Source organism: Mytilus trossulus, chromosome 8 (assembly GCF_036588685.1).
Source record: "Mytilus trossulus isolate FHL-02 chromosome 8, PNRI_Mtr1.1.1.hap1, whole genome shotgun sequence".
NCBI lineage: Eukaryota > Metazoa > Mollusca > Bivalvia > Mytilida > Mytilidae > Mytilus > Mytilus trossulus.
Genome location: NC_086380.1, coordinates 16,319,538 through 16,440,392, shown reverse-complemented (window position 1 = coordinate 16,440,392; position 120,855 = coordinate 16,319,538). Strand labels below are relative to the sequence as shown.

At 31.8% G+C, this 120,855-nt stretch overlaps 4 protein-coding genes across 4 annotated transcripts in view; 1 reads left to right on the top strand and 3 right to left on the bottom strand.

Annotated features, from left to right (window-relative positions):
• Positions 1 to 4,742: 4,742 nt before the first annotated feature.
• Positions 4,743 to 6,455, top strand: LOC134727393 (toll-like receptor 4). Its single transcript, XM_063591772.1, has one exon. It carries the CDS (start codon positions 4,743 to 4,745, stop codon positions 6,453 to 6,455), a length of 1,713 nt encoding a protein of 570 aa, XP_063447842.1.
• A 10,928-nt stretch (positions 6,456 to 17,383) lies between these two features.
• On the bottom strand, positions 17,384 to 18,877 carry LOC134727392 (uncharacterized). Its single transcript, XM_063591770.1, has one exon. It carries the CDS (start codon positions 18,875 to 18,877, stop codon positions 17,384 to 17,386), a length of 1,494 nt encoding a protein of 497 aa, XP_063447840.1.
• A 6,869-nt stretch (positions 18,878 to 25,746) lies between these two features.
• LOC134680619 (phosphatidylinositol 4-kinase alpha-like) lies at positions 25,747 to 96,052 on the bottom strand. The gene is made up of 50 exons (XM_063539731.1): positions 95,953 to 96,052; positions 92,172 to 92,288; positions 91,446 to 91,539; positions 90,726 to 90,811; positions 89,570 to 89,645; positions 86,364 to 86,393; positions 83,391 to 83,872; positions 82,936 to 83,010; positions 80,564 to 80,663; positions 79,019 to 79,210; positions 77,167 to 77,267; positions 76,453 to 76,706; positions 75,644 to 75,739; positions 73,237 to 73,338; positions 71,260 to 71,443; positions 70,559 to 70,662; positions 69,932 to 70,142; positions 68,621 to 68,729; positions 67,904 to 68,034; positions 66,635 to 66,768; positions 65,988 to 66,070; positions 65,411 to 65,481; positions 64,767 to 64,891; positions 62,223 to 62,304; positions 58,532 to 58,615; positions 57,723 to 57,932; positions 56,544 to 56,636; positions 56,160 to 56,244; positions 55,540 to 55,599; positions 54,910 to 55,037; positions 54,176 to 54,334; positions 53,201 to 53,352; positions 52,654 to 52,761; positions 47,187 to 47,314; positions 46,588 to 46,722; positions 40,528 to 40,593; positions 38,552 to 38,590; positions 36,951 to 37,215; positions 36,281 to 36,413; positions 35,526 to 35,651; positions 34,518 to 34,571; positions 33,948 to 34,068; positions 32,818 to 32,947; positions 31,965 to 32,035; positions 31,369 to 31,441; positions 29,898 to 30,051; positions 29,379 to 29,483; positions 28,553 to 28,678; positions 27,813 to 28,093; positions 25,747 to 26,888 (listed from the first exon to the last, which is right to left on the bottom strand). The coding sequence occupies exons 1-50, from the start codon at positions 96,043 to 96,045 to the stop codon at positions 26,663 to 26,665; spliced, it is 6,444 nt and encodes a 2,147-aa protein (XP_063395801.1). The 5' UTR covers positions 96,046 to 96,052; the 3' UTR covers positions 25,747 to 26,662.
• A 23,742-nt stretch (positions 96,053 to 119,794) lies between these two features.
• LOC134680618 (small nuclear ribonucleoprotein Sm D3-like) overlaps positions 119,795 to 120,855 on the bottom strand; it is a 2,063-nt gene continuing 1,002 nt past the window's right edge. The window contains exon 2 of the mRNA XM_063539730.1: positions 119,795 to 120,056. Within this exon, the coding sequence (XP_063395800.1) occupies positions 119,989 to 120,056 (68 nt within the window). The 3' untranslated portion in view covers positions 119,795 to 119,988. The remainder of the gene's footprint in view (positions 120,057 to 120,855) is intronic.

The following is a 120,855-nucleotide window of genomic DNA, read 5'->3' as shown; positions in this document are numbered from 1 at the left end:
TTTAAAAAATGTGTCCGGTGACTCGGCCAACCAACCAAGATGGCTGCCAATGCTCAAAATAGAACATAGGGTGTAAAATGTAGATTTTGGCTTATATCTCTGAAACCAAAGCATTTAGAGCAAATCTGACATTGGTAGAATGTTATCAATACAAGATCTATCTGCCCTGAATTTTTCAGATAAATCAGACAACTTGCTGTTGGGTTGCTGCCCTGAATTTGTAATTTTAAGGAAATTTTGCCGTTTTTGGTTATTATCTTGAATATTATTATAGTTAGGGAATGACTGTAATATTTTTTCTGTCTATGAAGAAATAACATAAAAAATGTGGTGCACACTGAATAACGCGCGTAGCGGGTTATTTAACAGTGTGCACCACATTTTTTATGTTATGTCGAATAGACAGAAAAAATATTACAGTAATTTCTTATAATTTAATTCTTAATTCCATTTTAAACCGTAGAAAACCATGAACAAAAATTGATGACGTCACGGTCACATGACTAAATTATGTCTATGGGCTAATAACAAAATAACGTCAGCCATCAGAAGACGCGTTACATCCAAAATTAAATTATATAGAGATAAACTGTAAACAGCAATAATGTTCAGCAAAGTTAGATCTACAAACAAGTCCGATGACTTAAATGGTCAGTTGACCCCTTAAGAAGTTATTGCCCTTTATAGTCAATTTTTAATAACAATTTTTCATAAATTTTTGTTATCTTTTACAAAAATCTTCTCCTCTGAAACTACTAAGACAAATTTAATCAAACTTGTCCACAATCATCATTATTGTATCTATTTTTGTGTACGATAATCTTGCCACGAATCAAGATGGCTGACATGGCTAAAAATAGGACATAGAGTAAAATGCAATTTTTGACTCATATCTCTGAAACCAAAGAATTTAGAGCAAATCTGATATAATAAGATAAAAATTTTCATTAGGTGAAGATCTGTTGTTGGGTTGCTGCCCCTGAATTGGTAAATTGAAAATTTTGCAGCTTTTGATTATAATCTCGAATATTATTATATAGAGGGATAAACTTTAGACAGCAATAATGTACAGCAAAGTAAGACCTACAAATAAGTCAACATGATCAAAATGGTCAATTTTTAACAATTTAAATTATTGTAATTTTTTGTAAATTTTTACAAAATATTTTCCATTGTAACTAATGGGCCAATTTCATTATAGACAGATATAATTGTAAGCAGCAAGAATATTCAGTAAAGTTAGAGCTACAAACACATCACCATCACCAAAACACAATATTGTCATGAATTCATCTGTGTCCTTTGATTATGATATGCACATAGACCAAGATGAGCGACACAGGCTCTTTTGAGCCTCTTGTTTTAAATGTGATGATGTTAAATTAAAAAAAGGTAAATTATAAGACTTATGATATGCATTATCCTAGGGTTTCTTTTTTTTTTTAGTTTTTCATTTAACCATTACATCTCTGTCTTGAAGATCTACTCTTAACTTTATACAATAATCTTATGAGTTATATTTGTTTATTGAGTATATAAAACTCATTTGGAGATGTGATCCGAATGCTAATGCGATAACCATCCACAACGTTACTATAAAGAAACTATTGGTCACCTTCAACAATGAAACCCTTACCATATGATAAGCTATTATAGGTTCCGGGATGACTAAATAATGAAACAACTCAAACAAGAAAAACTAAAGGCCTGATTCGTGCTTAAAAATAAACGAAAAGCATATGACAGACAGCATGTTTATTGAATGAATATGTGAAACAATATAAGTTTGCTTATAGATATTTAAACAAAAATGTATTCGCTAATTATTATTTGTTTTAGCCAGTTAAAAGACATAACGTTATGCATTATCATTCAGGAAGTTGGTACATTCTTTAAAAAAAAAAAATCTTTGTGTTAGTTTTCTCTTGTTTTGTTTAAAAGCATGTACATTTAACTGCTCAAGACAGTACACTTTCATATAGATAATGGCAAAGTATAAAATTGTTCAGGCCATCTGTCATTTCATACTGCTACTAGGCAAGTATCTTAACCAAATCAATTAAACAGGTTATCTTTATTTGATAAGACTAAATTCAGAAAATGACTGATATACTTATTTCTCTAATGATTATTTTTTCTTTCGCGTCTGCTAACTTAACGGGCACAATTTCAATGTACCAAATGAGAATATCGCAACAAATTCTACAATGATGTTAATGGCCCATTATTTTAAGTTCAAAACATAATGATTACGTTGAAACCCGGATAAGTCCACTCATAAATTAAAGTCAAACCTTGACAAGAACTAAGCTTCATTCTAAAGATAACAGTCAGGAAAACAATATAAGCGAAAATTGGAGGCAGAGTTACTGTTTGTTTTGGTTTAGAGCGATGATTTTTAACTATGATATAAATATATGTCTAATAGATGTTAAATACCCATTCCCCACCCTAAGATTTCATTTTATATTAGTTTTAGCTGATATATTTGTGTTTAAAAGATTTGCTGACACTTCAAGAATATTTTGGGAACAACCCATTTATTTGTGGGATTCGTTCTACTCAATTGAAATTTCTTTGTGATGTTTTGTTTTAACTATTGTTTCGTTTTCGTTGTTTGTTGGTGTTGTTCTTTTTTACGTTGAATTGTCGGGTATGGACTTTGTGACTTTTGATCTACTTTTGATATCTTCTTCCTCTTTTTTTTAACGCAATGTTCATAAAATTGAGATACGTGCATACCGTTCGACTTATATGCAGTAAAGAAGAAGAAATAGCAAATAATTAAAGGTCATAAAGAGATTGAATTTTTTAGATAATTGCGTTCCATTGGCGCGCATTATATTGACACCTACGTAAACACGACACTGTTTGATTATTTCTTTCATTGACTAATGTATCGTCACTTTGTGTATCCATTGGTATGGTGGTATACACTTTATAGATATTTATGTCCGACACACGTCACTTTGTGTATCCATTGGTATGGTGATATACACTTTATAGATATTTATGTCCGACACACGTCACTTTGTTTTTCCATTGGTATGGTGATATACACTTTGTAGATATTTATGTCCGACACACGTCACTATGTGTATCCATTGGTATGGTGATACACACTTGATAGATACTTATGTCCGACACACGTCACTATGTGTATCCATTGATATGGTGATATACACTTTATAGATATTTATGTCCGACACACGTCACTATGTGTATCCATTGATATGGTGATACACACTTTATAGATATTTATGTCCGACTCAGATAACGACGGATATGTTCCAATTGTCGTCACCACAATCCCGACATGTTTTTTTTTAATATGACTTATCAACGGGTATGTACTGCCACGAGAGACACGATGGATGTATAATGTGTAGCCGTATCTATTGTCCTTCCAGAGCACCTGAGATGGTTCCAGATATTGTTTGGCTTTGTGTTACTCAGTCATTTTTTCTCTATGGGTTTCTTAGTTCTTTGGTTATTTTACGTATCTGCTATGGCTTTATAGTTCTTTTTCGAGTTCTTTTTCGAGTTTTAAGTTTCCCTGCAGTTTCTTCCGCATTTAATTTGAATAACTTTTTACTTACTTTAAAGTTCAGTTTTGAAGGCTATCGGAACGCCAATAAATTTCCGCGACGAATCAAATATGGAAATCACTGTTTAATCAGATGCATATATAGTTTAAAAAACAATTTTTGAAATTCTTATTAAATACTAGTTATCATTTCATAGCTATGAAAAAAAACGTGCCACTGTTAAATGGCACGAACCTTACGATGATATTTTCTGCTTTTGTGCTCCTTTGTTTGTTTGCCTTTTATTTACTAGTATTGTAGTCTTTTAAATAGTTTATTATCTTTAGCTTGAAACGGAGGTGCGAAAATATTTATTTACGTAAATTATTTTAAATTTAATTGAACTGCTTTAACATGACGCATATTGGTCTTAATTGAATAATGTCTCGTTATATATTGTAAATGTGTTTGATGTAAATACTTTTGTTTTATCTTACAGAATCAATGGCGGCGATTAATATTATAAAAACTGAAAAGATTGTTAATTTGATAGATTTTTCTGGAAGAAATTTAAAGACTATGCCCGTTTTTCTACCTAATTCGACAACAGATTTAAACCTTCAGGAAAATTTCATACAATCAGTTCCAGTGTGGTCTTTTAGAAAATCCAGAAAATTAAAACGCATCGATTTGTCTTATAATTCTCTGAGTATGATAGAACGGGATGCATTTGCTGGACTGGTCGAGCTGACTCATCTTGACCTAAACACAAATCGGCTTACAACAAATTCTCTTCCAGTAGACATTTTCAAGGGTTTGACTTCTCTTGAAGAACTAGCAATCAACTATAATTATGACTACAATGACAATTCTTATTTTCAGTCCGAAGTATCTGTAATAAAATCATTGGTCAGGTTAAGAATTGATCTGAGTACAGGAAAACAAATAGACAAATGCCTTTGTACATTGCCAAACTTACGGGAGATTCAAATTTCGTCACATACTGGACAAATATACTCGGAACATTCATTTCATAACTTGAGATGTCAAGTAATAGAAGTCTTATATCTTGACGCTGTGTCTTCGCTAACACCGGATACTTTCATTTCCTTTCCGAAGTTAAAGACTTTAAGGATAAATATAAAGATACTAAATGCTGCGGATGACGTTATAAGCAAAATATTTAAATCTTTGAAGGTTTTTAAAGGAAGAAATATGACGGAATTAAGCATCACAGGCAATCCGATGAGAAATGGGTTTGTTATGGATCATCCTCATTTTGCTGTACTTCAGAATATATGTCTTAAAAAATTAGTTTTGGTAGGCGACAGTATACTTGGGATAAGATTTAGACCTTTTGAAAGATATGCTTTAAAGGAAAATTGTTTAGAAGAATTGATTATGTCTGACAACGTAATGACTGACAGAAAAGATGATTATGTATTTGTATTTTGTGCATTTAAGCATTTGAAAATCATCAGAATTCCGCATATGATAATAAGAAAACGGAGAAATAAACGATTTACATCGTCCGTAAATGATGCATCGTACACTGTTTGCTCTCCGAAAACTTTAGAAGAATTGGACCTGCACTCGCCAGTCAAGTCATGGAACAAGAGAAGAGTTACAAATGTTACTGTTGTAAACGGGTCTAATTTAAAAATTCTAAATCTGGCTAACATAACAATACATGACTGTAATGGTACTGTACATGGCATTGCAAATTTAGAGTTTTTAGATATGTCAGGATTTAACTGCACAATTTTAAGTGAAAATCTTCTGAAGCATGTACCAAAACTGATAACTTTCAATTCACAGGATGCTAATCTTGGGATCGGTTTGAATTCCTTGAAAAATGCTTCAAAATTCTTTGAGATGAACTTAGATCTTCAACTCATTGACCTGAATCAAAATAACATTTATTCACTTCCACATGGCTTATTTAATCACAATTTTAGACATCCGATTTCTATCAGGTTTGACAAAAACAGGTTACAATCGCTTTCAAGCTTTCCGACCAAACCATATATATTCAAACATATCAGCCTGACGCAAAATAGATTTTCATGCCTAAGCAATGACGATATCGATAAACTCAATATAATCCGACCGTCAAGTATATCTCTTCGTGGAAATCCGATAGAATGTTCTTGTAAAACATTACATTTTATGAAATGGGTTCATCTTTCGGGAATTGTAAGTGATCTTGGAGAAACTGAATGTGTCCTCCAAAATGGAACTCTTGCAAACATGTCTCATTTCTTACACAATCTTAAAGCATACGAAATCAGTTGTCAAACGAAATTCTGGGTAGCACTTGCAAGTAGTGTTACTTCTGTTTTAGTTCTTGCTATTATCTTAGGAATAGTATACTATCGCTATCGATTTGCATTTGAATATTTTTTCCTGAGAATTAAAATGAAACTTCGACATTACCAGCCTCTTTCGGATGAGTTTGAGTATGATGCGTTTATATCGTACAGTCATAAAGACGTCACGTGGGTTACAGACCTTTATGACAAGTTGAAGCCGAAAGGTTTCGAGCTCTGTTTACATCATAAGGATTTCTTGGCTGGAGTACCTATTGCTGAGTGCATAGTTAAAGCAATCAACTCCAGCAGAAAGGTTGTTTTCATCATTACAAAGGACTTTCTTGAGAGTAGCTGGGGATCGTATGAAATAGAAATGACAAGAATGCACGCTTTCAGAGAGGGTCGTGAATCCATGGTGATTGTAATACTAATGGGTGACATTAAAAAAGATAAACTTCCAAAATCATTGAAGGACATTTGGTACAAGGTCGTATGTATAGTCTGGCCATCTGACACCGAAGCTCCGTACAATACTGAAGAAATGTTCTACGATAAACTATGTATTACATTATCAGACGGTCATATGAGGATTAGTGATGACAACACTCCTATGTAATGGCCTCAAATTAATTCATTACAAGCTGTTCAGTCAAAACTATGTTTAAACAATTTGTCGGATAAATTAAAAAAGAAACAATACAGTGATGTAAAAACTACACACTGAGATTTTAAAATTACTCAGTGAGTTTTTAAAATTACTCACTGAGATTTAGAAAAAAGAATTTAGATTACACACAGAGATTTTATAAAAGACATATACTGTGATTAATGAATATTTATGAGATGACTAATTCAACAGATAAGTATCTTGGTCTCACGAAATTTTGTCATTAACATCACGACATGCGCGCGCGGTTCTTCAAACAACATTCGTAACATTTTAAACATCTTTATTTGCTTACTCGTGTTAATAGATTGTCTGCTTATTACTTGGATTATCACAAAAAGTGTCTTGTGATGTGTTGCTTAGAACTGTTTAAATGTTTTTAACTGATACCCCAATTTTGAAATGTTATCTAATACAGTGTTGTTACGTTTATATGATATACAAACATTTATACAAATAGAAAACTCTCTAAGAACACTTTTTTTCACAACAACACTATCTTATTAGCATTATAGCACTAAAGAAGTTGCTGCATATACTCTAATTTTTCTTTTACTGTGCATTTTATATCATTTCCCCTGTTTCATTTTTTTTTTAATTTCAAAAGAGACTTTTAATTATTGCCAGTTTAACCTATCTGCATATTTTCTAACATGAAATGCCTAGAACCTGTTTGAAAATATTCTTAAAAAAATGGTAATGGGGAATATGTCAAAGAGACAAAAATCCGACCATAGAACAGACAACAGCAGTATGTGGATTTTTTTCTTGTTCTATTGGTCGTTAATAATGTAGGTGTTCTATAAGTTGTATTTCTAATGTTTTGTGAAATTTAATTGGTAATTATTTAAATGATTAGCAAGTTCTGTCCCTTAAGTAGTTTTAAAAGCTAAAAAATGATTTAGATTAAGGATGCTAACCTGATATGTGCGCACTAAGGGTGCACAAATCTCATTGTGTAATTTCACAGTGTGTGGTTTTCAGATCATTTCAGTGTGTCCTTTTGTAAACTCAGTGTCTGCAGTGTGTGTGTTTCGTTTTTTTGTAATCGCAGCTCGCCTTTAGAAAATGTCAGTGTGTAATTTAAAGTTTTAAGTGTGTGTAAATGTTTTGAAAAATTGTTTGAACAGATTGCCATACAAACTCCATATGATGTATAACACACATGAAAAGGTATGTGATTTATCTGCGGTCAAATTTTCCTCGAGGATTAGAAACCTGAGTTGATCCTTATCCTTACCCTGCCGGAGCACCTGAGATCACATCTAGTTTTTGGTGGGATTCGTGTTCTTTATTCTCTAGTTTTCTATGTTGTGTCATGTGTACTATTGTTTGTCTGTTTGTCTTTTTCATTTTAAGCTATTGTGTTGTCAGATTCTTTTAGATTTTTGAGTTTGACTGTCCCTTTGGTATCTTTCGTCCCTCTTTTATCAATGATTTCTTATATAAATAACTAATCAACCGAGAAAAATTTGTTAAAAATAACAAGTGTCGTGTTATAGGTTAATTTTAACTTCCTTCAGATTATTCGCTTGTTTAAAGGAATTTAAATTGTTTAGAAGAAGAAGACATGTACATATAACCGAATACAATTTCAATGTAAAGTAAAGGAAAGTCCAAATACCATAATACCTAAAATGTGTGCTGACAAATTTTATCACATTTAATATGTCTTTACTTACATGTTATTGTGAATTGCTATAGATCCAAATATCGAAACAAATTGAAAAGAAAAGAAGTTATGAATGAGAATAAAAACAAAGAAAAAAACCACTTCCTGTTAAAAAAAAACGTTTTTTTGTATAATTTAAACGTTAATGTCCAAAGAAAACGCACTTTAAAAAACATTGTTCGAAAGAAATCTACTTCCTTCTTTTTGTTTATGACTTGTTTATAATTGAAACATATCCTATAAAAAAGATCAGTTCGCCAGTTTCAATACATTCGACAAACCAATACTAAGAGGAATACCCCTGGGTTTATAACTTTACTTTTTGAAACTCTAATCAAGTCTTATACTTTGATTATTTACTTCTAAATATCTTCATAATGGCATTGTGTACTGCGTGTAAAAGACATTGGGGATGAATTATTTATACTTTTCTATTAAATTTGTTTTGCATATGTTTAGGATGGGTAAATCATACATTTCATTCATGCCTTCAATGAAATGTTGATATGGTGTTTTCAATTGTCACATACTATTCTTACATTTATTGTTTGTAAAATAAGGTAGAAATTATCAAAGTTAAACAATGTGAGGTTGGTTTTTTTGTGTGTGTTGTTGTTTTTTCTTTAGTTTTTTAGTTTATTTTGGACATTCTGCACACAATCAATATATTATAAAACACAACATAGAAATCAGTAAACAATTCATTTTCCTGTTTACAGACACATGTACTCATATATACTACATGTACTTAATGTTACAATTATCGTCAAGATATTACATAGAAAGGTTGTTCTATATTTCCTCAAAGCTTAATATAACAATTATCGACAAGATTTTACACAGAATGGTTGTTCTATATTTCCTCAAAGTGAATTATTTTTCTTCCTTTTTTTAATTACAATTTTGAATCTAAATGCGTTCACCAATATATAAATTCTTTATTTATTGGATTTGTACACTTGGGTGTTACTTATATACTGACCGACTTTAGAAACGCAACACTAGATTATTTTTGTGTTATTTTTTAATGAATGTGTCCCCGTCAAAAGCGATGACTGCATGTTACAAATTTCAAAATAATTGTCAGAAATGTCAACAAATTCTGTCTGACATGTTTTGGGTTCTGTTTTACATCTTATGGTTTTGCATTTGTTCAACCCATTAATTGGTTTTGGCAATTATGCGGTTGGAACTTGAGGGCTTTTAGGGTTTTCCTTCAGTCGATTCTTTTGCAATTCAGTTGATGGGAAACATTTATGGCATGAATCAGTACCCAATGGCACTCGGCAATTTGATTAGCAGTTGACGTTGCGGCCGTTAACATGTCTGGCAAATGACGTTGCGTAATCAAATTATGTTGACGTTTCATTGTTACTAAACGTTTATCTGTTCATTGATGGCCAGCAACAAATCTTGTCTACTTGTATCGTTGTCGGAAGGACAGTAAGACGAGTTTCTGAGTTCACTCAGTATGGATTGCAGCACGTGTATGTTTTAATGTTTGTGGTATTCTTAAGGGGTAATTCAGTTTTTTGTTTCTCAGTCTTGGCAAAATGGAGATGCAACATTTTTAAACTGGTTAAAGTGAGGCAAAGGATTGAAAGAACTGTTTCACGAAGCAAAACAACTGAAACATTTTTTCATGGGTCCACAATTTCGCTTAAAGAAATTCGTGCGACTTCAAAAATTCGGTTTGTTCAATAACCACAGGTTAGTCAGATTTTAATTTTGTGTACGTAGAAAGAAGTATGATAAGCATGCAAAGTAGTTGTAAGAAAATCAAACAAGATTTGGTTAAAAAAATCAACCAAATGGGTGTTGCGTTTCTTAAGTCGTTCAGTATATATCATATAACTATTATCATGAAACTGAGTATCAATATAGACTACAAGTAACTTTTTGTGTGAAATATGGGTTTTGATCAGGGATCAAATTTAAGCTTTTTTGGGTACTTGCCAGCCGGACCAGTGGACTGAAAATCTACTGGTCCAGCTCCAAATCTACTGATCCTACACACATGAAATTCATTTGACAAACACTAATATAAACGTTAGAATTTTACGTTTATTTTCATGATGTTCCCTTCTTTTGTTTCCTCTCCTTTATTTTCGTAGTTGTGACTTATTTCATTTTTCATTATTTTCAATATTGTATGTTTGGCTCATGACTGTTCATCATAAGGCTTGTCATGAAAAATTCTGAAACCCTATTAAAAGTTTTCATCATGTAAGGCCAAATGAAAGAAATGGTGAAAATCATCATTAAAGAGAACCTAAACTTTGATACGGACGATTACCTTCTCGTAGTTCTTATTGTAAATCTGGGTTTTTTTTCTAAGTATAGCTCCTTGCAGGTTCTATCTGTCTATTTCATCTCGAATTTGACTTACAGAGTCATCTCAGTACCATAATCTATGACAAACGAGATGATTTTAATTTTGAAATTATAAATTTCCCCCACATTATTAGCAATATACCAACTTCACCTGCATATGGGATATATATTTCCCAACTTATTCGATATCCAAGAGCTTGCAGCTCCTACTCAGACTTTGTAAAACGTCATCAGTGTCTAAGTAGAAAGTTGATGAACCAGGGGTATGTCACAGAACGTCTCGCTTTTCTTCTAGACCTTGTTGATAAATGATCCGAATCAACTTCACAAATAATACACGTTGGTCTTGATGTATAGATTATGCGTACTGATGTTGTTTATCATCCTAATATCGTTTCTTATACTTCTTTAATTTGTCTTTGTTCTATTATTAATATTACTTTTACTGTTGAATGGTTTTATGTGATATCCGTATGACATGGCTCGGTACTTATGCATCTCGTCAATGTGTTTTTATTGTCTTTCATTTTTTGGTGTTGTGTATTGTTTTTGCGTTTTTTTGTATTTATTTGATTCTTATAATGTAACTCTATACTTTAAAAGATCCCGTCAGTATGATATTGTTTTATTTTATGTCATTATGATATGTTTCTATTATGAATTACAATATACGTTGAACCACAAACGTCAAACTCATTCAATCGCGTAATGGAATTAACTATTTGTGGCTTCTTATAAATTCGATATATAACTTTTGTACTAGTTTAAATCTCGGTCTATTTCTGAAATTTATTCTTACATACTTTTGATTTTTTTACCCTGTATGCTAACATTGCTATATTTCTTTTAACCCTGTAGGTAACATTGCCTAGGTAAATTTTTTAATTGTTTGTATGCACATTGAACGACAAATCTATGTGACGTTTAAAATTTTCTTACGTCAGACACACAAATCAATGAATGTGTTTGTAGATAGATGTTTTTGTGTTCTGTTAAATTGTTCCTTTAACATTGATATACGATGATGACTGATGTATCCATATTTTGACTATTTTATTTATTGTGTCTGTTTAGTTAACGCATCAATGTAAATATAACGGAATTTGATGAGTCCGCATCAAAGTGAGAGGGTTAGCACTATACAACCAGATTTAATCTATCATTTTCTACAGTTGAAAATGCCTGTACCAAGTCAGGAATATGATAGTTCTTGTCCATTCGTTTTTGATGCGTTTTGTTATTTGATTTTGCCATTTGGTTATGGACTTTCCGAATTGATTTTTCTTTAAGTTTAGTATTTTTGTGATTTTACTTTTTTAAGGTATAAGGCAAACACTCAAAATACTGTTAGAAATCGTCATTAAAGGACAAAAAGTCGACTGATGATTTCGATCATTGAACTAATTTCACCATACTTATCTTGCTTATAATTTTGATTTATAAAGTTTCTCGCTTTATATGATAATTTTGTATGCAAACTTTTGAGTTGTCAAGCTTGTATACCACTATTACCTTTGTGAAATTTAAAATCGCCTAAAAAACAACAATGCTTTTCAACATAAAAAAATACCATACGCTATAAATGTATTACTTTGGATACCATACAGCATATTTTATTAAAAGTGAACAAAAAGAAAAAAATCATGCTACACAGAGGAACAAATTATCAATATGTTGTAGTTCTTATTTACAACATATTCATTGAATTTGAAATTAGAGTTTTTCGTCAAATTGTTGATATTACTATTGGAACGAACTGTGTGCCTCTCCGTTCCGGCCTTTTCTCATTTTCTAATGAATCGGATTTCGTTCAGACAATTGTCAAAAAATATGATTGAAGAAGCCATGTCATTTAATGTCACATTCAAGTATATTGATGGTGTTCTTTTAACAATTAACAATACAAACTTTTCTGTGTTCAATTAATATGTCTCCCAAAACTAGAATTCAAAGAACAATAGACTTGACTTCCTCCGCCTTTTTTTTAGATTTATACCCTGAATTTGTAATCACAAACTTTAACAGACTGTATGACAAACTAGACAATTTTTTGTTTTCACATTTTCAATTTTCTACCTTTAAAGCAATATTCAACTTCACCTGCATATGGAATACATATTCCCAAACTAATTCGGTGTTCAAGAGCTTTCAGCTTTTACTCCGACTTTGTAAACTGTCACTAGTGTCTGAGCAGCAAATTGATAAACCAGGGGTATTACTCATAATCAACTTCACAAATAATACACGATGGTATTCACATAGAGATTCTGGATACTGTAGTTGTTTATTATCGTATTAATGTGTTAATGTATCTTTTTTATTTGTCTCAATAAATATTCCTTTTTTTTTTTTTTTTTTTTTTTGGTGATATACATTTGACGTAATTCTGTTCTATATCATTGCTATATTGTTCAGGGATTAAAAACGAATGTATTCTTGACTTTCATTTTTGCGTATACATGTGCTATGTCTTTATACCTTTACAGTATTTCTTTGTTGATACATATGAGGTGGCTCTGTACATCCCGTCATTGTGATATAGTGTTATGATAGTTTTGTGTACTCTTGTCTTTAATTTTATGTGCTTTGTCTATATGCCTTTTTGTGCTCCTTTGTCCCTATTTTGACATGTTCACCTACTATTTCTGTTTTTTTTTGTTCAGATATCGTTGTCAATATGTTAGAAGTTGATGCAACTGTCATACAAGTTAGAGATTAAGCTAGCTTTAATACCAAGTTCAATCCTTCATTCTACATTAGAAAATGCCTGTACCAAGTCAGGAATATTACACTAAACAATTTAAAATTTGGTGACTTTGTGGATTGCATCTATCCCATCGAATTGGAGATAAATGATACTACAGATACAGTTAAGTCGGCTTCATATCTTGACTTACATCTAGAAATTGACAATGAGGGTCGGTTGAAGACAAAACTTTACGACAAAAGAGATGATTTCAGCTTTCCAATTGTGAACTTTCCATTTCTTAGTAGCAACATTCCAGCAGCACCTGCATACGGGGTATATATCTCCCAATTGATACGATATTCCCGTGCTTGCATTTCCTATCATGATTTTCTTGATAGAGGGTTACTGCTCACAAGGAAGCTATTAAATCAAGAGTTCCAAATGATGAAGTTGAAATCATCCCTTCGTAAATTTTACGGACGCCATCACTAGTTGGTTGACCGTTATGGAATAACCGTTTCACAAATGATATCGGATATGTTCCTTACGTCGTAACTACAATCCCCTTCCCTTTCAGGAATTTGACCTACCGAATTAGACTATTTACCGGATTTGTAATCACATAAGCAACACGACGGGTGCCGCATGTGGAGCAGGATCTGCTTACCCTTCCGGAGCACCTGAGATCACCCCTGGTTTTTGGTGGGGTTCGTGTTGTTTATTCTTTAGTTTTCTATGTTGTGTCATGTGTACTATTGTTTTTCTGTTTGTCTTTTTCATTCTTAGCCATGGCGTTGTCAGTTTGTTTTAGATTTACGAGTTTGACTGTCCCTTTGGTGTCTTTCGTCCCTATTTTACAGTTGTTATCAATTCGTTTGATGTGTTTGAGCTTTTTATTTTCCCATTTTTTAAAGGCTTTTTCTTTTTGAATTTTCCTCTGAGTTCATTATTTTTGTGATTATAATTTGTCAAGATAATATGCAAAAATGGACAAAAAATGGTATTCTTTGTCATTCAAGGACTACAGACAATGACTCCAGTTAAAACATCAATAGACAATTGGTAGACCTCAACATTCTGAAATGTGTGCCACTTCAGTTTTTTTCTGTTCATAATGGTTTTAAAAGTAATAGACAAAACTTGCATTTTACCCGTAAGTTAAATTCTTAGCCTTGTCGACCATCTAAGTCGGTAAATCGGGTCATTATTCAATTGCTATCAACTAGATACCACAATGTTGGCTGTAGCCATGTTTGGTTTGGTAGTGTCAGAGGAGAAGATTTTTGTAGACGTTAACAGACAACGAATGACGCCGACGAACGAATACGATGGACGACGGAGGCATAGTGATGAGAAAAGTTCAAATGGTCCTGTGAACAGGTATGAGACAAATGTTGTATCATAAAACGACCTGTGTGTTGATTGGCGCAAATATCTATTTTTTTTCGAGAATGGCATATACATATATTGTACTTTTTTTCTATATGATTACTGTAAACCATCTAATTTTTACGTCGAGTGACTTAGTTTCGCGACTTTCGCTAGCAGTAAACTAATTAGAATATAAATCGTCGCAAAAATGTATAACCCTGAATATGTCTTTGTCTCATTGCATCAAGTAAATTAAAAAATCGCGAATTTGAATCGCCTCGAATTTGCATTTGGATGGAAAAGACTGAACGCTTTATAAGGTATTCGCGTAAATAAGTTGGTACAAAGGAAGCCAAATGCCACAAGTGGTCACTAATTAACAAGACATGTATATTTGTATTGGAACTGATGAAATTAGACCTCCTGCTAAGAACATGTGATAAACTTCATATCTAACTGATTGACATATGATAATAAATCTGTTTCATCTCAACAGCAAAGAAAATACACATCCTGGGAAAATCCTAAAATAATGACTACTGAGTAATTAAAATCAAATTATGTATAAACATAACTTATATAACATATAAGCACCAATTTATACAAAATTCTCAGAAATGATCCTGAATATGTTTAATTGTCATTTGTTCCATGTTTGCATTGTGTTCTGATTCTTTGTAAATATTTTTTAGGGTAAATTTATTTCTGTTTGATGTGATGCGGTTCTACTCTTATTTTAATTGTCTTTTGTTTATACTGTATCTTTTCTGTGGTAATCTGTTATGTAATAGGGAAATGTGTGTTAACACCTGAGCAAACAATCAACCTCATATCTTCTTGCAAATTCTTTGACCTGACAATTAAACCATCCTGATCTAACTTTCAGCCCTATATTTTAATTTTGCTAATAAATGTGTCAGTGAACAAAATCCTCAAAGTCACACATAATGAGTTCATATTAATTTCATAGTAATTTAAATAATTTAATTACCCCTGATTTCTTTCAGAACACATCATTTGAACTCATGATATGTAAAATTAAGGATTTAGTGCTCACATACTTTTTCCTGCTATCACCTATCTTGTAAATAAACTCCTGGGAAATACTGTGTAGCAATGCCATTGGTATCCATGTTTGAATTAAACATAAATCATAATTTAAGTACAACTTTTATTTTATATATATACATCACAATTATAATTTTGGCCCTTGGGGAAACTACTCAGCTAAAAAATTAAATTTTTTGCTCCATGCCTAAACCAAGAGCCTAGCTATGTGCATACTGAAAAGTAGCAAAGTATAGACCCCTGGCTTGACATCACACCAATCCAATTGGAACGATGGTTCAAAATAAATGCATGAGGCTATCAGGAAGCCTATGAGGCTATCATTCCTAGAGGCTATCATGCCTATGAGGCTATGAGGAAGCCTATAATGAGACAATGAGGAAGCCTGTAAGGAGGCTATGAGGAAGCCTAGTAGTGTTGATGTTGAATTGGTGTTGGAATGAATTTGTATGAAATTTGACAGTTTATCCCCAGAAATTCTTGGGGGATGAGTGAAATTTTTGAAACAACCAGTGATAAAATTTCATAAATGGCCATAACACAGATGGTAACAGCTGAGTGTCCCCAAGGATTTGTGAGGTTAGGGAGGGGGGTACCTTCAATAAAGCCATGAAATAAAAAAAATAAAATAAAAAAAAATAAAAATAATAAATGTTATCACATAATAATACACAATATCAAAATCAATTGTCAAACAAAAACAATATCATCCAGAATCTCTGTAAAAAACATGCGTATGGAATATTTGAAAATGAGCATGCCCTTAAATTCTACCTAACCTACTTTGAGCTGTTTTAATAGATGCTGGCGTTACCCTAATGTATCTGATGTAACTATCTGAAGTCCAGCGCCCTAATGTTTTTATCAAGTGATCTTCTATTTTTGCCTTACCAGCACTTGTAGCTGCCCCAATTCTAAAACTATGACCATTATAATGACTTGAGTTGAAACCACATATATCCAGTACTTTTTTAATACAAGTGATGAAATATTGTCTCTCCAGAGGTTTCTTATCAATGGTTATGAAAAGTGGATCAGTTTGATTAGTAGGAGAAAATTCTTTCCTTATTTGTATATATTCTAACAAAATTGTGTAAGGGCAGATAAGCTGACCTAATTTATGTAGCTGTATATTTATGCCTTTTCTAAAAGGATCTGTTTTTGATTGTTTTAATTTCAAAACTACTAAGTCTGAGTGAAATACAACATCTTCAATACATAAATTAATATGTGGATCAAACTGTGAGGCCTTTGACACTGTAAACTCGCCACATCTCAAAAATCCATAAAATGCGACAATGCATGCAGTTCTTAACATTAAATCAGTAAACTTGGAACAAAAACCTTTTCTCAAACAATTTACAATTTTTTCCAAAATTTCGAAAGTTATTGGTAATCTTATGTGATTTTTTGTTTTTTGCAGTCTTTTTACAGAATTTAAAACATAATCAAGTCTGATTAAAGGTGTATTATGAGCAGATTGTAAGGGATCATTTTGATTACCCTGTACATATTTATACCTAATTCCACATAAATATAGTTTAATGGTAGAGTATTGTAAACTCAGAATTTTAAAGCAGTGGGCTATGAAATAAATTAAAATATCCTCAGAAATAGGAGGTAAATTAGAAAATTGAAAACCATTCAATAACATAAAAGTCTCAAATTTTCTGAACCCAGTATCATAAACAGTTCTTGTAGTATTAGCAATAGCACTGTTCCAAAGTTCATTCACTGCTTGATTTAGGACCACATTACATCTGAGCTGCTTGGGCACTTCATTGGATGTTGTGCTGCACTGGGAGCTAGTTTGCGGAATCTGTCTATCTGTAAACGAGATAGAGCATCACTTATATCATTCTGATATCCTGGAACATGTTTGGCACTAAAATGAAAGTTGAATTTACAAGCACACCATGTAAGTTTCCTCATTAATTTCATTATTTGTAAACACTTTGAACGGCCCTTTTTTACTATAGCCACTGTAGCTTCATTGTCACACCAGAAAAGAATGCGTTTTGTTGTCCACTGTGAGCCCCACAGTATTGCGGATACTACAATGGGGTATAATTCAAGAAAAGCCATTGAAAATGTTTTGTCAGGATAAGCAATGTTTGATGGCCATGATGAATAAAACCATTCTCCCTTGAAATATCCACCAAATCCTTTTGTTGATGAGGCATCAGTAAAAAGTTCCATATCATAACTTGAGTAAAATTGTCTACTGTAAAACATGTTTACACCATTCCAGCTGCTCAGAAAAAGTAACCAAAATTCTAGGTCAACACGGCATTCCTTATCTAATTTAACATAATGATGCAAATCATTGACAGTAGTGGACAGCCCTATGAGGTATGAAACAAAGGATCTACCAGGTAAAATGACACGTGAAGCAAAGTTTAAGTGACCCAAAAGCTGCAACAATTCCCTTTTTGTACAAGATTTTTTCCTGCATAAATTTTTGATGAATTCACAAATGCGATCAACTTTATTAAGAGGTAGTCGAGCTTCCATTTTTTCAGAATCTAGAATAATACCCAAATATTCTAAACATTTTACAGGACCTATTGTCTTATGTTTTGCTATAGGAATGTTCAGTTTTTTGAAAATCATCATCATTATAGCCATAGTCCTCTCACCATCAGCATCTGGTGGATCTATGGTTAGGAAATCATCCAATAAATGCAAAATGCTATTAACTTTGTAATTGTTTTCTGCAATATGACACAAAGCTTGGGATAAATGGTCAAAAATTTTGGGGCTTGAACGACATCCAAAAGTTAAACGGACATAAAAATAATACATTTTTTCCCATTTTATGCAGAAAAGAGGCCACTGACTTGGTACAATTGGACAATTTTTGAACGCGTCGGATATGTCGAACTTGCAAAGCCAGGAATTTCTTCCAAATTTCAAAATAACATCAATGGCGTCATCTATTCTAACATAAGACATTGAGCAATTATGTTTGTCAATAAGATCATTAATACTAAGATGTTTATCATCATTATGTGGTGAAGATAAGTCCAATATTAAACGCTTTTTACCAGAATATTTCCCTTCTGCAATACCAATTGGGCTTACCCTATATTTTTGAAAAGGGGGATCCTTAAAAGGCCCATACAAGAAACCTTTAAAAACTTCTTTCTCTATCAAATCAGAAACCACATCTGGTTGTGTCCTAGCAGATAAACTATTCCTACATTCTTTTGTAGGTAAATCTGTTGTAGATACCATAGTATCAAATCCTTTCTCTAAGCCATTGCATAAATAGTTAACAAATTTTTTGTCAGGATGAGAAATTAATTCTTTTGCAAGTTTAATAACATTAATTGGAGTAGTAGCCAGATATGGGAAATCATGTAGTCATTGACCTTGCTTATTTGTTGTTATTTTCTCAAACTTTTGTGTAGAGTTTACTGTATGTGGCTTAGATTGTACTTCAGTCCTACCTTGAGAGGGGAAAACTTTTTGACAAGATAATAGGGTATGACCAGCAACTTTACATCTGCTACAGATATGTGAAAAATGACAAAAACTCCTGCTACAACCCCTACTGGTATTAAAATTATTGCACACCTCCCGCCCAGAATGATAAATTTTCTTTCTACCTAACTTATCAGTAGTGTCTACCTGCCTTGATACTTTATCTGGGTAATCTTGATATGTCATGGAGGTTTGCATAGGACAAAAAGCAGTAGTGTGATCAACCAAATTACAAATTTTGCAAACATTTACATTCCCACCAGCAACTATTAATGAAAGAAGATCCCTATCTCTTTTGCTCCAGTCAACCTTAATCCTTCTCTCCCTTAAAAGAGCTGCTGATTTTGCAGAAAACAATTTATGGTAATCATAAAATCTGTCACCATAAAAATTACTAATATCTATAATCTCATCTTCATAAGCATCTAGCTCTGCTCTACGGTCAGGGTAAACTGATGACATGACCCTCTTAAACTTGCCAAATGCCTTAATGAATTCTTGAATTGTGAGTTTTCTATTAAGACGGGGATCTGGCTTCCCAGAAATATTTAACTCTAACCCATTAGCTGCAACAGAGTGAATTTGGGGAGTTTCATAGTTTGGGATAAGAAGAGATGCCAAATTAACATCCTTACCGTCAATGATTTGCTTTTGAATAGAAGGAGATATAATGTCCACATTAGAATATTCATCCGAACGCACTCCACATGAAACATTTCCAACTTGTGGTCCTGAGATGAAAGATACATGCTCTTGTGTATTTCCATGTAAAACGGTATTATTTCCTCTGTTAGAAGTTTCACTCCTATTCCCAATCCCTGCATGGTTGTACCACTGTTGAAGGTTGAATTCGCGATCTCTACTTGTGTCATGAGTACAATTGTCTCTGTAAATTAGCTGTTTGAAGGTCTCTTGAAGTCCTTCAAAACACTGAGCTATGTTCCTGTCTGTTCCACCATTCTCATTTTCACCATTTGAAACACTGCTTCTGTGTTGATGCACTGATTCTGCTAATGTAATTGGAAGAGTGCTCTCTGGTGAGGAATCTGCGTTAATCTCATCACTAACGGTGTCTGTCTGTTGTGTCTCTAAAGATGTTACTCCATCAAAACAATTCTCTAAATAAAGTTGTTTTAACACTTGTTTTGACATACCAGAAGGTGTTCTTATTCCCTTTTTGTTAAGTTCTTCTTTTAGTTTGTTTATTGTCCAGTTAGAAGGGTTATTAGAATCCCATTGGGTCTCATACGGAGAACTCCTAGTTTTCCTTCGAACACCTTTTCCTCTGCCAGACATTTTGTTGTCAGTTACATATATTCCAAAATAATGTTTATTTTTTCAGGTTATATAATTTGAATTATATTAAGTTGTTTAAAAACTGTAATATAGCTTTTGTAAAGTAATCCAAACACTGAAAGTTCAAGTTTTTAGCTAAAACACTATTAGCACTATTAGCCAAGATTATTCTATAACTGCTTAATCTGCATTTAGATAAATGAATACTCAAGGCAGCATACACAGGTTTTTAATACACAACTTCTTAATGGGATACTCCTAAGTGGGAGGAGTTGAAACTGCACCCAGATTAATGTATCAAGAAACAAAGGACAAAGGAAGCCAAATGCCACAAGTGGTCACTAATTAACAAGACATGTATATTTGTATTGGAACTGATGAAATTAGACCTCCTGCTAAGAACATGTGATAAACTTCATATCTAACTGATTGACATATGATAATAAATCTGTTTCATCTCAACAGCAAAGAAAATACACATCCTGGGAAAATCCTAAAATAATGACTACTGAGTAATTAAAATCAAATTATGTATAAACATAACTTATATAACATATAAGCACCAATTTAATGCAGGAATAACATAAAAATGTGCACCACATTTTTGAGGTTGTTTTGAAGCAATAACGTTTTGAATCAATAACGTTTAGATAATATCATGAATATTGACGTCGTTGACTTGCAACTTTTATGACGTCAAGCCATATACTTCAACACCATCATTTATTATTTGTGAATTTGATACGGAATAATTAAAAACAAGGTCTTGGTACCTAATGATAAATATTTTTAGAAAAAGGACGTTCTTTGACCTAACACTGATTCATCAACCTTCTGCTCAGACACTGGTGACGTGTTACAAAGTATGAATAGCAGCTGCAAAATAAAGGCAGTAGTATACCGCTGTTCAAAACTCGTAAATCTATGAACAAAAAACAAAATTGGGGCAACAAACTAAAACTGAGGGAAACGCATTTTATATAAGAGGAGAACAACGACACAACATTAACATGTAACACACACAGAAACGGACTAAGCATTAGACAAAATCCTTTGAGAATAACAAATATCACATCAAAACCAAATACATGAATTTGGGATAGAAATGTACCGTCACATAACTTATAGTAATGTGAATTCACAATCAAATATAAGAGAAAACAAACGACACAACGGATCAACAACGTTAAAATGTTACACACACAGAAACGGAACTATGATATAACAATTGCCATTTTCCTGACTTGGAAATTTTTAAGGATAAAAATGGTGGGTTGAACCTAGTTTTGTGGCATGCCAAACCTCGCACTTTAATGGCAATGTTAAATATAACATTGAAATGACAACATAATATTACAGGACTCTTATAAAAATAAATAGGAGAACGTATTAGACAAAGAAATACATGATTGATAGATAACAAAAGGGATCAGGTTTAAAATTCAATACGCCAAAAACGCACATCGTCCAAACAAGACTCACCAGTGACGCCCAGATTTAAAAGATCAAGAGTGAAAAAAGTAGCAAACTCTTGAATACCAAAGTACTTTGGAAATGTATATGGCACATGCTGTTGAATTTGGTATGTTGCTACTCAGCCGGGTTAATCGACAATTTCAAAGTTAAAAATTCTCTCCTTTTTCATAGATTCTTGTACTGAGTTGGTCGCGTATCATATGACCAAGGACTCTGTATTAATCAACCCAACACAATTTTTGATTGTGCCATCAACAAAGGTTCAAAAGGAAACTAAATGTATTTCAAACTTATCATCGCGTATGTACTTACACGAGAAACACGACGGTGCCACATGTGAAGCTGGATCTGTTTACACTTCAAGAGCACCAACAATCTCTCCAAGTTTTAGTACAGTTCGCTACAACGGTAGCTCGGTATTTAGTTTTATGTGTTTTTTTGTGTACTATTGTTCGTCTTTTCGTAGTCTTCCGGTTTGTTTTTGTCATGGCATTGTAATTTTGTGCTTGAATATCTCTGAAGTTACTTTCTACTTTCTTTTAGGAAATTATAAATTTGATTCAAAAAATTGAAAAAAATACAGAGTTAAGCTGATTGGGCTAAGTAAATCTAGAAGACTGCTTACAAGTTAACAGACGTACTTAATGTGCTACAGATCATTCTAGAATATATGCCGAAAACAAATGTCTCGAATTCTAATAGAAAAACTATTGCAAAAGAGGGACGAAAGATACCAGAGGGTTAGTCAAACTCATAGATTGAAAATAAACTGACAACGCCATGGCTAAAAATAAAAAGGCAAACAGACAAATAAGTACAGAAGACACAAAATAGAATACTAAAGACTAATCAAATAAACTCATCATAGATACCAGGGCTAAATTTAATATATACGCCAGACGCGCGTTTCGTCTACAAAAGACTCATCAGTGACGCTCGAATCCAAAAAAGTTAAAAAAGGCCAAATAAAGTACAAAGTTGAAGAGCATTGAGGACCAAATTTCCTAAAAGTTTTGCCAAATACAGCTAAGGTAATCTATGCCTGAGGTAGAAAACCTTAAGTTTTTCAAAAAATTCAAACATTTGTAAACAGTAAATTTATAAACAAACACGCACCCCACCAAAAACTGGGGGTGACCTCAGGGTAAGCAGATCCTGCTCCACATGTGGCACACCCATCGTGTTGCTTATGTTATTTTAAATACGGTAATAATCTAATTCAGTAGGTCACATTCGTGAAATGGGATGGGTATTGAAGTAACGACACAAGGAACATATCCGATATCATCTGTGAAACGGTTATTCCATAACGGTAAACCAACTTATCATTGTATGCCTTGCAAAGGAGTCTGTACAGCTTACATAACTGCATTCCAAAAGATCATTAACATCTCATCATATGGCTATTTTATCCATTAAAAATGTTTATTTTTAACCCCCAATGAAAGTTGTGGGTTTTTTTTATTCTTATAATCAGAGATCAGTATAGATATATATAAAGGCCAAATGGTCCTTTCTCTTTCAAAATATCACAAAAATATGCATCTCAAGTAAACAAAATAGTTATCAAAGGTACCAGGATTATAATTCAATACGCCAGACGCGTGTTTCGTCTACATAAGACACATCAGTGACGCTCATATCAAAATATTTATAAAGCCAAACAAGTACAAAGTTTATGAGCATTGAGGATCCAAAATTCCAAAACGTTGAGCCAAATACGGCTAAGGTAATCTCTGCCTGGGATAAGAAAATCCTTAGTTTTTCGAAAAAATTCAATGTATTGTACATATACTGATCATGGGTGCAAAAATATAAATTTCTAGTAGATCATATATATTGAGTGCAATACTTTGGGTTTCGGTATTATTAGGGAAAAACCTTAGTTTTCATATCAGATTTCTAGAAAATGTTTATGACTAAAGTTTCTTTCTAGTGAATAACATAACCTGTGTGATAGCATGTCAAAATCGTCAACTTTAACTATTTACTTGAGAGAGGTCTACCAATTTAACATTTTCTTTCTAGTTGGATTAATTTTTAATAAGCATGATCTTCATCATGGGAGTAAAAACAAAAGATAAACTTTAATTTCATAATAAATAACAGGAATGTGTCCTAGTGCACTGATGCCTCATCCCCACTATCATTTTCTATGTTCAGTGGACCGTATATATAGGGTAAACAAGAATGTGTCCCCAGTACACAGATGTCCCATCCGCACTATCATTTTCTATGTTCAGTGGAGCGTGAAAATGGAGGGGGGGAATCTCTAACTTGGCTTTAGAAGTAGAAAGATCATATCATGGGGAACCTGTGTACTAAGTTTCAAGTTGACTGGACTTCAACTTTATCAAACACTACCTCGACAAAACCTGAAGCAGGACAGAAAGACGGATGGATGAACAGACGGACGCACAGACAGAAAACATAACGCCCATAAATGGGACATAAAAATCTTATTTGGCATCAAAATTAGAAAGATCATTTCACAGGAAACACGTTTACTCAGTTTTAAGTTGATTAGACTACCTCAACCAAAAACTTTCAACCTGAAGACGACAGACGGATGAACAAACAGAAAAACGAACGGACACACAGACCAGAATACAAAATGTCCATCAATGGGACAAAAAAAGAAGACAAATTGCCAGCCCTGAATAAAGTATTCAGCACATCAGTTTTTTATTTTTTTCACAATATCTTTCACAACTAGCTTTTGTATTTGAGTTGACTTTATGTACCAGTATATTGTCTATTGTATTTTAATTTACCAGTAGTTATACAATTTATTTAACAAGGGGACTTTTGAAATTTAATGGGTCAAATATGAACAAACAAGAATGTGTCCATAGTACACGGATGCCCCACTCGCACTATAATTTTCTATGTTCAGTAGACCGTGAAATTGGGGTCAAAACTTTAATTTTGAATTAAAATTAGAAAGATCATATCATAGGAAACATGTGTACTAAGTTTCAAGTTGATTGGACTTCAACTTCTTTAAAAACTACCTTGACCAAAAACTTTTCCCTGAAGCGAAAGGACGCACGACCGCACAGACGTACAAACGGAGGAACAGACCAGAAAACATAATGCCCTCTTCTATCGTAGGTGGGGCATAAAAAGGGGTGGATACAGCCATTTTTAATAAGGGGGGTTCCAACTATATGTCCCCATTCAAATGCATTGATCATCCAAAAAGGGGGGTTCAACCCCTGGAACCAGCACCCCTAGATCTGACACTGACAAACAAACAAAAATAAAAGAACACACACATTTAATCCGCAGAATATTTTTCGGAAAACTAACTATCATAACTACCAGAATAAATTATTTTCTGAACACGATAGTTTTAGGACTAGCTGATCCTTCAATCCTGTGAGGAGATGCATTATGATATTTAAGTTATTCAAAAACTGCATAAACCACAACAACACAATGGTTTCAATAAGAGTTTATAATTGATTGTTTGTTTATTGAGGTTTATAAGCATCACATTACTTTTAACTTTATCATTGTGGGTGTTTCATTTGTGAAAAGTCCATGCTGATCAAAACTGGTAATTGTTGTCAAATAAGAATGTGGTGGACCACCTAGCCTTGAGCCTGGTTCAAACTTAACAACATCAGAGTTGAGTGACTAGTTATCACTGTAATGAATTATGACCCCTTAATGTTATGACATGTGATCCTTTCTGGATATCCCTAATTGTTTGCATGCCTATTCATGTATAAACATTTGGCTAGAAAACAGATCGTAAATGGATTTCTGATCATTTTAATAAATAAGTTAATACATTACAAATTACATGAAACACTTACATTGAGCATAACAACAAAAGAATTAACATAAAATACTATATGAATTAAAAACAAAAATAAAATACAAAGATTTATCACATATAATAACAAATTTCCTACACATGTGACAACATATAATAATGTAAAACTTTTAGTAGGTAAATAAAAAAAAAATATTAATAAGTTTTTGCAATAAGATTTTGAGAAAAAAATCAAAAGCCATTTATTTATTTAGGATGTTAAAAAAGTAACATAACTTTATCTTGAGAATACAATTAAAAATGGAAATTATCTCACCATGCCAAAATCTGTTGAAATTCCAGGTTTACAATATTATTAATATCATCTAAAATTAGTTAGTATTCTAAGTCAACAATACTTTTTTAACATTGGTTAAAATTTCTGTCAAAATTCATGGTAAACAATACATTTCAAATGTTTTATTTTCCAATTTTTGTCAAAGTAAACAACATATTTCTAATGTTAGTTCAAATTTCTGTTAGAGTTAACAATATATTTATAACAAAAGTTTATTTTTCTGTCATTTTTGTTAGTTAACAATATATCTAAAATTTCAGTCAAAGTGAACAATATTTATAACGTTATCTTAAGTAAACAATTAAAATTAGTTAAATTTCTTTAAATTAAATAATATTTCTAACGCTATCTAAAATTTCTGTCAAAGTAAACAATACTTTAAAATTTCTGTCAAAGTAAACCAAAATAAACAATATATATTCATAACATAATATATTTCTGTCATCATTATAGGAGAACAATATTTTGAATGTTATTTAAAAATTTGTCAATGTAAACAAAATATTTTTACTGTAATTAAAATGTTCAACAATTTTTTCTACAAGTTCTAGGAAAACAATATATTTTTTACTTTAATAAAATTTTCCGACAATATTCTACATGTTCTATGTAAACACTTTATTTCTACGATTATCACAATACATTAATAAGGTATTTGATTCTGTACCCACTGAATCATGTCGTAAGACTTTGATCTAAAACTTAAATAACATTTCTTTATTATCCCCGTCAGAAAAGCTGCAGCTTCTCGATCACTTTTGTCTATTTGTAATCTATATTTCAGTTGTTTGATTGTCTGTCCTCTGAAGCATGGTAATCCTGTATCTAACATCAGTGATACAAGGGAGACAATTTCTTCATGGTAAGGTCTGCAATAAAATAATTAAGTAATAAATAATTATAACTGATTTTTATCTTGCATTTATAAATAATTTTCTAAACTCTAAATTAAAAAAAATATACAATTGAACTGAATTTTAATTCTGAATGGGACAAGCATGGTACATTTAAGGGAAATGTCAAATGCTGCTTTGTAACCATAGAATTGTTTTCCTGTTTTAGAAATCTGGAGGGGTCTTCTCGTATAAATTAGCAATATATTTTATTTAGGAAAGTATGTCTACCTGCAAATTATAACAACATAAACAACAAAAAATAATGCTTAAAAACATGTTTGAATTTTATGCTATAGTGTAAACCTTTCAGACTTGTTACAAAGGTTGATAAATTCTGCACAATCAAGAACATCAATTAAATATTGTGATACTCTATAAATGCATCAATGATTATAAAAACACCACTGAATACTAAAACACAATAGACAACTTTCGAGTTCGATGCATTTTCGTCAAAAACTCTGTTTTTAGTGAATTTCATTTGTGCGTTAAGGGGCGTCTTCACTTCCATTCCAATGTTGAGGGAGTGGTTGGAAAACTATAATTCTATATTGTACAAATTATTCATAATTCGGCAAATTGAGTTCTCAAAATTGACAATCAGCACTGCTGTCATTAGGGAATTGTCATTAAGTGTCTACAGAACAACCATTATTGCTAATTTATCCTGCACAATGACAATCACTAAGACGCTTGATGAAGGTTAATAGTGCAGTGATACAGGCAACCCCCTCTATCTGGTAAATGACGTCATAAAGGTGTGTATAATTGACAAGTTTTTTCCGGTGACAGATGAACTGGAAAGTGGTCTATTGAAAATTAATCTTATTGTAAAAATTAACTATTATTATATATAATATACACTATTGTTAACATAAGTAAAAATTATATACACACCTAACAGCTAAATATCCTTGAACACATAATTCTAAGAAATACTGAAACGGTGGTGCCTCCATATTACCTCCCATTATCATTACCATTTCATCTGTTAACTTTAAATCTGGTTCCCAGCCCAGATTTCCTCCAGGAGAGCTCTCAAACATAAATCCAAAGTCTATATGTATCATGTGACCCTGTTTGTTCAACATTAGATTTCCATTGTGCCGATCTTTGAATTGTAGTAAGTAAGAGACAATACTATATCCAGCCATACTTACAATAAAATTATGCCTTGCCTGTTAAAAGATATAATTTGTTGACATGTTTAATTTATTACAGTTCATACTCAATTATGAAATTAATCACACCTTGCATCAAAAGCATACAAAACTTTACCTCACTCATTATATTGTGGATTCATTTTTTTTTGGTGAGTACCAATTTTTAAGGATGAAGGAAAATTGCACTTTTTGTTGATATTTTATTTTAAGGTTTTGTCGATGTCTGCATAAATTAGTTTAATATAATTAAAATTTTTAGGACATTAGAATTCTTGGTTCTTGAGTAGACAGATTAAAGAATCAAACCTAGAAATTCCTTCAGTTTATTGTGATCTTCATATTTCGTATTTAAAATTCATTTATAAATCTTTGTTCATTTAATGATCCTCTTTCAAATATTTCCTATTTGCAATAACCTGAGATGTTACAATTGTTAATTTCTTTTGTTAATACAGCATGAATACTGTTACTTACATTTTGGAATTCTAATGAGTATTCTTCACCATATGTCTGTATAAAGTACTGGTGTAAGGTGATATCTGTTTCTTTACCTATCTGATCACGTGACTTACTATCTGGTACCACTTCTATCACACCACACTACAATAGAGTATTATCAACATACAGTCAGATCCACCTATAACAGCTCACTGCTGTATTGAATTGATTTCACTACATATTTTTACTGTATTATGATTTTTAGAATCTCAATAATGCATTTCTAATAAAGCATGGAATCCTGGAAAAGTACTTTAAAATGAACCTGTGCACAAACTTTTATTATAGTATTCGGGTTACATCCATAACCACGGGGATCAATGGGTTTGTACAAACCCATCTTGAAAACAAATAAGCACTGTTTGAGTCGACGTTCTGTTTGGATTATAACTGTTAAAGTTGAGTATGATTGTATTGAATCCCGCCACCCAAAACCCTGCCCACCCAATCCCAATGATATTTTTTACTCACTATGTCTATGAACAACGCCAAAGCTGAATAATTCACGTTTAATCCTAATATTGCAATCTATTTTGAAGTATACCACCTAAATCTTATATTGGGTTTACATATGCATCATGTATTTATATCATACCCCTAAAGTTGAAATTTATGCAATAAAATATGAATAACATGTACTTTTCTCAGACAATCTTTATGTTGTTTTAAAATTGAAATATACACTATAAAAGAATACCATTAATCAAAGGTATTGCTAAACCTTTCAAGGGTACCCAATAGGCAGAGTATGTATTTTAGTCAAAATTGTGTTAGGACATATACTTTCAACACCTGTCCTTACCCCTGGAGCTGTAGGCACCACTCTGTATGGTTTCAGGAATATCTCCAGACCAGATTGTTGAAATACATTCTTAAACATTTCTATAAACTGAATTGCTAGAGTATCCTAAAAAACAAAAATAATACTTTATAATATGTGCATTATTAAATTTGTTTGTTTGACATATTTGTTTTCCTTTTATTCTTTAGTCATAAATGAGGCTGTTAGTCTTCTCCTTTGAATTGTTTTACATTTTCTCATGTTGAAGCCTTTTAATTTCTAACTATATCAGTATAAAATTGAGAATGGAAATGGGGAATGTGTCAAAGAGACAACAACCCGACCATATAAAAAAAACAATAATAACAGCAGAAGGTCACCAACAGGTCTTCAATGTAGCGATAAATTCCCGCACCCGAGGCGTCCTTCAGCTGGCCACAAAACAAATATATACTAGTTCAGTATGGTTTTTTTAAGACAATAATAAGCTTGCTGATTTGATATGCCTGTCGAGAATTAAACAAGTCAATCCCAACTCACCTGTCTAATGTCATCTCCTACTTTAAATATACAAGCCTGCCAATATTCACTGCCCATGCTAACATTGATGTTGTGACCTAGACCAAGTTCCTCTAACTTATTTACACCACATCTCTGTACTTTGAAATTTGCCAGGAAAGGTGCTTTAGCAGCGCTGGAAAAGAAAATCAAGCAAAACGTTTAAAAATAATTGTATTTTACAGTTTTCATGCTTAACCAGAGGCAAATCAGCCCAGGTTTGTATAATAGCTTTTGGTCTGTAAAACTCATATCTACAGACGAAGACAATAAGAAAAAAAGTCATAAATTGAGTTCCAAGTCTTTGAATTAAAAGGTATTCATACAAAACTGATGCTATTTTTGCCTTATGGTATGTAAAAGCATAAAAAAGACAGAGTAGAGTTTAATAAAAAAAAATAAAAAATAAAGACACAGTAAGAGTTTAATAAAAAAATAAAAAAATAACCCTTTTTTTTTTAAATTTGATTAAATAAATCAAAATTTGATTAAATAAATCAAAATTTGATTAAATAAATCAAAATTTGATTAAATAATTAAAATTTGATTGAATAAATCAGAATTTGATTAAATAATTCAAAATTTGATTAAATAATTCAAAATTCAATTAAATAAATCAAAATTTGATTAAATAACAAATTGAAGAAATTAAGGAAACTCTTACAGCATATAAATGGCCACAACTTTTGACCCTCTCTCTGACTTATACCACCTCTTGTCGCCGTTCAGAACTAAAGGGCCTATCTAAACTCATATATGCAAATATTTCTGTCATTATTCAAAATCACAAAAAATCTGTAAAATTTGACATCATTATATAAAGTAATTGTTGCATGATGATGACGTCAGTATGGTTTAACCATGTATCATTTCTTCAGGGATTCATTTCAATGTTAAGACAGTCACCTGTTACTTTCTGGTAGCTGTAGTCTAAACAAAATGGAATTAACAAGTGAAACTGCGAGCTACTGCTCACTGATGATACCACCGCCGCAAGTGGATAATATTAATAGTGTAAAAATATGCAAGTGTTCGGTAAACAGGAAGTTGTCAAGTGATGAATCTGAAAACGCATCACACAGTAGAGCTGACTTATATAAATCCTGAAACCAAATTTCAGAAATCCTTGTATTGTAGTTCCTGAGAATAATGTGACGAAAATTTTCAACTTGGCTATCATGTGTAAAATCATACAAGTGTTCGGCTAACAGGAAGTTGTCAAGTGATCAATCTGAAAACGCATCACACGGTATAGCTGACTTAGATAAACCCAGATACCAAATTTCAGAAATCCTTGATTGTAGTTCCTGAGAAAAATGCGACGAAAAATATTCATAGGACGGACAGACTGACTGACGGACGGACAGACAGAGGTAAAACAGTATACCCCCCTTTTTTAAAGCGGGGGTATAAAAATAAAATTCACAAACTTTGTAATGTTGAGTGTACTAACCTCTGCATGGGTGTACCAGAATTATAGTCAATATCTGTCACAATAGCTTCAGGATTAGAGGGTAAATAACATCCTGAAATAAAACAAAATGTATACAATATAAAATAAAAAATAGGGTATGATTGCAGATAACATTTCCCCAATTATTTCTAGAATTTAATAATGGTGTAAGACAGATCTAACTTCTAACTTTTAAGATGAGAAGTGGAAATATGGTCACTAGGATATTCCTGATAAGCAGTATAACCCATGCTTAAAAGGTTTTTTCCCCTGATCAATATTTGTTAAAATTAAGGAACTTTAATATGATGCCTTGTGTAGAAAGAGGGCTAGGCTCCCTATACATTGAAATACCCATACAACATCTTTTTTATGGTAAAAAACATGCTATTTTTGAATGAAATTTTCTTTTCAGTGGCAGTCAATTTCTCAACCTTCTTTATTGCTGGCTTATTTGTAGAAACAACCAATCTGTTATCTTCCTGAATATTCATTAAGTATAAATCTTTTGAATTCAGGAAAGTGAACTACCACAAGATCACTAAAAAGAAGTTGCCAGTAAACATTAGTAAATAAATAAAGTGTAAACTTTTTACCAGGTCTCAGTTTTACTTTCTTCAATTCATCTAAACAAGCCTTCTTCCTCTCTGGGCCTTTTGGAAAGGGTCTGAAATAAACAAAACAATGTTTATGTGTATTATTCATAATGCTTGCCATATTCACATTTCTTATTGACAAATAAACTAAACTAAACTTCCCCTTTATGTCTGTATTTTGGATATATGCTAGATATGATCATTTTTGTATTATGAACAGGTTTAAATTTTTTCAAGAGTTATCTAGATTGAGATACCTAAGGATGTACTTGGGTGAGGTTTTGGAATAAGTGTCAAATGTTCAAACTCCATACAGACCAAGGTAAAATATTTTGCCCCATAACACCCATTTATCTTTTAACGTAATACTTAAAAGCTTATAAAAGTCATTTGACAAAATTTAAGCAGATTCTTGATTTTCTTTCTTTTGATATGAAACCTAAATAATACCAATGCAAATATAAGGCAAATGTTCGAGTCATATTTTATAAAACAAATATCTTGACTAACTAATACTTTTCAAGCTAAAAGTATCAATTTTGAATTCTTGATTTATCTTATTTTACCTTAGATCACATAAGTTCATCCTTAGTATATTTATCTCTATAATTTTTAATAATTCAACGCGTTTTCATTGTGAAAAGATGGTAGGCACACACCCCTAATCAAATACAGGAAAACAAGAATTGATCCTCAGAAATGACATAAATCAAAATGGTGTTAAACCACATTATTTGTTTGTTTGTCTTTTATTTTTTTAGCCATAGCATTGTCAAACACAGTTAGTTTGTTTTCAATCTATGAAGTTGACTGTTTCTCTGGTATCTTTCGCTTCTCTTTTATTTATTCTTACCTGATTCTACCTGATATGGAGGTAATTTCATCAAAGAATTCAAACTCTCTCTCATAAAACTCTAATGCCGGTCCTGATAGAGATTTCTTTATATTATCCATCAGTGTGTCTAACAAATCACCAATATCCTCTGTAAATAAGATAACACATTGTCCATGTATAATATGCGTGTGTATGTAATTTACACATTATTTATCAACATGCTCATATTAAAATAGGCATATCCAATTCAAACTTTCAACTTATGAAATCTGAACTGTATTTTTACACAGAATAAAGAAAAGATTTATGATCCTACAGTGAATGCTAAATTAAAACAATAGACAACTTTCGAGTTCGATGCATTTCCGTCAAAAACTCTGGTTTTAGTGAACGTCATAAGTGAGTTTAGGGGCATTGTCACTTCCTTTCCAATGTTGAGCGAGTGGTTGGAAAACTATAATTCTATATTGTATGAATTATTCGGCAAATTGAATTCTCAAAATTGACAATCAGCACTGCTGTCATTAGAGAATTGTTATTAAGTACCTACATTACAACAATTATTTCAAGTTTATCCTGCACAATGACAATCATTAAGACGCTTGATGAACGTTAATAGTGCAGGGATACAGGCGACCCCCTCTATCTTGTAAAGGACGTCACAAAGGCGCGTATAATTGACGAGTTTTTTACGGTGACGTATGAACTCGAAAGTGGTCTTTTACAATTCACCAAACAGTAATAAATGAGCAAGAGGTACTGTCAATTCATTTGTTTTTGGTATATACCAATTTTTGTGCATTGACCAGAACTTGTTTTAACCTTGATATTTTATTTTGATGGTTTTCCCAAAGTCTGTATACACATAAGAAAATGTGCAATTCATTGAAAATTCTAATTCTCAGTTTATTTGTACCCACAAAATTGCAATGTTTTTTGTTTATTGTTGAAGGCTTTACACTTGCCTTTAATTGCTTACATTCACTTTATTTGAACTTTGGTAGATAGTTGTCTCATTGGCAATCATACCACATCTCCTTATTTTTATAAAGCTTTTTAAAAGATTCTTAAAATCATAAACAAAATCATAGGTTTTGTACAAATGCTCCTGAAGACCATCTGTTGAATTACCAATACTAAGGACTTACCATCTTTTATTGTAGCCTCTTCATCAGTAAATTTGTTAGTTTGCATGTTCCACAATAACTGATGAGCCAGTAACTGAGACTTCTTAGATACCCATAAAATAAAATCTGTCACATAGCCCATCTGTGTAATAGAAAACAAACATTATTTAAATTATTCTCAAAATTTGTGATGATAAGTTCCTGTCATCAATGGGGATCTCATTGGGGGGGTTCTAATCCCGGATCCTGCTTACTGTTTTGACAGATTCCTGTATCCCGCTAACACTATGTATGTAAGCAACTCTCATTTTTTTGGCGATTCCCATGTCCTGCTAGACTTAATTTCACGTTTTCATGGCACATTAATTTGACTTTCAAGTGTCATGCTTACAACAAATCGGCAATCCTGAGTCACGCTTAGACCCCAATGAGACCCACATCAATGGGAATTGTTAAGACTATGAAAAGAAAGAATTACTTGTTTAGCTAAATGCAAGGGAACTACAATTAGCTTGTACAATGTCCACAGCATTTGAAACAAAATTATTTATTTCTTTAGTCACAATATCTAATACTATACACTATACTTACAGTATCAAACCTTAACGCCTGAACAAGTTGTGGAATGTAAAACAATAAAGATTCCTGAAAAAAATAGAAATACACATTGTCAAATAGCATTCTTAAAAAGACAAAACCAAAGTCAACCTGTTCAGAAGTATGTGAGCTATGTAAAAAGATTACAGAAATATATGTTGGACAAATAACTAATGGATGGATACAGAAAATTCAGAATAGCCCAACTGGAAATTCTATTATTTGCAAAAAGTACCAAATTTACTTTTAAAATTGAGAATGGAAGTGGGGAATGAGTCAAAGAGACAATAACCCGACCAAACAGCAGATATCAGCCAAATGTGTTCATAATATATTTTATAAATGTTATTTATAAATAATTTTTAGCTATTTACATTGGAATGAATCACTGATGAATTAAAAAAATAACTGTGACCTTCTGTTAACTAATGATTTTCCCTCAAAAGTATTCACCAAACAGTTAGTTTATAAGCATATACTAGTACAGGATGTGAAAATTTTATACATGTATATATGTTATGTGTAAGAATTTTATGTGTAAGAATATATAAGTATTTGGTAAAACAGAGGTTGATGAGTGATAAATGTGAAATTCATTTCACAGTATGTGATATGGGTTTTGCTCATAGTTGAAGGCTATACAGTGACCTATAGTTGTTAATTTCTGTTTCTTCTGTCTCTTGCTATTAACATACCACATCTTCTATTTTATATTTACATAAAGCCTGATAACAAATCACAGGAAGCTTACATTAGTAGTTTCTATGAAAAGTGAGACAAAATTTAATGGACACAGACAGAAGAATGAAAGGACAGACGGACTGAAATGGGTAAACTAATATATCCTTCCTTTTGAAGCAGAGATATTGTTAAGTTCACAATATGTCAGGTAGCAGATATAGGTACAAATATTCGTGTTTACAAACCAATGTTTTGACAAAATTTTGTGAATCTTGACCTGCCAAGCAGTAACATGTTAGCAAATATTGAACAGTCACTTACAGGTTCATGAGTTCTAAGTACTCTAACAGCATATTGAGCAGTCAATGGATGTGGAGGATACTGTCTGGAGAAGTAAGACAAGGCATTCACTGGAGAAATCTTACACCAGGTTAATATGTGCACTATCTGAAAATATAAAAAAGTACAAATAAGCTTGGTTGACATCACAATAAAAACAGCATAAGTTGATGCTTTTTAAGATGTTCCTGAATGTGCAATATAAGCCTTAGAAATTGTCTTCTGTTAAGAGATGTCTTTCTGGCAAAGGTGTAATTTAGAGTTGTCAGTCTTAATGACATTCAGGACACTGTGGCATAAGGTATAGGTATATCAAATATTTTGGCTTTAAGCATAAATGAGGAAACATGAATTGTATGTATAAATTGGTGCAGAAAGATTTGTAATGTTTTAATGTTAATGTTGATTTTTTCAATTTATCCATTATTTAGAGGAAAAAATATGTATATATCTATATAAAATGATGAAGCTCTGTTGAAATTAAAGTAAATGATTGTGTGTTATACCAAGCTGATACCATAAACATTGTCAAAAATTGTTACATATTTTTTTAAACATCCTGGAAATATGTTTTCCATGTAGAGCTCACACAAAATAAGTTGGGGGACTGGTAGGAATGTATTTGGAATGTATTTAGAAATTGGAATCTACATATTATTTAAGATTTTATGTTAAGAGATGTGTACCGGTAATGACATTAAAGACACCTAAAAGTCAAAAAAGTATAGTATACTGACCTCCTTTGCCTCTGCCTCTAAACTCTGAGGAGTTACTAGGAAATGTACAGCTTCTGGAATGTGACTAACAGCACCAGGATTTAACCTAACTAACCTCCGGACTTCTCGACTCACCATTGCAGAATTGGTAAATCTGAAATTTAAAACATTTAAAATTAAAGACAGAAATGTACCAACATCTGGTAAATTTTCAATTTAAATAAAAATAAATTTTAAAGGGGTTCTACCAAGACAATTTAGTTTCTCAATGTAATCAATCTTTCCTACTCACAAAAGACTGAAGTCTTTTAAAAACAGTAAAAACTCTTCATGAAACCTGGATTTTGCTTCCTGCCCTGTGGGAGAGGTGAACAATCATCACTAACTGCTATTTTACAGATAGGTAAATCAAAGCTATATACAAATGTTTGATTCAAGATTTAAATTCCTACATTTTGTTCATACCTATATTTTGGCATTGCAAGATCAAGTGTTTTCTTTGGCTGTTAATGACGTTTTTACATTGAATCCACTGCTTATTGGATGCTAAATGAATGCTATTTTAGTTTCAAAAACATTTTTTTTTTATAAATTGTTATATTCATTATTGGCTTTGAGATAGTTTTAAGTGCCAGCATGCACTCTCTGATCTCCAATTTGTGTCTTAAGTATTTTTGCTAGTCATTCTTACCGCAGAGGTAGATAAACAGCTAGGAGAGGAGAAATATCCCATGACAGCCTCACATGCTCTCTCCATGTCTTCTCAATGATTGGCTGATTTAACCACAATGTCACTTTATCATCATCAGGGAATTTCCTTTCTGGGTTGTCTAATGGATTATGCCATGTGATCATAGACTCTATCAATGAGGCAACAAATGTCAGAATGAGGTTCCTTTTCTTAATGTATTCCTTTACATATCCTGAACTGGTATTCTGGGACTTCCTGGTCCCACCTAAAAATAAACAACAGCCATTTTGTTTTGATTAGGACATTTCATTTAGATATACTTGTTTTTCAATAAATATGCAATAATAATGAATACCAGAATAAGATTTATGATTTCTATGTACTTATAAATTATACAAGAATGTTTAGTAAAAAACATTTTCAAAAAGAGAAATTCTGCTATTTATTCATTGGTCACATGTATATGCATAACTATCATTAAACTTTATGGATCTTTATATCAGTGTTATCTATCATAAATTAGTTAAGATATGGTAACAACAAATTTTTTTCACCTCTATTTTTTATATAAAATTGCTTATTTTTGTTTGTTTAAGGGCAAGATTTATCTACATTTTAGTCAAAAAACTCCCTAACAGTTCTTTCGTCTTTCAAAACAAAATATCAACCCAAAACAAAACTCATGCTATTCCACTTCCCATGCACTCTCACCACTGTCATCTTGATTTGAATTTTATGAAAGGTCTATACTCATAAAAATCTTCATTCTTTAAGATAGAAATACTTAGTAACTTTTTTTGAAGGGATCAAGTTTAGGAAAAAGAAAAATTAAAAAAGGAAATTGAATATTTTTTATCTTTCCCAGATAAAAGGACAATAACTATATGTAAAAATGACTTTTCGTTTGTTCTTACAACCTTTATATTAATTTGTTAGAGAAATGAAGGCTTCAGAGCAAATGCATTATAACAAAAACTTTCAAGGGGCATAGCACTTATTTTTCGAAAGTGTCAACGTCTAAATTGCCCCCCAAAAAAGTAGGTTTGAAAAATAAAAAACACCGGTAAAAACTACATGCAATATTTCACTCTCTACCTAAAGAATTTCTAGATCATCCATCATACTAATTACAGATATACTATCACAACCAGATATCTTTTTATGTACCAAAAATTAAAGTGATAAGCAAAATTCCAGGCTAAATAACTTGACAAAGATTTATCTACATGTCTTCCTAAAGTTGCATGTTTCTGTCTATATTTGTGAATGGGCAAACAAAAATGATGAGTTCTTATGGTGAAAATTGCACCTTTAACAAGTTTGCTACCACTTTCTGTATGTGTCATGTCCCATGTCAGGAGCGTTGTTTGTAGTAATAAAAACATGCTATAATTTTTGAATTTAAAGTCATTTGCACAAAAAAAACATCACAAGAAGCCCCCATTTTCCATGTTTATCAATAGATTAATAATAATAATATAAATCAAAGAACATAAAACGACAAATTTTCAATGTCAAATCATTTGGCCTGGAATTTTTAAAACAAAATAACAGAGTAAATTCAATCCTGGTGCCTATATACTGATGCAGCAGTTACTCACTAAAATCTGACCTCGTGTCAGGCACATGTAATAAATTAGCTGTAATCATAAGTATACTAATGAACATGTAATAGGTTAGTCATATACTAATGTACATTGTAAGCATATACGATATACTTTTGTACTATAGGTATATATGTAATGGATTGAATTAAAATATAGTAATTGCATCAATAACTAAATAAATATAATATACTCCTTAACAAATCCCTAATAAATATAATATACTCCTTAACAAATCTCTATCTGTAAAAAATACCTTCAGTCATTCTGAAATTAAAGGTTCATGACAATTTTGTGACAATAGACATGCTAGTATCTTTAATGGATTGAATATTGTATAAAAATAATTTTAGTTTTTTTTACATACATTTGATGAGTATGAACAAAGCAATATATGTATAATGATACATGCAAAGAAACTTCCAACAAACTTTATAATGCCAAATTCCCTGATTTACTCAAGCTATGAAAGACACTGAAATCTAATTAAACTTCAAACAGTTGCTTCAATGAATTACCAATCTCAATTCAGATGCAATTTGAAAAATATTATACATTTACAAAGCAAAGCAGTCAGAATGTATTAAAACATGCCTAAAATTTCATTAAATTGGATGATTAACAATATGGTTACATTAATTGATAGTCTCAGTTTAAGAATATGTAAAAGAGAATGTACTTTTTGTGTTAGGCCATTTTAACTAACTTTTAGAATTCATCCAACCCTCACCAAAATATGCCATTCCCCTATTGTTTTCATATATCAAAATACATGAAATACTTACTATTTTCATACATGCCACTTCTTACATGAGAATAAATCTTTTATCAAAATGGAATTCATATTCACTCAAAACAATATTAATAATCAGCTTAATTAACTTGAAACTTTCAAAGGTTTATAGAGGGGTGATAGGAGGGGTCCTGATCCCGAAATCCCGGGCTTGAAAACAAGAAATCCTGAGGTCCCGAATTTAAATAAAGTAAATTCCAACAACCCGAAATCCGAAAAAAAGAATTCCAATATCCTCAAAGGGTCAATCCCGAAATCCTTAGCTTAAAAATACTCGACCCTGGAGTCCCGATAAAGGTCCTATCCCCCTTCTTTATAAGAGTTCTGTTGTTTTCTAGGAATTTTAACATTTTTTTATTATGAACTTATTCAAATAGACCAATCATAATATATCAATTTGATGGGAAAAGGTGACAAAAAAATTGTTGTCATCACAACAATTGGAATCTATTACAAAATACAGCAGTAGAATCTATCGGTAAATTGAAATGACCAGTTATAAAATAGACACTTCATGGATATGTTTTCATCGTAATGCATTGAAATATTTAAGTACAGATATAGTTAACATGCGTTTTAGTAGTAAATAGCAGATGTACTCTGGATTTATCATAATTCACTGAATTTAGAGACATAGGTGAAGAAAGTAAAATGTGGTTCAAATTCAATACAAAAGGAGCATATCACTTTAAACCCTCAGATTTGAGCTTGCGTAATTTTATTCATCCCTATACTGTGGATTTAATATTATGTGTGAACACTAATTCTAATCCTGTCCTTAAGGCTTTAATGCAGAATTTGCCTCATCCATGAGAAAAGAAAACTGTTCATATCATTTCTTCAAAAATAGATGGAATACACAAAAACAAAATTCATACCTAGTGACTAAAATAATGTTTTGAACTTTTCACTCTAATTTCAGTGATATACAATAAAACATGCAATAAATGAAAGTGAATATGAGTAAACCATTGTTGTTTTACATACATGAGCAGTGTGATGAATATGTATGAAACATTTGCCACTGGATGTAACGCAACCAACAGATATTTAGAAATGAATTAAAAATTTAAGATTTAATTAATTGAGACAAAGATTTCAGGATTGCATTCAAAAAATTTATTGGACCTATTCTATTGTTAGAGGGGTACACATTCCCAAATAATTTGAATTAACATACGATTATACGGTTTGTTTACAGAGCAATCAGCGATCCTATTTAACGTATGGTAAAGATCAGGTCTACCTACAAGTGAAATATTTATACATGATTTATACAAAGAAAAATGATGAGTTCAATTGTTCAATATTAAAATAAGAAAGATTGGAATTATTGCCACCATTTATTTTTTTTAATTTGGACAAAATACAAAAAAAATGTGAACAAAATCATGCATACAAGCCAATTTTTATGAAGTAACAAAAAAATAACACAATGTAAACTATAATAAAAATAGTAGAATGCACATATCTCAACATATACCTGCTAATCTTTGATGATATTTGTGATCATATGACATATACACTGTAGTACACAAAGAAACCCATTCAAATAAATCACTTTTAAAACAACATTTTTTTCTTCCAAGTTCATAAAACTCTCTGAAGTTATCAGATCTTTCTCTACTTAAATATTCAGGTACACAATCTATTGGGGATTTTTTTTAAGATTTTTGAAAAATTGACCTAAAATTAACCTTTACCCATTCATAAGTTTAAAACCAATCTTAAAACATAACCTTAACCTTAACCCTAAAAAATCCACCTTTACACTAAAGTTAAGTTAAGGGAATACGATACAGTAGCAGGGGCAGATAATAACGTTTTCAAAACTGTTCGTGTTGTTTTCGCGACGTTGGTAACCAGGACGTTGTAATTTCGCGATGTTTCTAATAAAAACGTTAACATTTCGCGAAAGTCATATTTCGCGGAATATTCACTGACGTCATCAATTTCGATTGTGCGAATTAAAAAGTGGCCATGCCGTTTCTCAAAGACGGAGAAATCCGCCGAAAAGCAGTGAGATTAAAGGAAATACTTGAGATGTACACAAATAGATCAAATACGAAATTGACGGAAATGTTAATAGACACAGAAGAGAGAACTGACTGTATAACATGGAAAGACGGAGGAAGAATTGTGGAGCTTTTTAGTTTGGCACTGAATAACTGCCAAAAGAGCACGGCCCAGCGAAATCTGCTCAGTGTAGAGAAAGAAAAATTGCAAGCGATTAGGTCTATCTTACTATTCGTTGCTTAAACTGTAACATGCTGAAAAAGCATTTTACCGATAACACAAAACGACCTGCAATAGCTAATTATGAGGATTGGTAGCTGCTAACGTCCAGTGGCAAATATTTAATTGCACATTTATGACATCCAGATATTATTTTAATGAAACTTAAAGAAATGAGTAAACGTATGAACCCGTGATTAATGAGAAAAATTTAACAAAACATATGGCGTGTAGGGTGGCTGAATCGGGTCTGGTGTTGAAATCCATACACAAAAAAAAAACTTACCGATTTTAATTGATATTTTAAAAACATATGATATTGTATGTGTATGTAGAAAAACTGTCAATAAAAGTCCGTTAAAAAGATTTCCAAAAATATATTGTTGTCGTTTTTGGTTTGAATTTTAGCAAAATATAACCAATAGATACAGAATAGTGTCACACGTTAGTTATTCTTTTTGTATATGAAACTGGATGCAATAGACCAAAAGAAGAAAATGCTGTTAAAAAGGCTTGTAATTGAATGATGTCATTTGGTATTTTTCATCATATTTGTGTTTTGTTCATTGTTTTGTACTTAAACCCGTTTGAGTTGTTTTGCATTTGTCATCACGATAGGGGGCCTTTCATAGCTTACTATGCGGTATGGGTTTTACTCATTGTTGAAGGCCGTCCGATGTCATATAGTCGTTTGGTCATTTGGTTTCTTGTTGAGATTTGCGTCATTGGTAACCATACCATGTCTTCCAACTAGTATTTTTATAAGCATGTCTCTATTGTTCTTCAATGTATTGAGAGATAAAAATTGAAGTATCGGCAAATCTACTCAAATTGCAGACAGACAGATCAGAAAGTGTAAACACATTGTCGTATAGTTAGACGATCTGACAGACGAACAACTTGTTTTCAAGGGGATTTCATTGGGGGTTCTGATCCCGGATCCCTCTTATTGTTTTGTCAAATTCCCGTATCCCGCTTACAATTACGTAAGCAATTTTCATTTTTTTTTGGTGATTTCCCTGGTCCTGATAGACCTCATTTCCCGTTTTCACGACACAATAATTTGACTTTCACGTGTCACGCTTACAAAAAATCGGCAATCCCGTGTCACGATTCGACCCCAATGAGACCCACTTACAAGATAGCTCTACTTCTAGACAAACAAGTATGCCAATATTCATACGTATACGCCGTAATAAAGGTTATGTTACTTATCTATTGATAAAGACATCGTACAATGTTATTCTCTTATACTGGCTGCTGTACTTCCTATGAACAATTATATTACAACCTCATTTTCGGTCGATTGGGGCAATAATGGCATGAGTAAAGTTGTACAAATTAAACCGGCTCTTATTATAAAACAAGAAGTACTGATTATAATTTAAATTTGAAAGATGTTTATCTGAAAAAATCAAAATACGTCGGGACCTTTTAAAGTCCTGTTGACGATACGGTATCGTCATTGTTGAAGGTAATAGTGTTGTCAATTCATATTACCGCCTCACTTAATTTATAGTTGGTTCACATTTTGTCATGTCAATAATGTTGTCTATCCTCTTACAGGAGACTACATAAAGCAATTTAGAACTAATGTCGGACGGAGATGCACCTTTAGTACATCTGACGAAGCAATCTGCTAGAATCCTTTTATATAGTCTTTTATTTTATTATGAAAAGGATCCTGTCCAAATTTTGTTTCGTAAATGTTTGGCACAAATGTTTTTCAATTTTATGATTAACCATCTTATAAATTTTCATGATAAGTATCAACGCTATAAAAAACACCTGCACATACTTGACAGCGAACTCGTGTACGGCGGGAATGATTACACGACGTTGTTGCGATTAAAACTTTATTTAACGTAATTTAGCGCCATACTGACAGACGTCGTAAAAAATTAAGGTTTATGGCTTTTATTGAAAAAACAAGCACATGGACCCCATTTTTTTTCTTTTGCAATCAATCAAGTACTGTTTCAAGAATACTCCACCAAAATTTCAGGAAAAAATCAACGATCAAATTTTTTCTGCACTTCCGAAAAGATGCAAAAATATGGTCAATTTCTTTATTTCGGATATAGCACTCTAAATCCGGAACAAGATGATTTGATTTAACCTTTAACTTATTTCGGCATGTTGATGCCATGGGTCAAGGGAATATTTTACAAAAAACCCGGTGAAGTTATGACTTTTCGTTCAAAAGTATCGTTACTTTCTTTAAAAGTCATAATTTATGAAATTTCAGGGATTTTCTTCCAAATATGCAAATTTCAAACCAAATTATCTCAAAAAGTAAGTCATGAAGGTACTATTTTCTTTGCATATTTGAAAAGTGCACATTGAAATTGACCTTCTATCAAAATTTTAAGAAAAAATCAACGAGGGATCTCTACTGTATCGTATGCCCTTAAGGAAGACAAAAAACCTGCAGATAATTTAAGAATTTAAAACTCTGGAAACCAGATTGATGATCCATAATCTTAAAACAAAAAAGAAATTGTCTTGCATTAGTGATTTTTTTTTATCTTTGTGTGATGTAAAATTTGTAGACAACATGATTTTTTTTAGGTTATGTGTATTTTTTTATTTTTCATACTTGTGCTACTTATTTATTGATGATTTAAAATATTCTAAATTTCTAAATACACAAATTATTCAAGGCACATGCAAGAAATAAAATGCCAAGTTATACATATTCCCTTTATAAATTTTCATAATGATTAACCTACCTATATATTTATTGCATAAATTTTTATAAAAAAAAATAGCTTTTCATGCATTCTAACAAAAAGCCACATGCTGAACAGCTCATCTTTCTGATACCCCTAACTTCCATTCAATTTTTTTAGTGACTTTTAATGAATTTTATAAAAAAAATCTTTAAAAAGTCTCAACTTACAAGATCATCACCTATAATAGTCTAACTGAGAACTTTGAAATTTGTTTTAATGTTAGTTTTGATCATCATTGTGGAACCATATCACAATTAATTCTACAAAAAATTCCTTAGACATGGGGGTCTTGAAGTTATATTATGCATTATGACCACTGACCTAGTCTTTATTTACACTATAAATTATAAAGACATGATATCCAATTACATTTTAATACATCTATTAAAGTGTAAGTATGTAGATATGGGTGACCTACATTTGTGAGAATTGGAAAATGACAAGCATTAAGTTTGCACTAAGGAATGGCATTACATTTGGGCAAAGCTATTACTTCATGTTCATAACGGATATATATGTTACATACACACATATACTATTCAATCATTCAAACTATTTAAAAAAAATGTAAAGAAATATGCAGCTAATATACAGTACACTACACAACTAATCCAAATCTTGTACATTGATATCACAGTTACAAAAAAAAATTAAAAAAATCTGCTTTAATAATATTTAATTCACCAAAACAAGACACAAAACTAAAGATGCTACAAAAAGAGTAAACACAAGACAAGGTTCATAATAAATTAGCAAAAATTTAATATTTTATAAAAGGAAAATATGAGAAAAGTATGACACGACACAAGACGCTCAAAGAAGCCAAGATATTTCTGGAGAGGCACTTCGTCAATTTTAAAAAAAGCATTGCCAGAGAAGGATTTGTAAATTTTGTAAGTGATTTTCATGGGCTTGTTTACATAATATTTCTTTAAGTAGAATTAAGCCCTTTTGAAAACTTTAATGTTAATTTTAACCTTATTTTTCAGTAATGACAGCATTGCTAAATAGTATGTAGGAGCATCATACATAACCTTGAAAACAATCTAGACATTATACAATTTAATATTGTAAAATTTGGTTTTATTATTCTGAATCGCTCAGAAAGAAAACTTGAATTTAACAAGAATGTGTCCATAGTACAAAGATGCCCCACTAGCACTATCCTTTTCTTTATTCAGCGGACTGTGAAATTGGGGTAAAATCTCTAATTTTGGCATTTAAATCAGAAAGATTGTATCATAGAAAAAATGTGTTCTAAGTTTCAAGTTAATTGGACTTTGACTTCATCAAAAACTACCTTGATCAAAACCTTAAATCAAGAGTGAGACAGACAGACAAACGTACTCAAAGACAAAGAGACATCCGTACAAACAAATGACAAAAGACAAAAAAAACATAATGCTACTAAGTGGATCATAAAAAAATTGTTGTGCCAGTTGAGTTAAAAAGCAAAAAAAGCAAACTATAAAAAACATACACAACTAGAGGTTTTTACTTGCTTTCTCCTTTTATAAAAAAATGTTCATTAAAATTGTTACATATTTAAATACAAGAAGTCAAAACAAACATTTAGGGATGCATCCTATACTTGCCATGATACATGTCTGATGGGGCAAGCCCAAAACTATGACGGGGACTGCTACCAAAGCTTAGCCGCGGACCACTGCCTATGCTTTGACGATGAAGGCTATTTATGCCTGAGAAAATCACAGGAATATATTCTACACAAAATTTATTATCTTTTATCATTTACAGAGCATGCACATTTTGCAGAATTATTTAGACCTATCACAAGGTTTAACTTACTGTGTTAGATCTTGTTGGTTTAGACAGATAGATACATGTATTTTTTTCATATGGATTTTATGCGCTTTTTTTTAAAATGTAAACACTAGTTAATAAAGAAAATAATTTACCTATGGCTACCATGAAACAACAAAAGAGGTGTTGTGTACTAAAACTGACAACTCGTGAATAAAACAAAATTGCTGAATTCAAAACAACACTGGGTTAGAAAGGTTACAGCCGATCAAAACTTTTTCATAACTAATTTTATCTTTAAAATAATCAAAGATTTACTAACAATTATATTTTTTTCTTAACTTTAAAAATATATAATAATTTGAATATTCTCAGAACATGGTTGTAGAATTCAACAACTTGTGAAATTTTTGAAGTGCAAAACATACAGTAGGGACGTGAAAACAATGTGTTCTATTTAAGTGAGACAAGTCACGACAATAAATATTTGTAAGAAATATACATACTGGCTGATCTCTTTGAATATCCACTGATACTTGCATTCAGTGGAACCATCCATTTAGACTTAGCTATGTTCTCTGGAGTTATCCCTGCAGACCATGATAAACCTAGAGAATGTTGGGCTTCAGGCTCTGTTGAAGCTATTAATCAGAATATAGTCATGCATTAAAATTAGGGTACAAATATAATGACAAAACTTATAATTATGAAAAATCACCATATAAGGGAAAATGAAAGAAATTTAAATTTCAAATGTTTCTGTGAAATAACGGACATATCTAATCAGCTTAAAATTAAATGAATAACTAGATTTCTTATTAATATTAAAGGTATCATAAAAAAAAACCATTAACTTTGTTTTCTTATGTGGACATTTCCTGTTCTTTTCCAAATAAAATATAAATTTCGTTGTTTTGTTGTCTTTAGATTTTTTAGCCAAGGATTTCTATACACAGCCCCCTCTTTGTAATCCATGGCAGATAAAAACATCATTGTGTATACAGCAGTGTGCAATATTGGGACAAATAGATTTCTTACCCACTTTGAGTAACAATAACCATATTAAAGTACAACACTATGAGTAAGTTATTTCTGTAATATTTACCTGAGAAAGGTACTACGCTATGAGAAAGGTACTTCTTATCCTGATGCATCAAGTTGAAGAATTTAATTAATGTGTTAATGTCCTCTCTCAAATCTGATCCTTTATGTGTGGGAAATAATGGTCTTCTTCTGTAAATCAATAAATAAATATTCAGCATTGTTATGAAATGTTATAGATCACCTTTAATAACTATGTTCTATTTCTTGATAAAATAAAATTTGCTGAAGTTTTCTGTAACCTTTTTTTTTTTTTTATTTTTATTTTTTTTATCCAACATATATAATATACAACAGTACAGTTATCAAACAATAAGTTCATATATATATAAATGTAATATAATACAACCTATTAGAAAATGTATAGAACTTGAAAAATAACATTTTGTTTGGATTTTATAATTGTATCTTATTAAAAATGACATACAAAAAAAATATAGAGAATTAATAAATAAAAGAATTAAAAGATGATTAAAGAAAAAGAAAAAAAACAAAAAAAGCAACAAAAAACAAAAAAAAAACAATATAAAAAAAAAAAAAAAAAATCATTTTGATGTCTGCCAATTTTTTCATAGATGCTAATCCACCAAAGTATCCTGTAAAGCCTCTTGGTAAATGCACCAAGCCTGGTTAAACTTTTCAAAACATTTATTTTTAACTGATATCTTCTTCTCCAAAATATAATGATGCTTTATTTTTTCAATCAATGCTGTTAAACTTAATTCTCCTTTAAAATATCGTGTATTATATATATATTGTTTAATCCAGAGAAAAATATTGTTTTGAGGGTCACCTTTGTACATTCGTGTTAAATTTCCAAACAAAAAAATATCCTGTGTAAATGGTATACTAATACCGTTATGGAGAAACCACATTTCAGTTTGCTCAATAAATTGTTGTACATAATAACAATCCCACAGTATATGTTCAATTGATTCAAGTTCAGTCTTACAAAAAGTACAATATGGGTTTTGCACAATCCCAATTTTGTTTAAAAACGTATTTGTTGCCAGAATTTTATGATTAATTCTATACTGAAGCCATTGTAGCTTAGTATTTTTTGTAATAGCAAATGGTAGTTGAAAAATCTTTTTCCAGTTTTGATTTTCTAAAACTAAAATTGCTTCCCATCTTTTTACTCCTGTAGGAACAGTGTTGTTTTTGTTTAGCACCAAATACATATCTTTTGATCCCTTTTTGCTTTTGAGAATGGTCTTTATAACTGATGGTATGAAAGGAGATACTAATTTATAATCTCCCCTTTTAATTTTTTTGGAAGTCTTAGTTAGCATAGAAATTATGCTATTATATTTCATGATGTCTATATCCATCTGAAAACACTCCTGAAATTGATAAAAATTTAGAAAGGTACCATTCTCCCCCACAATATCATTTACATATAAAATACCCTTACTATGCCAGTCTTTGAAAAAAACTGGTTTGTTATCAATTTGGAATAGGTTATTCATCCAAATTGGACTGGAAAGAAAATATTCCCAGTCGTGCAAATTCATTTCTTTTTCAATTACCATTTGCTAAGCACCCAGTACATCTTTCCAAAATTTATTCTTAATACTTTGCTGTAGTTGCTTTACATAGCTATTACCACAACTAAATAATCTATCTTTATCAACATATGACAAAAATATATTTCGCCATTTACAATCATTTCTACAAATTCTTCTAATCCAAGTACATTTCAAAGCATTTATAAAAGCATGTAAATTAATCATTTTTAAGCCTCCATCACAATAATCTTTTTGTATTACATCTTTTTTCACTCTATGAACTGGTGAGTTCCATATAAACTTATACATCAGTTCATTTATCTGTTTAATAATATCTTCACTTGGATTAGGTAGTGACAATATTAAATGATTTAAAATTGGCAACATAAGTGTCTTTACAACAGTAATTCGACCAATAACAGTAATGTTACGTCTAGACCATTGTTTGACTAGTCTTTTTATTTTTACAATATTTTCATCATAATTGATTTTAACTAGTTTTTCTAAATCAACATCAAAATTAACACCCAATAATTTAAAGGATGTGCTTCCCCAAGTAAGATTTTGATTTGTACAAAGTGTCTCTGTGCTGTACTTTTTACTTCCAATCCAAATGACATGAGTTTTGGAAAAATTTATATTCAAACCAGAAATTTTAGCAAACCAATCTAGTTCCAATAATGCCTCATTTAAAGATTCTTCACTACCATCTAAAAGTAGTGATGTATCGTCAGCAAACTGCGAGAGTTTGTGTTCAACATCAAGAACTTTGATTCCATTTATATTTTTGTTATCTCTTATTTTTAACGCTAAAATTTCAGCACAAAGAATGAAAAGATAAGGCGATAATGGATCACCTTGCCTACAACCCCGTTCAACAGTGAAAAAGTCTGAAAGATTCCCTCCCTGAATGACTGCTGAATTAATGTTTTGATAGAGCACTTTCACCCAATTTATAATAGAATTGCCAAAATTAAAAAATTTCAATACATTTAAAAGAAATTCCCATGAAATGGAATCAAAGGCTTTTTCAAAATCTATCAGCAATAAAAGGCCTGGTATATCATTATCTTCAGTATATTCCATGATATCATAGATCAATCTTAGATTTTCCCCAATATATCTTCCACTCATAAAACCTGTCTGATCAGTATCAATAAGTTTAGTCAAAACTGTTCTAAATCTTCCTGCTATAACCCCAGAGCCAATTTTATATACAGTATTAAGCAAAGATATAGGGCGCCAGTTTTTTAAAAAATGTCTAGGTTTGTTACCCTTTGGAAGACATGTAATTATCCCCTGTTTTTGAGTAACAGAAAGTTCCCCTTTATCATACCCTGCATTCAAGGATCTTACAACAAAAATTTTTAAGTCAGGCCAGAAGAATTTAAAAAATTCACTTGAAAAACCATCTGATCCAGGCGTTTTATTGCTTTTCATTCTTTTTAAAGTTTCACCAGCTTCCTGAACTGATATTTCACCTTCTAGTTTATCTTGTTCATCCAAAGATAACTTTCTAACATTTACATTTTGTAGACTATTTTCAATATCTTTAGGTTTACAACATTCAACATCTCTGTTTTTGTACAAATTTTCATAAAATATTTTAACCTGTTTAAGTATTTCTTTTTGGTTAGTTACAATATCACCATTTTCTTTTTCAACCTTTGGAATAATCTTGCTGGTAAAATTCTTAGATTCAAGTCCACAAAAATAACTTGTGGGTTTTTCTCCCTCTTCTATCCACTGTATTCTAGATCGAACTATTTTACCATGCATTTTTTCCTTTCTGAATTTTTCTAGTTCATTTTTTTTGTCTTCCAATTGCTGTATAGAACCTGAGTTTACATTTTCTTCTAAAATATTAATGTCATCTTTTAAAGTTTTTTCCCTTCTCTCTCTTTCCTTCTTTTTGAAGCTAGAGTATGAGATAGTTTTGCCCCTCACCTCCATTAATAGAGTTTCCAAAAACAACTGACTGTTAATTGTAAAATGAAGATCATTATTATTCACTTCATTAATATTGTCAAAATTATATACCAAGGCTGCATACTGTTTTTTTACATCCAAAATTTTTTCCTTGGTAACATTAACATAGTCAGCATCATACAACAAAGAATTATTGAACTTCCATAAACCTTTCCCCCTAATGAATGGATTCAATTCAAGTTCTAGAATAATTCTAGAATGATCCGATCGGTAACTGGGTTCTACACAGCAATTTTTCAAAAACGACAAAATGTTTTCAGAAAATAAGAAAAAATCAAGCCTAGCTTGTTTAAAAGGTGATTTTTTTCTCCAAGTGTATCTACACAGGTCAGGAAAAAGTTCCCTAAAGGGGTCAACTAGAGATCTATCGTCAATCAATTCTAATAGTTTGTCTCTAGCATTAGGATTATTTATGTGTAAATAATTATAACAATCTAAATTTGGATTTAACACAAGATTAAAATCTCCACAGATAATAAAACACTCATTTTCAAAATCATCAATAATTGACATAATATGCTCATAAAAAAATGGACTGTCAGTGTTTGGGCCATATATAGTTATGAGAGTAAAACGGACTTTATCTACAACCAAATCCAAAGCTAAGTAGTTTCCATCAATGTCCCTTTTTTCTTTAAGTACTTCCCACTCAAAATTATTTTTAAACATAATAGCTACACCTCTTGAATTTGAAGAAAAGGATGAAAAGTAGCATTCATATCCCCATAACGTTCTTATACTATTTTCTTTATCCACTGTGAAATGAGTGTCTTGAAGACAATAAATGTTATGGTTTCCAGATTTTAGAAAACTAAATACATCCCTCCTTTTAGATAAATCACCCAGACCCTGGCAGTTAACAGACAGTATCTTTAAAGAGCCCATAATGGTTTGAAATATGTGTACATCATCATTTCATATAAGCATGCATTTTTACATATGATCATCCATATTATACATTCACATGAGACACAAAGACATATACGCAAAGGTTTGCTCAAAACATCTAGATATGGTGGTATAAAAATTCTCAACATACATGCATTTCCCTGTATTCTCTAACACAGTAAAATCACCATTCCTACCACACTTATAACAAATATTTTGAACAATCAAGTCTTAGTTGGGTAAAATGTGTTAATGTTAAGATGTCTAAATGTGTCAGACTAGTACAAAAATAGGGTTGTAAGTTCAAGGGGCGGATCCAGCCACAGGGGGGGTGGGGTTCTAACTATACGTCCCCATTCAAATACATTGATCATCCAAAAAAAAGGGGGGTTGAGTTTTCATCCTGAATACTGAATATAAATGTAATATTTGTAAACATTACACAACAACAAATGGAAGTTTTTAACGACCTTGACTGGCTATTATAAACATTATACTGTATGTTAAACAATCAGCAAATCAATTAATTCATCTCAGTTATAAATAAAACTTTCAAGTTTTTGTTGTTATATAGAACAGTTCTGTTATGTTTTGCATTTATTTGGATATAATGATATCAATGTTGAAAAATTTAACTAATATATCATTTTCTCCATGAACATGGAAGTTTTTATACACAAATCAGATTGGCAGTGATTTTAAAGAGTCAAGCATTTTTTATTCTACTAGTTTGAATTTGAATGTTCACAGAATTCATTCCTTTCAAGTATCAACATTTTATTTCACTGATGAGAACAAGAATGTGTTCCTAGTACACGGATGCCCCATCGGCACTATCATTTTCTATGTTCAGTGGACCATAAAAATGGGGTAAAATTTCTAATTTGGCATTAGATTTAGGAAGATCATATCATAGGAAACTTGTGTACTAAGTTACAACTTCAACTTCATCAAACACTACCGCGACCAAAAACTTTTTCTTGAAGTGGGAAAGGTGAATCGACGAATGAACAAACTGAAGGATAAACAGACTAACAGACCAGAAAACATAATTCCCATAAAGGGGCATACAATTGTACAACTTACGCAAAGTAATCCAGTGCTGATGCGTACACCCTTTCTCTGAGTACAGTTTTACTGGTTGTGTTTGGCAATGTATCTCCTTGTAGAATAGATAGACCCATACATAACATCCTGTAAATAATATAGAAAGTGTTTACAATAGGCATTTCATTTGAAATTTGCAACTTCATTATTTTACAATGTATCTATAATTAAGATTTTCGAGAAACAAATTAAAACAATTTTGAGGGTTATCAATCCCTTTCTGATCACTTGAGATCATCCCATTTTATTTTTTTTGGTTGGGTCTATTTTGCTCAGTCTTCAGTTTGTTGAGCAATGTTTGTACATTCTTGATAAAAAAAAATGTTCTCCTTTTCTAATAGGAAACTACAAGAAACAAAAGCCATTCATACCAATAAATAATCAATTTTATACTAGTTTGTTTAAAGTCTTGCCATTGTAAAATGCTTATTTTATTAACATTTTTTACTTCAAGCTTTCAACAAAGATTTTAGTTCTACTCCAATTTTGAATTCTGTCTTAATCTAAAAGTTCTGTATATACTCACCGTATCCTAGGACCAACAGCTGACAGATGTCTAGATATCATTGGTGGATTTCTGCCAACAGTTATAGACAATGATTTATTGAGAAGACCTGTCAGGATGCTTACTTGATCATTACTACAATACTTGGCTATCTCTATCCTCTCAAACAGAAACTGAAATATTGATAATAACAATATACAAATTTTGCCAGTTTAATAGGTCAATTACTCTAATAACTGGACATCCAAAAAGAAATTTTCTTCAAACGGCTTAATTTTCCTTCTACCATGATGCATTGTTTTTAAAAAAAAATCTAGTGTTTGTTTATTTGTAAAGTTATCAAAGAGGGACGAAAGATACCAAAGGGACAGTCAAACTCATAAATCTAAAATAAACTGACATTTTCTGGCTAAAAATGAAAAAGACAAACAGAAAAACAATAGAACACATGACACATCATAGAAAACTAGAGAATAAACAAAGCTGAAATTATCTCTTTTGTCGTAAAGTTTTGTTTTCAACCGACCCTCATTATCAAATTATCAACAAATTACCTATTTGTTTACTGCTGAAGCTAATTGATGACAATAAAGCAAACAAAGGATAAAACAAGGCATGGTAGGTGGGATTGTGATGATCGTTAGGTGGATAGGTTATTGCCAGGAAGTTGTCTATCACTTGCAAAAATTATGATTTTCTCTCATAGTCTTTTGTCCTTTCAATTTCCCCTGGTTTTGGTGGGGTTTGTGTTGCGTAGTTTTTAGTTTTCTATGTTGTATTTTGTAAAATATTGTTTGCATTTTGGTGTTTTATTCTTTCATAGCCATGGAATTTTCTGTTGTTTGTGATCTGTGTGTTTGAATGTCCCTTTGGTATATATTGCCTTCACTTTATATTAAGCTCCCACATATATATGATTCCAACCCATCCTCTCAAATTTTTTTTGATCTGTTGTTTTTTTTATAAAAATTATTCTTCAATAAGCAATTAACAAACCTGGGTCCATAACTGATGAGGTCCAACAACAGGAGGATGAGGCCCAATGGTATCATTCTCTGTCTTAGCTAGTGGGTCCACCTCTGGTCTGTCTTCTCTGAATATACCTAACTTCTTGTCAATGGTCACCTGCCAGGCAGCTGCCATCTCACAGAAAAACTAGAACACATAGAATTTTTTTTTTTTTTTTAAATACAAACACTTTTTAAGCAGCTTATTTAGTATGATATTTCCCAGTGTCTCTCACACATAATCATTTTATATCATTAACCCCACTTATAAATGATAAATAATGATTGGGTTTTACCATGCACACAAATGTTTCCCATCTTTTGCTTACTTATCAAATTTTTTTTTTTTAAATCAAAAACACAATAAAAACATGCAAAGTGCAGATAAAAATAAAAGAAGGATGTGTCAAGAATGCCTATGCTAAACTTTGCAATTTTCCAAGTTAAAAAGGGGCACGACTCTAGAACAGTTATGACTCACAAACCAAATTTGAATTCAGACTGTCTGTTGTGGTACTTAGTGTTGTATATAAGTTTTAGATGAGACAAACTTAAGTTACATTTGGGAAACGAGAATGGAAAGGAATGAAGGATAAAAGGACAGTCAATGGTTACAGTTAATGTCCTTGTTTACTTTTGCTTGAGCAGAAAAATAATTCGTTGGAGTGTTCCTGTATTGAGCTTAGTATTTCAGTTCTCTTTCAGGAGCTAGTTTTTTTATACCTCAATATTAAGGTCTCTCCTAGCTGCCAGTAACCACTCCCAGCATGAGACGGCAGCTTCCATGGCCTTAGTTGTAAACTGTCTGACTGGGGTCCAACAAAGGGAATGTAGTAAATGTCTGTGACAATCTGTACAAATATAAATATAAATATAAATATAAAATATAAAATTTCATAAATACATGATAATACATGTATCTATATACTAATATAATTGTGAACACATTCTTGTTTTTACTTGAATATTTTTAAAGGAATCCCTGTTCCGTCCGAAATGATAATTTAGAAACTAACAGACATTAGCCCAAAGGTCAAAATGTCTGGAACAAAGATTCCATCAATATTCAGTTTTCAATTTTCTTTGTTATATTGGTTTGTGTAAGTCAAAATGTATTCTAAACAAAAATGGAAAAATCTAGGGTGAACTATATTTTTGTCTTCATTGAAATTTAATAATGTATTAAAATCAAAAATTCAATCTACATTTAAAATGATTGACACTAAGACATGATATTCGATAAGTAATGATTTTTATAAATAAATTTACTGTAGTTTTATTGGAGGGTCAAACATGAAATTGATTGTCAGATAAAGAAAGGTCAAGTAAGAAAAATATCAATAAATGAAATACCTTTACTGTTGACTAAGAAAGCACAGATCCTAAACAATCCTTGTATAATTGCTTCATCCTCTGAAATTAAAAAAATACTCAGTAAAAAGATGTAACAATTAAATGATATACATGCACTGACATCTTGCAAAACATTGCTAGCCATAACTGTTTTCACTCATCTCATAATATCTTCTTTTACTAATTATCGACAATAAAAACTCGTTCTCCTTGGTATGTTTTAGCATTGCCCATTGTGACTTGGGGAGGTTGTCTTAACTTAAGCCACCTTCTATTTTTTTCCTACAACAATGTAAAGACCAAGGCTTCCAAAACGGTCATATATTCCGGTCATTTGTATAATGTCCGGTAAAAGTCTGGCTGGTCAAAGCATGAAACGGTCATCTACTTTTTAGTTTCAAAGGCTTTTCGGTCTACTAAAGACCTCCCTTTAAAATTGATTTCCCTATACATGAATGAATAAAAATCTTTTAAAAGACTGTACACATATGACTTTTATGTTGTGTGGATGTAGGTTGCTGTCTCATGTATAGCTCATATCTCCTTTTATTCCTGTCACTAAACATTCTAATAAAATATCTGAACAATGAATCTGTTTTGTCTGACATGTAGTTACTTACCCTGTTTCTTTATAGCCTTCTCCAACTCTCCATACAATAACTGAGCAAGCTGATCATCCTTACAAATAGCTTTCATTCCAGCAACCTACAGGTTCAAATAATAGTCATTCATTACATATTATAACTTTTAAACTAGAATTTTTTGGAATAATATATGCAAAATAAAATAGTTGTCTCTATATTTCTCAATGGAACCCAAGTATTGAGCATATGATTTTTTTCCCATCAAATATGTGGAAGGGCTAACACATATTACTTCAGATCTTTCAGATTCTTGCATTCCACAAAATCAATATGCAACATTTTTTCATATGAAGAAATGCATTTTTAAAACAACAATTAATGCCCTTTTATGTGATTTTTTGGTGCAATATTAAACCATACCTCTCCAGTATATCTACTTCTAAGATTGAGATTGGCCATAAAACTAGAACTGTCCTTCGTCACACTATTTGGCCTTCTTTCTAAAGTTGAAGACTGCAAAACAAATAAATAGATATATGAAATATATGGTAATGAAACTAAAAAGGTTAACTGAGACAGTTCTGATATATTTCTGAATAGTACCCTTTAAATGGCCATAAATAAGACTTCATAAACTATTTGCAGTTGATATTGTATAAAACTCATACTCATGTTTGAGAATACAATTTTAAACAAGTGAAACTGCGAGCTACTGCTCACTGATGATACCCCCACCGGATAATATTAATAGTGTGAAAATATGCAAGTGTTCGGTTAACAGACAGTTGTCGAGTGATGAATCTGAAAACGCATCACACGGTATAGCTGACTTCTATATATCCTGAAACCAAATTTCAGAAATCCTTGTATTGTAGTTCCGGAGAAAAATGTGACGAAAATTTTCAACTTGGCTATCATGTGTAAAATCATACAAGTGTTTGGTAAACAGGAAGTTGTCAAGTGATCAATCTGAAATTGCATCACACGGTATAGCTGACTTAGATAAACCTTGAAACCAAATTTCAGAAATCCTTGTATTGTAGTCCCTGAGAAAAATGCGACAAAAAATATTCATGGGACGGACGGACTGACTGACAGAAGGACAGACAGAGGTTAAACAGTATACCCACCCTTTTTTAAAGCGGGGGTATAATAACATAAATTTACTCAAGCTAGGACAGTTTAAATCTTTAAAATAAAAAGTAGTGTTCTCTATTTATTTCACAACATAATCTTTAGATTTTCTTGGAAGTTGTCAACACTATATGTATCTATTATTACAAGAACTATCAAAATATAGTTAGGATTTGTTATAAAATTTTTACTGGAGGAGCTTACCAGCAAAGTGACCTAAATTAAAATAACCTCTGACGAGCTGTTCAACCTCAACAATCTGAATAACAAGAACAAGCAATTTTTCAAAAAGCCTTTAGAATATTTCTAGTAATGAGACACATGAGTAGTTACATGCAGTGACACATTTACTTACAGCCAAAGGTGAAGCCGTCCTATTGTATCCAGCATAAGTATGTACACTTTCCATGGCTAGAGCCACACCAGTGTGTTGTTTTAGACCTATACTATGACTTCATTACTTACAGCTAAAGGTGAAGCCGTTCTGTTATACCCAGCGTAAGTATGTACACTTTCCATGGCTAGAGCCACACCAGTGTGTTGTTTTAGTCCCTCTGTGGACTTTTCTACTTCATGTAAGTATTGGGCCAGGTGAGACTTTGTAGTGTTTGGAGCCCACTTCATTGACTCTTTCAATAACTCCTTACTGTAGGCAGCGAAGTCCTTAACCGTGCTCTGTGAAATAACAAGTACAGTTATAAGTTAAACATGTTTTTATCAAGAAATGTGACATGAAAACTACAGGCCTAAGAGATGTCTGATGATTTTTAACCACTACAATCAACCTAAAGTAAATTCTACAAATTCAGAAATTATTGCCTACAATTATTATTTAAACGTCAGGAAAATCTGCATACAGATATATGTATCTAATTCAAAATGTCATTTTTTTTCTTATTATGATACTCCTGATTTACAGTACCTTTCTTATTTTCTAGCTTTTCTGAACCTAGTTTAACACTGAAAACACTGCATGTACTTTAAAATAGTACCAAGTTTAAGCCTGTAACAATTTTACATATTAACTATAATTAGAAATAGCCATATTTATACATTTTTAATGCTTTATTACTGAGTCTGAATTTAACTAATTATGAAAATAGAGAATGGAAACAGGGATTGTGTCACAGAGACATTTACCCAACAAAAGAGCAGAAAACAGCCCATGGCTACCAACGGGCCTTAAACACAAGAAATTGTAGCTGATGCATCAGTTCCTACAAAAGAATTTTATAATAAGTGTCTTATTACTCAAATCACTTATTAAACATTACCTCTCTGTCTGCCAGGTTATCTCTGACTCGAAAGTTGAAAGGAGTTCCAGGAACATCAAACTCTGGGGCTTCTTCATTGGGATCCTACAAAAACAGGAAATCACTGCTTATAACTGACATAATTATATCTCATACTGTAGCAAATATAGACAACTAGGTAAGCTTTACAAAATCTATATACATTAGAATCAAGCATAAAGAGCTCGTTCAAAGGGGAGTTAACTCTTTGGCTTCTTTGTAATTTTAAGTTCAAATGAATCAGTTTTTTAATATGTTTACTTTACAGGTAAATATATCTTAGTTGCAGGATATGCACTTAAAAATTTCTATTTATTGGTATATAAGTAATGAAAATTTATGATTGAGAAATAGAAACCATATTGTTCATTATCTTAAATTTCTTAACCATTGAAGGCTTCAATTTACTTAGGAACTAAGAATTATTTAAACTTTAACGTTAAACTTTAACTTCTCTTTGAAACAGCAATATGTAGAAAATTAATTGTGACTTTCGTCATCAGCAATTTTATTATAATAGCTAGTGTTACTTTATGAAAAGTTCAAACCAATCAAACAAACATTAAATGACTAATAATAAATCACCCTTCAACAAACTATAATGTATATATTGAAAAGGATTTAAGGATATCCAGGAATTGATCTTGTAATTTAGACACTGAATTCTGATGAACGAAAAACCAATTTCATCATTCACCAATGTTCAGTTTCATCTTCATTGAAGTACATGGTTAAGACCAATCTTGAATTTAAAATAAACCAACAGAAAATAACTAACAAAAAATAACAAACAAAAAAAATTAAAATTTAATTGCTAACTGAGTAAAGTTTTATATACCACATGATAATCCTGAAAACAAAATGAAAATGCAGATTCGTTATAGTCTGAGTGTTTTGAAACAGAATTTCTCAAGAAACATAGTGTTAAGGTATTTAGTACTTTACTCTTTAAATGAGCTGGGTTATTTTAAAGATATACATGTATTTATAGATTAGAGGCTATATATATTTTGAGAATAAAAGATTAACTATAAAACTTTCATAATGAGATGAATTATCCTCTGTTATATTATATATATAGGTATCATATTCACTACACTGCTACTTAAAGAGTCTTTTAAGTTAAATTATACTGATAAAATTGTCTTTGATTTGATTTTTAAAGTTTTAACGCCACTTTTAAGCACCTTATTTAGGCTATTTTATGGCTACCAGTTTTTATTGGTGGAGGCAGCTGGAGTGCTTGAGAAAACCACTGACCTTAGATAGGAAAAGGAGTAGGTCCGGTAAGGACAGATTTTGGCCTCAAATTTCAGGTTCATCTGACAAAAGATTTTGACCATTTTTCAAACACTTAAGTGTCTATTGCATTTGAATCAATTAGTTTATGTGAAAGATTTGAACTGATTTAGTCATCAAAAACAATCCGATTCAAGTTCAAATATGAAAAATCAACCAAATATGCCGAAAAATGTAACTTTTCGGATGGTTTTTATCAAAAATGAAAGTGGCTGAGCTGCATCCGTGTTCATCCTCAACATTTATATATGTTATGTATTATCATAAAATACAACTTCCATTTCAATATTAAGGATGAACACGAATGAGGCCACTTTCATTTTACACGAAAACCGTATAAAATTTAACTAAAATTGTGAAGAATTCAGTAATTTAGCATAACTTTAAGGTGCCAGTACCCGATATATATTCATTGTATATTCAAAATAGCCCATATTTATGTAGCAGAAGCACTCTACTGTTCAATAAATAACTAAAAGTTTACATTTTATCAATTTTGTAAAACTGCTATATTATGAGGCCAAAAAGGGCTCTTACTGGACCTTCTCCTTTACAATCCTAGTAAATTAAGATTGGAGTCAAGTGCACCTGCACAAGAGGGGTTCAAACTGAAAACCTCAGTGTTGACTGGCTAGTGATTACAGTAGTAACTACTTAGACCACTCAGCCACTGAGGCCCCAAAATTGTCTTTGTAAATTGGTGATGTAATTAAGTGGAAAGTTGCAGAACATTTATAACTGTGCTGTGTAGGAAAATGTGCATGAAACAACTGGAGTTAATCAAAATAATAATCATAATTGTGGAAGTTATTTTTATCTCTTGTTTTTGCTCTTTTTATCTTCATTGTGTATAAGATCTAATTGTTTCTTATTCTTTGGTAATTTGACCCTTTCTAGACCTATTGTTTAAAACAATTTAATCAGCTAATGAATATTTTGATATAAAGCATTGACAATTATTCCCAAAATAAGACCCCCTCCATGTTCACAAAATTGCTCAGATTTCAAACACATTTAGGCTAAGATACATAGAGAACAGAATTTGACAAACTAAATATTCAAGTAAGATTAGTAATTTTAAACTTGTTAAAACACACTTTACATAAAAAAAAACTTGTAGACAGCTGTGCTGTATTATTCCATTCTTAAAACCCACAGAAATCAAAATAAGTGAATTATTGAAATCATAGTTTGTGTTATTTATTTATTCTATCATCAAAAGAACACTCATATGTGTGATTTTTTAACAAAAGGAGTTTCTATTGAGACAATGTTTCAGCCTTGATTCATTATGATAATGGTCAATAAATCCTAATTGAAATTTTAGCTAAAAATTGGGCCTATGTTGGTGGGTGTTCGAATCTACTCTTTTGATGTATAAAATCTAGCCTAACAATGGCCAAATAAATCCCTTATAACCTTTTACTCTTTTCACACTCAATTATATTATTAGCAAAATCAACAGAAGAAAATAACTATGGGTGATAAATAAGTAAGAGGAAAAACAAAACAACTTAACAATAGAATTCTTACATTGTACCATTCCTGAAATAATTGACACATACACATGCATATCATAATAAAATCTATCTAAAAACAAAATGTAAGTGATTATCTATAATAGTATAAACTCAATACATATAAATGTATTAGTGTTATGCTCATGATGCTATCAAAGTGGGCATTGCAGTAAGTTTGTTACAAGAAAGTGGCTCAAGTGTTGGTATTTATGGCGTTTTTCATCAAAAATGTATCTAAAAACAAAATATAAGTGATTATCTATAATAGAAGGGAACTGAATACATATACATTTCTTTTGTTGTCCTGTTAAAATAGACATTACAGTACATGCAGTAATATGTTACAATAAGGAGCTCATAGCAATAAAGGTTCAATTGTTGGTGTGTATAGAGTTTGTCTTCACAAAAATTTATGCTGAATAGTTAAAAAAAATATCATGCATGACTGGTATTCATGAGTTTAGTCATATATTGCATTGAACTCATGCAAAACAAATGCAATTGTAAACCCTAGTAAGAAAATAACATCAGATTGAAATTCTAACTGATAGCATGTAGCAGATCAGATTGGATAAAATATACAATACACCTTATCGCTAATCCAGACTGACCCGGCCGCTTGAACTTTTCACGCAAACTACAATCACTTTTCCATTGTGGCGTCAGATATTTTGTTTTATGCGTCAAAATTTTACGGGAACCTGTGTTATTTCACATAATCGCGAACAAATAGTGATAAGGTGTATTGAAACTTGAAATTTATAATAATTCCCCGTTTCAGATTTTCCTAATAGTATGATAATTCATCCAAATTTGAAGTTGATCTGTAGGTCTGAATCATTTATATATCTTACCACTTCTAATGAGTTAGACAGTAACTGTAGAATATCCAACATCGTCTTCAATACAGTACCACTCCATAACAAATGGGGAAATCTGAAATTAATCATCATGCTATCAAACAAAGTGTCATCATTCTCAAATAATCTAATTTTAGATGTAACGCATCTTCTGATTGGCTGACGTTATTTTGTTATCAGCCCATAGACATAATTAAGTCATGTGGCCGTGACGTTATCAACATTTTTTTCATGGTTTTCAACGGTAAAAATGGAATTTAGAATTAAATTATACAAAATTTGTAAGGGTTCCACGGAACCTAGTGTCTCGCCTACTTTGCTGTAACTCCCAGGCTCAACAAAAATGAGGAAAACAATCGATAAAAATATTCCTCTTGATACTATCTTTTGATTGTAAGAAGCTTCTGTCCAAGTTTAGTAAAAATCCAGGATAGTTTATGAATGGAATAAATGTTTTAAAAACTTTAACTCCAGACTGTATAAATGTAACTGGAAGAAAAACTAAGTCCATTTATAAGTAAAATACAGATACACAGGTACGAAATATTAACAAAATTTCCTTTCTAGATACTAGCTTTTGATCATAAAAAAGCTTCTGTCCAAGTTTGGTACAAATTTAAAATTGTATAAGAAAGTCATTAAATTTTTTAAAAATTTAACCACAGAGTGAATGTATTGTTTCCTGGCAGAAAACCTAAGTCCATTTAAAAGTATAATACGGAAAAAACAAATTTATTTTTACAAAATTTACTACTTGATTCTATCTAGATCTTATGACCATAAACAAGCTTCTGTTCAAGTTTGGTACAAACCCAGGATAGTTAAAGAAAATTATTAAAATTTTAAAAACTTTAACCACAAAGTGAATGTAATGTTTCCCAGCAGAAAAACTAAGTCCATTTATAAGTAAATAACAGAAAAAATTGAAGTTTATTTTTGCAAACTTTACTTCTGGATACTATCTTATGATCATAAACAAGCTTCTGTCCAAGTTTGGTAGAAATCCAGTATAGTTTAAGAAAGATATTCAAATTTTAAAAACTTTAACCACAGAGTGAATGTAATGTTTCCCAGCAGAAAAACTAAGTCCATTTATAAATAAAATTCAGAAAAAATGGAATATTATTTTCACAAAATTTACTTCTGGATACTATCTTATGATCATAAACAAGCTTCTGTCCAAGTTTGGTAGAAATCCAGTATAGTTTAAGAAAGATATTCAAATTTTAAAAACTTTAACCACCTAGTGAATGTAATGTTTCCCCGCAGAAAAAACTAAGTCCAATTATAAATAAAATACAGAAAAAATGGAATTTTATTTTTACAAAATTTACTTCTGGATACTATCTTATGATCATAAACAAGCTTCTGTCCAAGTTTAGTAGAAATCCAGTATAGTTTAAGAAAGTTATTAAATTTTCAAAAACTTTAACCACAGAGTGAATATTTGAGGACGCCGCTGACGACGGAATGTAGGATCGCTTAGTCTCGCTTTTTCGACTAAAGTCGAAGGCTCGACAAAAATGACTGTAATATTTTTTCTGTCTATTTGAAATAACATATAAAATGAGGTGCACACTGTTAAATAACCTGCTATGCGCATTATTCAGTGTGCACCACATTTTTATGTTATTTCTTCATAGACAGAAAAAATATTACAGTCATTCCTTAAATACAAAGTATGACATTGTATATCAGAAGCATTTTAACATAAGTCATCAATACCATTATTATAATTAATGTGAATAGTTGTCTCATTGGCAATCATATCACATTTGCTTATCTCATACTTGAAGAGCAGATGTGAATTCTACTGTTTAGATGTAGAGGAGAAATGTATGTTGTTAATATCAGGTTCATTCAACATATATTCAAAATATCAAAGTTTTTGCAAACAATAAAATAGATATAGGAAGATGTGGTGTGAGTGCCAATGAGACAACTTTCCATCCAAATAACAATTTATAAAAGTAAACCATTATAGGTCAATGTAAGGCCTTCAACACAGAGCCTTGGCTTACACCGAACAACAAGCTATAAAGGGCCCCAAAGTTACTAGTGTAAAACCATTCAAACGGGAAACCCAACGGTCTAATCTATATAAATGCCTGACTGATCTGAAAAGTGTTCAACAGTTACAAGCTACTGACCAAATATGATGTCTCTCTGTTCAGTAGTTGTGTGATCAACATGTTTGTTGCATAAGTGACAGAACAACCAAACAGTGAAATAACTTTTATATACAGGTTTGACTGTACGTCTCTGACTATAATCTAAGAAAAGAATACCACATTTGCATTAACTATATATATACTGTGGATTCATTTATTTTCGGTGATACCAAATTTTCGTGGTTTGAGGAAAACTTGCATATTCGTGGATATTTGATTTTGTGGTTTTGGTAAAGTCTGCATACATTCCTTTAGAAAATTTGCAATTTGTTGAACATTTAAATTCGTGGTTCCCCTGTACCCACGAAATCCACCAAAATTGGTATCCAACCAATATTAATGAATCCACAGTATATAATATACTTACTTTTCTACCAGTCTAGAGAGGTGGATGTCAGCTACTGTCCTGATCCTTTTGTATATGTGATTAAACTTGACCAGTAAGAACTGTGCTAGTAGATCTAACTCATGTTCCTTAGCCTCTGTCTTTGGCTAAACAATAAAATACAATCATGACAATACAATATCTGGTTTGGGGAACTGCATTATGTCTTTATATTTATCAATATTTCAGTCATTGCAAGTTTCATACCTTTACATTTTTCTTGATTTAATTGCAATATACAGATCTGACTGAAATACATTTCAGTTTAAATAATATTTGTGTATTGAGTAAATAGGAAAAATTCTGACAGAAACAAAGGTAAACACATTGCTTTTATTGCTGTTCTTCTTCTAAAAGTAGTAGTGAAGCCTTCAACATGAGGCAAACATTATACCTCACTGGGGCTCAAGAAGAGTAAATAGCAATCTGATAAAAAAAAATTTCAAGCTTTTATAAGTCATTGCAATGCTTTAATATACTGTAATCATCATATGACCTTGATATACAAAGAAAAGGTCTCCTTACACGGGAAGTTTATTTGTTAAATTCCAATACAGTAAACCCAAGTTTGAGATCTGATGACAAGAGAACAGTAATTCCAAACTCTAATAGTGCTATGTTCTTACCTTTTCACTCATAGCTTCTAGAAATTTATCAAATGCTTTGTCTACAACTGCTCTGATGCAATTCCACATTCCTGTAAAATCATATATAAATCAAAGATAACTAAAAATTCAATTATATTATGCTATATTTGTAAATTAAACTCTGTGTGACTTTTAACACATGATATTTCTTCTTTTTGAATATTTATTTTATATAAAATATTGACAAATATAAAGTGTCATTGACTTATGCACTTTAATATACTTTGGCATCTTTGACCTCTCTTGTATATTTTAAAGTCTGATAAAAAATATTGATCAATACTTATACTTTCTCTTTGATCTGAACTCTATCTAAGCAAATTTGGGTACAAGAGATCTTAAAACTGTTTTTAAATAGAATACACCTTATCATTAATCCTGGCTGACCCGGCCACTTGACTTTTAGATGCATACAAGAATCACTTTTCATTGTTGTGTCAGATATTTTATTTTATGGTGTCAAAATTTGACAGGAACCTGTGTGATATCCAGTAATGGCGGACAAATAGGGATAAGGTGTATTGTTTGTAGTATTATCATATGGTATTACAATTACCAGCTTTGTCTTTGAATATTGTGCTTTCTTCTAGATACATGTAAAGTCCTTGGACTGATTCAACATCATTAGAAAACTCTACTCTGAAACAGAAAAACAACAACAACATGAAGTTTAAAACAATCCTTGTTATTCTATCCTATACCTAATAAATCTATGTATAAAATTAATTAATTTAAAAACATGTATTTGTATTTTATCTACTGTAAATTCAGAAATTTTTGGGAGGTTTGTATTATTGCGAAAAATGCGAGAGTTCTAAATGCAATAATTTACACTCGCATTTTGAAATATTTCATATGAATCAAACAGGATTTTTCTCAAAATCGTAAAAAAATTAAAATTGCATTCAAGTCTAAAATTACAAAATCACAATAATAAATGCACACAATAATTTCTGAATTCACAGTACTTGAAAAGTTGAAATTTTGTTATCCTAATTCCAATTTAAAAGCTCAATTAGGTCTAGATTTGGATACTCTTGCCAGATGGTGTGGCCATTTGTATATTGTGAAACAGATTACAATGACCTCCAGTTTTCCTTTTGCCTTATGCTTTTTTGCTTGATTGCTGTACATGTTGATCTATTTTTACAAAGGAAAAAGAAATTCTAGGAGATCTGACAGTCTTTCTAAATAATTTTATACCTGAGTGTTTCCAGCCTATATACTGACAACAGATAAATACACTGAGTAAACTGTAGCTTCTGTACTAAGTAATATATCTCAGCATTGTTATCCAATAACTGACAAATATTGTTCCTTAGGTCTACCAACTCTGCCTGTTGAGAAAAAAAAGTAACAGTAAATATAAATATGTCTTTCATGTTTGAATTTATCACAAATGTTCCTTAAATTAACTGTCCTATTTGTTGAGAAAAATAAACTGTTACAGTAATACCAGTCAGGAGCATTACTTAAACAAGTAACAATTAAAATTACCTATACAAGTAATGTTGAAAACGAGGCTAATTTAAATATAACTTATATGAGTTATTTTTCTGAATATTATTTTTATAGGTGTCCAAGAATACAGATTTTACTAGCTTTAAATAATTTTCACAGTTATCTGGTTATTTTCCCTTGATATATAAAAACGAATTCTTCAGAAACACTAATTAACTTTCCGACGCACTTATCTTTCATACCGACGCTTCAGGGTCAAAGATTGGTCTCTTGGGACTATTAAATTATCATTTTCCTTTAAAATCTTGAAGGTAGACTGATATAAATAGATAGATGCTTGTGAAATAATTAAGACCTGAAGTTTTTTTATGATTTGTAACCTAAATCAACCTAAATCAATTACATATGTGCCTTAGATAAGTGTAATTGCTATTTTTTTCAAAAATGTTTCAAATAAATTATTCAAGTAAAATTTTTGTCATTATTTTCAAAGTAACCCTTTATCTCTCTACTCCTCTCAAATCTGATAAATTCTTTATTTTATGATATAAAATGTTGTTTAAAATCATGAAAACTACATTTAGTCTATGTTTCTATTGAAAATTAAAATAACTCTATTAAGTAATTTTATTATTTTTAAAGTAAAAAAATACTTATAGAAGTAATTAAAAAAAATAACTTGTTTAAGTAACGCCCCTGACTGAATACAGAGGCATTTCTCATTTTTTGTGTCATTTTTCAAGGCTACATTTTCACTAGTCAAAAGCATTTTTGTACATAATTTGTATTAATAAACTGTGTCATTACAACCCCAAGTTAGATCAAAAATTGAATTTAAGAACTTTGAGTAGTCATATATGTGTTGCTTTGTCATTTTCATGAAGAACTAATACAGGAGTTCAAATCCCAGCTTTGATTCACCACCATATTTTCACATTATTAATCAACCTTGTTATTCTTCCTGTCCATATGTAAATACAGGCACTTAGATCTCATTTGAGATTTTCATACCTGTGTAACTGTATCATTCTTCATGGCCACATTATAGAGTAGTTCAGATCTCAGATGAGATTTAGAGATCAAGAAAGGAGATGTAACAGCAATCTCACAGACACCTTCAAACCATTCAGGAGGCCATAATGCTGAAAATATCATGTTTAAACTTGCAATCTCAGTCAATAAATGTTACTTTATCACACTGCCTAAAATTAATTAATTAAAAAGTTTCCTACAAAATGCAAGTCCAAACTAACAGAATTTGCAAAAAGGCAAGATTTCTGCAAAAAAACTTTCATGACAAGATTCTTTGGTTTGAAATAAACAAAAGTAATAAAACCTAAAATCTGAACAAATATGGGTATGCTACCTTTACTTATAAAAGTGTGCTAAATCTGAAATTCTATAGCAATGGTCTAAAAAAATAGGTCAGCAAGATATACTGGTAATTTTAAAGATCTCACACTAGAACCATCATGTTGCAAATTTTCACTCAAATCAATTGAATCATCCAAGACGAGTTGCATTTCCCTGTTTCATCATAAAATCGATATCTAAATCCATTGAAAGTTGTTTTTTTCATAATCATATTAATGAAAGTTCATAATTTCATGATGATTCCAAGTCAGATAGGAGGCATCTTGGTTAAAAAAAAAACAACATACAAAACACAAAAGGGTAATTTTTACATACTCCAAAATTTTTCATTCTGAAGGTTTAATAAATACATACGTGAATCATCTGAAGCAAAGGCAAATACCACACAATACTGCCAGAAATCTATAAATAGTTTATGTAGACGAGGCTTGGGATCTGTTATCCTTGGCATTCTTCTGATTAACTGATTAAAAAAACAAATAGTTACATATTATGTTGTATTTTAAAGAAATATCATTTTAACAAAGTCCTATCCTTTAAATGTTCAAGTAATGACTATTTACATCTCAATTTGTAGGACATAATGCAAAGAAAATCTGGTTAAAATCCAGATCGTGTGTTAATGCTTTCTTTACAAGGATCTTACCATACCTGTAGCCAGGGGGGGTTCAGGGGGTTCGGACAAACCCCCCTTGAAAAAAAAATAAGCACTGTTAAAGTCAATGTTCTGTTCGAATTGTGACTGTTAAAGTCAAGTTTGTGAGTCCAACAAACTCCCCCCCTTAGAAATCCTGGCTATGCCAGCTTACAACACTCTGTTCTGGTTATTATCAAATCAGCTAATGAAATGTCTGCCTTCAAATTAGAAGGTGCGTATGATTTTGACAAAACTGGATCCAAAAATGCAACAGAAAGTAGAATATAGCTTCGTCAGATCAGTGTAAGCTACGAGTAGAGTTATGATTTGTATTTGAATCAGATTGTGCAATAAGGTATGTAACAATGTATGACCAATTTTCTTGCAGTTGATATAACTGTGAGTTCTCTCAGATATGTATGCATACTTATTTTCTTTTTGTTGTTGGGATGCATGTCCACTCTATGTTTTCGTTAGATTGTATCCATCTGATGAGTTAAGCCTTTTCAACTGATTTTTAAAGTTTGTCATTCAGAAGTTGACGTTTGTTGCTGTGTTACATATTTGTTTTTTTGTTAAAATATTTTGTGTGCACAAATAAGGCTATAAGTTTTCTCGTTTGAAATGTCTCACAGTTGTCATTTCAGGGCATTTTATAGTAGCCAGAATATGCGATATGGGGTTTGCTAATTGTTAAAGACTGTATGATGACCTATAGTTGTTTATTTCTGTGTTATTTGGTATATTGTGAAGAGTTGTCTAATTGGCAATGATACCACATCTTCTTTTTTATATAACTACTGATATTCTATGACTGGCATCAGTAATGCAAGGTTCCCTGCACTACTGGAAGCCTTAATCCCACCTAAAAAACTTACCACTGCTATAACTGGTATCAGTACACCCAGGTTCCCTGCACTACTGGAAGCCTTCATCCCACCTTAAAAACTTACCACTGCTATAACTGGTATCAGTACACCCAGGTTCCCTGCACAACTGGAAGCCTTAATCCCACCTAAAAAACTTACCACTGCTATAACTGGTATCAGTACACCCAGGTTCCCTGCACTACTGGAAGCCTTCATCACACCAGAGACTTTCTCACTGGTTCTCTTAGCCTCTAACCCCATCTGTACAAAGAGTTCTAACAGCCTGACAAGTAGTTCTAATTGATCATTCTCCCCCTGAATGTTAGAGGCTATGTTGGCAAAGGCATTGATTACATGTGGTGATACTTGTCTGAAAGGCAGAATGTTTTATATAAAATGTACATTTTGGCAATATCAGTGATTGTGATAATTTTGATTGCTTTCTTAGTTAAAACTGAATTTAGGACATTTACATGAAAATGTATAATGCTGTACTAAATAGGATATTGGCATGTTGAGCTATTTCACCTTTACTGGATGTCAAATCTGGCATATAACAACTACATGCATATGAAAGTTCATAAAAGACAAATCTTCAATATTTTAGATTGAACAAAACTGAAAATACCTGTTTTAATGGTACAAACACAACAAATATCTTTACTTTAAAAACCTTGAAATTTCTCAATCTCTCTTCCCAATTAACCATTTCTTTCATTTCCAGCCAAACATACCTATATTATTTATTTTACATCTAAATTTCCTGACCTACACTAAGATACTGACCTATAGCCTTTAATTTTCTCATCAGTTACATGTTCATTGTATGGTGCACTACTTTCCAGACTGACAGTGGTAAACATCTGCATAATTTCATGGTACAATGTTGTCTGAAATTAAAAGTGTTGAATATTTTTACTTTTTTTTAAACCTTTCAAAATGGTTACACAGCAAAATACTTGTTATTTACTTTATGAATATCATTGCATTGTAGCTATATATGTATGCAGTCAGAGTGCATTGTTATTCCTTTCTAGATTTCAATTGTTTTTAGTGAGGTGTGTGTTGCAAGAATGTGTCTATAGTACATGGATGCCCCACTTGCACTATCATTTTTTGTAATCAGTGGACCATGAAATTGGGGTAAAAAACTCCAAAACAGGAAATAATCCTAAACATGCAATCAATTGGTTGGCCTCATTGACATATACCACATATTTTCTATTCTTTATATATATACAAGAAAATGTGTTGCATCTAAGAAGACATGAACACTGGTTGATCCAGGGGTCAGGGGTTCCTGGATTTGACCCTCTTTTTAGGACAATCAATGCTATTGAATGGGGATATATGATTGGAACCCCCTTTTTAAAACAATCAATGCTTTTAAATGGGGATATATGATATGACCCCCCCATTTTTTTCTAATCCTGGGTTGGGAAACCTCCTTTTTCAAAATAGCTAAATTGCCTTCAAAGAATACTCACACAGCCTGCCATTATCATACAACCCATCTGATCCACAATTAGTTTATCTAATGAAGATGGTGGAGAACAAAATCTCTGCTGAAATATTTGCATCACAGAATCTGATGTCTTTGGCGTGTCCTTCAGCGCCACAGCGATGTGTCCTAATGTTAGAATCGTGTTGGTAGATATCAGGTTTGATTCCCTATAGATTACAAAATGTTTTTTTAAATTTCATTGTTAATAATTGTTTGTTTTTGTTTTTTTACTATAAAAAGAAGTAATTATTTGTCAGTATAAAGAAAGATCTTAAAGATGGTAAAGCTTGCAAAACATCATTCCAGTATTATTGACTATCGTAAAGCTTAAACTTAAAATTGCACTATTGTCATAAAAAAGCTTAAGAAAAGAAAACATTCTTAAAAATCATGCATATATGTTTTAAAAATATAAAATAAAAAAGTTTCTGGTATTACAAAATGATTACATGTAAGAGGTGTGATTAATAATTAAGAAACTTAAAAGGGACACAAAATATACTGCTTAGATGGTTATGAATAAGATACCAGTAGTTTTTTTTATTTAATGTTAAATTAAAATGTATGTATGCTCAATTATAATAGTTTCTGTATGAACATTTTAGAAATCAGGAGGAAATTCGTCGATTGGCTGATTGATTGTAATATCAGAGTCAATTGACAAATATTACATTAGGACTATAATAAAATACACAATAAATCAGTAAGAAATGATTGAAAAGTAGTTTGAACAGGCAGATAGGCAGACAATTTTGGCTGCAACTAGACAGGCTAAAGACTTGTTTAGAGAAGTCAGAAGTTCTGCCTTGTAACAGGTTACCTAAAAAAAAACTAGTAAAAAGCTGTGCCAAGATTTTGAAACTTGCAGAAAGAAAAATCAGATTTAACATCCCCTTCCCATTCTACATGGTTGTGAATGGATACAAGATCAATAAATCAAGTATCCATGGAAGTACAATTTTTCCTGAATTAATGAAACTTGTTATTAAAAAATAATCGAATTTTTTTTCTGAAAATTAAGGGGAAAAGAATCATACAAAGAATTGAACTTTGCAAGGTTGAGAAAAGATAGGGATAAACTTCACAATTAATTCCATCTAAACAGTATTAAATATTCACACTGTTAATGAAAAACTGAAAATATATTAATGAAAACTCATTCCAAAATAATATTATACAACATTCAATGAAAATAATGTTAACACATCAGCAAACTCAAATAAATAATAAAAATAATAAAAAGGATATGAAGGCAAAGCAAGGTTCAAGCAAAAGCAATAAAGATAAAATATCACCTATAAATGCATCAGAAAATTGACATTGAGTAATGATTTTCAGGTCTAAATATAAAATATATATGGTTGTTAAGTTATAGTGTATATATGATGCTACTAGAAATGATTGATTTACAACTGATACAAGATAACTTTTACTATAACATTCTGTTCACATTTTGTAAAAAATTAAAGTAATGGAAAATCTAAGGTAGGAGAACTATTTTAGATCAGAAAAAAATACTCTGTTCAATTAAACCAAAAAAATAGTGCTACATTTTATTTTAAAGAAAGAGTTACTGAAGACTTAAGTTCAAACGAAAAAGCTTTCAACATGATGTTGCATTAAATATTCACTATCTTATTTTGTTTTGCAATTTTTTTCCCTTCTTTTGGTTAAATAAAAAAATCTCTCTTTACTGTATTTTTAAAAACACTAACATGTTAAAAAATTAAGAACAATTCTGTGAGATTGCAAAAAAGAACAGAGCCTGAAAATCAATCTCATTAAAAGTGTGAAAGAAACAGTGAAAATAGACATAAAATGGTGATATACTGGCAACAGCTCAGCAAATTCTGCAACACTACTGTGTACCAAAACAACTAAAATGCTACAAGTGATATGTTATTTATGAAAGCTTGTGTTAAGATAAAGCAATTAGTCATGAATATCAAATGAGATTTGCCTCTCGACATCGCTGGGTTGAAAGTCTTGCGATGTGGGACGGATAAATTTCATGACAAGCTTCAACTGGTTCCACCTTTCTTCTGGTGACTTTCCATTCTTCCTACTAAGTAATTATACATGTTATTAAGGTCAAATCATGCAAAGCTTCGAACCAATCACATGCATGCAATCAACACCTTTAAGATCTGTTAATAATTTAGGTCAAATTGGTCTGTCTTTTTTTACAATTTTATAAACTTCTTTGTTTAAATTATTTAATTTATAAAGCCACAAAGTCAATAAGATATTTCATAAATAATGTGTAGCAAGTTAAATTCTTTTAACAGACTTCTTCAAGAGTCTTATCTGATGGCAAGTAAATTATCACGGAGAATTGTAAAAATGGACTACAAATCAAAAATCTGGTTGTTTTAAATCAATCATAGAAATTTGTGATTTTTTTCCTAGACTTTTATCATTTAAAATTATTATTTTTATCATAGTTTGCAAAAGTTTAAAGAAATTCCTCACATATGCATCAACTGTGAGTTTTGTCAATGTTTATTAAAGAAGCTGACATTTATTTAGAGGAAGCAGGTGCTCTTTTCTTGAAACATCTTTTATTTTAAGTTATACTTAAATGTTCATGACATTCAAGTGGTTTTTCTTCATAAGACTTTTTTATGAAGTGATTGACTGCTTTTTTTGTAATTAATGTTTATAAAGGTTTTTTAAAATAAATGTGATACCATTAAAAAAGTATAACAATGTTCTGAGAACTGTCACACTTCCATTATACATCTCCCATTATTAGTCACCATACAGGAAATTTCAATGGTGTGGGGCATTTCTAAAGTTCAACCTGCCACTTTTTACCATTACACAGAAAACTATATTTTAATTTCCCAGGACAACTAAGCAAGCTTTTTATGCACTTTTTACTCCATATTTTATAAGACATTCATTATATAAATTATTACCTACATATTCTGAAAAGCAAGCTTTTATGGCACTTTGAACTCCATATATCATAGGACATTATCAAATAAATTATTACCTACATATTCTGTAACAAGAAAGATAATTGACTAGACATTTAATTTGCGAGACAACATATATATATAAAAATGTCAAAATGACATAAAATCTATATCTAGTAAAGTATAAACAAATTAAAAAAAAAATTCAATATGTGAAAATGTTCAAACAATAAACAAAGTGTTCATAAATGAACATGAACAACAAGATTTTTTCTTACTGTGGAACCCTTTAATGCTGACCAGACAGAAAGAGTAACAATTTACCGTATTATATCCATCTATGAAGAGCATATTCAAATTTCTGTTGATATAATTTTCTAGTATACTCCATGCTATATTTTCCTACCTGAACACTGTTTACAGATAGCTTGTAATGTGGGAGTTTGTTGAATATAAATAACAGGAAGTGTTTTGTAAAAGGTTTGTTGCAGCTTTGTATGTAGGTGGCAGGAACATAAAATGTGGGGAAAAGCCTCTTGTTTTATTCTGACAGTGTATCAAGCTATTATCTTACCCAACAAATAGCCTATATATTATATATAAAGTGGAAAATTTAATAAACATAGGGAAATGTCTCACTTGTAATTTGAGTACTGCAAATTAAACAATATAGTCCGTCAACATATGGTTAAGGATGTCTGCTTGTTATGTTTGGGGTTTTTTTGTCAGATGTTCGGAATCCTCTGGTTTTATCCATTTGAATGCATTAAAAAAATTTCCCCATGAACCCCCATTTTTCTTTTTATAATTTTTTTACATGTATAATTATAAGTCATTTGTAAAAGTCTTATAAAATTTTATTTATTTTTTAATAGTATTTGAGAATTTTAACTGGTCAATGATAAAGCTATGAAAATTCAAGAGAGAACATTTTCCCGCCAAAATTCCAAACGCTAATATCTCGAAAACAAGCACATTGACCCCTTTATTTTTTCTGCTTTTTTGATTCCTCAATTTATTCCCTATCAATAAATACTAGTTTTATGAAAAGTTATTTATTTTAAAACTGAGCAGCGAACATCCTTTTATAATTTAAAAGTAAATTTATGTGAGGGGATATTTGTGATGTGCATTTACATAAATAAAATGGGCTTTACTCATTGTTGAAGGCTGTACGGTGACCTGTAGTTGTTAATGTCTGTGTCATTTTGGTCTCTTGTGGCTAGTTGTCTCATTGGCAATCATACCATATCTTCTTTTTTATATTGTATAATCAAATCCTATTGAAGAAAAGATTCCTCAGAAAATTTAAAACTTCCAAAAAAGAACTAGATTTAGAAATGTTTCAAATGTCTGAAAATACTAATGCCCTTCACTAGTTCAAGTGACTACCCCAATAACATTAGACAATATGACACAACACAAAATTGTATATTGTTTAAATACCTGTCTGACAGTTCAGCTCTATACAGCCTGTTAGATACTGATGCTAGGAATGCCTGCACACATTCGGGGTCCTGTTTAAGTCCAGCTTTCAAACATCTGTAATTTAAAACAAAATCTATAGAAAGGCCATTGGTCTTTCCATAAAGAGAGAGTTTACACAAATTATTTTATAAAGAGATCTTTAGTGTTAGTTATTATTTAATAAATTTGGGATTTTGTCGCATATCCTTCAACTGTCAAATCAGAAAGATTTGCAATGTTTTTGTTATTGGGAAATAGAAATGGGATACATGTAGGTTAGGCAAAAAAAAACCTAGCATTTTAAATTTTGATAGCATATTTTTTTCCAGCATTTCCTGAAATCATAATTATTAATTTGCTTCTTTTGTCCAATCCCATTAATAAATGTTTGCAAACTATTACAATAACAGATGGGAATCAACTTCAATTGCAACAGCTTTACATAGATATAAGAAGATGTGGTATGAGTGTCAATGAGACAACTCTCCATCAAAGTCACAATTTATAAAAGTAAAAAAAAACATTATAGGCCAAAATACAACCTTCAACACAAAGCCTTGGCACACACATACATATGTACACAGGTTATAGTGTACAACACATAAATAAATAAGTTACTCATATCTGAATAAGACTTAATTGCTGAAGATGTTTATATTTTTAGGTCATTGCCAGTCTTCTTCATGTAGTTACTGTAGATTTTTTCTTTAAACTTCATACAATTATCCTTTCTTTTTCACCTGTTGTTTATTTACTTACAAAAATACTTCAAAATGTCCAACACTTACTTGCAGATATTCATAATTGCACAGTCCCGTAAGTTTTCTAATGACTTGAGTAATTTATTGGAAGGTTTGTTCTTTCCAGATAATGGTGAGTTGGTGCTATCTGTAACAGTGATTTTAATACTGCTACGACCATGAGATGTGGCATATTTGTTCAGTTTACTGAGTATTGGTGACGGTGTTACCAGAAATTCTCGTAAAGATGTACACATACTAGATGCCAAAACGGGAAACTTCACAGCTAGCTTCCCTAGTGCCTGTAATATATATAACAAAATAAAAGTCAAATAAAAGTTTCAATAAAGGTAACCATTATATTTTGTTGGTGGTAAGCTTTGTGTTTTTACATTTAATTTTTCTTCCCTATAAAAGGGATCCAACCATAAATAGAGTTTCCTCTTACAAACTTTGATTTATTTTTCTATTTGGGTTTTTTTTTGCAAATGCAGCAGTAAAAAGTTTTGAAACCTTCTGAACATATTGATTGATTCATTGGTGATTTAATGCCACTTTAAATTCTATTATGCTTTTTTGTGGCAGTAATTTTTTATTGGTTGAGTAAGCCAGAAAATACATCTATCATCAGTTAAAAGTGATTTATGCACACAACCAAGGTCAATCATCTAAGTAATATACAACTTAAACAATCAAAGCTGTTTGCACTGATGAATGTAACTTTTTCACCAGTATTGTTTTAGTACTATATATTTCACATACCTCTAAAGCTACAAGTAGTAATGGCGTATGAGCTAGCAGGAACTTCCTATCTGTGTTGGTACTGATCTTCTCTGTTAGTTTTATACATAGATTTTCTGCCTCTGATATTTAAAACAAATGATTAAATTAAAAAACTATTGAACATTCCACAGTGGATTCATAATCATTTGAAACCGATTTATGTGGGTTTCATTGGTACAGGTATACATACCATGTATTTAAATTTTCACGCAAATTACAAATTTTCTACGGACATTTGCAAAACCATGAAATCATAAAAAGTTTTCCTCAACCAACCAAAGGAAGTTTCCACAAAAACAAATGAATCATGTTTGCAGAATTCTTTAAAAAATAAAAAGGGTCTAATATTACAGTTCAGGTTGTCATTTTTATAGCTCATACAATAATTAGAATTTTGATGGGTGTCTTGCATCAAAAGTCATGTCTGATCTCACAGCTTTTCAATAAATGATATAATATATAATATATCAGTGTTGCTTCCTCTGACAAAGTTTACGTTTTTGTTGATATCTTTCATTCAAATTAAGGTTTAAAGCAATTGAAAAGGTGAGCTACTGCTCACTGATGATCCCCCACCCAAATATTTCGGTTTACAGGAGTGATGAATCTGAAAACACATCACACAGTATACCTGTTTTATATAAACCCTGAAACCAAATTTCAGAAATCATTGTATTGTAGGTCCTGAGAGAAGTGTGACGAAAATTTTCAACTTGGTCATCATGTGTAAATGATACAATAAGATAAAGATATTTTATTTCCTAATCATAGGGCTCATAACAAGCATGTAATCACATAAAGTAAAAATAAAAAGCCTTTCTCTCCCACTTGCATACACTCACACATACAACTATCGTTCTGATTAATAGTTACCAAAGGTACCAGGATTATACTTTAGTATGTCAGACACACGTTTTCGTCTACATAGGTATCATCAGTGACGCTCATATCAAAATATTAATAAAGTCAAAAACAAGTACAAAGTTGATGCATTGATGATACAAGTGTTTGGTAAACAGGAAGTTGTTGAGTAATGAAATATAATCACAAAATATAAGTGACTTATATAAACCCTGAACCTAATTCGCTGTTTCAGAATCTAATGCATTCTGGGTAATATTTTCAAAAGTGTGTACCAAACGTAGTGATTGGTTAGAAATGTCAACAACAATGGAAATTCAACCAATGACATGACATTATTTTTATTTTGGGGTACAAACAATGTTTACCCATGACCCTTAAGATTCTGAAAAGGAAATTATAGATTTTTGTCACCGGGTTTCTGTCTCATTGATCAATGCTGATGTATACACAGAGTTTCCTATTTTCATAGTTGGATTGCAGATTTGCAATATCCTTGACTTTACCCAAATTTCCTTTCATTCAATGCCGACATACCTCGAAATTGCTTTATTTTTTACAGAAAACAAATGTTGAATTTCAAAAAGTCAAACATGTATGGGATGTTATGATTGTGAATTTTTCTAGTATTTATCTTCTAAGTTCTTACTTCAAAAATCAAATTCACCCAAGGGGATATTTTCATGATTTTTTTCTATATATATTTTCATGGGTACCAATTTTCGTGGATTAAGGAAAACTTACATCTTCGTGGATGTTTAATTTCGTAGTTTTGCCGAAGTCCGCATACCATTCAATGGAAAATTTGTTATTCGTTGAACATTTAATTTTGTTGTTTACCTGTACCCACGAAATCCACAAAAATTGGTATCCAACGAATAATAATGAATTCACAGTATTATCTTTACAGTATGTTAATACCTGATTCCCCTCTGACAGCCCAGAACAATATATCCACACATGTAAATACCTGATTCCCCTCTGACAGCCCAGAACAATATATCCACACAAGCTGCAGAACTAGATATTGTTAGTTCATATGGATTGAATTCTTTATCTAACTCTCTATGACTATAGTGTTTCTTGGTCATCTCTATTTGTCCACCACTATATAAATCTTTCACAAAGTCTTGTACTTCCGTTGTTAAACTGACAGGCAAATCTGAAATTGTAAACACGGTTTTATTTTTTTTTACAAGTAAACTACATTTCTTCTCCTGAACATACATTTAGAAGATACCGAGCATAAATATCTATTGTCCTAAAAATTCTCATTTAAGACAACAAAATGAGCTATTTTAAATACACATTTACTCCATCAAAGATTGCAGATCGCAGGAGAAATGAATAAATGTGTCTCATTGTTAATTTAGTTTTAGTTTAGTTCAGTTTAAACATATTTATTTATAGTGGATTGGGAAACAAGTTTTGCAACTTATATTAATCCCTTTCCACTTTGCGGGTGCGAGTGCTGCCTTGTAGCAGCATTAGCCTACTCTTTTTCGAAATCTACAAGGGTGTCTTTAACGTGCAAGAGATAAGCTCTCTTTTAACACGGGTCAGTCATTTATCGTCCCCTTCCGAAGGACTATCATCGTTTCCTCAAGACCATACTCCCAAATGGTGTCAAGGGAGAGCCTAAAATTGAGTTCCTGAAATTTACATCCCGAACTGAAATCGAACCAGGAACCTTTGTGTTAGTAGTCCAATGCACTAACCACTACACCAGGGCTCTCTTATGTTAATTTAACCAAGAGCTATTCACAGCAAGTCATTGCTTTCTCTTGACAAATTTGATAAGCTATCTTTCTGTCTTTTAAAAGTAATGTTTATTAAATATGTGAAGACGTTAAACACATTTTTGAAGATAAAATAATTAGCATATCAAGGATGAAAAGGGCTTTTTAGCATGTGTCCATAGAACTGCAATATTTTTAAAAATCAGGAAAAAAACATTATTTTACGAGTTTTCTAGTCTAAAACATCTCTCAACAGGTAATAATTACATTTAATAGATGTATGTTTCATTTTAATAAGTTATTCTGATTGGCTAACTGCACATCACATATTATTCCTTATGCAATTGCATTTAATACTCAATAAAACTTTTTATTCATGAAAACACGTGGTCCCATAATAAAGTAATAAAGTGCACAGGTAAATTAAATGAAACAATTATAAAATTCGCCTTTTCATGATCATAGCTAAAAAATGTAATTATAAGTATTGAACGCTTCTTTTTGTAACTTTATAGGGTTGTAAAAGCGTTGACGGCGCTTCATACAAAATGTACTTCGGTCTACGCTTTTACACCCCAATGAAGTTACAAAATGATGCATTCAATTCTTAAATAAACAGCATGGCAACAGTCTTACTGAATGAGTTATAACTTAAACTATAACCATAGTAACTAACCTGTTTCCTGCTCTAAAACATCTCTCAACATGGTAACCATCACCATGGCAACAGTCTTACTGAATGAGTTATAACTTAAACTATAACCATAGTAACTTACCTGTTTCCTGCTCTAAAACATCTCTCAACATGGTAACCATCACCAAGGTAACACTCTCACTGAATGATTTATAGGGAAACCAACTGTAACCATTGTCAGGCTGTGAAATAGGACGATTGTGTATGTAAACCATTTTTAATTCAAATCAGAAAATATCTTTTACAATTTTCATGTGATTTTAATAAAATTTCATTTACCAGTAATCTATTTCAAGTATATAAAACCAGATGCTCCGCAGGGCGTAGCTTTATACGACCGCAGAGGTTGAACCCTGAACAGTTGGGGCAAGTATGGACACAACATTCAAGCTGGATTCAGCCTTAAATTTGGATTGTGATTAAATAGTTGACACAGCATAGGTTTCTGACACAGAATGAATGTGTTCTAATGAACTTAAATTTTTTGTTTTCTCTTAGAGCAATTCACTATGCTGTTGAATATTAATCCTCTCAAAAAAAATGTTTGAAGAAATTTTCTTTTTATTTATGAAATTTCAAATGAGAAAAATTGAACCCAATTTTTTTAATCACATCCCCCTTTCCCTTATTCCAAAACTAATCTCAATTAAAATTTCTAATGGAGTTTGCAACAATAACTACTCATTTAAATACATCATAATATATTAAGATGTAAAAAAAAACTGCTTGTTATCACTGAATGGTAAAGATTATTTTTATTTATCTGTTGGTAGTAAAAAGTGAATATACATTTTTATTGTATATATAACAAAGATTTAAGTTGATTCTGGACAAAGAAAGATAACTCCAATTAAAAAATATTCTTGCTATTGCACAATATTGTGAAATTAGATATTTCTTGTTGATTCTGGACAAAGAAAGATAACTCCAATTAAAAAAAATTCTTGCTATTGCACAATATTGTGAAATTAGATATTTCTTGTTGATTCTGGACAAAGAAAGATAACTACAATTAAAAAAAATTCTTGCTATTGCACAATATTGTGAAATTAGATATTTCTTGCAAACTATTCTGGACAAAGAAAGATAACTCTAATTAAAAAAAAAATTGCTATTTCACAATATTGTGCAATTAGATATTTCTTGCCATTGCGCAATACTGTGCAATTGAAAAGACTTGCTATTGCACAATACTTAATATAATAATTTTAGATCCTGATTTGGACCAACTTGAAAACTGGGCCCATAATCAAAAATCTAAGAACATGTTTGGATTCAGCATATCAAAGAACCCCAAGATTTCAATTTTTGTTAAAATCAAACTAAGTTTAATTTTGGACCCTTTGGACTTTAATGTAGACCAATTTGAAAACAGGACCAAAAATGAAGAATCTACATACACAGTTAGATTTGGCCTATCAAAGAACCCCATATATTCAATTTTTGATGAAATCAAACAAAGTTTAATTTTGGACCCCGATTTGGACCAACTTGAAAACGGGGCCAATAATCAAGAATCTAAGTACATTTTTAGATTCAGCATATCAAAGAACCCAACAGATTCATTTTTTGTCAAAATCAAACTAAGTTTAATTTTGGACCCTTTGGACCTAAATGTAAACCAATTTGAAAACGGGACCAAAAGTTAAAAATTTACATACACAGTTAGATTCAGCATATCAAAGAACCCCAATTATTCAATTTTGATGAAATCAAACAAAGTTTAATTTTGGACCCTTTGGGCCCCTTATTTCTAAACTGTTGGGACCAAATCTCCCAAAATCAATATCAACCTTCCTTTTATGGTCATAAACCTTGTGTTTAAATTTCATAGATTTCTATTTACTTATACTAACGTTATGGTGCAAAAACAAAGAAAAATGCTTATTTGGGCCCTTTTTTGGCCCCTAATTCCTAAACTGTTGAAACCAAAACTCCCAAAATCAATCCCAACCTTTCTTTTGTGGTCATAAACCTTATGTCAAAATTTCATAGATTTCTATTTGCTTAAACTAAAGTTATAGTGCGAAAACCAAGAAAATGCTTATTTGGGCCCTTTTTGGCCCCTAATTCCTAAAATGTTGGGACCAAAACTCCCAAAATCAATACCAACCTTCCTTTTGTGGTCATAAACCTTGTGTTAAAATTTCATAGATTTCTATTCACTTTTACTAAAGTTAGAGTGCGAAAACTAAAAGTATTCGGACGACGACGACGACGACGACGACGACGACGACGACGCCAGTATGATAGCAATATACGACGAAAATTTTTTCAAATTTTGCGGTCGTATAAAAATTAATTTGGTATCTCTAAGGCTTTTGTATAAAAAAAAGGAAAATACTTAAACAGCTTTCACCATCACAATATATCTTCAATATTTTTGTTATAAGAAAATGAATTCACATTCCCGGAGGATCACAATAATCTAAAATATTAAAATATTATACTTACCGAATATTCTGCAAACAAATCTGTTAATAGTGAGTCAAGACGAGCTAAAATATCCTTTGTCAGAATATGCTTTGTCTGAAAAAGATAAGATGAAATGTCACTTTTAAAACAATAGTGATCTTCTAATTGAGTTTTCAAGCCTTGATGTTTTCATTATTCACATCTAAAGCATTACCATTTTAATAGGATATATAAAATGACTGAATAAATACCGTAGTCAAAGATTAATAGGATATATATATATATATGCATGATTAAAATAAATGGAGAATGTGTCCTTAGACATAGATGTTGCCACACTTGCATATAATGTTATAAAGCGGCATAACTTGCGGACAGGAAATGTGAAGCCACCAAAAATAGAACTTGATTTGTATTTAATGGTAATCATGGTTATAAGCATTGTAGAAGATGCATAACATTTGGCATTTATTTTTGTCATGTAACACACTTACAATAGCTACAAGTCTTTGTACATGACCACTGGAAAACTTTAAATGTTCCTCCTCTGGATGTTCAGGTAAAACTTCAAATCCCCACGGCTTTGTTTTTGTAAAATTTGATCCTATTTTGTTGAAATAATGAACAGTGTCATCAACAGTGTTTTCTTTTTTCTCTTGTTTCTGTGGCAACATAGGGGTAGGTGACCTTTCTCTTGACCTTGAACATAAAGCTTCAAAACTCTGATGCATTGTGGGACTTGATGGACCAGAAGAGTCCAGATTGAGGACATGAGAAGATAAAGTACGAGGCAGGATAGGTCTAAAGCTACTAAATGTCTTTTCTTTAGGAACTTCATCTTGTACTGATGTAGGGGCTTTGACAATGTTTTCTGGTGGAAATAATTTGGAAATCAAGTTGGTTTCGTCATCAGAGGATCTTCCAATTGCACGAGCCATACCAATAAGGATAGGTACTGTTGCTGAACACAAAATGTCTGAAAAGAAACATTCATATCAATTTTATTTAAAATATTAAAACAGTTAACTGTACTGTAAATAGATCAACTATTTAGAAATTATTATAAATCAAGGAATGTATCTCCCTCATGCAAAGCTCTGATTCCTTTGATGGATTTGGCTATACTTTTTGGACCTTTTGGATTATAGCTCTTCATATTTTATATAAGCTTTGGATTTCAAATATTTTGGCCACGAGCATCACTGAAGAGACATGTACTGTCGAAATGCGCATCTGGTGCAAGAAAATTGGTACCGTTAATTTTATTAGTATACACTTTTTAACTCTAACACAAAAATATCATGTTCTGCTTTTTAACTCTATCAACAAGATGTGACCTGTAAGAAAATGTAACAAGAAGAAATATAAACAGAATTAATAAAACTTCAACCATATCTTAATATAAGCTTTATGATAAAAAATCACAGTTTTAGAAAATTTTGGTAATTCTTTAAAAAAGAGATGTCCTGAGTTTTGACATCAGCCAAAACCTCTAACTTTCAAAAACTGTGGAGCCAAATAACATGCTGTTTTGTGGAAATGAATTCAGCTCTTGATTTCTATCAAGTTTCAATATCAATATGGTTTTTTTATAAAATAAAAATTTTTGTGGACTTTCCAAATACAACAAATGAAAGTACATGCAAAAAAAGTTCAACCACATACATGCATATATATTTTTAAAGTATAATGCTAAAAAGTAAAGACACAATAATTTATTTGGAGATAAAGGTTTGGATCATTTGTATGCTAGCCAAACTGTTCCAAAAATAGTTTTTTTTTAACAGTTTAGAGAAATTGTTTTCTGTTTGTTAAGGTTGCTTTTGAGCATGACTAGTTTGCCATTATGATGTCATTTTTATATTTGAGAAAGTTGCCACTGTTATAGTACACAAGCAAACGTACTGACATTTCTGGGCAGAAACCAGTGATTGCTCCATTTCTTGTGAGTTCCAAAATTTTTCCACTTGTGATAGTTCAGCGTACAATTTTTGTTATTCAATAATTAAGAAATATTGTACATGGCTTACACTGGAAAATTAATTTACTGTGACATTTGTCATCTTTAAAGCGATTGGAGTGATAAAACAATTGCTGAAAACCTGATTATTAAATTGTTTATACTAGATATAAAATGGATAGACGGACCAGTAAAAAATAATTAGTTATTTCATATCTTAATTTTAGGTATACTTCTAATTTTTGGTTGGAGTTCGTGTTGCTTATTATTTAGTTTTTTATGTTGTGTCATGTGTACTATTGTTTGTCTTTTTCATTTTAAGCCATGGTGTTGTCAGTTTATTTTCAATTTATGAGTTTGACTGTCCATCTGATATCTTAAGTCCCTCTTTTCTAGTCAATAAATGTTTAAAAGGTATGTATGTATTGATTGATTAACATCCTGTGACAAATTAATGCTTTCATTAATAATCATTTTTGGGGCCATTTATAGCTTGTTGTTTGGTATGAGTTGGGGTTCCGTATTGAAGACTGTACTTTGACCTATACTGGTTTATCTTTTACAAATTATGACTTGGATGGAGAGTTGTCTAATTGGCACTCATACCACTTCTCCTTATATCTATTCATGCATATTCAGGTCAATGTTGACATGGATGAATAAATTATTTAATTTTAGGTTGATTTGATTGATTGTTGGTTGCTTTACGCCGCATTAGGACAAAAAGGCTATATCGCGGCGAGTCTTATTTTAGGTAAATGTTCAGTAGTTTTGATATCTAGCTTCTATGCTATTTAGGGTAAAAATGAATAAAAAGCAGCCCTTCAACAAAAGCTACAATAAGTAAGCTTTCTATCAAAACTAAAAAGTAATACTTGGTTATGTGCTAATCATTAGAAACTATTTCTTAAAATCTATTATAATCTCTCTCTATTTCCATCAAACATCATTTTACTTTTTCACCATATATATATTCACTATAGATTCCATCACTGCAACACGTGTCTTATGATATTTCTACAATCAAAACAGTTAAATTTTATATTTAAATCACAAGCCGAGGATATCAAATAATTAAAATTTAACTGTTGAGTATGGAGAAATATCATAATACATAAGTTATTGTGGTGTAATCTGCTTCTCTAATGATTTTTATCTCTACTTTTCAAAGATTTGCAGAAAGTTGTATTCTTGATATGTGACGTCATCAGACATGGTCGCCTTTTTTCATGACATCACAATATATATATAGGTAATTCAGAAAAAAATCAAGAAATCTAACACCCTAATTAAATTTCAACCGATCATTTGCTGAGATTAGATATTTCACTGGTGAGGAGATATTTTGTCTCATACTGCTCAAGAAATTTGAAAATAGCAATGAAATAAGAGAAATATATATGCTTTGTTGTAATGTTTATCTTGTAACAACACAAATGTTGAATAGATTTCTATGATATAGCACAACAAATATAAGGATGCATACAAGGTGTTGACATTATATTACCTGTTGGGTCATTATAATACCCCTGGTGGCCTACAAATTGTGTCACAAGTTTATTATTGTAAATTCAGAAATTATTGCAAGGTTTTAATTATTGCAAAAATGTGACACAATTGAAAACGCAATAATTTAAACTCGCATTTTGAAATATTTTATAACAATTTAACAGTATTTTTCTCAACATCGTAAAAAGTGAAATTGCATTTAAGTCTAAAATAACATAATCGCAATAATAAATACACACAATAATTTCTGAATTTACAGTATTATATGGCTAGAAAATTTCTCTTTTTGATTGAATTAAAGCAAGGCAATTGTGCTTGATAAAATAGTAATTCATCAGAGGACAAATAAGGGGTTCTCATTGAGGGGTTTCAATCCCGGATCCCACTTACTGATTTGTCAGATTCCCGTATCCTGCTTACACTAGTACGTTAGCAATTCTTATTTTTTTGTCATTCCTTAGGTCCCATAAGACCTCATTTCCCGTTTTCACGCCACAATAATTTGAAAAATCAGCAATCCTGCGTCATGCTTAGACCCCAATGAGACCCGCAAATAATGACAGATAAGTATAAGATTTGGAACAGCTAACATGAACTGGAATAGTTAGTTTACAAGGTAATTTCAATGACGTTGGTTGATTTATCATGCAAATTCTCTTTTTTTTTATTTTTATAAAATACCTTGAAAAAAATACTAGAGATTGGAGAAGGATAAAAAAAAATATATAATAAAACAATAGATGACTTTTGATATCAGTTGATACAATGATTACCAGCCCTATTGATACGACATTAAACCTCAGCCATTGTTCTCTGTAAATATCATATCTCTGGGGTTGATAAATAGAGAATATCATATGGCTTTTTCAATATGGCATCCGTATCAACCCGAGGCACCAATATAATCCCAAGAGCTCTGCTCGAGGGATTATATTGGTTGAGGGTTGATATGGTGTGTGATATTGAAAAAGCCATATCATATACACTTTATAATATACATATACCTCAAGTAGATGTTTTTTATGTAACATGACGTCATACAGATAAGGAGGATTGAAATGACGTCATACAGATTAGGGATTTGATAAAGCCTTTGCAACAGTGACTGCAATCGATCATGTGACGTCATACAGAATAAAGGTGTGATAAAGCTTTTGCAACCGTGCTGATATTGATATCATCACGGGTGGCTGATACAGCAAGCTTGCCAATGACTGTATTACACATACCATTTATCTGTATTTACTACTAAGTATATAATAAATCATTTTATCATATGTTTAGTAGTAAATACAGTAGTTTTGCATATGTGATAAATAGCCTGCTGTTTAATCCATATCGCGCAACTTTGATGCGCACCCTTTATCGCATACCCTTTATCACACCCCTACCCTTTATCGAATACCCTTTATCGCACCCCTACCCTTTATCACACCCCTACTTTTTTTTTTTTTTTTTTTTTTTACATATTAAGCCAGTTTTAATTTTTTTGGGCACAAGAAAATTTTTCCTCAAATAGTTTTTTAATGACGTCATTGTTTGGTATGTGACGTCACGAACGTCGTTTTCATTTTGTATGTAACATCACGAACGTCAAGTTTTCATAGTTTTTGGCACACTAAATGCAACTATAAAAAATACCAAAAAAAACCAAAATATTTTGACAACAACAGCACGCAAATTGTAAGGTAACCAAGGTGCTTCAGATTAGTAATTGAGCAGTTCTTTAGGCAAAAGTAGAACTTAAGGTAACCCAGTGCTATGGATCAGAAAACAGTTCATATAATACTCTTCTGTTGAAACATATGATAAAGCGTATAATACATGGCAAAATCCGTATCACATGCCGTATCACCCTCGACCTATATCATCCCTCGGGCCTAAAGGCCCTTGGGCTAATATTGATGTCTCGGGATGATACGACATATGATACGGATTTTGCCATGTATTATTCTCTATGTATCAACCTCATCAAAAGTCAATAACTGTATAATATTTATTGTTGTCCACTTTAAAATGTTTGGGAACATGGTAGGTTAAAACTATTAGTGTAAGTTCAGAAATTGATGTAAGAATTTTATTATCATGAGTAATGTGACGGAGTGGGTATCACAATAATAAGTACTCACATTTTGAAATCTGATACATATCTGTTTGGAGATTTTCCTGATATCGCAATAATTAATTTCACATTTTTGTTGATTCTTCAAAAATCATAATAATTAATGCATTTCAATTTCTGAATTTGCAATATCTCATTCAAGGAGGTTAAATTTTTATAACTGATATACCAGATAGATGTAAAAACTATTTATGTAACAGTACATATAACTTAAAAGTTAAATTAAGCTTCCGAAAACCCCAAAGGCTTATTCTCTAAAATGCCAATATTATATAGAGGTTCTGCGACACGAGGTGGAGGACCCTGCACCTCTCTAGTGGCTTGTAATTGATCAATTAAAGACATTAACTAAACTTAGCAGTAAATTAAATATTTCTTCCGTCTATACAAAGGAGCAAATTGAAAAAGTTCAGCAAAGGTTCAACTAAATATAATTCCATCAAATTTGCAAGAATGGCATAAGAGTATAAAAAGAAGCTAGGCAATATCTGGTTCCAAATTCATGCATTAACAAAACCTTCTGTGTTTAATATAATATTTTCTAATCTATGTTTACTTTGGGAGAAACAACATTAAAGCATTTCAGATTTTTAAAAGTTAAATGTAGGCTAAAAAGCACAATAATCAGCTATCTTAAGAAAAACACAACATATGAAGCAGAAATTTCTTAATTTTTATTTATAGCTTTTGGGCTATTTTATCTAAGGTTTCATTAAAGTGATCATGCAGCTTTTGTTTGTTTTATATCTAAACACTACTTAAGGCAATCAAATTTAGTGGAAAAATGGCTAGTACAGAATGTTAATTATCATATTTTACATACTGTAAACCAACTTTATTTTGCGTTTATCCCCAGCTAGTCCAATTCGTGGCGATTTAGTTTTCGCGATTTTCTAATTTAATTGATGTAGTTTGATAAGGAAAGATCTAAGTTATACATACTCATGACGATTTAATTTCGCGTTATTTTTCTACTCGCGAAAGTCGCGAAAATAAATCGCTCGAGAAAATAAGTTGGTTTACAGTATACTTCAATTTTATATGGTATACACAAAATTTCAATGCAATTTTTACATAATTACCTTTTGGGATATCATATTTGCTACCTTCACAAAGTTTTGTTATAACTTCTAACACTTCAAGCTGACATGATATGATCTACAATACAAGTTGTAAATATATGACACAAAATAACTGTTTCTTTTCCATACTTCAACCAAGAATAAAATCTAGTGACGACTAAGAATAAGTAAGAATGAGATGTATTATTTGATTTATTTCACTTGACTGGGCAGAGTTTAACCGTTTCACTCATAATAAACCAGTCTATAGATAGGTGTTTTAGGATAAACTCATCAATGAAGTGTCCAGTCATTCTTTTGTTTATTTCTTTGATGACACTGATAGGTGATTACAATTCAATAATAATTATAACGGCAATCATCATTATCTAACACATCTTCAAATAGACTGTCCTTATGCAAATCAAATAGTAAGCTCCGCCCGATCAGTTAAAATATCATTGGTTATAACAATGATTGAGATGTGAGTGTGAAATATTGAAGACTGTACATTGACCGTTGAATGTGTCATTGGGTTGCTGTTTTATTCATGTATAGTTAGCTAACATCTTTCTTTTATTAGTATGATTTATTTTCTAATTTACACTGAATAATCACTTTAAAGACCAGCATGCTAATACACAAGTCACATGATGACTTTAGATATATTTGGCTCTAACTGACAATACTTAGTAAACAGTGAGAAAATGAGTACATACTGTCAACTTTTCAAAATAGTGATTTTAAGAACTAGTGTTCTACTACATATGTTATGCATGTCAAATGTGTGCTTAAATGATTATGTCTTTGATTTTCTGATTGAGGTATTTACAAATTTTATGGAGAATTTCAAATGTCATCTAAACATGTGTCATTAGAATAAAATCCTCCAAAAATTGTGAGGATTGTGAGTGGGTGAGTAGCTTAAGGTGGTGCCTAACACTACAGGGAGATAACTTTGTAAAATCAGCAGAATGTTTTAATGACGTTGTGTTCTTAAGGGAATATTAATCTTCTCAATGATCAAAATAAGTGTTTGTCAAACTGCTATATAACCAGTGTAATTTTTCTGAATAAATGGGTGGTTCAATTTTTTTGATTTTTTTAATATTTTTGTCAAAAAATCAATTTTAGTTCATGTGTTAGGTACCACCTTAAGATGTAAAATGTGTTTTACCTGTTCCCTGGAATCTGAATCTTCATAGGCCACATCACTCAGTATGGTGTTGAGACAGAAACTAAAACATTCGGAGGAGGGTAAAACTGAAACAATAATCAAATCTTTCCTATATTCTAAAATTGAATACTATGTAAAATTTGTTTCACTTATTTTTATACCAGAACTAGTGTTATAAAATAACAAATTCTGGAATCAATGTGGAATATATACAACTTGTGGCCCAACAACTCAAATAATGTATTCATACTGTTCAGAATCTAGTGAAACAATGAATTGTTCATATTCCACTTTTAAAAAATTTGCTTGCATTGTTCATTTATGTTATTATGAATTTTAAGTAAGCATTAAGAGTTTTTGCATGATTTTCATTGAGTGTTAGTTTAAACATATTTATTTATAGTGGATTGGGAAACAAGTTTTGCAACTTATATCAATCCCTTTCAATTTTGCAGGTGCGAGTGCTGCCTCTTTCTCTTAACACGGGTCAGCCATTTATTGTCCCTTTCCGACGGACTATCATCATTTCCTCGAGACCATACTCGCAGATGGTCATTCAGTGTTTAACTGAAAACATTGTTGTGCTTGGTTTCCAGTTTATAATTATAAAGAATTTCCTGGATTTCCATTTATAACTTCAATCAGACTATTTAAACAATAAATTAAATTGAAGTGTTGTTGTCAATTTGGAGTATTAGTTAAACAATAGTTTATACTTACTTCTCCCATGTACAGGTTTTTCTATGCCGACCCACTTTGCTTTAGTTAGACCTTGCAAAACATTCAGTAAATATGGCAAAATCTTGTCTTTATACTGAAATACAATTTCAATATCAAATAATTAGAGATAGAGCTATATATCAATTAAAAATTATTAACCAAACAAAACTGCTGCATAAAACAGAAGTCAAAAACATGAGTACATGTATGGAATGGTGGGCAAATAATCAGTGCAGCTCACCTATGAAACTGTTCAGCATACATTGCACCCTAATTGATTAGTGTAAGAAGCATAAATTCATACTGATTTACAATATAAGTATGTGCAATTTATTAGATAACAAAACTCAGATTATACATGTAATAATATTAGTACTTAAGGACATTTTTGATTGGACAGTTTGTTTACTCTGAAGCCACAAATGCAAATAATTAATCCATTCCCTAATTAGTTAAATTTTCTTTCAAAGCTTAACAGGTCTAGTAATTTTAAGTAGTATATAAACTATCTCATAATGATATTTTATCAAAAGGATGTATTAAAAAAATGTACACTTAAAACTATAGAAATTATTATGGCATAAATGCTGCTTCTTTTATAGATGTACATGTAAATAATTTTTTTTGGTAAATGTTAATTTACTTAAAGCATTTTTTCTCTTTTAAAAACACAAATATATCATGCATATTATGAAGTGCAAGTTAGTATAATTTACATTTGCATACCTGTAATCCAGACTCTATAAAGAATATACCTAGAGCTATCACTGCATCTTGTCCACGTTTGTCAAAACGAAATCCTTTTGTTGTCTCCCTTGGACAAAGATCTAAAAGCCTTGTTACCTGAAAAGACAATTTTCTTTCAACATTGTTCAAGGTGTCATGAATTAATCATATATAAAAAGATCAAGACTTTTAGGAAAATTTTGCAGAAACACAAAATGCACATGATTTTGATTTTGTAATCAGTAAGGGATGACATCAAAAGTTCAATGTAGGATAAAAAAAACTTAATTCACTGACACATAGTTTTTTCACTGACCCAAGCAACACCATCCCCCTTCTTAACTTAAATAATTTGGGGAAAATTGATTTACCAATAGGGATAAATATAAAAATCAATTTCAGATATACAAAACTTGCAGAATTTTAAACCCCATCCCCAAACTATTTGATTTAAGTTTTTTATCCTACATCGATCTTTTGATGTCGTCCCTAAATTAAAAGCAAAATAAATATTACTAGTATGTTATATATATACATATATATATGTAAAACGTCTGAATAATAGGGCGCTGGATCGTTACAAGTAACGATACATGTACACAATAAAATAAATTATATAAACGCCTAAGAAGTGTACATAACAACACCAATAACACAAAAAGGAACTATAAATGTAATTATTTATAAATATTTCGGATAACAGATATCCTTCGTCAGTCAGATTCTGATAATGAATCATCTTTAAGTCTTCTTGGATTAAACTTTTACTAAATCTTGAAATTTATACAATAAAAAAGGCAAACCGAACATCAGTTAGGATGCTTGCACCATTCTAAAAATTTGTTGAATATGACATAGGTTATATGACTACTTACATCAGAGAGTTCAAATATATGCTTTAAATAAAAATAATAATGTGCCAACATGTTTGAACCTGCCACATTATGTAAGTATGCGCCTGTCCTTAGGAGCCTGTAATTCAGTGGTTGTCTTTTGTTTATGTGTTACATATTTGTTTTTCATTCATTTTTGCACAATGTACATAAATAAAGTTGTTAGTTTTCTAGTCCAAGATTACTCGCACGTCCGACCGATGTTTTGCCAGACAAGCTGGGGCCGTTGGACGTCAGAGCTCGTTCCATATCAAAAAGTCCCACGCCCCAGCTTGTCTGGCAAAACAGCCGTTGGATGTCAGAGTAATCTCGGACTATTAGTTTTCTCGTTTAAGGTCAAGGAACAGTAAATGGACTATGTCGCAGATTTTGCTAAAAATTTGCATACAACCTTGGATCGTTGAACTACAACTGAAAATCGAAAAAATAATACATTTATCTCTTTTATTATCTGAAAAATTGCAGATTGATTTCTTTTAATATGGGTGATGATTTCTTTTAATATGGGTGAATATTTGTATAGAAAGCACATAAAATCGGCGAAAAACCTTCTAAAATTTGTCTTAAAATCGCCAAATCTCTAATTCTACTCCATAGATTTTTCTTTAAAAACTATATATTGTTGACACATAAATTTCTGTTTTAATGATATTAAATAATCATAGGGTCACCGAATTCGTTTTTTGTCTAATAATCAATTTGATACCGTTTGTAGTGAAAAACGTAAAAAATTAACGTTTTACGGCCTGCAACGCGATAACGTTACGATTATTTCGACGTTTTGTTGGATTTTTTCACAAAGAACGCAACTTTGAATGATGTATACCGTAAAAACGAAGTCGGTGACCCTATCTTTATTTTGCATCATTATAACGGGAATTTATCTATCAACAACATATAGTTTTTTGAGAAAAATCTATGGAGTAGAATTAGAGATTTGGCGATTTTAAGACAAATTTTAGAAGGGTTTTGGCTGATTTTATGTGCTTTCTATACAAATGTTCACCCATTTTGTAAGAATTCAAACAGTAATATTTCAAATAATAATTGAGATAAATACATTATTTTTTCGATTTTCAGTTGAAGTTCATCGAGCCAGAGTTGTATGCCAAATTTTACTGAAATCTGTGACATAGCCCATTTACTGTCACTTGACCTTAAATTGTTTTACATTGTCATTTCGGGGCCTCTTATAGCTGAGTTTGCAGTATTGATCTTAATCATTTTCTAACTGTACATGTTATTCTATACTCAGAGAATGTTTTCATGCATGTAAACACAGCCAATGTTGTTCATTTGTTATGATGAACATTGGCTAAAAGTCAAACAGGATGTTCAGACACAAAAATTTGGATACATGTCAACTCGTACTTTCGGCAACTCGTACTCAGCCAACTCGTACTTCTACTAAGTCGTACCCAATATTTTTTTAGCAATATAATATAAGTTTTCTACGTTTATATCCGTAGATGTGGATATTTTAACTCCCTGAAGTATACCAGTGCAATTTATTCCACTATTTTCAAAGGCCTTATTTGAACAATTTTTTATCAGGTTTTTGATTGTACCAAGTGTACTAGTAAGTAGAATACATAGTTTAGTAGGAAACAATGGCTTATAACAAAATAAATCTTTGTTTGTAATGAGTTATGTGCAGCTTCGGACCCAAGTACATGGTTGGAACTTTCATTGTACAATGCATTTGGTTGTGCTTTGAAAAGAATCACAGAGCTGAGTCCATGTACCATGTTATATAAAAGGTGAACTGGTTGTTAGGACCTACTCCTAAAGAGATCCTTGTCAGATATTCCTGGTCATATGTTTTCCATTTTGTCATATTAAGAATTGTTTTAATTTAATATGTTCGTACGGGAAACAAGGAACATTGTTCTCATACAAAAAATAAGATAATTCTAAATACACATTCATAAAAAAAATGGAATTTATTACAAAGGATAATCATAAGATATACTTGAATTGTCCTGGACCTCACTTCTGTGATGGGTATATGTTAATTAGTAGTGGTAGACCCCAATGTCTAATGATCTTCAATTTATACCGAATATTGACTGTCAAAAAAAAAATGCTAACATTCCAATTTTCAATAACAGTTAACAGCAAATACATTATCACAATAACAGATAACAAAAAAACTAAAAGCCCAATAACAGCTAACAAAGAATAAGACAATAACAGCTAACAGCAAATATATTTTCAAAATAACAGATAACAAAGAATTAAATTGCCCCATAACAGCATAACAGTTAAACCCCTTGCCCCCCTCTGTCAAGGTGTGCTCGATCCTTAAAATATTTGAAGAGATTTTTTACTTTTGATTGTTAAAGTATAACTCAATGGCCTTTGATGTTCATAGTGCCGCAATTATACCGATTTCTTGTTTTCATTTACTTCTCTCTGTTTATTCTACTTTTAACAAATCCATTCTATTTTTGTATGTATGTTATCCACTAATGACCACTGATTAGCATATTGTGTACTCATAATTATTTTAATGTCTTTATCAAATAAATTGCCGTCCAAACAATTTCAAACAATCAATTCTAAGGAATACTAATGATTATAACGATTAGCATTTTATAAGCTTATTTAAAACAATTATGATTGAATTTTATTAACAATGAAGGTTGTTTTTTTATTTGTATTTTGCTAAATAATGATATACGAAAGAAAGTTACAATAACTATGCATATAAACTTGATAAATAATATCAAATAAAACAAGGTTACGAGTTGGTAAAAATAGGGTACGAGTTGGTTGAGTACGACTTGCCGAAAGTACGAGTTGTGTACCCAAAAATTTCAGTCAGTTACTATGTTTCCACAAAAATATTGTAGGAAGGACAACTTGCTTTACATAAATGTGCAGACCTTTTCAATTGGAGCTGGATTTGAAGCTGCAGTAGCTCGGGCAAACTGTCGCAGAGCTTTCGAAAAGAAATTTTCGGCATCTGTCATTTTCATTTTGGGGTAGTGACAAACATAAAAACAAACCATTTCAGGTGCACGTTCCGGAAATTATAAAAAATAAATTGATTGCTTCGCCGAGCTCAGCTGGATACGACCGCAGAGGTCTAACCCTAAACAGATGGGATAAACAATAAACACAACATCGCGCTTGATACAGGTAGGAATTTGGATTGTAACTATATGTTTGACACATGATATGTTTCTGACACAGAATAAGGGTACAAGTTAAATCAGCACCTGGTCATATCGACACCTATTAAAAGAAAAAGTCAAATCGGCACCTGGTTAAATCGGATATTCAAAGAAGGTAAGAAAACTTAGTATGGTGTTATTATGAATTGAATTTATATTCCTTATTTTGCTATTGTACAATAATACACTGGTCATAATCTTAATTGAAATTTCCGATGATTGAGTGTACAACTCAGTATAGTATTATACCATTTAAATACATCATAAAAGTCTTTAAAAAGAAAATGACACACATAATCATGGTTTAAATTAACATTCCTTGTGGTATAACTTTCGAGAGATACGTACATACACCGTTCCCGTGACATGTTATTTTCTGGAAACTAGAAAACATGCTTACTCGTCGTTGACCTCTAATTCCTTATCTGTTAGGACTATAACCCCTAAATCAATCGCAAACTTCATTTTGTGGTTATAATCTTAGTGTTTAAATTTCAAATATTTCTATTACTTTTACTAAGGAGGTTACTTCTTGCTTTTACAGTTTGTTTTTTTAGCCTCTGACAGTGGCGGATCCAGGATAAGTTTCCGGTGGTTGGAACCCTTTTTTGGCTAATCAATGCAGGAGAGAGTACGAATGTAAAATGGAGACGTACGAATTTTCGCTCTTCAGATAAGTCAAATTATTTGCTATTTATGATGTGTAACTATGGATAATTCGTAGATGCTTCAACTTATGCTTAGTTGTGGGACCTTCCGCCCAGATAATTTATTTGATTTAGTAATAGAAAATGACATTTTCAGATTTAATTTCAAAATTTGTGTGATATATTCTTTCATTCATAACATACGTAAAATCCAGAGACCATATTATCATCTACCTGTAACCCGGGGGTATTGGACAATAAACTGAACTGTAGTCAAGTGTCGCAAAGCAATTTGAGGCTCTATACGAGTGGATAAAAATGGAAGAAGAAAATGTCAATACCTCCCAAATGTTAAATACCAGCAGAGATGTTCTATCACTACAATAAAATTATTGAATTAGTCCAACAATACGATAGCTGCAAAATAACAATACTTGAAACACCAGTATACTCAATCTACCGCTGGAACTGCCATCGTAAACACAAAACACCTGAAGAATTTAAAGAACAGGACAATATACTAACAGATCAAGTCATCAGATTAAACTTCAAAATCAAAGAACTAAATACCAACATAAACAGTCACTCTCCAAAATTTTCAAACGATTTACAGACAAAATCTAAATTTAAAAAAGGAGACCACAGAACATCAACAACCAGGACACAATACAACTATAACCTATACGCTGACGGAATCCACCCAGACAACCTTTTAGCGAAAACCTGGTTAAAGAAGATCGCTGAGCAAGCACAAATTAACTGTTGGTAATTGCTGTTGTTGTTTCAGTCAGCACGGGCTCTTCCGAGCTAAACTGAAGACCTCAACAGTAACCCAACATTTACAAGAGCTTGATACTCATAGAAAAATCTACAAGATGAAAATATTTACTTTGATAATAGCAGTGACTCTGATATATAACATTGGGCAATCCATCTTCAATGAAAAATCATGGGACCATCGTCACTTACTTACAAATCTATTAAACAACAAATGGTCATCAGCAGGCCGTAAACCAATGACATTACCTGTTAAGCCAAATAAGAACTATTCAATGGCAATACTAATTCTCCTCCTTGCAGGGGACATAGAGCAAAACCCGGGACCAAGAACAAAACAACAAAGTATCTACCCATGTGGACTTTGTGAACACCCAGTCACATGGAACTGCGAAGGAGTATGCTGTGATGACTGTAACATCTGGCATCACAAAACATGTATAGAACTATGTTCTGCAGACTACGACCTACTGCAAAGATCTAATGTACAATGGCTATGCTGTAAATGTGAAAGAATCAACGTTTCTACTTTCACTTTCCACAGTTACGAATTGAACACTTCAAACTATTATGATCCTTTAACCCACAACAGCACATTCGAATCAATTACGTCAAATGCATTCAGTCCACTTAAAACCAGCAGTCCAAAAGGAAATAATTCAATTAATAACAACACATCAAAGAGAAATAAGAGCAAAAACAGAACCAACAGCAGCAACGTATTCAACATACCAAAGAAACAAAACTTAAGAATCCTTACACTGAACTGTAGAAGCATCAAGGACAAGACATCTGAATTTTCAGCTGCAGTCAACTACATCAAACCTGACATCATATGCGGCACAGAATCTTGGCTGAAAGGTGAACATCCTGGAAAAAACCCAACTAAAGATGCAATTAAATCTAGCGAAGTTTTTCCAGAAAACTACACAGCCTACAGAAATGATCGAGGTACACTGGGAGGAGGTGTTTTCATCCTTGTACAAAACGACATTATTGCAATTGAAAAACCAGAGTTTGTAACAAAATGTGAGATAGAATGGGTAAAGATACAAATGAAAGACAAAAAAGATCTCACAATAGGCTCATTCTATATGCCACACAGAAACATGGAACACATAAAGGAATTGGACAAATCGTTAGACCACATTTCAAACAAAAATCAAACCATCATGCTAACTGGAGATTTCAACTGCCCAGACATAAACTGGAACACCATGTCAGTAAACCAAAATGCACAAGACAAGGAAATCCAAATAGCTCTAATGGAAGTTATCATATCACACTCACTAACTCAGATACACGAAACACCAACAAGAGGCAATAACTTACTGGACATAGTGCTGACTTCAAACCCGTCACTCATCAAAACATCCTCTAATGCTCCAGGAATATCTGACCACGATATGATTGTAACAGACTGCGACACAAAACCACATTATCAGAGTAAGAAGCCACGCAAATGCTACATATACTCCAAAGCAAAATGGGAAGATCTACACAAAGACCTGACTATCCTTTCTACCAACATCATTGAAATGTATAATTCAGGTGCCACAGTACAGGAATTATGGGACAAGTTCAAGACAGACCTTTATTCTAACCTTGACAACCATATACCATCAAAACTCATCCGATCTAAAACCAGTCTACCCTGGATCAATCATAAAATTAGGAAAATGTTTAAAAAGAAAACAAGGCTATACCAACAGGCAAAGAAAACCAACAACTGGACCAACTACAGGCACTTCCAAAAAGAATGCAAGCGGCAAATCAGAAAAGCTGAGTATAACTACATCAATACCACAATCCTAGAAGGGCTAGAAAACAACAACTCAAAACCATTTTGGAAATATGTAAAATCAAGAAAACAGGACAACATAGGAATAGCACCCCTTAAAAGCAACGGCCACCTAATCAATGACAGCAAAGGTAAAGCAGAATTACTGATCAAACAATTCAGCTCAGTATTTACAAGAAATAAGGACAAAACTCTGCCAACAACATCAAAGCACATAAAAAGCACAATACCTCCTTTATACATAAATACAGATGGAGTCGAAAAGCTGCTGAAAAAACTGAATACATCCAAGGCATCAGGACCAGACGGCATACCAAACCGTATATTGAAAGAATGCTCAAAACAACTAGCACCTGGACTTACAATGATATTCCAAAAATCCATCAACACTGGTACATTACCAAGAGACTGGCTAAATGCAAACATATCAAGTGTCTTCAAAAAGGGGGACAAACATGCACCAGAAAACTACAGACCAGTATCCTTAACATCTGTACCATGCAAGCTACTGGAACATATAATCTGTAGACATATACTTAAACATCTAGAGAAGCACAGAGTACTTACATCACTAAACCATGGCTTCAGGTCAGGCTATTCCTGTGAAACCCAACTGCTAGTCACACTACACGACTTCATGAAAGCCTTCGACACAGGAAAACAAATTGATGTAGCTATACTGGACTTCTCCAAAGCGTTTGACACTGTGCCACACAACAAACTACTGCACAAAATGAACGAATACGGTATAAGAGGACCACTAAACAAATGGTTGGAGATGTTCCTAACCCAAAGGAAAATGAAAGCTGTTGTAGATGGGGAGGAATCAGAAGAAGCTTCAGTTGACTCCGGTGTACCACAAGGTACAGTACTAGGACCCCTTCTCTTCCTCTGCCACATAAACGACCTTCCAGATTCAGTACAATCATCTGTCAGACTTTTCGCAGATGACTGCCTCCTGTACAGGAACATAAATAGTCAACATGACCACACACTCCTACAACGAGACCTCCAAAACCTAGAAGTATGGGCCACTAACTGGGGCATGCGCTTTAATGCAAAGAAGTGCTATATACTCAGCATTAAGAACAAAAGCCAGAAGATGTACAGCCTAGACGGACATGTACTACAACAAGTCCAACACAACCCATATCTAGGCTTACAAATATCAGAAGACCTAAAATGGACCACGCACATCTCAAATGTTGCCAAGAAAGCCAATTCGACACTCGGCTTTCTAAGAAGAAACCTACGCTTCTGCCCAAAAGATTGCAAAAAGACCGCATATATATCATTAGTACGATCAACTATGGAATATGGTGCCATAATATGGGACCCATATACACAACATGATATAAATCAATTGGAAAGAATACAACGCAGAGCGGCTAGATTCATCACAGGCGACTATAGGTCTAGAGAAGAGGGGTCGGTCACCAAAATGCTAGCCGAGTTAGAACTAGACAACCTACAAGCAAGAAGAACAAGTCAACGGCTAGTATTTCTGTACAAAGTGGTTGAGGGGTTGGTCCCAGCTATTAATCCCGACGATTTTCTTGTTAAAAGTAAACCTAAGAGGAAAATCAAACCCAAAACATTTGACAATTTTGTATGTGCCAATATAGTGACAAATTCAGTGAAGAACAATTCTAAGGCACTAGATACTATTCCAAGCAACACCGATCCATATAAGAACTCTTTCTTCGTCAAGAGTGTACTACATTGGAACCAACTAGAGGATCGTATTGTATGCGCAGATACAGTTGAGAGCTTCAAGGCTGCTCTCCAACACTGCCAATAGGTGTCTCTCTCTCCCGTTGAGTAAAAGCCAGAATTGGTATCTTCAACGTATACATACAGATACAGATACGGGCAACCCGAACAAACTGTAACTTTAGAAAATGTCTATCAATTAATGCTAGGTATGAATGAGAGACTTACAACTATTGAAAAAGGAATGTCACAAGTGAATCAAATGAACAGAACTTTGACAAATCTATTAACCAAATTCACAGAAATGAACTCAAAAGTTGCAGAAGCTGAATGTCAAATTAAAAATTTAAAAAGTAAATGTGATAGCAACGACGGAAAAATGTCCCAATTAAAACATGATCACACTGAACTAAACAAAGAAGTTAAAAGTATGAAGAAAATTCAAACTGATGCTAATAATAACCTACAGGGAATTAGCGACTTCATGGACGATTTCAAGGTAAATCACGAAAACAACGTTAAAGATGTAAAATCGGTTAAATCATCAATTAGTAAAGTAGCAAATGACCTTGCAGACAACACTTTAGAGCTGAGAAATGAAATAAAAACAGTTGTCAATAACGCAAAACAAGAAAACGAAATTCTACAGAGCACCGTTATTGACCTTCAATGCAGATCAATGAAGAATAACTTGGTTTTTACTGGTTTGACGGAAACCGAAGGAGAAAACACTGAAGAAGTTATCAGAGATTTCATACAGCAATTCTTACATGTAACACACAGGATAGAATTCGGCAATGTCCACAGATTTGGATATGGTGCCAAACCAGGTAGACGCGGACGCCCTAGACCGATTGTGGCCAGATTTTTATATTACAAAGATCTGGCACGATCGCTTTCAAATACGTACAGGCTTAAAGGAAAACCTTTTGGTGTTAATCAACAGTTTCCTGACATAATTGAACAAGCACGCAAAAGCCTATACCCAGTTATGAAACAAAAACGCGAAGAAGGACACACTGTCAAGTTAGTTAGAGACATTTTGTATGTAGATGGTGAAATGTACAACGACCAAATTTCGGACATTGAACCTACCGACAGTCTCACATCTCAAATGCGCACACCGGACCACCATCAAAACCGGAAACGACGCCGACGCATATCTTCGACTCCCAACCCAGACAGTTAGGATCCCAATGGAGATTCTAAAAATGTTAACAGTTCATTAGTCTTAAATATATTGTCGCTCAATTGTTGTGGGATTATGAACAGAATGCAATATCCCGAATTTATAGAACTCATTAAATGTTATGACTTTATCTGCTTAACAGAAACAAAAACTGATGATTTTGACAATGTTGATATACCAGGTTATACTTTTAAATTGAAAAATAGAAAAACTTAATCAAAAGTCAAATCAGGTGGTATTGCATTTGGATATAAAAATGAATTAGAAAGTTATGTGCAAACAATAGAAACAGATAGTAATTTAGTATTTTGGGTTAAAATTTCAGCCAATTATTTAAAAACAGAACAAGATGTTATGATTGGTACAGTGTACATACCACCCGAAAATTCTACTTATAAGGTACCAGATTCAATAAATATACTTGAACAAGAATTTCTAAAATTTTCAGCTAACCATGAGTCTATTTTGCTTACTGGTGATTTTAACAGCAGAACTGCTGCCAATTTAGACTTCTATGAAATAACAAATACCAATCATGACACTTCAGATAATTTTAATATTGATTTTTCAAACAATTTACACAAGTTTCATATGTCACGTATTAGAAATAGTTGCGACAAGACAAAAAACCATTTTGGAAATCTACTTTTAGAAATGTGCAGAAATAACAATCTGTTTATTTTAAACGGAAGGGCTGATGGCGATAAAGAAGGCTTATTTACTTGTCGCCAGTCTAGTGTGGTTGACTATTTTATTTGTACATATAATATGTTATCATGTGTTGTTAATATGTCTGTACTTGATTTTTCTGCTCTTTTTTCCGATGTTCATTCGCCTCTGAACTGTAAACTAGTCTTCAACTCGATTGATAACATCGTCGAATGCGATGACATTTTAATAAACGATTTGGCATGTCATGAAAGAAAAGGCTTCAAAAAATGGGATTGTGAAAAAGAAGCCGAATTTTTGAGAAATATCGATAGAAATAAAATCGATCAATTAAATAATGATTTAACTATGTTGAATACCAGTATACTGGCTCAAGAAAATATTAATAAAATAGTTGAATCTGTAAATGGTTTAATGCTGGATTCAGCCGAAAAGGTGTTTGGATCTTTCACTTATAAACGACATGAAAACAAATGTCGAAAAAAAGTTATTAAACCTTGGTTTGACCAAATATGTTGGGAAAAAAGGCGGTGCTTTCGAATTTCAAAAAGAAGATATAAATACAATAAAACATGTTTAAAAAGAGAAGAGATGAAGCATACAGAACGTGAATATAAGAGGCAAATGAACATTTCTATTAATAAGCATAAAAAAGCCATGAGAAAAAAGATGAATAATTTAAAAAATAGTAATTCTAAAGAATTTTGGAAGATATTAAACTCGTATAAAGAAAAAAAAGGAATAATATTCCTGTTGATGTACTTTTTGAATTTTTCAAAAATTTAAATTCGTCAGATCCTGACGCTGGTGAAGAAACTATTATAGATGAAAATAACGAACTTAATTTGTTATTAAACAGTTCTATTACGGAAAATGAAATTTTTAAATGCATCAAAAATCTCAAGAATGGCAAAGCTTGTGGCGATGACTTCGTCACTAATGAATATATTAAGAGCACCACTCAGATTTTTATGCCAATCTATGTAAAACTGTTTAATATTGTATTTGATACTGGAAAAGTGCCTGAACTTTGGCTTGTTGGTAATGTTATACCTTTTTATAAAAACAAAGGTGACCAGTCAGATCCCCAAAACTACAGACCAATAACTATATTAAGCTGTATGGGTAAACTTTTTACGTCAATTTTGAATTTAAGACTGAGTAACTTTTTGGAAGAATATTTGTTGTTAAATGAAAACCAGTTTGGTTTCAGAAAGGGATATTCCACTATAGACAGTATATTTACTCTGCATATTTTATTTGAATTACTGAGACAAAAAAAGAAAAAACTTTTTTGTGCTTTTATTGATTTTGCTAAAGCTTTCGATACAGTTTGGAGATCTGGTCTTTGGTCAAAACTCATTTTACATACAGTGAATGGGAAGATGTATAACACTATATTTAATATGTATAAAAATGTGAAATCACGAATTTTTAGTGATGGGGAATATTCAGACTACTTTCCATGTAATGTAGGTGTAAGACAGGGAGAAAATTTATCTCCCATACTTTTTTCTATTTATTTAAATGATTTAGAAAGCTTTTTTCAGAACAAAAATATAAATGGTTTGAAATCTTTATCAGATCAAATAGAGAACGAGCTTTGTATGTATTTAAAACTGTTTGTTGTATTGTACGCAGACGACACTGTACTTTTGTCAGAAACACAAGCAGATCTACAAAAACAATTAGACGCTTTAAAGGAATATTGTGAAACATGGAAATTAAAAGTCAATGTTCCGAAAAGCAAAATAGTAATTTTTTCTAAAGGTAGACCACTACAAAATGTTAGTTTTAAATATGCTGATATTGAGTTAGATATTGTTGAAGAATTTACATATCTTGGTGTATTATTTTCTAGAACAGGAAGTTTCATAAAAGCAAAAAAGGCACAGGCTGATAAAGCAACAAGGGCTATGTACGATATTCTAAAAAAGGGGAGATTACATAATTTGAATATTAAATGTCAACTAGAATTATTTGACAAAGTAGTTAAGCCTATATTATTATACGGGTGTGAAGTCTGGGGAATGGGTAACACCTCTGTTATAGAACGTGTTCATCTAAAATTTTGTAAATTACTGCTTAATCTTAAAAAATCCACGCCTGATTATATGATATATGGGGAACTTGGCCGATTCCCACTTGATATTTTTATTAAATTACGTACTATAAATTATTGGGAAAAGCTTGTAACTGGGGAAAATAAGAAACTTCCTGTAATTCTATACAATCTTGCTACTGGTAGTTATAATGGAAATATAGCTTGGTGTAAGAATGTAAAATCTGTGCTTGATAACTGTGGACTATCAAATATATGGAACTCTAAATATTTTATAAGTAAAAACTGGTTGTATGATACTGTTAAATTAAGATTAACTGACCAGTTCAGACAGACATGGTATGCTACTGTACAGAATTCTCCAAAAGCTTTAAATTATAAATTATTCAAAAATAATATAAATTTCGAAACCTACTTTGATATTTTAGATTACAAAAATATTGCTTCTTTTTGTAGATTTAGAACGCTGAACACAAAAATTCCTATCGAAATTGGTAGATGGCAAAACATTCAAAGAGAAAATCGTATTTGTACTTTGTGCAATTCCGGTGACATTGGCGACGAGTTCCATTATATTTTAAAATGCTCGACAATAAACGATAGTAGACAACAGCTACTAAAGCATCATTTTATAAACAGACCAAATATTTTAAAATTTCAAAGTCTAATGAATAGTAGCAACCCGTCTGAACTAAACAATCTGTGCAAGTTTATAAGAATTATTATTAAATGCCTAGAATCTCCTGGGTAATCACTGTATGTCTCTATTTTACATTTGTATTTAAAATTTATACTATGTTAATTTATTTGTATATGTCTCTGTACCATTGTACTTTGGTTTATGAGAATAAAGATATATATATATGCATTTAAATTGGGACTTATAATTCACGGGAACCCCACTTTACCCTTGGTTGGGTCAGTTTAATCAGTTCGAGGATTTGATTTACACGAAAACTGTAGAGATAAAACTGCAGTGTATCAAAACTGGTAAGTTAGAAACTATGAGAAGATAACGGACCATCTCCTTTTGAACTGCTTCGGAAAAATTGATAACCCGTTTTGGAGTGAAGATTCTAACTTTCAATGAGTAAAAATAAGCTGCCAGATGAGCTTGGTAAGCAATCAACTTTAAATCAATTTAAGAACTTGATAAATTCTTGGTCTGGTAGCTCATGCCAATGCTTGCAAAACCAGTTAACTTAGTATGTTCATTATTTTTTGGTTTGTTGCTTTATTTTCAGCATTGCAGATTTATTGTGTTATCCTTACAATAGTGCGTCTGCTGCTTTGTGCTATAGATTTAGAAACTGTATGCGCTATTCATGTGTTTTTTATGTGCAAACCATTTTATTTGCGATTTTGTGTTTTTATCCCATAATTGCATGTATCAGTATGTGTTTAACTTTTCAGATGCTTAAATAACTGTTATGCTGCATGTTTATACTGATATGAACTCTTGCTTTATATTTTAATTTTGTATGCATGACTCAATATGCATGATTTGTTTTACTTGTTGTTATGACGGTTTTAAAAGCTCTTCAGAGCTTATGTTCCAGAGCTGATGTTTGTAATTGCATTGCTTAATTTATACCAACTCTAAATAAAGCTTTATGTCGTATGTCTTATGTCTAATCAACGAGCAGGGGCGGATCCAGCCATTTTAAAAGGGGGTCCCAACCCAGAGTAAAGAGGGGGGTTCAGGTATATGCTCCCATTCAAATGCATTGATCGGCCAAGAAAGGGGGTCCAACCCCCGGAATCTCCCCCTTTTGAACCGCCAATGAACGAGACTTTAATGAAATGTGCCGAAATTGCACACCTGCATTTAATATATACTGCTCACCCGAAAATAATTCAAAATGCTTTATTCTAGGACATTTTAATTTTTATTGATCTAAGATAACTTATTATTCTTGAAATGATGCAATTTTTACCAATTCTATGAAGAAGTCCTGAAACATCTATAACATTTCCGATAAATTATGGAAATTTGAATACCATAGTTTTGATTTCTTTTTCTTAAAATATATCTTTGATAACTGTTTACACCACTGGGTCGATGCCACTAAAGGTAGTCGTTTCGTTCCCGAGGGTATCACCAGCTCAGTATTTAGCATTTTCATAAATTTCCTATTTCAAAACTTTGAGTTTTTCAAAAAAAAAAAAAGGATTTTCTTATCCCAGGAAAAGATTACTTTAGCCGTATTTGGCACAACTTTAGGGAATTTCTGGTCCTCAATGCTTTTCAACTCTATATACTTGTTTGGGTTATAACTATTTTGACCTGAGCGTCACTGACTAGTCTAATGTAGACGAAACGACCGTCTGGCGTATTAAATTATAATCCTGGTAACTTTGATATTATTAACTGTTGAAACCATATTGAAACAAAAAATAAACAACAAAAGTACTAGTTTAAGTCACTAATAATAAACAAAATGATTGATGTTTTCGTAACGTCTAGTGGCAAATATGTCATATGCTCAGCGCGACAACAAATGAACAATAAAGGCAATATGTACTGGTAGATCCTGTAACAGAGATCGACTGGGATGAAGGCATTGTATAGGGGAAAATATTTGGTCTGGCAACAGGCCTACTATAGAACCTTTTAAGAGTTGTTTCAAGGACTTGGCAATCTACCTTCATAGGGCATTATATTTAGGTCTCTATTTTAATCGAAACCAAACGGACGGACAAGTCTGGCAAGGTTTGAAATGATAGTCGGTAAAAGACCACATATATGACAATTATAAGAACATAGTGAAGCTGATCCACCAATCAAGATTGCCGCAAGCTGGAGACTTGGTTTAAGATATTACCCTAATTTTCAAAACATGCAAATGTCTTCTTTTAAGATAACAACTGAAAGGAATGAAACCAAACATGGAAAGAATGTTCCTCATGAGGTGCAAACCAAGTGGTGTTACTTTGAAGCCGAACCATGATCCAAGGGGGCTTAGTTTAAAAGAGGACCCTATGGGAAACACATACAAATGTCTTCTATAAGGGAACAACTAAATGGAATGGAATTAAACATGGCATGATCCTAAATAGGTGTTGACTAAGTGTTGTAACTTTGTAAACAATCAATCATCCAAGACGGCCACCAGAGGAGAACTTTGTTTTACATAAATAAGGCCGTTAGTTTTCTCGTTTGAATTGTTTTACATCGTCTTATCGGGGCCTTTATAGCGGACTATGCGGTATGGGCTTTGCTCATCGTCAAGGCCGTACGGTGGCCTATAGTTGTTAGTGTCTGTGTCATTTTAAGAAGTATTGACCAAATGTTGTTAGTTTGAAGACATGCAATCCATTATCCAAGATTGAAACCCGAGAGGAACTTCGTTTGACATAGGGCCCTATGGTATATAGATATAAATCAAATGTCATCTTTAAGGTTCATGTAGACCCTTTGCCTAAAAAGGCTGTATTTTCACCTCAAAGTTGACTCGAGTTCAGAAAAAAACCTGTGCAGCTGGAAAAAAAATTAAGGCATTACCCATAGCATGCCCTAGAAAAATAAAATTCAAATGCTGTATTCAAGAGTAAATTTTGAGGTGAAAATGCAACCATTCTAGCAAAAGGATCCACATAATCCTTAAGAGAACCACGGAATGGAATGAAATAAAACATGACATGAATGATCTTATTAGTCCATCAGCTAGTTCTCAAAAGCGCGCTAGTTAAGGAGTTTGTGTTACACCCCAGGGTACCGCGATTTTTTTTGATAGAATTTAACTTTATTATCTTATTGATAAAATACAAGGTGTTAGACTAAAAAAAAAGTGTCCAAAAGAGGATTAAAAACGTCCCTTCCAATGGTCCCCTCATTTAGCAATCACGTCTAAGTAATTTTTAATTAACTTTTTTAATATAAAGCGATTAAAAAAAAATAAAGTATAGGTTTTAACTACTCAAACAGATACAAAACTATCATATTAAATGTAACTCGGAAAAATTTTTGTTTAAAAAAGAATGTTTTTTAACATTACAAACAATCCGATTTTTTGGGTTTAAATTAAGGCAAATTTTCTCCTTTCATAAAGAAATTCGTTATACAATTACCCGTTTTAGTTAATTAAACTTGAGAATTAATCATTATGCAATGTTTAAATCATTTGCAGTATTTATATATCGTCTAAAATATGAATTATTTAATAAAATATATGTCCGTGCAAATGCTCGTGAAATACCGGAAATCATCAAATTACCGTCTTTGATTCAGTATACAATATGTACAATGTATTCACACATAAACATTATCAAATTGCAACTGAACACAAACATTTAATTGTCGATGTATGATGTTTTTGTGAGACAAATTATTTTATAAAGTAAATGGGTAACGAAATATTTATGAAAAAAATACAAATTAAAATGATTTTTTTGCATTAAGAAAAGGTGCACTCTATCGATCTCAATATAGGTGTGCTTGATAACATTTTGTGTTTTAGCTATGTAGAGATTGACTTAGGATTGTTAAGTCATTCAATCGACAAACATCGCTTTGAACTAACTTCATATAGTCAGTTGTGGGATTTGGCAATACTTTTTACTTTTTTAGGTTTCTTAGAGATACAAAAAAATGGCTTTGTTGATTTCAGTTTAAATAACGATTCTGATAAACGTTAGTTGCTAAATGCACATGAAAGAGCTTCCTTATAAAAATGTCGAGATTTGGTAGGAATGGTTGTCCCTGAAACATCTACCCAAAAAGAACTCAGAAAAACTCGAATGAAGCGAGACGAAGCTGATGTTTTGAAATTGTTTCAGACACTGCAAAGCTGGCCAATTCTATTATAACATCTGAGCAGTTATATGGCTTGTTCTCGGGTTCTGTTGCTACTTCGGAATTAATGTGCGACCTTCTAAACGTGTTTGCTTAAGAAATTTTCATTATGGAACGGCTTATTCAAAAGTCAACCGATATCTTCAAAACACTTCAAAGAAAATCATTGCTTACATTTTTAAACCAGATGGTCCGCAGGGCGTAGCTTTATACGACCGCAGAGGTTGAACCCTGAACGGTTGGGGCAAGTATGGACACAACATTCAAGCTGGATTCAGCTCTAAATTTGGATTGTGATTAAATAGTTGACACAGCATAGGTTTCTGACACAGAATGAATGTGTTCTAATGAACTTAAAATTTTTGTTTTCTCTTAGAGCAATTCACTATGCTGTTGAATATTAATCCTCTCAAAAAAATGTTTTGACAAATTTTCTTTTTATTTATGAAATTTCAAATGAGAAAAATTGAACCCAATTTTTTAATCACATCCCCCTTTCCCTTATTCCAAAACTAATCTCAATTAAAATATTCTAATGGAGTTTGCAACAATAACTACTCATTTAAATACATCATAAAATATTAAGATGTAAAAAAACTGCTTGTTATCACTGAATGGTAAAGATTATTTAAATTTATCAGTTGGTAGTAAAAAGTGAATATACATTGTATATTGTATATAACAAAGATTTAAGTTGATTCTGGACAAAGAAAGATAACTTCAATTAAAAAAAATTCTTGCAATAAGATATTTTCTAGACAAAGAAAGATAACTCTAATTTAAAAAAAAATGCTATTTCACAAGATTGTGCAATTAGATATTTCTTGCCATTGCACAATACTGTGCAATTGAAAAGACTTGCTATTGCACAATACTTGATATAATAATTTTACATCCTGATTTGGACCAACTTGAAAACTGGGCCCATAATCAAAAATCTAAGTACATGTTTAGATTCAGCATATCAAAGAGGCCCAAGAATTTATAATTTTTGTTAAAATCAAACTTAGTTTCATTTTGGACCCTTTGGACCTTAATGTAGGCCAATTTGAAAACGGGACCAAAAATTTGTAAGGGTTCCGCGGAACCCAGTGTCTCGCCTACATTTGCTGTAAATCGCAGGCTCAACAACAATGAGGAAAAATATCAATAAAAATATTCTTCTTGATACTATCTTATAATTGTAGGAACCTTTTGTCCAAGTTTGGTAAATATCTAGGCTAGTTAATGAATCTAATAAATGTTTTAAAAACTTTTACTGCAGACTTTACACGTATGTAATGTTAACTGGAAGAAAATCTAAGTCCATTTAAAAGTAAAATACAGAAAAAATGGAGTTATTTTTTTACAAAATTTACTTCTAGATACTATCTTATGAACATAAATAAGCTTCTGTCCAAGTTTGGTACAAACCCAGGATAGTTTAAGAAAGATATTAAAATTTTAAAAACGTTAACCACAGAGTGAATGTAATGTTTCCCCGCAGAAAAACTAAGTCCATTTAAAAGTAAAATATGAAAAAAAAAGAGTTATTTTTTTTACAAAATTTACTTCTGGATACTATCTTATGATCATAAACAAGCTTCTGTCCAAGTTTGGTACAAACCCAGGATATTTTAAGAAAGTTATTAAAATTCTAAAAACTTTAACCACAGAGTGAATGTTATGTTTCCCCGCAGAAAAAACTAAGTCCATTTATAAGTAAAATACGGAAAAAATGGAATTTTATTTTTACAAAATTCACTTCTGGATACTATCTTGTGATCATAAACAAGCTTCTGTCCAAGTTTAGTAGAAATCCAGTATAGTTTAAGAAAGTTATTAAAATTTCAAAAACTTTAACCACAGAGTGAATATTTGTGGACGCCGCCGACGACGACGCCGACGGAATGTAGGATCGCTAAGTCTCGCTTTTTCGACTAAAGTCGAAGGCTCGACAAAAATGAAGAATCTACATACACAGTCAGATTTGGCATATCAAAGAACCCCATTTATTCAATTTTTGATGAAATCAAATAAAGTTTAATTTTGGACCCAGATTTGGACCAACTTGAAAACTGGGCCAATAATCAATAATCTAAGTACATTTTTGGATTCAACATATCAAAGAACCCAACCGATTCATTTTTTGACAAAATCAAACTAAGTTTAATTTTGGACCCTTTTGACCTTAATGTAGACCAATTTGAAAACATGACCAAAAGTTATGAATCTACATACACAGTTAGATTCGGCATATCAAAGAACCCCAATTATCCAATTTTGATGAAATCAAACAAAGTTTAATTTTGGACCCTTTGGGCCCCTTTTTTCCTAAACTGTTGGGACCTAAACTCCCAAAATCAATACCAACCTTCCTTTTATGGTCATAAACCTTGCCTTTAAATTTCATAGATTTCTATTTACTTATACTAACGTTATGGTGCGAAAACCAAGAAAAATGCTTATTTGGGTCCCTTTTTGGCCCCTTATTCCTAAACTGTTTGGACCTAAACTCCCAAAATCAATACCAATCTTCCTTTTGTGGTCATAAACATTGTGTTTAAATTTCATTGATTTCTATTTACTTAAACTAAAGTTATTGTGCGAAAACCAAGAATAATGCTTATTTGGGCCCTTTTTTGGCCCCTAATTCCTAAACTGTTGAAACCAAAACTCCCAAAATCAATCCCAACCTTTCTTTTGTGGTCATAAACCTTGTGTCAAAATTTCATAGATTTCTATTAACTTAAACTAAAGTTATAGTGCGAAAACCAAGAAAATGCTTATTTGGGCCCTTTTTGGCCCCTAATTCCTAAATTGTTGGGACCAAAATTCCCAAAATCAATACCAACCTTCCTTTTATGGTCATAAACCTTGTGTTAAAATTTCATAGATTTCTATTCACTTTTACTAAAGTTAGAGTGCGAAAACTAAAAGTATTCGGACGACGACGACGACGACAACGACGACGACGACACAGACGACGACGACGACGCAGACGACGACGACGACGCAGACGACGACGCCAACGTGATAGCAATATACGACGAAATTTTTTTCAAAATTTGCGGTCGTATAAAAAGGAAATAAAAGGCAAGCAGGTAATGGCTAATAAGAACAACAAAACATTGAGAACAGATGAAAAAAATGTCGCCAGCTTGTCATAGCCCAGACAAGATAGTTGGTTATGTGATAGGTTCTCCAGTTTGAAATAGGTCCTCTGCCAATGTTTCTTGCAAACTTTGATAGTACACAGGTAATGAAAAATTAAAATCTGTCCTCAGTGGTCTTTTAGAAAAGGCTCATTCCTTAGGAAAGCATGTGGATATTTGATGACATGGGAGTTATTCAAGCCATTACTAGGATACCAAGCACTTTTTTTGATTTGGCAATTATTTTAAAAACCATCCTTTAATTTCGAAAAGAGGTCCCACATTGATTTTGTAACTGATTAGTATCCCACAATATTCATAAAGAAAATAGAACGGCAGGGAGGGCAAATCATTACGATAAGTTCTAAACCATCATAATCGTGCTCTTGGGAATGGCAGAAATGCTTGTTGGATGGGGGAAACAAAGTTGCTTTTGTTAAATTCTTTGGTTTTGAAAAGAGTAAATAATCCTATAGATTTACATTTGAATATATTGATTTATTTGTAAATAAATAGAAGTATGTGCCACAAAATATATGTTGAAAATGAAATAGGGTAGAATTGTTTTAGCTTATAATCAAACAGGAAGAAGCCGATAAAAAAATGTTTCTTATTGCAAAAATATGCAACTAACAAAGTTTACGACTCCATTGTTAAAAAACCTTATGACCCTGATGTGGAAGTATTGGCTTACTATTTTCACAGTTGCATATCAATTCTAACATTGTTAGTCTGACAGACACATCTTCAAATGCAAGTTATTATTTGTGCAATCACTGGTGCGAAATTTAGTTTTTATAGAAAACTGCCAGGATTTCATGCCAATACAGGTTGTGATTCAGTAAGTGTTTTGTCTGGTAAAGAAAAAGCAAAGCATTCGGCTTTTTGACACGTTATGTGGAGTTTTCAGAAGGTCTATTACATCTTGGTGAAACCTTTCAAGAGGTTGGCGAAAAGTTGTCAAAACACTTGAGAGGTTTTCGTGTTCTAAATATGGCTACGTTATTAAAAATATCGATGAATAAAGATCAGAACGTTTTCAAATGCAAAAGATGCAATGTTAAAGCACATTAAACAAGCCAACTTTCAGACGAAGATTTGGAAATCGGCTCTTAAACACAACACTGGTTTGTTGCCAAACAACTATGGTTGGATTGTTTAGAGCGCTTTGATCAGTATCATTTTGCTAGACCAACTATCAGCGTTAGATGCTTTGATAATTCTGATGTGCTGTTCATGTAAAGCAGGTTGTGCCATAAAGATGTTCATGTGTTCAACAAGGTTTATCCTGAACAGATAGCTGTATGTTATTGCTCGAAAGCTTGTAGATATAAGCATTATCAAATCGTTGATATTGCTAACGATGACGACGAAGATGATGGAAATGATAATAATGATAATTTGGTAGATGCAGGTGACCAATCTGATAATGATTCTATGGATTGACCTTCTGCGTGACCTTAAAATGTGGTGATTCGGTTGTTAAAAATTTAAAAAAAAATTAGAAATCTAGAAACCCTGACAGTTTTGTGTGTTTTAATATGCGAGTTATTTCATGAATGTGATGTGTAAATTTGTGACAGAATCGTGAATTTCTGGTTGCTTATAAATGTTTGTGTTCGTCGTTGATTCTATGTTTTTGTTTCTTACCTTTAAACTTTTCTTCAACAGCCTTTATATATTTTATGCTCTATGTTTCAATGTAAAAATAAAACCATTTTATCAAGAAAATTAGTACGTATGCTTCTTTTTATTCAAAATCATGACTTTTGGAATGTACTCTCCCCCTTTTTTCTTGGTCCTCTACGATTTAAAAATTAATTAAAAATTAGCCTGCGTTTTTTATAAGATATGATGTGTTCCATTAAATAAAAAGTATAGTACTGAATACTTGGTTATTTTTACATTTTTCTGAAAATATGTGCAAAACAAAATTTTTGATATACCCTTAAACAAGTCCCCTTTTAACCCCTTTGGGACACATTTTCAAAAGTCTAACACCTCCGAAAATATTCTTCAGATATTACTCTTTAAATTTATACAAAAAAATTGTGGTACCCTGGGTTGTAACACAGAACTGAATTTTTGCCCTACCAGCTGATGGACTATATGAGGTGCTGACTTGTTAATGAAACCATTAATTGCATGAATTTTTCTTATCAGGTGGTTACAACGTGTAATACTAATTACACTGAAGCGGATCCATCATCCAATACAGCTGCTAGAGAGGATAGGACCCTTAAACAATACATACAAAGGTCTCCTTTCGAGGACCCCAGAATGGTATGGAATGATCCGAATGAGGTGCTGGCAAATTATTACTTTGTAGCCCATTAATCATGCAAGGTGGCTACAAATGGGAGACTTAGTTTAACAAAGGTCCCTATTTGTAATACATACAAGTCTTCTTTGAAGAACCCTTTAGTGGATTAAACCAAACATAGCATGAAGGTTCCTTATGAGGCGCTGAGCAAGTGTTGCTGCTATGACACAAATCCATTAGCAAAGATGGCTGCAAACGGGACTTAGTTAAACAAAGTACCCTATTTCACAAATCCATTAGCAAAGATGGCTGCAAACGGGACTTAGTTAAACAAAGTACCCTATTTCACAAATCCATTAGCAAAGATGGCTGCAAACGGGACTTAGTTAAACAAAGTACCCTATTGGAAACATATACAATCATTTTCTTCTAGAAAACTGCTTATAATATTAATTGAAACCAAACACAGTATGCATGTTTCTTATGAGGTGCTGACAAAGGGTTACTTTGTAGCTGATTTGTTATTGTCCTTTAATAAAATCATTTTTGGCAATTTCAAAGAATTTGCTGTTTTTTCTGTAAACTTCACAAGTTTTGTTTTTGAACAAATTATTAGGCCAATATAAAACAAAATTTGTCCACAATCTTGTACAGGGTATCTGTTTATGAATTGAATATATTTGTACAAGAATTCAAAAACCAAAATAGAATCAGATCGGCAACACAGGCTTTCAGGGGCCTCTAGGTAAAAAAGACTTATTTCATTAAGCTATCAAACAAAACAAGACTTTAAAATTGGAAAATACTTTCACATGCCAACAAGTAAATTTAACACATGTATTTGCATACTTTTTTAAATGGTAACTTTGACTTTTATACTAAGTCAAGATTTCACAATGTTGTCAATAATGTATTCCAGAATTGGGTTTCTTTTTTTTAATGTAACAAATATGAATGCAAGCCTCAAATAAGTATCTTTCCTTTTAGATGGTCTTATTCAATAGTGTCATAGACGTGACAAATGTCCTTTCTCAACTCAAATCGGTCTCTTTTAACAACTGATATCTTCAGACATCAGAATGCCACCTAGGCATAAATTTTGCAGTCAGACATCTCCATTGAAATCACATGCTTTTTGGGGCGTCTTCAAATAACTTATGAACCAGAAGCCTTGTATTAAAAACTCTACTCTTGTGTACTTTTTGGCAAGTTACATTTTGAACTTTTTGACAGTCTCAGTTAAAGAGCTAAGCCCTTTCCAACTGATATGCATATAGTTGGTTCTTAAAATATCATTGTGTAACAGTGATCCTAAGTTATGTAAGGGTTCAGTGCTTTACTTATGTTACTGGACTGTATCATATATGTTTGACAAAAAATGTGTAACTCATGTTACTGGACTGTATTATATATATGTCTGACAAAAAATGTGTAACTCATGTTACTGGACTGTATTATATATATGTCTGACAAAAAATGTGTAACTAAACTATATATTCAAATGAATAACCCAACTGCCTGATTGGTTACAAAACAATAAAAAACTAGAGGCTCTCAAGAGCCTGTGTCACTCACCTGTTACTGTATTTACTGATGTCAATCATCTTGATTAGTAGGTGGGGTCATTATACACTTTTTTTTAAATAGATACCATAGTAATGATTGTGGCCACATTTAGTTTAATAAGGCCCATAATTTTAGAAAAGAAGATTTCAAGTTACAAAAATGACGAAAAGTTGTTCAAAATTGACTATAAAGGGCAATAACTCCTTAAGGGGTACTCTTACAATTTTTATCATTTTTGACTTATTTGTAGATCTTACTTTGCTGAACAAAATTGCTGTTTACAGTTTATCTCTATCTATAATTGTATTCAAGATAATAACCAAAAACTGTGAAATTTCCTTAAAATTACCAATTTTAGGGCAGCAACCCAACAATGAGTTGTCAGATTCATCTGATAATTTGCGAGGGGATAGATCTTATTCTGATGGACATTTAAATCTCGAAAGATTTGCCCTAAATGTCTTACTTTTAAAGATATAAATCAAAAACTGTATTTTACCACTATGTTCTAATTTTAGACATGTCGGCCATTTTGTTTGGAAGGCGGTGTCATTGGACACATTTTTTAAACTATATACCACAATGATAATTATGGCCAAGTTTGGTTTAATTTGGCCATGTAGTTTCAGAGAAGAACATTTTTGTACAAGTTACAAAAACTGACGAAAATTTGTTAAAAATTGACTATAAAGGGCAATTACTCCTTAAGGGGTACTCTTACAATTTTTATTATGTTAACTTATTTGTAGATCTTACTTTGCTGAACAAAATTGCTGTTTACAGTTTATCTCTATCTATAATAGTATTCAAGATAATAACCAAAAACTGCGAAATTTCCTTAAAATTACCAATTTTAGGGCAGCAACCCAACAACTAGTTGTAAGATTCATCTGAAAATTTGTGAGGGGATAGATCTTATTCTGATTGACATTTAAATCTTGAAAGATTTGCCCTAAATGTCTTAGTTTTAAAGATATAAATCAAAAACAGCATTTTACCACTATGTTCTAATTTTAGACATGTCGGCCATTTTGTTTGGAAGGCGGTGTCATCGTACACATTTTTTAAACTATATACCACAATGATAATTATGGCCAAGTTGGGTTTAATTTGGCTATGTAGTTTCAGAGAAGAAGATTTTTGTACAAGTTACAAAAACTGACGAAAAATTGTTAAAAATTGGCTATAAAGGGCAATAACTCCTTCAGGGGTTGACTGACGATTTTGGTCATGTTGACTTATTTGTAGGTTTTACTTTGCTGTACATTATTGCTGTTTGCAGTTTATCTCTATCTATAATAGTATTCAAGATAATAACCAAAAACTGCCAAATTTCCTTAAAATAACCAATTCAGGGGCAGCAACCTAACAACGGGTTGTCAGATTCATCTGAAAATGTCAGGGCAGATAGATCTTGACCTGATAAACAATTTTACCCCATGTCAGATTTGCTCTAAATGCTTTGGTTTTTTAGTTATAAGCCAAAAACTGCATTTTACCCCTATGTTCTATTTTTAGCCATGGCAGCCATCTTGGATGGTTGGCGGGGTCACCGGACACATTTTTTAAACTAGATACCCCAATGATGATTATGGTAAAGTTTGGTTAAATTTGGCCCAGTAGTTTCAGAGGAGAAGATTTTTGTAAAAGTTTACGGACGACGGACGCCAAGTGATGAGAAAAGCTCACTTGACCTTTCAGGTCAGGTGAGCTAAAAAACAGATACAAGACAGCAACCAACAACCACTGAAAAACAGGTTCAGAACTTAAAATTGACACAATTATTATTGATGTGACTGTGTTTAACAAGTTTGTGACTGAGAGCTCAACTCTACTGGTATATAAGTAACAGCACAACAATTTAACAAAGTTATACCACATTACTTTAAGTCTGCTATTTATTAGGATCTTAGTTTAAAACAGCAGTATTAACAGCTACATTTTTTAACCCAATAGTCCAGTCAAACTAAGATTTAACCTCAAACTAATTGCAACAGAAAATGTTTTAGTTCTAATCTATAGTATTATTCCCTTTATTCCCTTTATATACACAGAAAAAAGTTCCAAAAAATCTAACTTGAGAATAACTCAAAATCAGCATTTTAAATTTCCTATGGAAATTAACATTGGGAGGGGAGATAACTCTTGCAAAAGTTAGTCGTTTTTGGTCAGATTTTGGTTGTTTTTCTGGAAATTTATGTATAGCATGATAATTTGATGGGGTTATAAGTTTGTATTTGACTTAACTATGTTATGTTCTGTTCATGAAATGTACAAAACCAAAGTGTTATGGGTAGTTTTATTTTTTTCGTACATTTTTCTTTAAAGAAATTGCAAATTTGAAGCTTTATAACCATTTAAAAAAAATAATATGAAAATTTGGTATTGTTTATATCTGTATATTATATTTTTTCAGCAACTTACTTATCTTAAGAAATTTTAAACCACAGAAAGAAGAACACATGCTGAATTATTTTTAATAAATTTGAGATTCTTTACCTTGACATGTTGAAAAATTCAATAAATGGTCAACTAATAAATTACGAAATCTAGATTATAGCTTGTTAAAATATATGAAAACCCCTTTAGAGTTGTTTGTAATACTCTAAAGACCTCTAAAAATTCAAGAATCAATACATTCTGATAAATAGAAGCGGTAAAGTTATAATTTTGTATCAATTTGTATTGATATTTCTGCCTTTTTTGCAAGAGTTATTTCCCTTTACAATGCAAATCTCCATAGGAATTTTAAATGGTGATCTTTTTAGTTTTCCTCAAGTTAGATTTTATGGGACTTTTTTCTGTGTATATTTGGGGTATAATACTAAAGATTAAAACTTAAAAATCTTCTGTTGCAATTACTTTCAGGTTAGGGTCAAATTTATGCTAGATTGACTGGACTACAAGTGATGAAGAGATTAAACAAACACATAAATGTACATCAAATATTTTATATATACAGTGTAAAACATGGCAATGTCACATGATCATGAAGAATGTTATGATTCTATGATAAAAACCAAACTTCGCTGTTTTGGATTTTGACAACAATTACAAGATTTACAAACACTCATCCATTGTCACGATTGTTCAGTTTGATTTCACAAAATGTCAATGAAAGAAAGAATGTTAATGTCTTCTCTGGAATCCACCTCCTCCTCGGCCACCACCACCACGACCTCTAGCTCCTCGTGCAGCTGAAATATACAAAACTCATAAATCAATAAGGAAATTGTATTAAACATGTATGTAATATAAATATTCAACTTACAATAAATTTATATAATGTTAACTGTTATCTTTTTTGGGGACCTAAACTACATGTAACTTTTTAAATCTAGGTCAAGCAATCATGAATACCTTAAATTTTTAAAACTTTAATAGATGTTTCAGTTACAATGGTATAAACACAGCCTAATTTTTTGACCACTTTTGATCAACCTGAAATAAGTTAAATTTTGTACTTCATACAACATGTACATCATTCACTTTTCTAAAGTGGCTCCAGAAATTTTATTTGACCAGAAAGTTAAAACCAAAAGTAATATTGCTGTGATGCAATGTCCAGTTATTCGATAATATGACAATTGAAAGATATGGTCTGTTGATTGATATTGTAGCAACAAATTCCGGTCTGATCAGCACTATCCGCAGTCATGAGCTATTAATCCGTTTCAATACACCTTAACGCTAATCCCGGCTGCTTGAACTTTTGTAGCTGCGGACCTGTAGCTCATAGGTCCTTATGTTATTTTTTGACTATTTGCGGACCATAAAAAAATAACATAAGGACCTATGAGCTACGGTTCCGCAGCTAGAACTTTTGACGCATACAACAATCATTTTTCCATTGTGGCTTCAGATGTTTTGTTTTATAACATTAAAATTTTACAAGAACCTGTTATATCCAGCTATAGGGGACAAATAGAGATAAGGTGTATAGTAATACACTTTATTGTTATTTGCATTGACTACCATTTCTGAACATCACACAGG

What these genes read in the sequence shown, in the direction of transcription:
- LOC134727393 (XM_063591772.1), top strand. Translation starts at nt 4,743, where the DNA reads ATGACGGAATTAAGCATCACAGGCAATCCGATGAGAAATGGGTTTGTT.
- LOC134680619 (XM_063539731.1), bottom strand. Translation starts at nt 96,045, where the DNA reads ATGAAAATGACAGATGCCGAAAATTTCTTTTCGAAAGCTCTGCGACAG. An exon ending in AGGCGTTAAGGTTTGATACT is followed by an intron (nt 34,069 to 34,517) that starts GTAAGTATAGTG and finishes TCTATTACACAG; the next exon opens with ATGGGCTATGTGACAGATTT. An exon ending in TCCATATCAGGTAGAATCAG is followed by an intron (nt 32,036 to 32,817) that starts GTAAGAATAAAT and finishes TGTTTATTTCAG; the next exon opens with ACCCTTTCCAAAAGGCCCAG.
- LOC134727392 (XM_063591770.1), bottom strand. Translation starts at nt 18,877, where the DNA reads ATGGTATCTACAACAGATTTACCTACAAAAGAATGTAGGAATAGTTTA.